Below are 143635 nucleotides of genomic sequence, written 5' to 3'. Positions count from 1 at the left end.
TGACCTGCGAGTTCATTAGAGTCCATTGGTGCCACGAAAAAAAAAAAAACCGTAAAGAGCATTTTACAGAATATGGGATACGTTCTGAACTCGCAGTGTATCAGTGATATCTTACACCATTTTAAAGCATTTTCAGCTTTTAAAATACATTTTTAATAGATAATGAAAATCCTCTGTAAAACCAGGTGGATCCTCACCACTCCACACAACCTCTCTGGTTACTCCTTGATCCTCTTTGCCATTTTCATCCTGTTTGTTTGTTTTATTTGCAGTTTCTTTGAAACCTGTGTTGTTGTTTTTTTGTATTTAACTTGAAGCTGCAGCTGCTCTGACTATAGATCTAGACTCTTCACACTAAGTCAATATTAAAGCTGTCTGTGTTATTTCAAACACCAGTGTCTGAACCTGTATTTCACATTTTTCATCCTCAGCTGAAGTTCTCATACCCACATTTTGGATTTGTGTTATCAAACTGAAATAGCACAGTTTTCTCCAGAGATACAAGATTTTACCTGACAACATTAATATTTTCAGCACATCACGTGTTGAATTTAAACTACGAAGTTGCCGTAAACGCGCGGCCGTCAGATTAACGTAGTGAAAACTGTATCGCTGTTCGACTCTCAGCTCACACTGATCAGCCTGCTGAGGAGCTGTGGTCTCCTTCATGTAACCACAACCAGATGCAGGGAATTAACTCAGCAGCACACACACAGACTAACACACACACACACACACACACTCCTGTGCATACACCCAGTGTGGCACAGGCCGCCCCCAGAGTCCCAGCTCAGCCCTTTGTTTTGGTATTTCACCACAGATTGTCCAAACACTGAATCCTCTTTAAATTACTGAACGCATCGAGTTTCAGCCGATCCTTCAGAGCTAAAAAGTCTGCTGCTTAAAGTCCCTGTGTTTAACCTGTCAATCAAACCCCACTTTACCCCTCATTTTACTGAACACAGTCTGGTACAAAGCTCTGCTGTTTCACACTGTGAATCAGCACTGACTATCAGTGTCACCCAGTTTCATGTTTGAAGAGTAATCCAGGGACATTACATTATGTAACGTGGTAAAACACTGTGAGCTGCGCTGTGACTTTAACTCTAAATAAAACGTTTGGACAAGAACATGTGTGTTACACATGGTAGAACATGACACACGCTGCCATGAGCTTATATTTAACAACAGAGGGCCTGAGAACATAGACACACACTCACTCAAACACCCATAATATGATCCTCACACCTGAACAAAGGGACAGGTATGTGTGTGTGTGTGTGTGTGTGTATGTATGAGTCACAATGACAGTCAAGAAGAAGAGAAGCAGTCACAGGTCAGAAAAATCAAAAAGAAAGAGGAATGTGTTGACCTGATGGCTTCATCAAAGCTTCCACACACACACACACACACACACACACACACACACACACACACACACACACACACACACACACACACACACACACAGTTTGTTGTCATAGTACTGTGGTGTGAGTTACAGTGATAATAGCACCTGGAGGGTAGAAGGTGAGTCAAGCTTCACTCACACAGCACAACATACTCCCACTCACACTTTTGTTTCTCTCTCCTGTCATAAAGCAAAGCTCGCTCGATCATCATCGGGCGGTAAACCCCTCTGCTCACCCCGAGGCTCAGACCACCACAATACCAGGAAGAAACTGTGTAACACACACACACACACTGGCCTACATACCACTGTGGAATTCCCAGCTAAACAATGAGCCTTGGTAGCGAAAATATCCTGGTTAAACCTTGGGAAAGATGAAAGCCGTGGTTTCAGAACACAGCTGACAACTAAGACGTGACACTGGGTGTCATGGACCCATCCAGTGTCCTACGCTGTCCCTCACAGCCACACAAAGTTTAACATACCAACGACAAAATGCACACAACATGCTAAAGACATGGAAGTAATGCCACTAAAGAAACTACAAAAGTAATATTACTAAAATAATATCAGACTTGTAAATAACCTACTGCTAAAAACCCTAACACGCTTAAAACCATAACACATTAATAAGACAAACATGCTAATAATCCTAACATGCTAATAAACATTACACGTTGTAGAAAAACCCCAGACGAGTGGACCATTTGGGTGGATGTGGACGTATAACCTGCCACTGTGTTATTTCCTGGTTTCGTCCTGTTTTCTACCTTTGTCTGTGTGTGTCCATTGTAAGTGACCGGTCTGTTTATTCTGCAGGGGTCAAAGGTTAACTGCTTTTGTCCCGAGGGCTTCACCAGGGGGTCGCCGCTAAACTCAGTCACACCAGTTTATTTGTCTCTTGTTTGTTTTTGTCTTTAAAATGGAAACGAGACAAATACAAGAGTCTCGTGACACATAACATCAAACACAAAAACTGGAGCTTTGATTCCCCTCTGTTTCTGAAAGTAAATACCACTGTGCAATCAGTCATATTGTGTGTACGGTGTGTGTGTGTGTGTGTGTGTGTGTGTGTGTACCAGGGTTGTTGAGAAGGTTGCTGAGCCCCTCCTCCAGCTGTGGGTCTATGGGTGAGTCTCTTCCTGGTTCCCAGTCCACATCTCCAGCCTCACTTTCACCGTGTCCACTGTCTTTCGTGCTCTGCCAGTCAGAACAGTCCTGGCCTCCATATCTGAGCAAAGTGTACACACACAACTGTCAGACTGACACACAAAAAAATAAATAAAAATAAAAACAGCAGAGAGGATTTATACATGAATCCTCAGTCAGAACAACCAGACAGTTTGTTTTACATCAGTTTATCCAAAAACTCTACGTCTCTGCTGCTGCTGCTTTTAACTGAGTTGCAATTTACGAAAGTAGAAATGAACAGTTCAATGAATAAATAAAACAAAAACTTAAATGTCGACCGTTTCATGCTTGCCACAGATTTCTGCTGTTTTGCACAGAGAAACATAAATCCTGATAAAAACCAGACAGAACTCCAGAGTGAATCTAAAGATACGGAGCCTGAGGTTATGGACTCAGATAAAATGGTGATAAAATTCCTGAGGTTTCAGGTGACAAATCCACTGATATCCACACACTCCTCTGAACCTGGAGAGCTACAGTATCAGAGCGTGTAGCTGCAGGCAGGCTCAGACAGGAAGTGCCAGTCCGATAAGGGTGAACTCACAGACGAGTTAGTCACTCCGGAGCAAACACACAACCTCATTTTATTCCAGCACCGAAGATTAAAATCTAATCTGACTCTGAGGTGAGATGATGCCACTTGTTCTCAGCTCAGGTTACTTCATGGTTTTTCATGGTTTGCCTTCCAAAATCCTCACCAACCTCGAAATGATTCATACAGCTGTTTGCTGATCTGCCATCACCGTGTATATGAGCAAAGGTCCTCAAAAGTGTGTGCGTGTGTGTACAATTGTTGAAAAGGTGCCAGTGTGAAACAGTGTGTATATCAAGGTGATGTCAGGTCTGATTTCATCGCCGTGGTGATGCTGAGGTAGCTGCTTCCTGTGAATCAGTCAGACAGAGCTGCCATAACCTGCCTTCACACACACACACAAACACAGCTACACACCCACACACACTTGTTGTGGGGGGTTGTGAGACACTCTTCCTGTGACATTGGGTGTTTGACTTTGTGTCCTGTTTGTCTGTTGCTGTTATTTCAGTCACAGCAGGTCAGTCGGTCAGAAGCACGGAGGAAGACATTTATCAGCTAAAGCTTCTGCCTTTCACCACATCAACTAAAACCGCAACTTCTCTTTGTGGGGCTAATACAAGCGTAGCTTTGACTTCATCTAAGATGAGCTATGACGCTGTTTCAGGTACAGGTGTGGACTGCTCCTCAGTTACTGTCAGTCTTTACAGCTTCAACACTTAGTTTATCCAGAAAAGAAAAGCTGTTGGTAGATTTTAGCAAATCAAAGCTGATTTTAAATGTGTGTCTTTGTGTTAGTCTGACAATAAAGTTGTTAATAAAACTGCAGGTGTTGCTTGAGTTTTGACTTCTTCAGACTTGGAAGTACCTTTGGAAGTAGGTGAAATCCCTGCTCTTTTTTAAATGTGTGTCTACATGTGAACCTTGCGTGGCATTTCTCATAGAGTTCAGATGAGTGCTGCATCCTCTCAAGGCAATACAAGAGTCTGCTGTGTCTTCAGACAGGATTAAACTGAGAATAAGAGGCGGAAAATGGACGTCTGGATCTCATTTCATCTATTTTGGATTTGGGTCTGTGACAGTTTTTCTTCTTATGGTTTTGTTCATATGCTGATGAATGTTTTTGGTCTTTTCAGTATCAAATCAGAGACAAGTGGCTTTTTTGCAACTGTGCCTCTGTCTGTTTCTTGGTGTGGCCTGGTCACAGTGACGTTGTGCCCATCTACCTCGAAAGTAACTGGAGAAGAGGAGCTGTTTTGTTTAAATGTAGTTTATAACTTTTTTTTAGTGAAACTGCCCGAATTATCACACAAAGCCCCAAAACAGTTTTACCACCCCAGCAACACTGATTGGAGAGTTTGCTCAGCAGTATTCATAAAGCTAAATGAACAGATGAAAACCTGAAACATACTTTTCCCAGAAATTTATCAAAAAGGGAAGACAAAAAGGAATTTCTGAGCAGAGTCAGTGTCCCGTTTGTTTTCCACAGAGCAGATTTATCAGCTCGCCAACATCACGTGTTCCCCGGTCAGCTCCGCGGTCTCTAGCTTCAGACAGGAGCTTCACATTCACATCAGATCAACGGAAATGTTCAGGTTCAAGAGAAACATCTGGGACTTCTTAGAATGGGTGGCATTCCCCTTTAACGTCTGCCTGTCCTGCTATCAGAGGCAGCCTGGTTTGATCAGAGAGCACAGCAGTGATCACAGTCTGAAACCTGCAGCCAGCTGGCTCCGAAACAAACCTCTGAAGATGAAGAGAGTGATGGAGGACAGAGGGAAAAGGCCAGGATTTTTTTTTCTTAAGGACTTCAGTCTGTTTTCAGGTCACAACTCACTCGCTCACCTCTAATGTCAGCCTCCTGCAAGACTCCGTAGTGTAGAAGCTACAGACCAGGTTGAACAGAGGCAGGTGATTCAGCATGTCAGTGTTTTTAAACTCTTCAGTGTCTTATACTCATGAAGAGACGGTGGCTGTTTAGTGACCTGTGTTTGGATATTTTGGTTTTAATGTTCAAATAAACAAGATTTGAGTGTCACCTATGAGAAAACTGAGTATTGGACATGTGTCTCACTGTGGAGTCACATCTGGTCAATAGCACCATTAAATGTGTTGGTGGTAAAAACAGAAAAACCACAAACTAAAGCCAGATTCTCTGATTTTCATCGTTTTCATTTTGGAAAGCTCAGACTGAAAACCACGACTCAGGTGGTGTGGTCTCTCTCACCACATTATTTAAAGTTAGCTGTTCATATCAGATGAAAACCACAAAAACCATTTAAATCAAAACAGAAAAAAAACAGTTATTAATAATTTCTATCTGTCCAATAACAACGAAATTTCACAGCACCTGTACGCTGTTTTGTTTTCCATCGTTTCTTTGAGATCAAACTGACTTTTGCCAACGTTGATGTTTACATGCAGTAAACATAATTGCTATAATGTCAGTTATAGGGTAAAATAATGAAAAACTTTCATCATGTTAGAGATGAAAGCTGGTTAGAAGAGACAATAACATAAAACCAGAATGTAAATTTGAAAGCTGAAGGAGCTCATTGGTTTGGCTTTGTTGTGGCTTTGCTGAGTCTGCATCAGAGGAGGACAAGAGGGAGGAGGAGGAGAGGAGGAGGAGGACAGAGGAGGAAGATGATAATGAGGAGGAAGAGTCAAACTGACCTGCGATGAGAATATTTGTTCCCCCGGAAGTTTGGCCTTGGCTGCAGCTGACCCTGCCGGAGGAGGGAGAGGAGCTGGGAGATCTGCTGCAGGGAGGAGGAGGAGGAGGAGGAGGAGGAGGAGGGATGAAGGTGAAAGAGAGATGAGGAAAATTGTTAGAATAATGATTTTACACTTTAGACTGAAGACTTATTATCTAATACTTATTCTAAACCTTCTTCACAATCAGCACTTTTGCCTATGACAACTGTCAGAAGTAGGAGGTTTTACAGTTTACAGTTTTGCAGTTTACAGTTTACAGTTTGTTGACTCTGCCCAAAGGCAGCAACCTGGCAGCGTGTTACTCCAGGACAATCCAACATGTCAGCAGGAGGAGAGGACGACACGCTCCACCTGCTAAACTCTCCAACGTCATCAGTGAGAAATTATTTCAGGTGAAGCTAATTAACAATGTCACTTCACAAGAAGCAAATGTAAACCTCTCTGACAAACAGCCTGTGAAAAATAAAGCGTGAATCAACATTTCATATCTCCTGCTGCTCATCTCCACTTCAGGCTGTTTGGTTTTCAGATTACAAACAGTGTCTCTGCCCTCTCAGCCAACAAAAGGTGATTACACAGCTCAGATTAATCTTTGGTGTTATGGATATTTCTAACTTTGGGTTGTTTCCGTGTTGAAGCTGAGCCTCCGGGACACACTGAGGGATTTGAAAAGATTCTGAGGCAATTTGCAAACATGATCCCGGAGTCGGATTTGATACAGTGCCATTGAACCTTGATCTCAGGAGCAGTGAGAGTGTTTCTCTGTTGGTTTGGCTGGTGGAAAAATGAGTGCCTCTGATTTCAGCAGGTAAAAAAACGTGAATCAACATTTTCTTTTTTCTGTTTTAGTTTAACAGTGTGAGAACCGAGTGGCTGCATCTGTCTCACTGCTCAGAGCTTTCTGCTGACAGCTTTGTTATACAGCAGATAAACACTACACACCAGGGAGGAAACACACACATTGTGAGTGTGTGTGTGTGTGTGTGTGTGTGTGTTCGCATGGTAATATATGACTTTGTTTTAGTCATGACATTTGTGTGTTTTGTGTGTTTTTGCACGTGAATGCTGCTGCAGCGACAGGAAATGGCTTCTGCGTAAAAGCCTATTCTTCTCTGGCCAGTTTCCTTCCAGGATGGACTCTGAAATTTGGACAAATGGAGGGTGTGTGTGTGTGTGTGTGTGTGTGTGTGTTGAGGTGGAGGTGAACAGTAAATCCCCCTCCTCCCAGGCGTCCAGTAGGCCTCTTCCTCTGCAATCTCGAGGGAGGAGAGAAACCTCTGAAGCTAGAGAAGTGCCAACTGGGCCAGCTGGGTACGGTGAGGAGAGGGGGCTGCTGGGTAAAAAGAAAAAGGCCTCTTCCTTTCTTTAATGGGTTTCACGTGAGGATGCCGGACCTGGCCGAGCTCTTTGTTCCCAGTCTGCTGGGCGTTGCCAGCGACTCGATGGTTTGTGTTTCAACCAGCACAGCATTTCATCAGCTCAGCAGCGTTAAACCTGTTGTTTCTGATGCCACTGTGATGTTCTGGTCCACGTCCATGAGATGTCCTGATCGGCTGAGCTCTTGAAAAAAAACATCCCTTGCACATGAATGTGTTTTAGATTAATGTAAAAACATTCATGCTTTTCATTCTCCTCTCTATGACTGGTCGTGATTTACTGTAATTTTAATTCTTCACGTGACCAAAGTGTATCAGTGATTCTGTCCACAGTCCCTCAAACACTCAGATGAATGAGTCACATTTAACTTAACTAATTTGATTTAATAAAACACTGCATCCGTTTGTCTCTCAATACTTTCTAACTTTGTAAGTCCATTGGTTCCTTTTACATCTTGAAAAGTGTCTCACAAATATAAAGTTTCATATTTTTATAAAAAGACTCAGTTATTTCCTTAAACTGCTGGACACTGCAGTTTTCATGGCACTGTGTTTTAAGACGCTGCAGCACCAGCCTGATGGTTGGATCTGTGTACATACAGAAGCTGTAGCTGATGGATTGTAACCTGGTTCAGTATCAGGCTCTGTGCTCTGAGTTTCTGTTTCCAGTCTGAGCCGAGTTTTTCTTCCCTGCTGCTCAGTAAAAGTGATGTTTGGGTCATTTGTAAGTGACAGAGCAGCATGTTAGAGTGGTGTTAGCTTACACTACAAACACATTACCGCTTATTTTGGCTGGCCTCACCCCCCCCCCCCCCCCCCCCCCCCCCCACCTCCCGGATTTCAATATGAATCTGATATGTGATATGTGATTTAGAGGAAAAAAAGAACTGTCAGAGTTTCTTGGAGGGGGGGGGGGGGGGTTACTGTCTGCGACACATGAGCACCTGAGTAAACTTGCTGCTTTTTGGCTTCACAGTCATCCTTCAGCAAGTTAACCCCACCCCCCAACACACACACCTCCACCCGACTCCAGCCTTCAGGCTGTCTGAGTAAGTCATCACACAGGAGGCTGCTGGGAAAATGTAAGGGAAGCTGGTCTGTGCGTGTGTTGTTGGGGGGGGCTCTTACTCTCTATACTCACTAATGGACTTCACTAAAGATGAATCTCAAAGCCTGCAGGGGGGGAAGCCTTAATTATTCCAGCACTAAACTGTAAGCACATGTTGAAATAAATGTGATCGCACGTTTTAGTTGGAAGTAAATTACATTTAAATGAGAGCCAGCAGCAGTGCATTAGCCTTAATGTTCAAGCTATAGTGGAAAATGTAAGAAAGAAGACATTAAAAAATCATCATGCAGATTTACTGAAATCATTAATGCAATGTAAATGGATACATTTGTCAGTTCAACTTGCAGTAAAGTTTTCATTTGCTGCTTTGAACACAACTTCAATCATGAGTTTAAGTCCTGCGGCATAATTTAATTAGCTTTAATGAATGCTGAGCTGAGAGGACTCCATTTTAAGTTTGTTATATGTCAGCTTGTTAGCATGCTTCCTGGCGTGTATTTGGGTTCTCTAAATGCACCCTCCAGAAGCTCCTTGTTCTTGTCTTGTGAATACACTTTCATAATGTTATTTTGCCATTTTTTATTAATGTTTTTAGATGAGAAGTTTTTCTTTATTACAAATGGAGCATCAAACATGAAAGGACTTAACAACACACTCCTGCTATAAGTGTAACTAGGAAGCAAATGTGAACTCAAAATTTGAAGGCACCAGATGAAATAATGAGAATTACTGCACATGTTGAAAGCGAGACACCACAACTCACCTGCACCTCTGGAGAAGCTGAGGAAAGCTCGATGGAGTCTCCAAACGCAGCCATGGACAGTCGAACCAGGTTTCGAAGCATCTGCCGGTGTTCTGCGTCATGCCCCCCTCGTCCCTCTGAGGTCTTCGGCCTCCTGAGAGTCGCCTGGGACTCTGAACAGGCCGACTCTGTCTCCGCTCCTTCAGGGTGAGCTTGGCGCTTTAAGGTGCTTGAATGTGAGACTGAGGAGGATGAGGAAGGGTTCCTGGCCTTCCGAAGAGTCCGGTAAGATGTGGCGGGCGTCAGAGGCAAAGTGCCATCAAGTTCAATGTTTCCAGGTTTCCGAAGGGTTCTGCAGTGATGGTTGACAGAGTGAGTGGCATCCACTTCTGAGTAGCCTTGGGAGTGGAAACCTGTGTTCATGACTGATGGGGTCAATGTGTACTGTCGCTCAGTTTGTTGATCGTCTGACATTGCTGGAGGCGGAGCTAGTGGCTGGGCTTCACTGTCATCCTCAGGAGGCTCCTCCTTTCGCCCCCGGATAACGGGAATTAGCTGAATGTCGGACTTTCTGATGTTCTTCTGTGGACGCCGGGGATGGCGGGTGTAGGTTGATTCGGCCTGTCTGCAGTTGTAAGCCCGGTTGTCTCGTTTCTCAGGGCGGCAGAACGTTGTCACCAAAGCAATGGCCAACAGTAGTAGCAAACATGTAGCACCCAGGCAGATCGCCATCATCATGGTGAAGCTTAGCTGTCCACGGTTACCAGGTGACGAGTTCTTCAGATGGTCCTTGAGGTTGATGAAAGTCACCTCCAGAGTCACCTTGGTGGACAGGCTGGGAGTGCCCATGTCTGATACAGTTACGTCCACCTTAAAGGTTTTCCCGATGAGCTCAGTGGCATTTGTGGTGTTAACAAACAACTGGCCTGTCACATGATCCAACCAAAAGAGTCCGTAGGGGTTTCCATCAGTAATGAGGTACTGAAGTTCTCCATTGAGCCCTGAGTCTGGATCTTCTGCCTTTATGGTGGATGCAAGGAATCCAACAATCCCCTCTCTGACTGGCTGACTAATTGGAAAAGCAGTCGATACCTCCTCCATGTCATTCCCCAGCTCTGTCACTATCTCCCCTTTGTCTGCATTGACAGGTACACTTAAAGAGGCCACACCCTTTCTGGGTTTTGGCTCCATGATGACTGGGTAGTTGTCATTCTCATCCTCAATGTCAACTTGCACAGTGGTGGTGCTGGTGAGAGGCGGATAACCATGGTCGATGGCCTCAACCGTGAAGGAGTAGGTATGGGATTCCTCATAGTCCAGTGGGCGCTGGATGCTTATGACACCACTGGTTGGATGGATGGAAAAAGTATGTGTTTTACTTTCCATCTCATTGGAGTTGTGTATGTAGTAGGACACTCTTCCACTGAGGTCCAGGTCAATATCTTGGGCTTCAACTTTGAGAGCATGATAGCCAGCAACATTGTTCTCCTTGAAGGAAGCCTTATAGAGGGAGGAGGAGAACACTGGGGCATTGTCGTTCTCATCCAGAACATGGACAGGCAGATGTTTAATACAAGACAGTGGAGGATCTCCATAATCCTGGGCAACGAGCGTGATGTTATACTGCATAACCTTTTCTCGATCCAGGCTGCCATTGGTTACAATCATGTAATTGTTACCGGGGATCCGTTTAAGGCGGAAAGGGCCAGATCCTTGCTGAATATGTGCTCTCACTCTTCCATTTTCTCCTGAATCTGCATCAGAGACCATGACCAGAGCAAGAAAAGTGTCGTCCAGTGCTCCTTCTAGCACAGTTGCCACGGGTGAGTTGGGTGGAGTCCAGGTCATGTGTATCCTTGGTGCGTTATCATTAACATCTCTAAGCTTGACATGTAGTTTGCAGTGTGAGGGGATAGCATTGGGCCCACGATCACGGGCCTGAACAATCACTTCATAAGAGGTGTGGGCTTCATAGTCCAAGGGTGCTCTGAGACTCACTGCTCCACTTTGTGGATCCACATAGAAGAGTCTCTGAACCTCTGCACGTGTGTGTTTACTGAGTGAGTACACCACCTCCCCATTGGCACCCTGGTCTGGGTCAGTGGCCTTGAGGTTTATGATGGTTGTCCCACGGGCTGTATCCTCAGGTAGCTCCACAGTGGGACTGCTGTCCTCAAATGTCGGGCTGTTATCATTTGAGTCCTGAATATTAACACGGACTAATGTGCTCCCAGATCTGGGGGGGTTCCCTTTATCCCAAGCCACAAGAGTGAGGTTGAAGGAGGCCTGAACCTCCCGATCCAGTTCTTTAATAACCACCAGCTCTGCTTGTTTAGTCCCATCTGGACCAACAGTCACATCCAGAGCGAAATGTTGGTTAACGGACAGAGAATAGGTCTGGAGACTGTTGGGCCCTGCATCAGGATCCACAGCCCGGTCCAGAGGGATTCGCATTCTGAGGCTGGCCGTCTCTGAGATCTCCACTTCCTGCAGTGGACTGGGGAAACTGGGACTGTGGTCGTTCAGGTCCATCACCTCCACACGAACCCTCAGGCAGTTCACAGCACCGCTTTTCCTGTAGAGGACGCTGAAGGCCACCTCACACAGGTCCGACCCCCGGCACAGCTCCTCCCTGTCCAGTCGGCCTTGGGTGGAGATGACCCCGTCTCGAGCGCTGACAGAGAAAGGAAGGGCTTTTCCATGTTCCACTACCTGGAAATCCTCCAGGGGACCACCTTCGTCCCTCTGCCGGAGGTCGTCCACCAGCCGGCCGACCTGGGTTCCCACCGGCTGCTCCTCCCAAACCCGGTACTGGACAGTTATTGATGACGGCTCAGAGGAGCAGGCCACAGAGCAAAGACTCAGAACCAGAAGCAGAGCCAGCAACATAATGATGTGCAGTTAAAATGGTCTCCTGTCTGCTGCCTAAGCGGACATTTCTAAAAATCACTGCTTTGTACTATACAGAAAAAGACAATTTTTGTTTACTTTAAAATTTTAAATAACTTTAAAACTGTATTCGTTTGAAATAGAAATGAAAAATAAAAGATGTTTTTGTTGGAAGAATCAGGTAAAAGGATGACCAAATCCAGTTTTTCTTCCAAATAATCTACAATTTCTTCTTACAAAACAAACAACCACAACCAAACTTGTGAGGAAAGCTGTTTGTAAAGCAAATACCTAGAAAAAAAACCCTCCAATTTGGTCTGGAGACAGTTATAGAAACCTATAATTAAGATATCATCCTGTCTCTCTTCATACACTACCAGCCTCTCTCTGCCTGTCGCTGTTACTCACTCATACAGCTGCTGGCGTCCAGCCTCTAAGTTCATCCTCCTCTACTCAGGACAGTTTTGCTCCAACTGAGAAAGTTGGATGTGGGTTTCCACATGCTAGCGGAGCCCCGGCCAATCCAAAGGGAGGAGGAGGGCTGTATGCAAATAAATCCAGACTCAACACAAAGAAAATCCCTTCTGCCCTGAGGACATTCAGCACAACTCTGGAGCACTTTTAAAGAAATATGACACTGCCTCTCTGTTACTTATAGACCCCCACCACCACCCCCACCTCTTTAGACTGCATAAACTCATCACAACCTGCAGTCTGGGCCCTTAAATCATTTGGAAAATTTGTGTTAAGTTAAATCCCAGTGGGAGTAAAGGCCACAGAAAGACATATAAGTGAACTCCATTGCAATGACGTATGGTCTAGGGTTCTGACAGCCAAAACACAAACAGAGATATGAAGATAGGTCATCATCATAAATATGGCGACAGCTTCAGAGCTGTCAGTCGTCAGTAACACTCTGCTCTGCATTAAAATCTCTGTGTAAGCAGAAGCGGGCGTTTTGTTCAAAGTACTAAGAGTAAATGATTACTGTGTATTCTTTAGACCCAAAGCTGATTTGTCATTTAACACAATGACAGATTTCTGTTCTGTGAACAGCTGCTTTGTTGTATGTCCTTGGAAATGAATAACTGTGTTTTTTAGGAAGGAAAAGCAATCCTTGAAGGTTCAACCAGCTATGACATGAATGCTTAAAATTCAGAAGCCTGTCCTTAATGTGACAAAGCCCACATTCCAGCTTTTTCCCAAATATAATTATGAGTCAGAGTGTTTGTCTTCAACCACAGGCCACAGAGGTCAAAACATTCCAGCAAACTGGACCAGGAGCTCGGTTCAGTCATTTCTTTGCAGTTGAAGGTTTGTTCATCAGTCCAAAAATCTGTGAGCCTCAAATCAACTATAGATTCTGTCTCAAGAGGATTTAGAATTTGTTTGCGTGTCGGGTTGAGTGTACTGAGCTGTAACACACAGTTCGGCTGTGATTCACTCAGGAAACATCAAAGAGGTGGTTTGCAAACTTCTGTCTGACAAAGACAATGTGAAACTCATACTACTGAACTGTATTTCATGTGCACATACTGTAAACTGGGTATAGTATTTCAGTCTCTCTTTAGAAAGCTGCAGACAACAAGTTAAAACCATTAAAACCAGTAGAGGCTACAGCTGCAGATCCACTGACGAAAGCTAAATGTTTTCCCAGCATGCACAGAGGTTTTCCTTTGGCCCCCAGAATATGCCACAGGCTGAGAGAGAATCAGACTGACGAAGGTTCAAGCGTATCACTTTCCTCTCAGCTCAGAGGGACAGGGGCTGTTTAAAGCATAAAGGCATCAGCGCACTGTCACCTGCCAGTGACTTCAACTGGACAGAGAGATGGACGACCGAAGAGATAACAGAGACGGGCAAAGCACTACGGACAGGGCTCTGGGTTCAATTCATAGATGTATAGGAGCAGAAATACTCAGTGTCACTTATGAGATCCAGTTACAGTTTGCGTGACAGTAAAATTAGGTAACAAAAACACTCTGGTTAAAGTTCAGGAAAGACTGTGATTTGAATTTGATGTGAATAAACAGGTTGTCATTGGTTTCATTGTTCCATCAGAGCTGAAACCTGCAAATCACCTTCAGCAACAGATTCTGAGAAAAACTGCTCAAGAGCTACAACAAAACCCAACAATCATACCTGAATATCAAAACAAATATTCAGAAATATTTAAAATGACCTTAAACCTTCTGCGCTGTCTGCAGTCGTCTGCTCAGGAGACCCACACCAGGCAGAGCAGAGGTCAGCCAATCAGATTAGATTATCACCAAAACAAACACCATTAACCTCCTGTCTGCAGCCAGTCAACAGTGTGTGTGTGTGTGTGTGTGTGTGTGAGTGTGTGTGTGAGAGAGAGAGAGAGAGAGAGAGAGAGAGAGAGAGAGAGAGAGAGAGAGAGAGAGAGAGAGCACATTCCCAGTTGAATGAGTTTCAGGAGGAAAATGCTTTTGCAGACACACACAGTCACACGTCTGTTTCCAATTAATTTACCACCTGTATGAAAGTGTGTGCGGTCAGGAAGTTGAATACCATCAGCCTTCCTGTGTGTAGTGACGACTTTCTTCACTCGAAGATTCAGATAGTATTTAAACATTAACTCTTTCTGTGCTCTGTGATTTGTTTTCATTTCAGTTTCAATTTGAGACATTGGATTTTTTTTTATTGTTTTCTCTACAGTTGGTGGTAATGTGTGGATGAAACGTCCCAGGTGTCTCCGATCGGACAGTTTCAGACAGGAAGGAAAACCAGGAATAAAAATAAATTAAAAAAAACCAAACCACTGAATGAAGAACATCTGCAACAGCTGTACTGATTTAGGCAAATAGTTTTCACAGTGTAACCTGTGGGTGTACTTCATCCCTCGCTCCTCAAGCATGGCTGATAAACAGCAGTGCAGATGACAGATCACAGCATGGTGGCATATCACACACACACACACACACACACACACACACACACACACACACAGACACACACACACTCGTCTGAGCCTCTGGTAACATTTCTGTGTGTGTGTCTGTGTGTGTGTGTGTGGGGAACAAAGCACACGGATACAGTACATACAGTGAATAAATACACAACCACAGTGTTCATCACATACACAGTCATTTCCTGATCCTCCACTGAGCAGCTTCAAAATTCATCAGAAAACTCTGTGGACACGTTTGACAGCACTGCTCTGGTGTTGTTCTGTCTCTGAGACTAAGGAGAGTTTTCACTCACCGGTTCAGTTTAAAACATTTGCTTTGATATTGGATGTTTTTTTTTGTTGTTTTCTTTTTTTACACCCAACACAAACATCTTCGCTGAGAAACTGGGCTGAATCACACCTCCAACTTTCACCATCACCTCCTGTGTCATGGAAAACTACTCGTGCTGTCTTAGCTCTGTGGGAATAATAACTACTGTCTGTGAAGAGTGGCATATTTTATATTTATATTTAGAGCCTCACCTGATTGTGTGTTTGTGTGTGTATGTGTGCTTGAGTGATTATGTGACCCCATTAGCAGCCATTAGTCGTGCAGTTGACAGAAAAGCACCTTTTGTTTGGCCTGAGGCCTGAAGCCTTGCTGAAAGCAGATGAAAAAGCCTCCACCAACACAGCGTGTGTGTGTGTGTGTAGAGTGTGTATGTGTGTGTGCGTGTGTGTGTGTGTGTGTGTGTGTGTGTGTGTGTGTGTGTGAGTGAGTGTGTGTGAGTGAGTGCGATGTTAAAAGCAGGATGTGGCTGATCTGCTGACCCACATGTTGCCAGATAAGGATCAGAGTGGAAGAAGACAAATACCACACACTCCACTGAGAGGATGCACTGTGTGTGTGTGTGTGTGTGTCATTCCATTCATTTTCTATATTAGCTTTGTGCTTTGTGACCTGATGAATCTAATTTAGAGAATTCGCAGCTGATTGTGTTACTGTCAGCAGAAGCTGCAGAGCAAAATGTTTCCGTCGTTCTCCTCAGACTTTTGGAATTAAAGGATAAATATGGAGATTTCCAGTATTTTCTTCATACACTAAGTATTATGTGTGTATCCAAAGTCTGCTGTATGTTAATCCTCAGTTACTCCCATGCACGTCATCCTGCCACATATTCTCATTAGACCACCATGTGGATTAATACGCTGCTGAAAATAGTCCCCAACATAACCACCGCCGAGTCCACGGTGCTGAGTCCGGGGTGTTGCCATTATTTTACACACTCAATTCGAAATTACAAAATAAAATCTATAAAACTAAAAAAACAACGATGGACCACAGTGAGTTAGTACGAAGCCTTCAGTCTGTCAGAGCCATCGTCTCATTGGTCGATCCCACATGACAACAGGTGATGACATGGGTCTGTTGACATCCAATCAGTGACCAACCTGAACTCGTTCACCTCAACTTCTATTGTCCGACTGAACTGCTCATTTGTTTGTTTATGTGGCGACCTCCGACCTCGCTGCTCTTTCCTTCCCTCCTCCTCCACCTCCACTTCACCCCTCCACCCTTCTTTCTTTTCCTTAAACTTTTCTGCAGACTTTCCTCCTCTCGTCTCCTCCTCACCTCCTCCTCTCCATCCTGACTCCTCCTCCCTCGCCTCCTCTCCTGCATCTGGGAACAAGTTTCCTGTTGCAGGAAACAGTCTGATGGAGGAGGTCAGAAACAGGATGTCCTGCAAACGAGAGGAGAGAGGAGAGGAAATGAGGAGAGGAGAGGCGGTAAGATCCAGAATGACAGGATAACTTTTAGACAACACTGTCTCCTGGAAATAAACAAAAACTAAAGTACAACAGAAAACACATTTTGCATGAAAAGTAATTTCTGGCTGGATGAATGAATGAGGAGCTGTCACCTTTTACATTTCCTGTTTGTTTGGAACCAACACAGCAACTGGTTCTGAACAGTGAAGAGGATGAATCTGACTTTTCCTGATTTCACATCAAGTCTCCATTAAAAGGACTGTACACAGTACTGTGACGACTAACACTGTGTGTGTATGTGTTCTTTAATTATTATATTATTGGGCTGATAAAATAAAGGCGACACACTGAAGTGCAAACAGAGGAAACACCAGCATCATAACATTTGAATGTGTGTGTTTTAGTTTTTAGTGCATGTAAATCTGGAGTTGATTGTTTCTTCCTGTAATTGTGGATCATCTTCCACCTCACCATGACCTACTGACCTGCTCTGCACGCACACAGACACACACACACACTCTGTGCAGAGTTTGCATGTTCTCCCTGTGCCTGCGTGGTTCTCGCTGGGTACTCCGACTTCCTCCCACAATCCCAAAAAATCCCCAAATTCCCAAAGACATGCACATCAGTTTTTTGGCCACTCTACATTGCCCCTAGGTGTGCAAGTGTGCGTGTGTGGTTGTCTGTGTTTGTGTGTCAGCCCTGCGATTGACTGGCGACCAGCCCGTAGTCAGCTGGGATTGGCTCCAGCCCCCCTGCGACCCTGACGGATAGCGGTATAAAAAATGAATGGATGGAGTCGTGATGACACGTCTGAGAAAAGAAAGTCAGGATGCTTCCATGCAGACAGTGTGATATTTTCATTACATGACATTTAAAAAGAAAATTAAATTTACTACATTTAAAGTTTTTGTCTCATGATCATGATTATTGTGTCATTATTAGATTTACAGAAGAATCTCTAAGATCGCTGTTTCCAAAGCGTCATAGAGCTAATGTTTGGTTGCACTGGTGAAATTCTGAGTAAATACTCCAGAACAGTTTCTTTTTACAGAAAGATTATAAACCTTTCTGAATATCTGACGTGTATAAAGGCAGCACCACGACAAAGGAGGGTGGGCACTTTTTGTTAGAATTTTTTTAAAAAGTGTTACTGATGTGTGATACACAACAATGTCTAATTTACATGTTTGTCCTGGGTGTTAAACAGGTAGAGAAATTTCCTTCCTCTGTTTTTTGTCCGTTGTGTCTCTGTCCTTGCAGTTTTTTCTTTGTGCGTCGGCCTGACCGGGACGTGTATAAAAGGCAGCACCACGACAGGGTGCCTATGGGGGGAGGTGTGATGATCCCACCTACTATGTAATGTTTGCATTTGGTGTTTTTTCCCTTCTTTTTCCCCTTTCCCTCAGGTGTTAGACAGAGTAGCAGGGGTGTGTCCTCTTGATTGAGCCACACCTGAGCTGACTTTCATTCAGCCATAAAAGTGGGCTGGAGAGGCTGGCGCTCTCTCACTCTCACTCCAGATTGGTTATTTTGTTTTCTGTTTGGGGTACTTTTGCATCCAACATTTTCACACATGCCTACACTCACTACATCACTGACAGTACAGATTCCTATATTAACTTTTGAAATGAAGTTTTTTTTATACTTTAAATAAATTTATTTGATTATCCAACCACCTGTTTGTGTCATCTCCCTTCTTTTGCTGTGAACTCTGAGCCAGTTCATGACAAAATGACTGGGCCTGCATGGGACGTGTATAAAAGGCAGCACCACGACAGAGGAGGGTGGGCGGCCCTATGGGGCCTTATTCAAAATGCTTGACTACTAATAATCTAATCATTGTCGGCCCTGAAAAAAACCATATCAGTCTATCTCTAATAAAAACAGCTGTTCAAGAGAAAGCAGCAGTTTATGGAGCTCAAGTGGGAGAGTGGTGCATCGTCTGTTAATCACAGGCTGCTTTGATTCCTGCCAGTGTGTCCTTCAGCAGTGCACTGAAACCCAAACTGTTTCTGATAAGCTCAGTTTGTGTGTGTGTGTGTGTGTAGATGTGGGTTCATCTAGGGACAGGCACTGTAAACTGTCTCATTTTAAACTCTGTGGTACTGGTTCACACTGCGTATCTGTCCCGGTACAAATAAACATTAAATCAATAATCCTCCGCTGTTTTCAGATGTATGTACAGAGCTTTGTTGTTTCCTCATTATAGTTTGTTTCTCTTTTTGTTTATTGTTTTTTAACTGACAAAGAGAAGGTGTGTGTTACTGTGATTTCATATGTTCACACTGTTTTTGAATGACGTGTGGAGTGTGTGTGTGTGTGTGTGTGTGTGTGAGAGAGAACTGTGTGTTCTCATTTCAGGTGATCAGGGGGAGGAGCTGAGAGCTCGTCACTGATGCAGAACACCTGAGTTGACAGGCCTCTGGCAGGATATAAGATGCCCTGTGTGAGCTTTTTAAAGTTTCCTCTGCTCTGTGCTGATGTGCTGTCCTCACATGGCTCATTATAGACGCCACTGACCTGCTGAAATCACACTTTTTTTTTTTTTGTTTTTTTTTTTTTTGTTTCCCTGCTTCACAAGACTTTTGAGCCTGGTGCTGATTCAGGCCTCAGTAACACTTGTCCCTCTGTTACCCCAGATACTTCACACATGAACCGAAACAAGTTTTAAGTGAGTGCTGGTTGGATGAAGATGATGGTCAGTAAATCTGGTTCATCTCTCAGGTCGGTTTCACCTTAATTCAGCTCTGCAGGTCCACAGTTAAAATGAGGCAGCACAATGAAAACATGTACTTTTATCTAATTTTGAGCTAAAGTCACATTAACATGTCTGAGAAAACACAGAGAGGATATTTCCAGTTCCACAGAAAAACTTTGTGTGTGTGTGAAAAAACATTTGAGAAGTTAAATGGGAGTTTCTTTGATTTCTTTCTGTCCCCTAGTGGCAAAATCACACAATGCAAGTGTATAAAATATATTATTATTGTTAATGTAGCGTGCGTGTGTGTGTGTCTGCTGGGCACATGCTGTGGCTGCTCTTTAAGTGAAACCACATCACCTCTCTCTTTGGTTTAATTGCTGCTCCTAACAAAGCACTTCCTGTCTGAAGGAACAAGTGGCCTGCATCTGTCTCACGCTGCACACACACGCTGTCAGTAATTAGGAGGAAATTCTCTTTGGTTTTGTATCATATGTATGATACAGTTGTGTGTGTGTGTGTGTGTGGATGTGTGTTACTGATCTCTGATACACAACATGTCTAATGTATGTGTTTGTCCTGGGTGTTGAACAGGTAGAGAAATTTCCTTCCTCTGTTTTCTGTCCGTTGTGTCTCTGTCCTTGCAGTTTTTTCTTTGTGCATCATGGTGCTGAAGTTCAGCCTTGACCCTCGTCTATGGTACCAGAACCTTATGTTAACGTAATATAAGCTCTAACCATAATAACTAGGGGTGTGCCCGATTCATCGATTCATAGAATAATCGTGACGAGACACTTGACGATTCAGAATCGATTCATAAATGTTCAAAAATCGATTCTTTTAATAACGGAAGGAAAGTGCAGCGGTCGGAACGAAAAAAAAAGTTGCGCGTGCCCCCCCGGACATATTATAGGGCCCTATGATTTCCGCGATCACTGAATCGCGGAATTGGCCGACTAAAACGGAATCTGTTTGTCAACATGGAATATCGCGGAATTTGACATAATTTGAGTGCAATGCTGTTTTCGTGTGGAAGAGGAACGTGTGTCTGGGGAAAACTGCACGGAGGGAAGCAAATCTGGGTGGCACAACAAGCCCCTTCCACAGACTAAGCCCCTCCCCCTTCAAAACAATGTAAGCATGGCGAAGCGGCTGCGTACGGCTCTGTGTTCGTCGGCGAAAAAACTGCGGAGCTCGACGCGAACTGCTCGGCTCTGTACTGAGGGGTTAGCGCTGAGTGTTGCACATTCTGTCAACACTCCGTTGACTGGAAGCGGAAGAATACGCGCAGTGACCACATAGTGTCCAAAATCCATATAAGAAACAATCTGACTGACATGCACATACAGTAAGATTTAAAAGGATTATTTTCTGGACATGTAAATCAAGATATCAGATTGCAGCAGACGTGGAAATATTGTTTTTGGGTAGGTTCCCAAAAACTATAATGGAAAAAACATAATTCCCAAAAATTAAAATGGAAAAAACAGAATTTGGGAAAAAATAGAATTCATAGGGCCCTAATTTTAGGAGATGGACCTCAGTCCAAGAGATGGTGGCGTGTAATGTGTCACAGCGTGCAGTTCACACGTTGGGTTTAAAAGCGACAGTGTGGAGACATTTTGTTTAAAAGAAGTTTTATATTTTCTAAATGCTGGGAAATTGCTTAAGTTAATAATAAAGAAAAGATAGAGATAAATGTGTTTTACTTCAATGAATGGATATTTAAAAATACACATTATTCTACAAGTAACTACAGAGTGAGAAAAGAAACGTGGGGAAAAAAAGATCAATCGAGATGCATCGATAATCGGCGAATCGTCGAATTGTAGCACTGTGAATCGTAATCGAATCGTGAGGTGACTTAGATGGCACACCCCTAATAATAACCTATAACCGCGGAGAGCAGCAGACTGACTTTGAGAGCAGACTGGTGATCACAGGCGGAGGCCTGGCATGTTGTATTTTTGCAGACATGAATACCAGGACTACTCGCTGTGTCTCTCTGCCTCCTGGTGATCAACAGTATGTCCAAGTCTCTGACTGAAAACATAATTTGGCTTTGTTGAGATGGATTCAAAGAAAAGAAAAGGAAAAAATAACTGATAAAAGATGCTGCAGTCAAATCAAACACAGGCTAATATCTTCCTCTTCTATGCTTCTTATGAACTTCTGTGTATTTTCAGACAGAAATGGAAAACACAGCATGTACAGTAGTGATACCAGGACACGTCATGTGCAGCTGCTGCTTCTCAGTTCTGGCTCCTTTCCCTTCGTTAAGGTTCGAGCTCTGATGTCGATGTTATAGGAAAAAGGCCATGGTCATTAGTTTTTAAGATCAGAAGTGATGAGAGGTTCAGTTACTCTGTTGATCTGAACTCTACGGGTCTTTCATCTGTGATGAAACCACAATAGAAACAGTTAATGAACGTTTCCAGACTCTGGGGGCTGATTTTCATCAGCGGCCCATCGGCTTCAGAGTCAGGGGTTCACATGCAGCTGGAAACACAGGCCAACCGCCTTAAGTTGCGATATTGAAGGTCTGACTGAAATGTGCTGATTTCCTCCTCCATTTAAAATGATATCCATAAAAATGGTTCAAAATTCAAGTGTTCAAATATGTATTGTTCATGTAACTGTTTTTATCTACTTTAATGTTCATAAAATGAAAGCTGGGGGGGCGTGGCCCTGAGTCGAACCCCCGAGTGAAGTGTGTTCACTGTGAATGGGAGAGACCCGATGTTGACAGCTGATAAAAAAAAAAAAAAAAAAAAAAAAAAAAAAGGCGCAACATGATTCTTTCAACCACAACACTTAAATTATCATAAAAAACACAGAGTTCCTCAGCAATCAGCTCTGCTCGGTCTCACTGTTCACTCCACTTTCTGTTGGATTGGTTTGCTCCTTCATGTGTAATTCCTCGCTTTCCTCCTTTTGTTTTCTGCTGCTTCCTGTTAACATTCACTGCTGCAACCACCCATTGTAATATTAGGCTCAGGCCTGTTGCAGAAGTAAATCTGATGAATCACAGAGTAGAACTGTTGTAGCTCAGGGCTTTTGTACTTTGGTCTGATGCTGTTTTTATGGTTTGCAGTGCAGTAGCGACAGTGCTGGTGCTGGTGCAGTAACAGCAGCAATAGACGGATCAGAACTGTTCAGCGTCTCACAGCAGAGGCCTCAGTGTGAACTGCAGGAACCTGAATTTCAGAGGAAACGCTGCCACCCTGTGGTGAAACGTGGAACTGCCCCTTCACTGTGATTGAGGCTGTTTTCCTTTTGCACACGTCACGTACACAGGATAAAAGTCCTGAGTCTTTTATGATCAATGTGATTATAAGAGCTCCACTGATCACACATTGATCATAGAACAGATCAGATCCTCATGTTAAATAAGTGACAACACGTTTGATCTGATTTCTCAAAATGTTTTCATATAGAAATATTACCATGATTATCGTTCATTAATGTTTACAGCCTTTATGTTTTGTTTTGCTTTACTTCCTGCTTGTTTTAGAGCATTTGTGTATCCAGTGTCCTGCTGTGACACACAAACTGCTGCACTGAGTTCTGGAGACTGATTTTTCACTGTTCAGCCATGAAAACATTTGGTTTCCGTCTGTGAGGATCATTGTCATCTGTGTCGTCTGCGTCGGCCAAAAAAACCTTATTAATCAGTCAGTGTTTATTCACTTCAAACACACAGTCACTTAATCTCAGACAGATTATAGTTATTGACACCGTGTGGAAAATGATGCAGTCAGTTTCATTTGTTTGTTTACTAACTTTAACGCATGAAATAGAATCAGTCACTGAATAAACACGTTTCTTGAAGTCAAACTGTGTGTGTGTCTGTGTGTGTGTGTTTCCACAGGGCAAAGAATCAGCATAAAAAAATAAAAACACACAACTTACATTACAAAGTTTATTAGAAACTCTGAGTGAAATAAATCACAGCATGATGTTATTATCATTTGTCATCAGCGCACCTGAAAAATCAAACCTCCCAAATCACAGCTAACTAACATCAAACTGAACTCCGTCAGTTCTCTCTCCATCGGTGTTTAATGATTTTATTTTCATCTCATCATTCATTTTCATTTCATTGCAGCTTGTAAGTACTGTGTAGTAATTTCTCCTAAAGATTTAATCAGGCACTCAGTAAAAAAATAAACAGATGAAGGAAATAAAAAAAAAAAAAGATAAAGTATCATAATTCCCGGCAGAGCTTCCACTCAACAGACAAAAACAGCTTCCCAATTCTAAACAACAAAAAATAAACAAAGGTAATAGAAGCAAAGAATTCAAAGCACTGTTAAAACAACTGGCAGCTTCATATACAGAAGAAAAAGCACAGAATGTATGAAAAGCGTTAGAAGGTGCTACATTTGGTTTTTCATTAGATTAAAGGGACAAAAGTTTAACTAAAAAAAACATAAAATCCAAAGTGTTTGACACATCTGATCTCTGATCTGACGTTTGTTAGATGTGAAGTGATTCATAAGGTTTATTGGCAAAATCTCCCCAATAATCTAAAATACTGAGACACATAATGCTGATGCACTTTTTTTTTTTTTCTGTGGCTGATTGGAAATGAGAAGATGCCTTGACGATGTTTCCAGACCAGGAATACAGCAGCAAGGCATGCTGGGAAGACACATTGAGCTCTGCCTCTCCTGGTCTCACTGTAATATCTCATGTTGTTATGTTACATACACAAATGTTCCCTTTGACTCTTTGTGCACGTTTTATTTAGAAATCTGTATGAGTTCGGTTCTTGTCTTGGTTCTTGTCTTAACTCAAGTTTGAAAAGAATAATCAAATGTAACTAAAATTTAGGTCCAGCAGGCTCCCGTACCGAACAACAGAAACATGCTCATGTTGGGAAAGTTGTGGGTTATAATCGGTTTGTTTTTTGCTCTCACTAACAGGCGACTGTGAAACAGAATAAGTTTTCTGTCAGTTTTTGCTGGACGAATAAAGGTTTAAAATTTTTGAAATTGAGAGCAGATCTCAGGTGTTTGAAATCTGTCGACACGAGATAAAAGTTTCCCTGTGCAAAAGACACTTTAAAAAATGGCAGACACACACATACAGCACTCACTGTTTATATACACAGTGACAAACTGTGTCCTCTGTAATGAAGGAGCAACATGCTGCTGGTGAAAGGATCAGATTGTGATTTCAAACTGTTTAACTGGCAGGAAAAGAGACTGAGGACCAGGCAGAAAATTTTTTTTGAGATTACAGTCAAATCTCTGAGGAAGAAAAATTTATTGTCGTCTTCTTTATCTCAGAAATATGACAAGAAAAAACTGATTTAACATATTTTCAGGCATCTCTAATCATCTCGTGTTCTCTGTCCATCATGAATTACTGTGTTTTCTCAGAAACGTGTCTAATTATTTCATGTTCTCTGACTAAATGGCACCGTGACTGGCTGAAGCAGTAAAGTGAAGAAGTTACAGTACATTAAAAAATGCTTGGTGGCTCAGATGGATCTTAACAAACAGGGAAAAGATTCACTTTAATGCAAAGTTTAACAGACGTTAATCTGCTGGGCACCAAATTAATATCAGCTTATTAAACCACGTTTGCTTTGGTTGCTGAAGGACTCTGTTTAAATGAAATGTGCTGTTTGGTTTTATAACATGTCATCCTGTTTTTCTCATTGTCATCTGACATTAAAACCTTTTATAGACCCCGTGAGGTTTATCAGACCCAGGACTTTGTGCAACTTCTGCTTTTGTTTCCCAATTTTCAACCATTTTTACGTGCAAATAAACAAAAAATCTCAAACTTCCCGACCGCGTCCGATGTTGTTTAGTCGGAGTGAATGGAGAGAGCAACTTTCAGACAGCCCAGCTCTTTGCCCTGACTGCCCAGGACTCCCTGGACCCGATAGTTCCCGTTAGTCAGCCAGTAGGGCAGATCCATGTAGGGCAGGTAGAAGTCTGACTGAGGGAGAGAGTACGAGCCCTGAGGAGACACAGAGGACGGTTCAGGTTCAACTGATTAGCAATAAACACAAAGTGCAGCTGAGATTGATGGGAATATAAAAGACATTAGCTTTACAGATGAACAGGGCACAGAGCCAGAGGTCAGAGCTGTCAACATCGAAACGCTGATTTACCAGAAGTTTGTCATTTCTACCGTCAGAGGAAAACCACGGCGAGAAACTGTCGCTGGTAGATATTAGCAGAGCAGACTCACGTCTTTGAAGGGACAGCGGCAGGGCAGTCCGTAGGTGTGCAGCGGTTCAGGACAATCCTGACCAGGTGGGATCAGCTGGTTCAGAAGATCACAGACGTCCTGATAATGACAACTGCCCAACTCCTCCACACAGGGAATCTTCACCCAGAAACCCGCCACCTCCTTCTCCAGGGTCACATTCAGCTGAGGAGGAGAAAACACAGAGACTCTCTGAGGTTCTGGAGGATGGACAAGATCGTCCAAAATCCTGAAACTTCCAGTCAGATTAATGGAAGCAGACAGACAGGAGAACGGATGTTTCACAAACCTATGTCTCCGTCTGTCTCAAATGTTACAGAATACAGTGGGATGAAAGAATGAAATACAGATAATACATAGAAAACAACACACAGATGATCAGTGCAGCTTCCCTTAATTATCAGGTTAAACATTAAAATAAATATAAAAGTGAGTTTAAGTTCAAAGTTACAGCAAAAGAAGGTGAGTATCTCTAATACTGAATGAAAAACAAGGTGCACTAAACATAAAAGTGAAATAAAAGAAGTGGAAAAACAAGTCTGTAAAGAAACTGAACACGTGAGCGATTAAACAGTAAAGTGTGAGCTTCGAGGAAGTCACATGAGAAAAGGACGTCACTGTTCACTGACAGCGATTCGAGTTCTCTGATAAGTTTTTAAACACCAGGCTCTGATGATGAGTAAACTACAGTGAAACAGCGTTTCCATCCAAACGCACTGATCTGATCAATCAGGACAGAGACTGATTCTTCTGAGAAGAAGACTCTTCTTTGTTCATTTAATGACCATCGAGAGCACGAAGGACGCTCGTCGCTCTTCTCACACTAATCCACGGATCATCACATCAGTTTCACCCTTTACAAAGTGTAAACTACTTCCTGTTTTTATCTGTTCACACGAACAGTGTTTCACACAATATTTATTTATTCAACAGCCGCTATGATTGGAAACTAAAATTACAGGAAGTGAGTCAAACCACGTCTAGCTCCTCCTCAGCTTGTGTGTCTCTTTTGTATATCCTGTCCTCACTGTCCAAACTGTCCATCCTGAGTCTGATGTTGTGACAGAGGCGAAGGACTCTAAATCAAACAAAAGACACTGATACAGCAACGAACTGCTCAGATCTTAGGTCACGGATGATTAAACTGGCAGCTCACAGGTCTGATGTACTTAATATTGATCTGATTCCATCAGTGCGACGAACACAAGGAAGAAAACATCCCAAAATAACTGCTGCTGTAAACAAACAAACACCACAAACACATGAATCCTTAGATGTGTTGGAGGGTTGTGACTTTACAGGGTCAATGTGTGCGTTTATGTAACCGAGGAATTAAATCAAGAAGATAATTTTTATGACAGAGCAGAGGCCTCGGTGCTCAGAGTCATTTCCAATGAGGGTTTTATAGTTCAGTTTTTTTGTTGTTGTTCATATGATCAAAGATAAATAAGAGCAGGAAAGCTGCTGAGTCCAGGAGTTTCTTATCCCTGCACATGACTTTAGATTCACTGTCAGAACTGGCTCGTAAACCTATTTCTGCTGAGTGAAAAACAAACACGACCTGGTGCAGAATTTTTCAGGCTTGTTGCTTCGTGTTCATTGTGGAGTGTAAAATAAAACAGATTAAATGAGTCCATCTGAAGCTAAAAACAGTTTGACTTTTCAGACGACAGTTTCGGTTTAATGTAATTTGTCACCAAAACAAACTGTGCCAGCAAAAAACCCCATAAGGCTTATGAGCCTTCGAAAATTGAATCTAAGGCACAAAGCACTCTATTGACTCCCTCACTCACAACAGAAATGTGGACACTTCAGGTCTTGAGGACTTGTTGAGACATTTTATTGTTTCCTAATTTATGCTTTTTCAGAACAGTTTTTCAGCCTCTGAGCTCCTCACTTTCCTTTGATGGTTAATCCAATGAAAAAAACTCAAAAGCTGCATTATTCTTTCTTTCTTTCTTTTCTTTCTTTTCTTTGTCTTTCGCTCAGACTGTTTCTGATTCGTGTGAACAGCCTGTGCTGCTCACATGAAGCTCACAGGATCAGCAGCAGGTCCAGACATGCTGGGTTTCAGCAGAGGTCTGAAAACACCCTGCTCTCTGCACACAGACGCAGCATTACACAGGCCGATCTACAGAAACACTGTGTTTATGATTTTTGTTTGACAGAGATAAGAACAGTGTGGAGGTTTTCACACTCTGACGCTCTCACACGTGTCCTGACATAAAAACAACAACAACAAATGAAGATGCTTCTTCTCTGGTGTTTACACGGGACGGCATGTGTGTACTCACAGCCAGGGGAGCAGCGAGTTCAACAGATGTGGATCCAGAGGCGGAGGCCTTCAGGTCTCCAGGGATGGTGATGGGGTCTGGAGACACGCTCAGAGTCTTCAGTACAGCCGGAGCGTCGGGCTGCCCGCAGTTCTTCCAGTCGAATCCCAAAATCTGTGCAGAACACACACACACACACACACACACACACACACACACACACAGAGAGATCAGTCAACACAAACCAGCACTTCCACTGGACATTTAATACAAACTGTGGATTTCTCACATCACTGTGAAGACGTCTGTCCTCGTCTAACCACAGTGTTTCTGTCCAACCAACAGAACAAAGCTCAGAGATTCAATTTACATTGAAACAAAACCAGAACAGGACAGAGGTGATTAATAAATGATTGATTATCTTCACAAACTGCTGATCCGATGCAAACTTCATCAGGCCGTGGAGGATCAGTGAGATGTGGCGGGAAGGAGTTGGTTTTTGTTTTGTTGTCAAACTTTTCACAACTCAACCAAAATATTTTTTACTCTACAATAAAAAAAATTTACCGCTCATTTACAGAAAAACTAAAAATGATGTTTTCATTTCAACCTCGGGTTAAAGTCGCTGCTTTAATTTTTTTTTTTTTAAGCATTTTATCTGCAGTTATCACGGAAACTGTGTCGCAGGTGCGTTGACGGCGTGGCTCACCTGTGCGTTAGTGACTCTCCTGCAGCTCACCTGAGACACGGCAACAGCTACAACCAGGCTCAGTGTCACCGCCAACGTTACCGACGCGTCCATCCTGTTTCCTCTCGGCGCAGAACCGGACTCAGACCGGAGCAGCAGGAGCCGTTCAAATGACCGTTAACGAGACCCAACGAGGACAGAGTGTCTCTGGCTGAGGCACTTCCGTGTTTACTAACGCCGCAGCCCAGCGTGTCACGTGACCGCCGAGTCACATGTCTGGCTGGGACGCTGCCTTCATGATTTCACAGCCACAGAAACCTGAAGTTCAGCCTTTATTTTTTTATGGTGAGTAGTGTTTGTGAAATGTCATTATACATATGATCAGACAGAAAATCAAACTTTAGTCTGTTTAGTTGTGTGAAGACCTGAACTATCATTTCCTCTGTTCCCTTATACTGTTTTATACAGGTCTGTGTAGAATATTTGTTTATATTGGTAAATTCTTCTTCCTATTATTATTATTATTATTATTATTATTATTGTTGTTATTATTATTATTATTATTATTATTATTATTATTAAGGTGAAGTAAAACAGCCCAGCAGGGAGAAATTATTATTATTGTGATTTCGACATCATGCACATTGTGGTTGAGAATCTCGTGTAGTTACACGTTATGCCCTCTAGATGTCGTTGTGGAGCAGATAAATCCCCATGTCTCTCTCTCTCTCTCACACACACACACACGTACATGTCCCCAGAGCTCAGTGTCAAACCCCGACCTTTGCAGCTGATGTGAGTTCTGTGCAGTGACCAAACATTTCCATCGTTTTACGGTGAAACTCACCTGTGATTTACGGTGACCTTCTGTTGTATAAATCAGTCTGTAGCCTTCACCTGTACAGCAGGTAACCTAAACTATTATTTAAATGATGGTGATGATGATGATGTAGGCCTATCAGCTGGACTCTACCACTAAGCCTACTCCTAGGCTGCAGACGAGGCCGATATTTAGATGCAAGGGAAAAAATATATAAAAGCAAATGAAAGAAAAAAGAACATCTGGTCAAAAAGACAATAGGTCTATGTTAAATATAAATTCATCCAGGCAGTTTGTTCCTTTAATTTCAGTTGCTACAAAACTGAACTTAATTTCAACGCCAGACTCTCCCATCAGCACTTGAACGCACCCTGACTCCACTAATGGAGGCCTTCAAGAGTCAAAACCTGGCTCCGGTGTAATTATTATATTCATATTGGCGCTCAGTTGGACACCTGCGGACACAATTAAAATTCAAAACTAATTAAAATTAGCACAACATTGTTCTAGCATCACTTCTTCCCACATGAAAGGACAAATGGTTTAGTCCGATTCTGCCTGCAGCAGTGAGAGGGGAGGAGGAGGAGGAAAGAGGAAGAGGAGGAGGAGGAGGAGGAGGGGTTCAGGGGAGCCAGATGATGCTGACAGTGAAAGGAGGAGGAGGATCCTGTCCGCCGGCTGCAGCAGCGCACCGAGCTGCTCTCCATCCCAGGAGTTGTGAAGAAAAAAAAATGGGCCCGGATCCAAACATGTGCTGCTAGAACCGTAGCTTTGTGTAGCTTTCTTTTCTTTGAAATATCACGATTTAGTCTTAAAAAGATCTGAAAATGCTTCCCTGCTCATCGTCCGCGCAGATGGAGGGTTGCGAGGAGGAGAGGGACGCACACATGCAAACAGAGGTAAAGCGATAATTAAAAAAAAACAGAAAACAGCTCAAACGTTTGGCTCTAACCGCGTTTATTCTGCATGTAAACCACTTTAAATGTGCGCCGAGGATCCGTTCTTGCGTTTTCTCGGTGCCATCCGGGGCATTTTTGCAGGCTAATTTCAGCCGGTGTAATTCGCCGGCCGGCTTCTCCTGGAGGTTATTGTAGACATGAAAGAGCCGGACCCCTCCCTAAATCTGTCGCTCTTCTCGCCATTTAAACTGAGCGGAGAAATTTCGCTCTGAGTTTATGCTTCAGCTGCGTTTTCTGTCGGTTTCATGGGCAAGTTGCATGATTTCTAATTTGGCTTTTTAAATCTTTTTCTTTTTTTTTGAGAGAGAAATGTGCGGAGCGTGAAGAGGCTGACAGTTTTATTCTGGGCTGTGATGTCTGACTCGATGCCTCTGATACACAGAAAAAGCCTCGGCTAAGGTTTGAACTGATCATCGATTTGGCCAATTCTGAAAACCAAACCTGAATCCCTCCTTCAGCTGCCTCAGAGCTGTAATTTCCCGGAGGATTTTACCCTAAACACCCCAGTGCAGAGACAGGACACGGTGGGAAGTGAACCCCAGACCCCTCCAGTAGCTGTGCCTTGCTTTAGTGAGTCAGGCTTTTCACAGGGATTTGAACGTACCATCCAGTTAGTGTTTAGTGGCTCCACCCTTTGACCTCTAAGGACAAAATCAAACCCCTACACCTGCAGTCTGAAGTGCCTTGCTCCCCTCATTGACCTACAAAGAGGGAATAGAACTGGCATCCCTGCCTTTCTTTATCCACTGAGAAATCTAATCCATGTTGGTGTAAGTGCCCTCATCTAGAGACACTTAGTGGGAATTGAACCCTCAACCTTGGAAGTGAGTCAGTGCTTTGCTCCACCCACTGACCTACATTTGTGGAAACTGACTTCATTGCTCTAAGTAATGCATGTCATTGGGAATTTTACTCCCAACCTCTTAATGCCTTGCTGAAGAACTGAACCCTCTACATTCACACGGTTTGTTAGTGCCTTGCTCCCCTCATTGACCTGCAAAGAGGGAATAGAACCACCAGCTGTGCCTTTCTCTACCTGCTGCGTCACAACGATTTTATTATTATTAGGAACTGAACCCTCAACCCTGTAAGCGTGTTAGTGCCTTGCTCTGCCCGGTGACCTACATTTACAGAAATGGACACTCCTGCTCTACCCATCAGCTTACAGCGGGAATTTAACTCCTAACCTCTTAATGCTCTCAACAACATTTCATGGTCTTCATTCAGTAAATTAACCTTTTCTCAGGTGATACCTGACCACCACAGTCATGTTATCACATGATCGAAGGTCCACACTTACGTCATGTGATAAGACACATGACATGTGACACACTGCTCCATTAACAACATGAAGACCATGAAATGCAGTTGAAAGCTTGTAAGTGGATTTTTCAGCTGAGATTATTTTTGTTTTAAACATTTTGAAGATCTGACTTTAAACTTTATGAAACTATGACTAAGCTTTTTAGAAAGACAAGTAACCTGAATGAAAAATTTTGCTGTTCAGTTAACAGCTAATGGGTCTTAAAAAGGAGACAGGAGTTCAGCTCTCTCTGTCCTGCCATGACGGAGAGCAGGTCGACTCCCCGGAGGCTAAATAATTCACAAAATGTCCCTGCTCCGACGTGTTTGGAAACCAAGCTAATAAAAAAATCACAGGACAGCAGAAAAAGCTTTCTGATCTAATGACCGAGCACAGCTAACCTAGCTTAAGCAAACCACATGTCAAAGTGTTGTTAGAAATATTTTTTGGAATTAAAGTCTCTTTTGTTGTTGCATCGCTACACAGCAACAAAGAAAAGGAAAAAGCTACTTGCCAAGTGTGTTACCATTAAAATGCTGCTGACTATGCTTCAGCAGCTAATGTCGGCCTGCACAGGACAGATCTGACATGGAAGTCGGGTATTTTGTTTGTATTTAAGAGAAATGCATGATCGAGCCTCCTCGTGCTCACGGAGCAGCACAGGGAATTGAACCGCTCACCCTGGTGGCTTCACTGCTTTGCTGTCTGCCGGTGAACCCGCTGCCCTCGCTGCGTTCCTCAGGGAAATCTGAGCTGACAGTGTGTGAGACTGCAGGTAGAGCCGGGAGAAAGTGGGCCAAGGGCTTCCTGCTGCTGGCGGAGAGACGGAGCTGGATGCTGAACATCCTTTTTTCTCTTTTATCTGTTCATGTGGGCTTGGCTATATGTTTTGTTGAGGGACCATTAATCTTTAAACCTTCCTTCGAATACATACCTGTGCTCACTCTCAGATGGGGAAAATAACTTGGATCAGTTCATTATATGTGTAATGAGTGATCCTACATACAGTCAGTGATGCCTTCCAGAGGTTGTTTGAATCCAAAGAGACAGTTTTCTTTGTCTGTTTACTCTTATTTTTGCTCCACAGGAAAGTTCCAATTACCATTTTAAATGAAGTGTACGCAGAGCACCGTAGCATCGCAGAGACTCCATTAATGACCGGGGTCACTCAGAAGGACACTGTACGAGTCCCACAGAGACAAGAGGCAGTAACTTCAGCTCTGGTTAGAAATGAGATGATGTCACTCTCTTGTTAACTTGAGATTTGACAGGAGAGGAAACGAGGACGACGGGGTTACGAAGGATTTGCCAGAGAGAGTTATTTGGTTCTTATTTTCCCCCATAGCAACTGTCAGTCACTGGACATTATGTATGAGAAGACGAACAGGGCTTCCAGGTCCAGATCCACGGACACCCAAATTGAATTTCACGTTTTTCAGGTGACCTCTGATTTAGCACCTCTGATTTAGGTGCGAGTTACTGTTCGTCCTTGAGTGTTGATGGCGGCTTTGCACTTGTTAACCTCGGTGACGCCTGCAGCTGTCAGCCAAGTTTCATTCCTGCAACATCCAGACCAGGCTTCTCCACAGCTGCTCAGCCTAAATATAGCACAGCAGCAGAGGCACTGACATCAGATCCTGTGGATGTGAAAATAAGGAGTTACGGCCTTTTTGCCTTTTTTCTTTGTGGGGCAGCCGTCAAGTCAGCAGAAGCAGAGAGAGTCAGTGTGTTATGAGAAGTGAAGGGCTGTCGGTGTTATTAGGAAGGCCAGGCAACATTTCGAGTCAGTGGAGAAGGCCAGTGCCGTCTTCAGCGGGGTGGGGGAGGACATGAGGCAAGGTGCATGTTCATATGGAGAAGATGGTGAGTGGGAAATCTGTGTGTGCTGCACTTTGACCAGCCTCCTGAGACACATGAGGAATATTTGCAGATTTCAGAGGAGATAGACAGAGGCTCTAATGATGCATTCACAGCCTGCATGTTAATGTCAACACTTTAGTTCAGAATTGCTCAACCTTGCTTAACTTGGGACCCTGGATAAGGTAAAACTTTTGACAGGTCATTCCTTAGCATTATTAATTCATACCGTCAAGTTAAATATTCACCATGTTGTCCAACATCCACAAAGTGCAGAGGTTTGCTGTGTCGCCAGTTGAGGCAGGTGATGAAGTGTTGGCAGACTGGGACCTGGTGGAGAAGAAATGGAACCAAACTGGTGATCAGATTTTTTTTGTGCCGTGTCTGACCCTGAGTGCTGTTCTGTAACTGGAGTTATGTGCTAGTTTTTTACTGTACGGTGTCTCAGAAGTGTCCCCTGGTCCCAGAAGACTTGAGGTCAGCGATCTGTAATTAACTTTATGGTTGTATCATCAGATCTGCAGATGTAACTCTGATCACCACCTACTGCAGCCTCACTGTATCAGGCGGTGGAGGTGCAGGGACAGTGAGGTGGGAAAATAGGACTGAAGCCTTTGTCCACAAGATCTCCAGTGATTGGTTTTAGGTGACAAATAAAATAATTCAAAAGAATGAATTTTTAATTTGAGGCGATGAAGCAATAATTCATGGAGCCACGTTATTAAGTGGATGTTTTTAAATCACACATTTGTCAGAATAAACTATCTTTTATTTTTCTCTCATACTTACCAGACTCTGTGGTCTAATATAGTCACCTGTGGGTTTTATATTTGGACTAATACATTCAGGTGCCAGGTGTGTAAAGAGTGGTGTGAACACACAGCCTGTGCTTGTGTCTGACCTCCTCACAGTGTGTTTGTGTAACTGTACTCTGCTGGTGTCAGTGACCTAACGTGATCTAACGGGTTGACTCTGCTCCTGCAGTGCAACAGGCTGACTGAGGAGAGGGACGAGGCCGAGAGACAACTCAAACACATCAAGAGAGGTGAGTCCCGCTTCCTCCCACCTCCTCACACTCCTCCATCATCAGCGACACCAAGCAGCATTCACACTCACGCAACTTTTACTTTTTTAAAATGCAAACGTGGGCATACGTTTGATTTTACCCCCCGCGGCAAACTAAAAATCATTTATGAATGATTGAAGGGTTTGTATGTCAACATTTTCATTTTCAATTTCATTTTGAAGTTGTAAGAAAACAGAATTATTAATTATTAATTTATTGAAATGAACCCATCAATATATCCAGGGTTCATTCTTCACAAAGCCGACTGACACATCATCCCGCCCTCAACCAGACAGCCGACACCTCCACTTCCTCCCTCTCCCCTCACCCTTCACACCTGTCCTCCTCACCTGTGACATCGCCGACCCCTCGTCCTCTGAATGGTTGTGTTTAACAGGGGAGGGCAGGGTTTCCCCGTTTCCATGACAACTGCCAGGTAGAGTGTTTGTGTTTTGGGGAGTTTGACCTCTGATTGTCTCAGTTAACTGTTAGAAACGAGGCTGTTAGCGCTGCAGCTCTGGCTTCTGTCATGACCATTCACAGAGGTAAGAGAAGGCTTGAATGCCAGCTTCAGCTTTTTTAATCGAATCAATGCAAACTTTGTTCAAATCTTTTTTAGACAAACAACAAATCCATTCTGGTTCTGGGAGGTCTGAGTGTAGTTTTCCCTCGGTACACACAGGTGCAGAGCTCTAAATGTGTTGAGTATTTTGAGTTTTCCGGTACTGGGTGTTCACACCTCTCAGGCACAGGGTAGAAAATAACAGTTCGTTTCTGGTCAGCACTAACTCAACCCCGTCTCGATGGTCAAAGTGTTTCCTCATTCATTTTTGGGAGGTTTCAGTTCTCGGTGTATGAACTGTCTCTCACTTTCTCATTTTATTTACACAACCTCCATTTTTAAATGTGGGCAAATAGCTGCATTTTGTTGTAACAAAAGTTGAGCCAGGTTCGACTTATTTTGCACGAACGGACAAGAAGTACATATCCATCTGCCTGCTGTGTGACAGTCGACTGTAGAGAAAACACAAAGAGGAAACATGAGCAGGGGAAACAGAAGCCAACTGATATGAGCAGCTGATGTGTTGTTACAGTCTTCATTAAGCATCAGATGTCACATTATGTTTGTATTACTGCAGCCGATTACAGTATGTACCCTGCCGTTCTCTTCTAATGGAGGGAACTGTTGCCTTTCATCCACTGCAGTGAAAAGTGAGGAGCAAATCATCAAAATGTAGACGATTGTTCAGATATGTCATATGTTCATGCAGCTCTTTGGTCATTTTGTGCTTCTGTGACAGTTGAAAGACGAATAGAAGAAGAAAAAACAGATGACAAGTACTTTAGTTGGACCCCAGGCCCAAATTCAGTGTCAGAAGAATGTCAGGAACTTGTCTGCAACAGCAAAACTGGACCTAAAATCTTCAGAGTCAGCAGAAACTCGGATCCTCCTTTTAGTTTCAGGCCCCGTCACTGAAGTCTTTCATTCATTCACTCACTCACTTATTCATTCACTGCTTCTCCCCAGAGGAGACGGCAGTCGCTCTTGTCATGTCATTCCCATGAATTATTAAAACCTCCTGCTATGAATTATTCAGCAGCAGAAAATGGGGGAAGATGAGTGTGTGTGTGTGTGTGTGTGTGTGTGTGTGTGTGTGTGTGTGTGTGTGTGTGTGTGTGTGTGTGTGTGTGTGTCTGTGTGTGTCTGTGTGTGAGTGTGTGTGTGTGTGTGAGGGGTTACCTCTCCCGTCTGACTCTGTATCCATTGTGATCCTTCAAAAGGCCTTTCTACCTGCTACTCCATATTTGATGGCAGCGTTTTCATAGATTTAATGAGGCAGACTTTTCTCGCTGGCAGGTACTTGATCTCAGCCTCGTTTGAATCTCAAAGGCCAGGCTGAGTGAGTTCAGCACAGATCAGCTGACGATAAAACAGTGAAAACATGACCTGACCCGAGAGTCGCTGTGAGATAATACACTCACCTCGATGATGGGCGACCACACTCGTGATCACTCTGAGGCTGAACGTGGGCCTTTTTTATGAACAGTGGTTGGTCCAGTGTGAAATAACTAGACAGTTGATTTTTTTTTTTTTAAATGAAATTTGCTGCAGATGCTCATGGTCCCCAGAAGATGAATAATAACTTTGCTGATTCTCTGACTTTTCATTCAGTCGATGCCTCGATAAAAGACTTTCTGATCTGCCACCTTAATGGTTTAGGATTCGTTAAGTTTAGGTAACAAAAAAAGCTTTGTTGAGGCTGGTGAAAGTTTGTTAGCGTGGTTAAAAGAAACCAATGCCGACTGATGGTCTGCGTTGTTGATTTGAAGAGCTTTTCATTGCTAAATCAGAGACTTTTTATGGCTGTAAAACAACACCACACTGTTTTGGAGTTTGCCACTGAGAGAGGACGTCATTGCCTAAACAGCCACAGGAGGTCGCTTGGCAAGAAAATGAAAGTTCACGTGTAAATGTCTCGGCTCAACGCTGAGCTTAATGCTGGCATATCTTGTTCATGCTAACATGCATGATAGAATTCCTGAGTTTGAGAACGTACACGCAGTGAGGTGTGGACCAGTGTGAGCTTCAGTGAGACCACATCACACACCAGCCTGGTGAAGACCAGATATGCTGAAGCGTTGGTGAATAAAGCTGTGGATAGTTGGTTGAAGTGTTTGTTTCTGTTGAACAAACATTAAACAAACATTTCTGAGACCGAAGGTGAGAACCGTAATTTACTGATCATATATGAATAAGAATTTCATGATCTCAGCAGCAAAGCATGAGGAAATAACCATGTGCCACTTCCTGCCTCTACCTCGTTTCCTAGTCTCCATGCCACCAAAAAAAAACTCCCTTCCAAAAAACGTATATGAACCTGGAGCAAAGAGAGAGACGAGCACTGATGTGCATCTTTTCAGAGGAGGTCATTCAGAGAGTGTAAGACGCCATGAAGAAGTCAGAAGGTCTCTTTGCCTTTAGCAGAGAAACCAAGAGAAACTTAAAGTGCGTGGCTGCACATTTCTGATCTTTTCAGCTGGTAGGAAGCAGGCGGGGCCGGTGTCTCACAGCCTGTAATTTATGCTTTTGTATTAAGCCAGAGCAGCAGAACAAGCCATTCACACAGGAGCTGAGTGTCAAACATGGCCCTCGGGGTGGGATTTTAACAGAAGCCAAAATCTCTGAGTTTCAAATCAGATGCGGGGAGAGAAATATGTTAGGGTGAGTTATTTTCATACATCCATGATAAGAAACTGGAAAAGAGGTTCCAACTATTTTATACATATGCACAAAGTGCAGGCAATGAAAAAGAACTCTCGAAGGAAACTGACAAAAATATCTTTTCCTCAAAAACCAAAGAAAGGAAAAAAATCACAATGGACAACAGAGTCCAACAAATAAATGAACACACCTGAGGGAGGGAGAAAAAACATCTATGGAAAAAGCCAAAAATCGAGTTTTAATCATTACCCAGTGAACCAACCACATGGAACATCAGTGTTGTATGTCATCTAATGCTGCTGTAAATGAACACGTAGCTGGGAGCTAACTGTGATACCACTCAGCTTTACTAAATTGGCCGCCTGCAGCACTGTTAGCTTATGCAGCCTAGTTATTCAGTCCACTGTGCTTAGATAAAAGCCTGTGGCTGCACTTTCCTTGCATTCAAGTGCTGCTGGAAATACTGTAATTACATGCTGAGAGCACATGAAGGACCAACACGCCGGTGACATGTGGCCGGGAAAGTGTAATTTTCTCTGACAGAAAGGCAGAGACGATGTGGCTTTTGGGCTCAGGGGGAAATGAAATCGGTCAGTGACGGTTTCTAATGAATTTATTTCTGTGTTATTGTTTGGGATCACACAGTAACTGTGTGTGTTGCTGTATGTTTTTATTTTTTTTATTTTATGGTGTCATACAGTTTTGTCTTGATGAGCAAAGACAGGATTAATAACTGAATGAATGTTGTCAGTTCTGCCACTGTAACACAAAGCAGATCAGTCACTGAGTCATTGGGACTCACTTTAAATCAATCAATCACTCACAGACCCCACACAACATCCTGAGTCTGGGTTAATACAGAACCTGGTCTGTGGTCTGACAGTGATGCATTTTTTATTCCGTCTTATTTGTTTATAAACTTCTAGGAGACAGCGTTGATCTCTGAGAACCTCGAACCTTTGTAAGGTTGAGGAAACTCACGTCTGTCAGAACAGAGCTGAGTATCCTGTTACTTTAGGTTTTCAGGTGCTGGGAGGTGGAATAAGCCGACGTTTTACATAAAAAGCAGACTCTTTTTTTCTAGATCGGAACGGGGAAGTTTGTTTCTGTCAGTTTCCGTGTTTAAAAATGATTGCAACAGTATGAATACCAATCCAGTCAGACTCTCTGAAGATAAACACCAGTAGTATCACATTTAAACAGTTATTATAGCTTTTCGGTTACAGTTATTCTTGACATTTTGTAGTTGTGTGTGATTTAATGTGTTCCTAAAGAAGCAATAATGTTGACAGTGGAACTGCAGATACTGTAGATTAATTTACTTATTTATAGCATCCCTGAATAAATCTGGGCCCAGTTTATCAGTTTTACACAGCACATCATATTTACAGCTCCCAGTCTCTGGTGTAGAAGCTTAAGAGAAGCACTTGAAGGCAGCGTTAGCCTCCTATTGTTCACAGCTTACTTTGGGGTTAGTGTTACAGCTTATACACCACTGGTATAAAGACTCTGGGTTCTTTCAGATGTAAACCCGTCGCAGGCCGAGCAGCACGGTGACTTTTTTAGTCACTGACATGTTCTGAAGTTCACCAGAAGTTGTCATTTTACAGATTAACTGAACATCAGCACATATGGAGGTTTTAAACACAGACAAACCAACAAAGAGCAGATGCTCGTTGGTGTGTGTTAATTCCCTGTCCAGCTCTGAAACCCTGTTTTAACACCGTGCGCTGGGATTTCACCACCACTCACAGATGAATGTGCTTACCGTTGGCTAATCCTCCAAATCATCTGTTAATAACATGCCTCGTCACTAAAGAGGCTTTCGCCAGCTCCGGCTCAGCGCCGAAAAACAAAAGCAGCACATTGTTTTTCATCTGTCAGATCATTACAGGTTTTAAGGGCACGTCAGTCGTCTCATGAATCCCAGAACTCGGAGGAGTTACTGACCCGGAACAGTTTCTGACGGGAGACAGAGCTGTAGGACAAACTGTCTCATTCACTGCGTTTACATGCACAAAACAGACAATATTATGAGACAATATTCCTTCTAAGCTGTTCACCTTGTGGATTAAAATCACTGTTCTGCTAATATTCCCGCTTTATGTACAATCCACAGATGAAACATCTGAAGATTTTACCTTCAGCTGTGGGAAATTATAACAGGCATTTTTTTTCTGTTGTGAAATTTTGTTGTGACATTTTATGCACAAACTGATCAATAAATCAGAAACATATTTGGCAGATTAATTGATAATGAAAATATGACCTATCACAATAACTTCAGCGCGGTATATACATTGATAGAAAGTTTCTTTCTTGTAAACACTGAAAGTGAAATGAAGAAAAAAGTCTTGACGTTCACACTGAACATCATTAGCTAACAGACAGTTCTGCAGCGTTTCCCTGGTGATGGCACCAGCTGTTGGTTTCTCGAGTAAAACAGAGTAGAATAAAACAGAGCTATAAATAGCAGAGTATGACCCGCGCTCCACCGTCTCTGCCTCCCGTGTTGCGTCTGACCCACAGAGCTGCAGCTGAGCCGCGGTGCAGCCGAGCAGAGGACGATCCGCCGTGGCATGTGGGTTGAAACGGTGGTTAAAGCGACTGAATGGAGCCCTGAGAGAGCACTGAGGGTTTAAAGGAGTCTCAGGCTGGGAGGGAATCACACCACCAAAGCCCATCCAGAAGCATTTAACCTGAAATGAGGGATTAAAAATAGAACCAGAAGCCTTCCCTGTCCTCCTCCTCTCTCATATCATCCTCACTAATGTTTCTGAACCCAAACCCAGAGCCTGTGTGGCACCGGGCTCACAGATAAACATCGTCAAGTTCCCTCAGAGGTCACTTATTTAAATGTCTGATGCAGTTAATGAATATCAGGCTAATATTATCTTTTGGTTTAAAGAGGATCTTGACTCATTACGTCTGAAGAATTCTGCTCTTTCATTTAGTTTTTTTCTATTTGATCTTATTAAATATGCTTCACATTCACAGCTGAATCAATATTTACGTGGGTCTTGATGTGGTCTTTGGTTCTGCAGGGAAAGAAACACAAAACGCATTCTCAGTCAAAGGTCTGGTTTATCTACTGATCTGCTTGTTTGAATGAAGGAATGGATTTGGATCTTTGTCCTTTGAAATCAGCTCCCAGCGACGGAGAAATGAGATCAGTGTATGAGCAGACTGTTTCACTGTCATGTCCTGGTGAGAGTCTGTGCTCTAAAAGCATCTACACACTACGCACACTTCACTACACACGAAGCCTCGTTAAAACCAGCCAGCCTTGCTAGTGTGTGTCTTTGTGTGTCTGTGTGTGTGTGTGTGTATGACTGTGTATTGTGTTGCATTCAGGCTACATCGTCAGACAGAGGAGCATTAGTCATGTAGCCTGTGAGAAGAAAAGCCTTCACCTGAGATGCATGTACGGTGGAATGAGGGTGAAGTGTAATGGGCTCAGCAGGCCTGAAGGCCTCACTGACACAGATACAGGTTTAGGTTGTGGTCATCGTTGTCGTAGTGACATTCCTGTTGTGTCTTTCCCTCCGTGTGATAATATAACAGAAGGTCTGAGCAATATATTAATATATCTGAGCAATATATTGATATCTGTGCTGGAAGAGTGATACCATATGTTATTATATTGGGTCACTTACATGTGATGGTGTACATACAGTACATGTGACTTTACCATATGTTATCACGTCTTTTAATGTTCAGATGCTTAAAATAGAGACAGGAAACAGACGAACATGTGAAAGTGAAGTGTGTTGAAGTGAGTCATGCTGGGAAATGGTTTGATCACCTTTGAAGCGTGTCTGTGTTTTGTAATGTGTGTGTGAAAACAGCGATGTGGTTTAGTCTGTAAAAAGAACTGTGCGATCACGGGGCTGATTGATATTGGTCATGGATCGATTATTGGAAAACTGGAACAACATTTTGAAAAGTTCCTCTCAGATTCATGTCTGCTTCAGACCTGTACATTTCAACACACCTACCCCTAAAGCCTGATGTCCTTTGTCTCTGATGCGTCTCTGTCACGCGTCCACTGTGGCAGGATATAATAACAGGATCTGTGTGGACTGGCTGGTGATGGTTCATCAGGCTGTGTGCTGAGCAGGCAGCACGGGTTCAGTTACAGCAGCCTAACAATCGGTCTGCATGACAGGCGGCCCGTCATTAACCGCTGAATTGATGTTTGCGATGCGTAGTAAACACTGACCGTGTACACACAGAACGTTGAGAACCGATGATTGTGTTGGAATGCTCCCAAGTATTTTATGAAATGAAGTTAAATGAAATTACGCAGCGCAGCAAAAAGTTCCTGATGTCCAGACCTGATGTTTGTGTTTGTTGTGTTCGTGGATATTTGTGTCTCTACTCATTTACCTGTTCATTAAATGATAATCCCAACAAGTCTTTCCTTTTAACATCACTAACCAGCATATAAACATCTATTATTATATTATATATAAAAAGCCAGATGACATTTATCCAAGCTGAGCTGCATAAATGTCTGTGGTTAAGGGCACGAACAACACGAACACTGTTCCCTCTGCCCTCATCTGCGTGAGGGAGAAGCGTAATCAGATTTGAGGCTTGGACATCGACCAGGAAGGACTCTGTTAATGGACCAGGGATGTTCACAGGTGCTTCCTGCTGCCTGTAATAAAAATCCAGCCACAGCGGCCTGAAGGAGTCCAGGACTGACTGTGTCACCACAGTGAAACTGAAACGATCAATGGAGACAGGGAGGCAGAGGCAGAGTGAACATGATGTTCCTTTATGCTCAGCAAACGATGAACGCACAGAAAAGATTGTTGTGTTTATCTGTTTCAGACTGCTGTGAATAACTCTAAAGATTTCAGAAACTGGAACTATCTTCCAGGAATCTGACTAATTTCGCGCAGAATGCAGCAGAAGAAGAAAGAGGGAGATGATTGAGGGAAAGGAGAGAGAGATGAGTGGATCTTTATTATGACAAACTGCTTCATCACGTCCAGTTCCTCCTCCTCTCAGTCTAGATTTTCCCAGAGTCTCCATATCTGGGTCATTCTAAAATAACCGAGGACTAGCTGAGCTCTGGTGACACGTTCGACAGCTGCGAGCGTCAAACGTCCTCAGGCTTTTTTAGCTGTTAGTGTTTGTGGAGGTTTTACAGTGACACACAGTGATCATGGTCTTGACAACAGGCAACATTTTCCTTCAGATTTTTGCTGCTTTTTAAATTGAATTGAATTTTAATTTTCCTTTCAACATGAGTAGTAGATCCAAGGTTCTTGCCACTTTGCAAATGACACCATGAACAGAAAACCTCCCCGGTACAAAGGTGCTGAATGTGATTTTGTGTTTTTTTTGTGTTTTAACCTCAGGGACAGTAAACCTGTAACAGTGTTAGCAAATCATTTCCAGTCTTCATTTTATTTTAGTGCTGCTGAACTGCTTCATGAAAAATGCTGTAGTGATTGTTTGTTTATATGATCTAATTTTATGGATTTCAGTTCCTATTTTGTCATTTTTCCCCAAGGAAAACTGGACAGTCATGATACTGTGATAACCCTGTGTGTGTGTGTGTGTGTGTGTGTGTGTGTGTGTGTGTGTGTGTGTGTGTGTGTGTGTGTGTGTGTGTGTGTGTGTGTGACTCTCTCAGTGTCTCAGATGGTGATTGAGGAGGTGAGTGTTCTGCAGACTCAGCTGGAGATCGAGAAGTCGTGCCGGGAAAATGCAGAGGCCCTGGCCACAAAGGTTAGACACACACACGCACACACACACTCAATAATCAATGCTATAAGATTAGCATTATCAGGGTCCAGCTGGCATCAGCAGGTGAGTGGAGTGGAAAGGTGAGTCAGGATGACTCTGCACAGAAACTGTTTGACCACATCATCTGTCTGTTTCTGTCTCCACAGAAAAAAACTGTGTCCTTATATTAAACTTTAATAATATTTAATAATAGTTAGTTAGAAACGTAATGTATTATTTATTAGTTATTATTATTTATTTTTGCTGATATTTAACATATGTTGAAGGGTTAAACTGGGACTTGTGTCCATTGTATTATATAAATATCTCAGGTTGAATCTAATTATCCAGCAACAGCTCAAGAGAAGAGAGAACATTTTTATTTTTATTTCATTCATTTATTCATTTTTCTATTCATTTATGTTTTGATAGTTTGGATGAGGTGAATAAGTTCATCTCTGTGAATCACTGTCCCAAAGTCCAAGAAGACAATAATACAACGGCCCAGTAAACTGCCCTTATTTTTTGATTATGTGTACTTTTAATGAAGTTGTCATTGCCTTTGACCCCTGTAACCTTTGACCTCCAGCTCAACTGTGAGAACAGGAAGTTGAAGTACCTGAGCCTGTCGTCTCGTCCGTGTTTGGACGAGCTGCTTCCCAGCATCTCAGACTGCATCGCGCTGGAGACGGACGTGGATGCGGACGCTGCAGACGGCAGCTCCGACACCTTCTCACAGTATCAACAGCAGGTTAAAGGTACAACACGTACAATTAGAATTTGAAAATGGTGCATTGTGGACTGGTACTGACAGGGCAGCATTTTAGCTGTTAGCGGTCAAGAAGTAGGAATACTTAACTGTTTTGCACATGAAGGTAAAAATAAAAGATGTGGTGCAGTGGACATAGATCAGAAAACTGATTGCTGAACATTGCGGTCCACTTAAAATTTAGAAATCTAAATTTTGTTTCCTGCCCAAGAAGCTGCTGTCTCACACCACACTCAGAAAACAAATTGTTTTAGTCTGCAGGTCGGCTGTTTGTAAGAGTCTCTCATTCTGTTATGTTTTTTCTGTTTTCCATCAGAGCTGAGGGAGACGGTGAACAGCTTGTTGGAGGAGAAAAAGAATTTTGTTTGTCAGATTCATGACCAGCAGAGACGGATAGAGGAGCTGACTGTACAGGTGAGGAGGCAGAAGTGTGGACATCCACCTGCAGGACGTTTTAAAATGCCCCGGTGACTGAATGAATGAATTTTACTTCACTGTCTGCAGTCAGAGAAAGATCAGGCAGAGATGAAGGAGCTTCGTGAAACTGTTGAGCAGCAAAGAAAAACCATCAAGAGATTTAACAGAGGTGAGTCACGACACGGAAACACAGTGAGGTTTTCAAATAAAGGTTCACGCCAACGTTACAACAGGCTGAGGTACTGACTCGCTCATGAACTCTGAATCATACATATACATATATATATATATGTTAGAAGTAAAGGTAAAAAACTTTTTATCAAATTACAGTAGAGATGTCTCGACATACATAAGTTACGCATGTTAACATTAACTGTACATGTGTTAAGATACTAACTTTACCATCAGACTCTGTGATCTGTCTGAATAAAATACAGGGTGAATAAAAAAATTACTTGTGTAAATTCAGAAGAGTCCACGTCCATTGTTTTCCCCCTGTCTCTGTGTCCCTGCAGTCTCCATGATGGCAGCTCAGGAGTACGAGGGGATGAAGGACCAGCTGGACTTGGAGCAGACCCTGAGAGTCAAAGCTGAGACTTACGCTCATGAGGTAAAGATACGGTCACAGAGATTACGCACTCTACTGTAACACATGGTACAAAAGAAAGAGAGAACGCGGAGGTGTGTAAGCACACGGCTAATGTTGCGTTAGCGTGAAGCTGCGTGATAGAGAAACATTTAAACCTTAAAGTTGTGCTGATCAGTATCAAACATTTAGAAAGCTGTTAGCTAACACGTTAGCAAAGGGTTTCCTGTTCACACATCCAGCAGACACACAGCAGCATTAACGTCCCGTCCACGTCCTGCTCGTCCAGTTTGTCTTTGCAGCTGTGGTGGGGAGCACAAATTTGGGAGATTTTTGAATATTGAATCCACGTTGAGTTTTACATCCACGCGGCACATATTTAACTTTTCATGTGGTGAAAAAATGTGAAAATCACATTAGAGGAACTTAATCCTCACATTATTCATAAGCTGCATTTCTGAGTCACTGCTCCTTTCTGAAAATATTTTGCATTACGCAGCTTCAGCTCTCTGAAATCTTCCAATCTGATGATATAACAGTGTTTTCCATGAACTGAAAGCGTGCTGCTGCTGTTAGCTTCAGTGGTAAACAGTGACATGCATTGCTGTGTTGGTAATTGATGTGTGTGTTAATAACCTAGTGCCTGATTAATGAAATGTCCTGAATCTGCTGTGTAGTGACCTGAAAAGTGAAGAGCCTGCAGGATTAAAACAGCCTGTGTGTGATGGACAAACTGGAATGATATGCTGGAGGTTAAAATGTAGAAGATGAGAGGTGTTCATCTTTCTCCTCCCTTCTTCTTACACCGTTCTGTCCTTCTCCCCTGGCCTTCCACCACTCCTTTTTTCTATTCTCCTCCTCCTCCACCTCATCCTCCGTCTCCTGCAGATGCTGGTGAAGCAGAAGGAGGCCAACAGGCAGAGTATGCTGCTGCTGCAGAGTGCTGAGCCCAGCGTTCAGCTGCTCAAAGCTCTGGAGGACGTCGCTGCTATCACCAAAACCCTGGAGGAGGAGCGTGTGCAGCATCAGCAGAAGGTAAACTGTGAAAACTTGTGCTTCTTCAAGTTATTGTCAGGAAGGTGCTGATGTCGCCACCCAGATCACACAATCTTGACCAAAGGCAAAATATGTTCACATATGACACATTAAGGTCATACTGTAGTCGTCATGTGTCCTTCAAGACTAAAAGAGCAAATCCAGGTGGCCATCGAGAGAAGGCAGAGACGCTTATCATGGAAATTAAATTCATATTTTCCTTCCAAATTAACAATTAAGAGCAGAAATGAAAGTAAAACTGAGAACAACCATCAGTCTGACAGTAGACTGCCTTTCATTGTGTAGCCATGTTGTTTATGTGTGTGTGTAGGTGCAGAGTCTGGAGGCCCAGCTGGAGCAGAGCTGTGTGAAGAAGCAGCTGGAGGCTCTGCAGAGGCAGCTGGAGCTGCTGGAGGTAGAGAAGAAGGAGGTGGAGGGACGACTGGAGCAGGCAGAGAAGAAGAACGAGGAGCTGGAGAACAGAGGTGGGCGGAGGGGGAGACGCACACTCGCACACGTGCACACATACAAAATGGAAACAGTGGGTGGAGTTAAAGGGGTCCTCAAGTGGGTGGAGGACCGGAGAACAGAGGGACCGACAAAAGCATGTGAAAAGATGTCCAGCTGCTGCGTTCTTAAGGTTTTCAAAGATGCCAAGTATGGTAAACTCAGTTTTGAAATGATTCAGAAGACATCGAGAATATTTCCATTTTTTCCAGTGCTGTCTTGAATTTTTTCACAATCTAAAATAAAAACCTTCATATAGTTTTGTTTAACAGCTACTTGTGGGAAACTTTTAGGGGAAAGTCAGGTTTGTAGTTGAGGCACTGAAAATCCTGCTTTATTAATAGTGAAAAGTTCTAATTCTGCTGTGGTTGAACCATAACATCAGCATGAAAGTCAGATTTTCAATTCAACATTTTTCTCATTAAGAATCCTGCGGTTTTCTTTCACTAATAAAATCAAAATATTTTTTCTCTCTAACGCCTCAGTGATGAACAGAAAGTGTGATGTGTGTTGAACAGGGTCGCTGGTGTCTTCTGCCCCCTCCCTGTCCCCCTCCCTGTCCCCCTCGCTGTCCTGATCAGCTGTTGTGTGTTTATTGCTCCGTGGACATGAGCACAAACCACTGACCCATCTGCTGCAGGAAATCTGGCAAACATGCAGAATTTCTCCCTTCGTGCAACACGGCATCTGTCTGCCACTTTTAAATGGGTCACATGGAGTCAGGGCCAAAACCACCAACTGAACCTGACTGAACCAGAAACCGTTAAAAAGGACAAACAAATAAATAAATAAACAAACAGACGCCTCTTTCATGGCTACTCTGTGCTGCACGGTGGCAGAGATGGTGTGTTGTGGTAAGAGTCTTCACTCTGCTGTGAAACGTGGGGGCCTGAAGGATTTCTCTCACCAGAGCTCCTACAGCAGAAAAGTACAGCAGCTGTGGTCGTATTATCTGTTTCCATTGTTTTCCTTTCTCTCCACAGTCCACGAGCTCCAGGAGACCCAGAAAAAGATCGCCATGACGACCAGCACAGCGCCCCCTCCCCCCGAACCTGGGTTGGCACCGCCTCCCGCACCTCCCCCACAGCCACCTCCGCCGCCTCCTCCTCCCCCTCCGCCACCTCCTCCACCTCCCCCATCGAGATGCAACCCCCTCAGGTGAGGACGGGAGCGACAGACCAAGCACACGTTCCATATCACACCGTCACAGACATTTCTGAGGTTACTGTACTGTACTGTACGACCACTGTTCTGTATGCCCACTGTACTGTAAGTCCACTGGACTGTACGTCCACTGTACTGGACGTCCTCTGTACGCTGGAGCAGAAGCCTTGGTAACAACATGTGACAGTAGGAGCTGAAACTGAAACTGAAACAGCTGATCAGGGCCTGATTGATCAGAGCATTCCTATAAAATCACCATAAATCTCAGTTTGTTTGTCCCTGTCCGTCTTTCAGCTCTCTGATAGCCATCATGAGGAAGTCTTCAAAAGGCTCGAAAGCCTCTGTGAAGGCAGAGCAGCCTCCAGGTGGGTTCCCTTACACTTTCTTATATTTACAGTCTGTGTTGTAGCACAGTATGTCATTACACAGGGTTAGGTTGTGTCGATAAAATCTTCCATGTTATTTTATATCATGGTAGTGATAAACACAGTCTTGATAGTTTAAGTTTCTCACGCTGTCCAGTTGCTGAGGGTGTGGACGATGTGAAGGTGAAGGCGGTGAATGAGATGATGGAGAGGATCAAACATGGCGTCGTCCTGCGGCCCGTCAAGAGTCAGGACAGCAAGGTGAGGACGAGACAGTCAGACGGAGACAAACTTAGGTTGTTTATTTACTGCAGCGATATTTTATATTTTGCTATTTTCTGATCATGACTTGTTTTGTGAAAGGTCACACTCCCCCAGAATGAACCTGCTGTGGCCTTTAGGACGGAGCAGTTCATGATATTAATGGGTCAAAGGTCACAAAAGATATTCCTGCGTCCTGAAAATGATTTTTTAAAATTGATCTTTCCTTCAAAACAGAATCAAAACACATCAAAGCAACAGAAACAATATTCCTGCCTCATCAACAGGCTCTACAGTAATTCCTCCTCTTCCCGTAAAGATCAGGACGTCTGTAAACACTCAGGTCGTTCAGCTCCATATTTCATGCAGGCTAAATGCACTCTGGCTGATTGCTCTCTTCTCTCTCCTCTCCATGTTCCTCCTTTGTGCTGCCACAGAGAATAGCAGTAAAAGTGAGTATATTGGCATTTGCATCAATCTTGTGACGTGATGCCTTGGTCACTCCCCCAGGGAAAAATACGTTTCCCTCCCTCTGACCCCAACAAACCCAAGACACACACACACAGACACACACACACACAATCAGTTAAACACACGTCACTTAAACATCCATCTCAGATAACCTCATGGGCTGGACACTGCAGCTGCTGGGTTATTGTTCCTCCCCTAAGGGAAGCTCACTGACCGGGGAGTCCTGCAGTATCAGTGTAACGAGCTTTCAATCAGCAGGAGAAGTGAGTTTTCTGCAGACGTCCCTGGCACTGTGATGCTGCATTCAAAAAAAATGGAAATCAGAAAATCTTAGTTTGTAGCTGTAGTTTCAAAATCTGCAGTTTCCAGCTTTTCACTGATTGTGGGACACGGCGGCTGTGCTAAGCTCTAACTGTTGGGTTAAAAGGAAAACATGAAGGAACATTATTTGTGTTTGTTTTTTTTTTCCCAGCAGCCTCCAACATGTGAGGAGAAACAACAGGAGAGCGCCATGGACGAACTGAAAGGCATCCTGGTAAAATATATACAACTTAATGCTGCTTATTTTGTAACAAGAGCAAATACAAAACAGTAAATGAAGAGAGAAAAACATTTCTCTGTTAATCTGGTTCAGTGTCACCGAGTCTGACTTTTCAGAGGAGACCAGGATCATGGCTGGTATCAGGAGAAGAAACCATTTTATTTTGGATGTACAGTCTTTGGGTTGTGCCCCAAAAGGGGTTTGGAATGGATTCTGTTTTGAAAAGGACATTAATTTGATTTCATTGGTTTCAAATGTCAGTGTGTCGTACGAAGTCAAATTTTAAATTAGTCACACATTTTGCAAAATAATAAACTTCCTGCAGTAACAGGTGTGTTTTCCTCCAGGACACGGTGAAGAGGAGCCCCAGCAGAGGCTCCCAGGAGTCAGGGCCGTCCCCGCCGGGGAAGAAGGACAGTGAGCTGGAGGTCATCTTGAGACGCAGGCGCAACAAGGCGGGAGAGGCTGGCTCCGGAGGTAAACACACGGCAATTATTTCTAATTACCGTAGAAAATATCAAACCTTTCCTCCCTGCAAGTCTCAAATTGTTTTCACTGGCTCATTTTGCAGTTTGAGAACATAAACTTCACCTGTTAGCTTTTATATCATGTTAGTTTGGTAGAACAGTTTTCATGTGACAGAATCTTAAATACACTTTAAAATCTCTAATGTGTTAAGAAAATGTGTCCGTGATTCATAATGAGCTGAAAGTGAAGTGTCAAATTCAACACTGATAAAAAAGCGTGAGTGTGTGAAAGCTGCCGGTGTGAAGCAGTAAATTCAGAGACAGTTCAGTGAGCTCTGCTCTGTATCTCAGGGTTCATGTGAGGTTGTGCTGTTAATTAACATGTTGCTGTGCCAGTCAATTTTCAGAACATGTGATGTTAACGCTGCAGAGGTCAGAGGTCTGACTCCCACTGTGACTGCACTCAGAACAAATTTCATGCTGTGAGGGGGATTACAAAAAACCTGTGTGTGCGTGCGTGCGTGCGTGTGTGTGTGTGTGTGTGTGTGTGTGTCCAGAAGAGGGCGCACTGCACCACAGAATGAACACACTGTATAACGAGGTCAGATTCCTGCTGATATGGATTTATCTGCTTTTCCATCATAGATTGACCTCGACCAGCAGAATGAACAGAAGCTGCTTGACTTAAAGTTTGCAAAATATTTAAACTCCACACACGACTGAGTCAAACTGTATAAAACCGAAATGTAAAACTTTCAGGTTAGGATATGTTTTCCCACACACAGATCATGTTCACATCCTTTAGTCTGTGTGGGAGTCCAGGTTAGACGTGTGTGAGGTTACTGAAAGAAAGTGACCAGACTTTTCACACTACAAATCACTTTTTAGCAGTTTAACTGAAGACTAAACTGAACATCTTACAGATAAAAATTAAGACCAGTTTCCCCAGAGAGTTTCAGGTTATTCACCGTAAAATGATTGAATTTGTGGACGGAACAATCCATGTTCTGTTGACTCATGGACTCATTGTGGCTGTTTTTTTCTTTTTCCTCTTCAGATGAGCGCGAAGGCCAGATGAGCCACGTCTCCTCCTCCGACAGCCTGAACGGGAGGCGCACCAGCAGTGACTCAGGCAAAGATCCAGAGGTGCCGGGGGGACTGAGTGTCCCCTCTGACCCGCCTGGATCCAGGGTCAGCACGGAGAGAAGGGGGTCGGGGCCGGGACCCATAGTGGCCAGGAGGAAGAGTTCTGACACCGGCAGAGAGGCCAGAGAGGGCTCCTGGCTGGAGAGGAGGTCCTGCAGCTCTCTGTCTGAGAAGGAGACGGCAGAGTCTCCAGTCAGCAACGGCTGCATCAACAGGTGGAGCATCACTGCATCTGAAACATTACCTAACCGGGGGGGTGGGGGGGACTTGGAAGAACCAGTTCACACAGACTAATTTATGGCAGTTTCAGTTTCAGAATTTGTGTTTGATTATTTTAGATACAAGGAAGAATAACTACAAACTCAGGGAAGTGTCCACATAACCAAGAGGTCAAGTTTTGCCAGGTTACCGAAGTTCATGTAAACACACCTCGTTTTCGGAGTGAAGCTGTTCTAGTTTGATTATGAGATCCGATGTTTACATGTAAACAATATTTGGTCTGATTGCTCAGTTTTTGACTCTACTCCAAACAGTGTCGTGGAGGATGATCGAAATGTGACGGAGGAGTGTGTCCAGTCAAACGGAGTCGACCACGGCGAACCCGGCGAGGATGCACACGCCGACGTCTGCGTCGGCCCGGTCAACGGCAGCGCTGATGCTGAGTGCTAGGATGAGGATGTGCTCTGAGGATCCAGGGTTTTGTTTGTGTAATCTGATCCAGGCATTTACTGACCGATGTGAGATGTGTCACTGGTGTTTACTCTCAGATCAGATGACTTAGGGTGCGATCACACCTTGGAAAAGTTGACTCTGTCGTACTTTTGTATTTACATTTTTCTGATTCACAATAACCATTTAAAAACTAACTACAGTGGGGCCTGTAAAGAAAAGTTACATGACTAACATGCAGCTAATTTATTGATTTATTTATTTATTCTTTTGGTCCAAGCAATTCCCTGAAGCTTTTTCACAGCTCTAACACATGGAGAAAAAGCGGATATGAGTTTAACTCTCATCGTTCTCATGGGAACGAATGAGTTTCGATCAACTGTTCAGGATGTGCTTGGTGTGAACGCACCCTACCGGGTCCAGCCACTGTAGAAATGTTCTCAAACGCAGACTGTAACTGTTCATCGATAATTAAGACATATGCAAACTGTTGTTCTTCTCAGTCTGAACCGGCTCGAGTGTAAAATTCATGTGGTAGTTCATGACTCTGCTGGTTTTTAAAATAAAGGGATAAAACTGATTATGTTTAGGATTGATAACAGCTCCCCTGCTCAGGATTTTCAATATTCCTATGACTTGTTCAGGATTCATGTGAATGAAACTGTTGGGCCTCACATCTCACAGTAAATGAACACTTTGGCCAGTAAATTAGTCAGTGGCCAGTAAATGTCAGTGCAGGTCAGCTGCTTATTTTTAATAGTGTGTGAGAAAAGCACATCCATGAGAGCACAAACCACAGCGACGGTGCCGTGAGTGTGGAGCTTTCTCCAGTGGCTGGTACTTCAGTAACCAATAACCAGAGCATTTATCAATCTGTGCATCCGTTCTTTCCTTTGAAGGTGTCTTAATACAAACCTGTGGATCCCTGAGGACAGACTGACTGAACTTTGTGAGGGAAGCTTCACTTTTTTGCACAGAGCCTCAGTTTTCTTCAAACACTCTGACTTGTACAATGACTGCAAAGCTTTGGGTTGATGTTTTTTTCTATTGGATGCACAAAGGATCTGTTCGGTATCACTTTGTGTCATCAGAAGGAATGCACTGTACTGTCCTGTTAGCCCTCCAGCTTCTTCTGCTTCTCCTCCACCTCTTCTTTACTCCCAGTTTCCGTGAGGGCTGCACAATTGATTTATGTACAATCACATGATACTAATCATAATTAGCTTCATCAGTGATAAAACTGAAACGCAGTTTGCTTTGTTAAATGTTGCAGTAAAAAAAAAAGTGTTGAAACACACTTTTTGGTTTATCCAAACAAACTGTATCCACTAATGAAGACTGTGAGATGTGGCTGAGAGCTCCAGAAAAACAAGCTCTCACTGACTGATGTTTTCGGTGATGTCGTCATTGTGCAGCCCTGACTGTAGAATACAGGTATTTAGATTATCTCATTCTGTTTAATCCAACCTCTTCCTGAGTCTCAATGGAGGGAGGCTGAGCGAAAACATCCAGGAACAATTTTTAAAACCAGGGTTAAAGAAACTGACACATGTGGAAAGGCACGTTTCCTTTCTTCCACTTTTGCTGCTGAGGCTGAAGTCCAGGTTTCAGCGAGTCGACTATCAGTGTGTCATAAGGCTGTGATATGGAAAATGTGGAATAGAGATGTGACTGATATTTTCAGTTTTACAGGAATAAAACAACACAGACAGGAGGTGGGTTTCCATCTGGTTTACATGCATGTTCTTCAGTAATTGTTTGTCATCTGTGCAGCGCCATCAGCTGTTTATCTCAATTAACCAACTTATAATATGCAGAGAATGGAAATGCGCATTAAGTCATATTTGGTTAAAATTTACATTTGGATGGAAACCCACCTTACAGCACAGTTCCAACTAAATCACAGCAAACAGAAATGTTCTCAGGGTCCATGGGACAAAGTTTCACCAAACCCACTTCGGGGGCCTTGATAAGGAAACGTGTGGGAGAAACTAACAGAGCCATTTCTTTTTAAAGTAGCAGTGACATAAACATATGGTTGGAACAGCTTTGGAGGAATGAGGTGCTTGTGTACTTTGTCTACCTCTCCACAGACACCTGCCTCTAAACCTATTATGTCCTGAATAACAGTTTGTGGTGTTAAAACTCATGAGATGCTGTCATAGTTCCTGCACCAGAGACAAGAGGTCTTCCACATGCCTTCCTACACCGAATCAGCACTGAGTCCACAGTCCTGTGATCTGAGACACCCTCGTTGTTTCTGTACTCGCTCACCATCTCACTTCAGCGTGCATTCCTTGGCTTTTATTTTGTAGGGCCTGCTGTCTCTATATAGCTTTCCTGACACATGATGCAACATTAAGAAAATTTTTGAAGAGTATGCAATTACATACAGCACATTTGTATGGTGCTTTCACACCTTGTCATTCTTTCTTAAAACACAGAACACATTTAAAATCACATTTATAAGTACATTCTGTTCCGTCCTTTAGGTGTATTTTATTCTAATGCAAAGGACCAGATGTTAAGGAGCTCATGAACCTTTAGGCTGCACATAAAACAACTCATTAGGACTATGAAGCTGCCACAGGCCTGAATATTATGCATATCGAGGCCTTGTACAGGCCCTCAGACGGCTGTGGAGTTGGCCTGCAGCTGCATTATGTTTTGGGTCCTTGTACTGATTGCATAGTTGTTGACCAAGTGGCTACTTAACAAAAGGGTTTACTGTATCTGACAGAGTTTGCGTGACTATAGATATTGTGTGTGTTTGGGATATAAATGAAGTGTTCAAAGTTTTTTAAAACACGGATTTTCATTTTAGCATCACTTGAAATAAATTGCAATTCAAAATAAAACAAGCATTGTTTGTCTTAATTTGAAAAAAGATAGTAGCGAAAGCCACAGATGAACAGAAACCAACCTTTTAAAATCTGCATTAAATTATTTTGGCCACTTGGGGGCAGCACAACAAGCTGTAAGCATTAAATTACATTATCACATAACTGGATTGAAAAGCCGAGTTTCGGTTCACACTCCCAAACACTAGGCGGCGCTATGCTGATTTCACCGCCGTTTGAAAACCGCCGCGGAATTATTACGTAGGTTTTCAAGATGTCGTCGCAGTACTATCAAGAGATGCAGGAGAGCTTCAAAAACAACAGCAAAAGTCGAGAATTCCCGGCTCATACCGCCAAAGTCCACTCCGTGGCGTGGAGCTGCGACGGCAGGAGACTCGCCTCTGGGTCCTTTGATAAAACAGCCAGCGTTTTTATCCTGGAAAAGGACCGCTTGGTGAGTCGCCGTGCAGCTTTCGGCTAGCATGCTAGCGTTAGCCTCGTTTCACTGAATGAATGAATGTAGCGTCTAACGTCGGTTAATAAACTCTGGCAAACAAAACTATTTTTAAACCGCCTAAAGTAAGTCGCAGTCTTGTGGATAACCCTCCGTATGAAGCTTTAAACGTCTCGGTTAATAAACTAACGCTAACGGAATTTGCCCTGACCTGGTTCATGTAAAAACATTACGCCAGAGTCCATCGAGAAAAGCCCAGATTTTTTTTAAACGTTAACCGTCAGTCGAAGCTCGCAATCTCACTTTACTCACTACAGTACTCAACGAAGAAACATATTACCATTTAAAATATCTGCTTATATCTTTAACACGAAGTATACATGAAAACATACATTTCTCTTAGTCCTAAATTAGCTTGTTAAATCACTGTTTTACATACGTACATTTACATATAATTTCTTACCGGTCGAAGCTTAGTAGCTCAGCTTTAAATCACTAAATGGACTATATTTGTGTTAAAATAGGATTTTATTTAAATTATTTAGGTTTTATTTTGCTGCCAGTTTGTGGGCATGTTTGTAGTTCTCGTTTTTTTGTGGGCTGTGTTGGATGATGTGAACATGGTGGTATTACAGAGGTCTGGGTCTGGTTCAGTTCAACACCTGTTAAATCTGACACTGTCCCCAGGTAAAAGAGAACAACTACAGAGGTCATGGTGACAGCGTAGATCAGCTCTGCTGGCATCCAACCAACCCAGATCTGTTTGTCACAGCATCTGGAGACAAGACCATTCGCATATGGGATGTCCGTACCACCAAATGCATTGCCACTGTCAATACAAAAGGTGAGACTTGGTTCTTGTGGTGGCATTTACAGATAGCGCTTACAAATATAAGACTCCCCTGAATCCTTGATAAACCTTTGTCCATGAGAGATTTTGTTTTTAAATTTCATGTTTTTTTTAGGAGAAAACATCAACATCTGCTGGAGCCCTGATGGTCAGACTATCGCTGTCGGGAACAAAGATGACGTGGTGACCTTCATCGACGCCAAGACTCATCGCTCCAAGGCAGAGGAACAGTTCAAGTTCGAGGTGAACGAGATCTCCTGGAACAACGACAACGACATGTTCTTCCTCACAAACGGCAACGGCTGCATCAATATTCTGAGGTAGGAGCCAAACAGAACCTGACAGGAAGAATCCTGCAGAGTTTCACACGCTGAGACACCTGCCAGCTGCTGCTGTCTGCTCAAGGTGTGTTGTTAGGTACTGGAACTTGCTGGTGTTTGATTTTCCCACAGGGAACTTTTTCTGTAGTTTTTCAAATTCATACCTCAGACAGATACCGAGGCTGAAAATGGAAGTCAGTAAAAGAAACTGACCAGAATGTCATGCAACTCTTTTCTTCTCTGCTGTTTTTCACATTGTTGGTTTCTTTCGATGTTGCACTATGTCATACAAAGAAACTTCATACAGTGAGGCCTCAACTAGCCAGACTGTGGTAAAGAGGAGTCACGTGACTCTGGGACTGCTCATTTAATGGAGACGTTTGTCACTGTGCTGGTTTGAGAGACCACACTTGTTTAGCACGCTCTAAATAACAAAGGCAGAGCTGAGTCTCCACAGACAGGGGAGCAGCTGTGCACCTCTGTAGGAAAATTACCATCGTTCAGCTGCAGTGTGCTTTAGTGTTGTTTGGCAGGTGAACTGACAAATGCTTCCTCCTCTTGTGTGAATGTCGGCATCATGTTCTCGCTGCTAGTGTGATATTATCTCCATAAAAAAGCAACACAAAATAATCCACGCTTCGGTCACATGAGCCCGACAAACAAGGAAATGATCCTTACATTTCTAAAACTAGCATCGTGGGGCGGTTCTTCAGAGTTTGCTGATTTTCATTTTATCTGGTGCCACAAACAAACAAACAGGATCTAAAATCAAACCGAATCGAGCGTGAAACGTAACGTGTTGTCTTCACGCGACGTTTTTCCATTTCTGAGCCGTCTCAACACAACGTTGTGGTTACCAAAGGAAAAACCAACCAGGTAAACAGAGCTTTTCTCTTTTGTTATCTCCACTTTATCTCGGTCACTCGTTACTCTTTTTTCATTCACACTTATTAAAGCACTTTTATGAACACCTGTAAATGGCACTTTTTTTCCTGGGATTTAAAATAAACTGTTCTAAATTCACCTGGTGTGAAGTTCCTCATGGCTGCTGGTGTCAAATCTTATGTAAGTCTCCCGCTGTGCGTTTCTGGGCTGAAATAACTTTGTTTGTTTGTTTGCAGTTATCCAGAGCTGAAGCCCATTCAGTCCATCAACGCTCACCCATCCAACTGCATCTGTATCAAGTTCGACCCCACAGGAAAATATTTTGCCACAGGAAGTGCAGACGCCCTGGTCAGCCTGTGGGATGTGGAGGAGCTGGTGTGTGTCCGCTGTTTCTCCAGGTCAGTCTGTGTGTGTGTGTGTGTCTGTTGTATGTGCTTCAGGTATAATAGGTCATCACGTTCAATCTGCTTATTGAATGGTGGATTTCTTGTTATTGCAGGTTAGACTGGCCCGTTAGGACTCTGAGTTTCAGCAATGATGGCAAGATGTTGGCGTCGGCCTCCGAGGATCACTTCATAGACATCGCTGAGGTGGAAACAGGTCAGTTCAGCGGTTTTCCGTCAGTGATAGCTGTGATTTTTTTTAATTTAATGATTTCAGATTTAGTTTTAGGTTTGTTTGTTTTTGTTTGTTTTTTTAATTTTAAGTTATTTGACACGTTTTTCACGTCCTCAACTGTCGTATGTTTGTAGGAGAGAAACTGTGGGAGGTTCAGTGTGATTCTCCAACCTTTACTGTGGCCTGGCACCCAAAGAGGCCGCTGCTGGCCTACGCCTGTGACGACAAGGAGGGAAAGTACGACAACAACCGAGAGGCGGGCACCGTCAAACTGTTCGGCCTCCCCAACGACTCCTGAGACAGATAAGCTGAGTCTGATAAAACTAGTTTGTCTCTCTTATGTCTTAGTGATCATAAGAATATGAGCAGAGTAAAGGAAGCATCATCAGGAAACTAAAAATCCGTACAGCCCAGAGGACGTTTCAGCTCCTCCAGCAACAGTAACCTTTGGCCACCAGCAGGTGGGGCCGTTCTCCTAACCTTAGCATCAGTCCCTGTTTTTCTACACAGACAAAAACATAATTCCCTGTGCTGTAATATAGTGTTGTTATGTAAAATATGCATTGTTTTTGATATTAAAATTGGTCTCTTTATAATTGTGGTGTGTCGTGAGCCATGATTGCAAAATTACTACGTGATGTTTGTTAAAATGTCATGAAATCAGTGAAAAGGTTTGAGTCTTAAATATGTCCCAGTGATACACAGCAGCAAGGTTTATGTATGTTTGTTTCTGTTGCCTTTAAGCAGAGCTGTTCTCATGTCAAAGGACACGGCAGAGAGTCTGAGCAGGAAACACTCATTTAATTCATCTGGACCTTCAACCGTCCACGTGTGCCTGCAAATGGGGTGTGTGCATTAGGTAATAAAAGTGAACTGTATGTTTATTAAATATTAAACACCATTCCGTTCATATGGAAGCAGGAGAGAAATAATTGTAAAATGCCTAAAACTACTTGTGTTTATGAGTTTAAGTTTCCCAGATTATGACTTGTGTTTACCTGGAGCTAAACCACAGCAGCATGACGGTGTTACAGCTCCAGAAAACCCTACCCTTCCTCCTACAACAGACCATGACCCTGATCTCTCCTGAACCTCAAACAAGGAGTTATTTCAACCTGAGCCACAATCTGTCTCTGACCTTAGCCAATCAGTTTTTGTGCCTATAAACATCCAGTAATAATAGTTCTTCTACTACTTCTAAGAATAATAGTAATGATGATGATGTGTGTTTGCGTGGGGATTATTCCAAAGCAGAGATGCAAATCAGTTGAGTCAAGCACCTGGTCTTGAATCTAGCGTCCTGGCCTGGTGCAGCTGGATGGCCCTTGAGTGTGTCCTCCCATCAGTCTCCCTGCTGATCCCAGCTGTTATTTATTGTAGCCGGGACATTGTGAAGGGGTCGGTCAATATCCACGGATGTGATTGCCAGCGAGCATCATGGGATAATAAATCAAATATAGATGCCTGCGGGGTGTCCTTCATCTGCCTGTCTCATTGTGTAAGCAGGAAGGTCTATCTGATTTGACTTAATGGTCTCATCTACATGGAGCAGCCTCACCGTTCCATTTACAGTCAGCTTATAAATCACCGGTGTTTTGGCATTTTGATGTGGCTTTAAAGTTCAGTGGGCAGGGAACAGCGCTGAATGCTGCTGGTGGTTTATGCAAAGTCTTTGGATAAATATCAAGTAGGCAGGCTACATGGCAGAGAGCTAACAGGACAAACCTGTAATAACTTTACATTTCACTGCTGATAAATGTTCTCTCACCGTACTAACATACCACAGTGATTCAGCTTGGAATATGTGGCCTCCAACAAGATGTAGTCAAGTTTAATGTCACGTGAAGTCACAGTTCAAACATCCTATTTGTCTTACTGTTGCTGATCAGTATAAAAATCTGACCTGGGTCAGGCGATGTTTTTAAAAAGTTCTCCTCTAACGTTGGAGCTTTGTCATTTAGCTCACTGTTTATGTTTCATGATGTGTTTACAGTCATGCTGGAGTTTCAATAACTCATCAGTGATCTGGGAGGAAATTTTAAGATTCCTAGTCCCATGATGCCTTGCATATTTTTATTTTTATTCTGATTTGTTGCTGCAGCTGGAAAAAAAGTTAACACTGGATTTCAGGAAGAAAGTGATGTAAGTTGTTGTTGTGATGTTAAGATTTTAAAAGCAAGAATGTTTACTTGTGTAATTCTGTAACAACCATCACTAGGACGCCTACGTTTTAACAGCGTTTCAGATTCATCTCGCCCTAACGTGCTGTCCTCTTAACATGTTGAACATACAGAAGGTGAAACAGTGTCAGATACGAGCTTGCAGCTGAAATCAGGTCTCACATTGATCAAGAGTCTCATTCACTGAACAGCAGTTTTTCCCAAGGTGATCGTCCTGTGTTTGACCAGAGACAGCACTCAGATGTGCTCAGGCATGCTGATCAATCTATTTGGATACTAATGCTTTCAGACAAGTGTGTGTGTGTGTGTGTGTGTGTGTGTGTGTGTGTGTGTGTGTCAGTGTGTATCAGTGATGTGGGATTTGTGTATTTATTCATCTGTGTGTGTGTTTGTGTGTGTGTGTTAAAGAAGAGCAGCTGCGTTCAGAGAGATAATCAGACCCACCCGTCAATTTGCTTCAGTCAGAACGAATGAGTCTCTGGGTCTGTTAAAGGGCACTTCCGCCGTTCTGGTTAATTGCCGAGCTGCATTGACCGGAGGCTTCCTGATTGATTTTTGGAGTTTTGGTGAGATGAGAATCTTTGATGTCCAGTCACACCCTGTGGTTTCCTGATAGATGACCAAACATGCTTCCTTTCAGCTTGAGGGGAGAAAAACATCACAACCAAAATGGCTGAAAATACGCAGATATCCGTCTGGTGTTCCTTAGTTTGAACTGGGTGAAAATGTTCCTTAAAGAGCTTAATATTTTCGTCAGTCAGGACTGTTGGTTAACACAGCAATTAGAAGTCCAAGAATCCAAGTCTCCTACAGACTCTTGAAAAAGTAAAATTCAAAAGAAATCGAAACAAATACTGCATGTAAGACTAAACTTATTCCCACCTCATAATGTCATTTAAAATGCAGTGCAGTAAGTAAAATGTTACCAGGTTATAATTGGCAAGAAAATCAAAATAAAATCAGTGTTGACAAATATTTGAATTTCTCCACAAGTTACAAACTGTTCTGACAGAACTCAGATCATCGCGTGTATTAATCACTAAAAACCTCAAACATTTACCTGCTGTCAGAAAGAGATTTAAAATGTTTGAAGCTTGTCTTTCAGCGTCACAGCGAGTAAATTCAAGTCTCATTATTCTTGTGTGAATGCATGTGTTCAGCATCACACCGTTAAAATTAATGAAAGAATATTGGTTGGTAAATTTCATTGTCTACTTCATCTAATTTAATAGCTACTTAGGTAATTGATTACCTCACTCATGACTGAAGATGCGGAGAACGCGAAGCTGAAACCAGATCTGAACGGCCTCGGCTGAGTTTCACACAGGCCTTCGACGAGACAATTACTCGTCGAAGATTTAATTGTTGTCTCCAGATTAAAATGATTGATTTGGTTGATATGGGATCCAAGGTGAATCACCATGTGCAAAGATGAGAGAAGAGACGGTTTGATTTTCAGGAGGTTTTTCAGTTGGTACTAACCTTTTCTGTTCCCGCTCTCTCAGGAAAACGATAAACATAACCCGCTAAATAAATCTGGTTTCTCCGATGATAAAACTTTTAGTTCTGTTGATGTGAGAGAGGACTTGTCAGAGCTCTAAAGCAAGACCTGATGCTGCGTTTTATGTTTGTATTTTTTTAATGATATCTTGCATGTCAGGGGTAAACGTAATTAGTATCAGAACTGTGATGCCACTGTAAAGGCTCTGTGGCTCCTGTGGAGGTGGATGGATGGAGACCTGTGGTCGTACTGGTTTTTCCAGATGTAAATGTCCTTAACAGCGTGAGTGTGATGGAACAAGAGCTGAGAAAGAGCTCGGAGCTCAGTCGTCTCCCTGGAAAAATCCAGGTAAAGAGGAGACGTAACAAACGTGGATAAACTGTATAGAAAACAGCATGTGTGTGCTCAGCAAACCTTCCCTGGATAAATAAAGCCTACAGCTGCAGGTTCACCCAACTCTGAGAGTTTATCACAGACAACAATACGGGATGTTCAGGTTTCTAATTTGTGGTTTTGACCCCGGGGAATAAGCTGCGTGGACGCAGATTACTGCTTTAACAAGAAGTGCAGGAGTCAGGACTTTTCTTTCTGGGGAGGCAGCGAACTGCTGACAGTGGCAACGCTGGGGCGGCTGGACCACATACTCTGGATAAAGACAAGGAGCACGAGGACACACGCACACACACACACACACGGAGGAAAGAGCTGTAGAAAGTGAAGAGGGAGAAAAGTGTGGAGAGCAGCATCCATCTTATAGACAGAGGACATGTTTATTTCTTCCTCCTGATTAAAAACAGATAACTTTGCAGGTCATTTATTGACAGAGAACGTTTGGTACTTTCAGTCACAGACCTCTTGACTTGGGTTACGTTGTTGGTTCTGATTGTGAGAGTTGTTGAATCAGACTCTTCCTCTTCCTGTTTTCATCTGGTGACTCTTCATCATGTTTTCTTTAATACTCAACACATTATCCAAGTTGCTCACTGTGACCACTGCCTGTCCTCTTTCTCCTCTTTCACCACTGTAATGAGCGAAGGGATGCTGCAGCAATTAGTCTTACGTTTTTCAAATGAAGCGACTAACAACAGTGATGGATCGTTTGGCGAAGCGGGAGCGATGGCTTGTTCTCCGATGATAAACTGGACTCCTCTCTGTGACTAATGGACTAATCAGAGCTGTAACGCAGCACAGCGGAGGAGGAGGTGGAGGAAACAGACCCAAAATAGTGAAAACAAATATAGAAGCTGCTTTGGTGAACCTGTCCAGGAGCAGATCCTCAGAGGAAAGTTTAGCTGATTTGGGGTTTTAATTCAGACTGTGATGATTTCTGGGTCTGTGAAACCCTCTTCCTGTGTCATCATTTTATGATGAAGAGTTGGAAATACTTTGTCGTGAGCTCATTTTCCCTCTGTACTACAGATTCCCTGTTACCTATAGTGCCAGTTACTGTCTTCCTGTAAACAGTACAAAGAACTAAAAAAAACTCTTTATGTTTAGTTGAGTGCACTTTGTGAAATTTGAATAACTGGATCTACTGTAAAGCTCTTAGGCTGAGATTTAATCCGTCAGGTATCTTCGCTGTTGTAGCTTAATTTTTACTGCTTTACGACTGCGATTTCTGCAGCAGGGAGGAGAAGAAAGGAAGGAATTATAAAGAAGGTGAAAAGACACGCAAGAGGGAGAAAGGCTGGGTAAAAGAGGCAAAGAAAAGGAGGGCAAAAAAGATGAATGGTGAAGGTGACGGAAGAAAAGGCGCAATTATAAAGGTAGATAAGAGACAAATTAGAGAAAGAATAAAAAGGAGAGGGGACTGAGGGAGCGTAGAAGGAAGTGAAGAGGAAAGTAAGTATGTAAAGAAAGCAGAGAAGGAAGGAGAGACAAGTCTTTGCCCAGTTGGTGATCCAGGTTTGACTTTAAGCCAAAATGGACTATAAGTACAAGGTTTTTCTTGTCAAGCTAATGTAATGTACTTTAAAGGACCAGTGTGTAGGATTTAGAGGCATCTAGTGGTGAGGTTGCAGATTGCAACCACCTGAATACCCTTCCCCTCACCCCTCCCTCTCCAAGTGTTTATGAGAACCTGCGGTGGCCTCCAGGTAACGTGAAACGTCAGAGTCCGTCTTTAGAGCCAGTGTTTGGTTTGTCTGTTCTGATCGACTGTAGAAACATGGCGGTGCAACATGACTTAAACATGACAATAACACACGCTGCCCATCATCGCACCTCAGCTATCAGAGTGAAATCTCAAAGTGTTAACTCTGCGACGGGTGTGTTGGTTCAAACACTGTGCAAACATGATAAAGTGTCAGACTGTGTGTGAGCAGATGGAGTACGAGCACATCAGAAAACACATACAGGACAATTTCTGTATGAATAATTCACTATGATCCAAGTCAGTGTGTTTCCAGGCAACATCTGGTCAGTGCTGCTGCTGCTGCTGCTGCTGCTGCTGATGGTGGTGGTGGTGGATAAGATGATGACCAGGGCTGGGGAAGAAAAACATTTCTCACCGTCAGAGACAGGATTAAGTTTTCTTAAAGGGTAATTTTATTTATAGAAAACAAAGACAGATGTTACATGAGCCGGTGTTTTCTTTCAAATGTTATGAGTTTGATTCATGAGCACAAAGTAAAATGATTGTATAAAGTGCCCCGTTGACATACAGTGTGTAATATGTGCACTGCACCATGAGCAAACCTTAGAGAAAGACAGATCCTGCTTAGGAAAGATGCACGACTCTGAAACGAGTCTGATACAACAGTCCTGTGGTAAATCCTGAAGGTTCAGGTTAACCTCCACGGTAATGTTCAGTTTGTGCTGATTTTAAAACTGTCTGTGAGTCGGGACTGCAGATGAGCTCAGATCAGATTGCAGCAACAAACAACAACATATAAACATACACGTTATAGAGTATTCAGAACATCTTCCCGTGATCTTCGTGAGGCTGAGGCTCAGCCTGTGGACGGTTCAGACCTGAGGATCAAATGCATTCTGGACACTAACAGACCCAAATCACATTAATTAGCATCTTGTCTGGCAGGACATTTCTATTTAAAGGCATCATGGCTTAATGCAATTACACCCTCATGCCTGTTTTTGTCATGAAACATCCTTCAGCTGCCTCGTGCGTGTTAGATTTAAAACATACAGTATAAGGTTCACTTCACTGCTCTGAGTTGTGTGTGTGTCTGTGTGTGTGTGGAATGTGTTTGGATGGGCAGTGATTTGTGAGTGGAGATGAAATGAAGCAGCTTCCTCCGATGCAGGAATAAATTACTACAGAATGTTTGTTTCAGAAGAGATTTTGTTTTGGACCAGACAGCTCTGTCCAAGTAACATCCAGCCTGTAATAATGCACCGATTTTATTTAATCTGCAGTGTGTAAGGAAGACAACAAAATATTTTCACATGTGGAAGTTTGATTTTTGGGCCCGAAATTTAGATTTAACAAGGACAAATTTTGAGTCTGTGGAGTCGGAGTTGTGAGGCTGAACCTCTGTTCGGGAGCAGGTGTGGTGTGATCGCCTTTCTGCACTCGACAACATCACACGTGCAGGCGGACTCAATGAATAATATGGATCTAATCTTGCGCTGCATTCTATAACTGATTAAATTTTCTTTCTCAGCAGCTTGGCAGCTCGTTTCTCCACCACACTCTATTACACTCAGGTTGGTTTTAAAGCCTAAACATCATTAAAGAAAAGGAGAAGCAGGGAAGAGTCAGTGTGTGCGAGTTAATTTCAGTTCTCAGGAAGATCCAGCGTGTCCAGCTCTGCTGAGAGGTGTGGCAGCAGCGAGTGATACAGCTACAGTAAGCCCTGAGGGAAAATCTGGGATCAGTTAGTCACCTGCTTAAGCCAGGAAAACTTTGTTACTCAGTACTCAAGTGAGTTTTTAATTCTGTTTAAGATTGTAGTTCTTTCATTTATATGTCTGGCAGGAAGACAGACTGAGACTGAAGTCCACAGAGACGCACTGCTAGCATGGCTGAAAATGAGAGGCAGCTTCTTTAGGAATTAAACTGCAGGCATGACAAGTGAGGGGATCACAAAAATGTGGCCTTTAAGTACCATGGCAATAATGGGAGTGTAATAAAATATTAACTTTTCAATATGCAGACGATGTGAAACAGTGAGAAATGCCTTAAGATAAATCCGGAAGGAAATAACTGTGAGTGAGTGGAGAAGCAGACCGCGGCGGCCTCGGCCGTTCTGGAGGCCATTAGCGGCTTCATCATCACATTTACGCTGATCTCACACAACGGCAACATTAAGCCTTTTAATCCCGCCAATAATCAGACCTGCCTACATATTTCATTAGCTGAGAGGTTTCTCCACAGTGGAAGTAGGTGTGTAATTCTATGTAAGTAACCTCTCCCCGACCCCACAGGATGGATTTTGAGGGGAAGCGAGAGCGGTGACGTGAGCGCCATCACAAAGATTTGTGTTGGTTAAACGGGCTACATCATTCTGCTCCACGGGGGGAGGTTTTCTTTCTTTGTGGTCTGATTATGGCTCAGATAACGAATGCACACATACAGAATGACTTTTATGCTGTTATTCCTGCAGATCATTGAAGGAAAAGCCCAACACTTGCAGTTCAGGGTCCATTTTGAGTTTTGTTTGAACTGGTTTGATTCATGTATCAGACAATAGCAGTTCTCCAACAACGCTACCAAACTTTAGAAAATTACCAAAATGTTACGTATGTAGTATTAGTTACCAGGAATAGTTAAGATAACTAACATACCTGGAACAGCAACACTGAACTTTACCTGGATAATTGGTACAAAATTGGAAAACTGTTTTGTACCTTTTTGCTTTACAAATCAAATGAAGGGTCACATGTGCCCATAAAGCTTCCACACACTGTTCACACTCTGTACTAGTATTCATACTGCCTCTGTTGTTAGATCTCTCATGATAAACTTCATCCTCTCATCATGTCGTCTCTTTGTTTTTCACTCGGGGCTCAGAACGTGAGATTGTTGTGGCTGTGTTTGCTTTTGTACAGCTGATTCGGCCATGTTGTTAGCGTGACATGGCCGTGAGCAGCAGGCAGCACCTGTCCTGTCTGTTTGGTCAGCGTCTGTGTATATATGTGTGTGTGCTCAGTGATAAATGAGGCTGCTAATGACACTTTAACAATGAGTGCATTAGTGTTACATCAGGCTTCGCACCAGCAGCCTCCAGCCACGACTGTCAGACACCAGGCAGCAGCTCCGGCTGCTCTGAGACCTGATGACACCTGAATGCAGCAGCAGCCTCAGTTTTATTTCTAAACAGCTGAAGCTTCTTTTTCTCTACTTTCTCATAAAGAGTTTCAGTCTCTCTGAAATTCTGAATCAGGTCTTTTTTGTCCATATTTTAAGCCAAATTAATACCTACTGTGACACCAAAAAATATGAACACCTTATTTTAACAAACATTTTTTAAAATATCATCTAAAGTTGTACTACGTGTCAGAATTTAAGGAAACGCAGTTACATGTCTTTAAAAGCGACACGTTTTGTGAGATGATCCATTTTCCCTGTTTACTTCTGATAGGAGAAGGCACTGACTGTTTTATTGTGAAAGAGTTGTCAAAGTTATCAGTGCCTTTAAGCCTGATGCTTGTTGGGGATTTTTTATTTACTTTTTCCAACATCACCCGATTCAGTTTGTGCAGTTTGTGAAGAAAGAGCTGCGGTTTATCTGGTTTTATTCTGGACCCTGTTCTCTGTCGCCATATGCTTTCTTTCTCTTTCTCCTGTCTTGGAGGAACAGAGAGGCAGTGAACAGTGCGCAGGAGAGGGTGGAGGTGGAGAGACAAAGAGGGAGAGAGAGAGAGAGAGAGAGAGAGAGAGAGAGACAGAGACGGGATATAGGACAGGCATCAAACGCAGGTTTGGCTGCAGACTGGTCGGGATTCCTTTCGCCGCCTCGGTCGCTTCAGACGCATCAGGTTAGTAAAAACAAACGCACCGTGCGCGAGAATATCACAGAGACCGTGTCGGGGAAGTGGCGCCGAGGATGCTGGGTTATTATTTAGTGTTGCTTGTTTGTTTCTTTGAGGAGGTGATTTGCATTGGTGGTGCAGCTCGGATGATTTTCAGCGGTTGTGAGGGCGCGCACAGGTTTTTGTGCTGGTGTGTGTGTGTGTGTGTGTGTGTGTTTTTGTGTGTGTCTGTGCAGATAATGACATATTCACCCAGGCGACAGGTCGTCTGCAGGCAGCAGGTATCAAGTCAGTGTCACCTGGCAGGATGCTTTGACACAACAGGCGGAAGCAGCCCGGCAGGGAGGACACGCGTTTTGTGCAAAAATCCCGGTTTTTAGATTTCAGGTTTGGCACACGGCCGCTGCACATCAAGGCGTGCTGCGGATCATGCCTCCCCCTCCTCCCTCTCCTCCCCTCCCGCTCGGTGGTATCTCTCTTTTCAACCAGGTGAAGGCGGATCTTGCATCTTTCACCGCCATATCTCGCCTGTAGGTGCGAATGATGAGACGGGGAGGAGGAAGAGGAGGGGGGAGGCTGCAGCCGAGTGGTTTTCAGGCAGAATCAGAGATGAGGATGAGGCAGACCCCGCGCTGCTGCTGATTGAGGAGGGCCTGGCCGGCTCCGGTCCTCCGCAGTGCCGTCACCAGCACCGAGTAGCAGCCGCAGCAGCGTCTCGGCCGGTGATGAATGTTGGAGAGCCTGAATTATTTATAGCTGCCAGTGCATTGATTAGCTTTATGTAATGCTGCCTGCGCGTATGTATGAGAGAAGGAGCTGTCACAGTGGAAGGGCTGTTTGGGTCTGTGTGCAAATACAGGTTGAAATCAAACGTGTGAGTCTCTGTGCGCGCACGTACACGTGCACACGCTTGTCAGATAGTGTTTGAGAGGTAGTGTGTGTGTGTGTGTGTGTGTGTGTGTGTGTGTGTGTGTGAGAATGGGTGTGAGATGCATGTATCTTCTTGTAGCCAATCACATGCAGAGAGAGAGAGAAGCTATAGATCAGCTTGGACAGGTTCATTTAAAGGAAAAGTCCCGCTAAAATAACATGAGTGAAATACTTTGTGTTTTGGAGTTTGGTGTAAATTTGGTTGGACGTTCATGACGTAGCTTCATGTCCACAAATTTCCAGCAGCTTCGGTGAAGTTTGATATTTCAGCAGTTGAAAACCTTAATGATAAATGTCATGTTTTTGTGATGGAGGGAGAAATCACACACACAGAGAGCAGAGAAAAAGGCCTCTTCACCCAAACATCCCACAGTGACCTACAGGCTCCAGTGTTGTCCATACGAGGTGTGATGGTTCCTCAGAGGTTTTCAGAGTCTGTAACGGTCCTGTCAGTCCAGTGTCCACTTGACCAAGTGCAGAGACGTGAAAGGAGGAAAGGTTTGATCTGAAGCTCTTGTCATTTGTTCGGCTGAGCGCTGCACCATGAACATTACAACACCATTACATTTGTTATCTACATGATGAGGAAATGCTGTTCATTAACATGTCAGGCAAATCTCAAACCGTATCAGTAAAACATTCACAACACAACACGTTTGATTTGTTTTCTTCCTAAATATTCTGCACAGTCACCAGAGAAACATAATCGAAAAAACAAACGACGTGAAGGAAATGATGAGTAAAGGCGTCTTTATTGTTCCTGCAGGCTGTAAGAGAAGAAAATCAGTGATCTGAAAATGTGCATCAAACACTGAAGTACACGTAAGAGCTTCCTGTGCTCAGAGTTTATAACGTGAAGCACCAGGGGGTAAAAACCAGAGTGTTTTTATCCCAGTAGTTTGTTTCTTTGTTTGTTTCTGTGCTACTATGATGCATATCCAGATGCATTTTTTTCCCGTTAACATTCAGAGGATCGTTCAGCCTCGACAGAGACCTGCACTTTCTCATTGTTTTCTAGTTTCAGTCATTCGGTCATTTTGAAGTTTGAGCTCTGACAGCTTGTTTTTGGACATTTGTCAGTTTGACGGACCTTGGCTCAGTGCAGAGGTGTGAACTCTCCTTAATGTCAAACTTCCAGGCCTGCGGACAGGATTTCTGTGATCTGTGGCAGATCTGGACAGTGAGTCCTCATGCAGGTTCAGATGCAGTGGGTGGGCCCTGAGAGCCAGAGCAGGAGCTACGTTAGCTGTGAAACTGAGAAAATAACTGACTTTAAAGCTCACGTTCCGCTCTGCTGCGAGCGCTGATGGTAGCATCTCTGTTGACCTTTAATCTGAATGCTTTTGTATTACTGCTGTGTGGCTCCTGTTTCTCATGACAACACTGGGGGAAAAAAAGCACAGGTGCCTCTCTAACTAATCACATGACACTGAACCAGCAACCAAAGCGAATGACAGGTTTTATTTGCCACTGCCTGTGCACTGACTTCAGGGAGAGACTGAGCTTCCATTATCAGAGCTGCATCGCCTCTCGGCTCTCGCAGCAGAAAATCTCAGGCTTTGTTGCTCCTGAGCAGAGAGAGCTTTGACTGACAGAAGCACAGAAGGATTCACCCGGTGTGTTGGCGTTCTCACTCTGCCTGTCACCCTGCTGCTGCCATAAACAGACCTCTATGCATGTGAGCTATCACTGCACTGATACACCATTAGCTCTCGTTAGTCATCCGGGCGGCACGTTAGCATGATATGAGCTGTTTGCTGAGAGGAACCTCCCTGATCCGTCTCTTTGTTCCAGGCTGAATGTAGACTGTACTCAGTGAAAGCTGTCTCTGTCAGGTTTCTGGTGGCTAATGTTGAATCTTCTTCTTGTTAGCGTCCTTGTCAGTTACTGGAGCCAGACATTCCTCATTAGCTGAAAAGGAGCAGAGGTGAGGTGGGATGAGCAAGTAGCAACAACGGTGGCTGACTGTAATAGGCAGGGACATCTGTCAGTCCAGCAAAATCAAAACAGCGACGCATGTGTAATGTACTTCGTGGTGTTTATGAGGCAGCAGAGAAGTAGCATAACTTGTGTAGACTTTTCTCCAGCAGTGTCTCCTCCTCTGACGCATAGTAAAACATACAGAATAAACATTGTGTAGGAACAAGTATGTGTTTTCACGTTGAACTCATCCCCGACGCCCTGAAGCTGAATATTTGCATGCTGATAATATCAAACCGTGTGTACGTATGTGTGTGTGCGTGTGTGTGTGTGTGAAGTATTTCGTCATGTGTTCATTCTGCAGTAGACTCACCACAGGAGCGACTTTACGTCAGAGGGAATTCATAAAAGATGCATTATTTATAACCGACTGTGCACTGAAATACCTGGAGCTGTTTACTGAGGGTGAATCTCACCGTTTTCATGCTGTGAGACCTCTCACTACACTCTCAGTCTCCACATTTAGGTGACTTACTCTGAAGGTTTAGTCTGAAGAAGGAGAACAGTGTCTGCCTGCGTGTGGACGGACGTGCTGTTTAATTTATTCATCGGATTTTAGTCCTACAGTCTGCACATGGCGGTATGAAAAATTAAAAATCTCATCTATTATCTAGAAATTATGACGTGTGGGGCGTCGCTCAGGAAATGCTAAGCCTCATGGGAAAATGAGTCTCAGAATTGTAGACGGCGGACTAACCAGCGGCTGTTTTGGCTTGATTCCTCCTTCAGTGACTTCACCACCTCATGAACCAAACGTCTCCTCACGTTGTTACCCAGTTTGGCCCAGACTCTCAGAAACACCCTGACAGATCAGAGACGTCGAACCGGTCCTGGAGTTTTCGACCTCATGTAGCAGTGGTTTGATGCATATTCCTGCCAATGGTGTCACACAGACCCACTGATGTGCAGGTGGAGGTGAAGATACGCAGTGAAACACACACAGTTAAAGATTAAACCAGGCTGATTGTTTGGTCCATAACGTGTTCATCACAGTTTCCCAGTCAAAGGTCTTTGGCGACTGTATGTGACACAATGTGAGAGAGCTGTAGTCAAACCCACCTGTCTCAGTGTACCTGCCTGTCCTCTGCTGTCCTACACATTGACCTGTCTGAGTCTGTCTGCCCTCCCTCCTGTTTATCTACCTGCTCTGGTTCTCAGCTGATGGTAGTATTTCACTGATCAGCTGTGAATTCATGACTCATCCTAAAATCCATGAGTCACTGGTGTCTCTCTGGCTCACACCTGTGATAAATCTCACGTTTGTTTCCCATTAGATGAGTCATGCTAAAATATTTTGACATTTATGGCTTTTTAATGACCACTCAGACATTTAATGGACTCTTGAGGGCGAAAGGTCAGCGTAACAGGACATCCACTTTACCTCCTCACTTCCTGCTAAAGCAGCGGCTCCTCTCGTTTTTGCTCTTTTAACAAAAGTTTTAATACAAAAATCTCTCACTTGTGTTTAGTGCTTCTGTTTTAAAGGAGCTGTCAATCAAACTGAGACAGAAAAGTTTTTAATCCTGCGTTTTTTTTTTTTTGTTTGTTTTTGACCCTCTTTCCTTATCAACAAAAAGTAAAATGGCTTTTAAAGCTTCTTCTGTATATTCCTTTGGTTAATTGCTTTTCAGAGTGAATGCATGTGTTGTTTTTTTTTCCTATAATCATAGGATTCAAATTCAGTGTTGTTTACAGTAACTTGTTTCAGCAGATAAAATGTTTAAGTGAAATCATTTTGGTTGGACAGTGGCTAAGCCAAACCTGATGATGCAGATTTGGAAAAAGTTTAATGCTCTTACAGAATAAATGCTGCGCGCTAAAGCTTTTAATTATTTATTTATCTGTGATTTATCAATAATTACATCAATATAATGGGATGCAACGTACGTTACATTACAATACATCTTTACCATAGATGAACGGGCAGTTGTGTTATGAATCTTAGCAGCACATAAACTCAGAATAACAGCAGCATCAGCAGAAACACTTTTATTAGTGGCGTCAGTTGTAATATCAGCTGTAGAATCTCTCATTGTTTATTCAGTGTTTCTGCTTCCTAAACTCAGCTGGACTCATCAGCCTGTGTGTTGTCGGCCTGTTCGTCTCTTTAATGTTGTCCTATAGCTGATGCAAAGTGCCGCTGTTGCCCCAGCAACGACCCTTTGGCACCTGTTGCCGTGGATCACCGTGTTAGCGTTTGCCAGTCTTTGACGTTCCGGCTGACTTGGGAGAGGAAGCAGCTTGTGCAGCAGCAGGGAGTGAGAGACAGCGAGCGGGAGAGGAGGCTGAGTGGTTTACTGCTCCGTGTGAAGTGTTGTGTAGTTTACCTCACTGTCAAACACGGGAAAATAATCTTTAAAAAAGCAAAAACTCAGTTTGAACAAACTGTCTCAGGCTCATTCAGTTCCAGATGAAACAGAGTTTATCGCTGTGAGAGAGAAGCAATAATTAGCTTTATGCAGTAAACTGGAATAAAGACATTTTCATATGAAAATAATTGTTTTGTTTTTTTAAAAATCAGAATTAGCCTTTCAGTGTTATTTTTAGTATAATTAAACATTAAAACCGGTTTAACAGCGAATAGTGCAATTAAATGATGTATGTAGTGGACCGGAGACAGCTGAGGGTCCTGGCCCTGGCGTCCGTCCTCAGGGTGTGAAAATATGATCCTTTTAAGCAATAATTTCACATTTTCTCTCCGTTTAATTCAGAACCACATCAGGGTTCAGTGTTTCCAGGTCTCTTTGGACAAAGCCCTGTCTCTGAGCTTTGACCTCGGCTTCACTCAGCTTGTGTCACCCCTCAGAAAACACACGGATTTACTGTTCAATCAGCCATGTAATGAATCCCACCATCCACAATCCCCAGCTAATTAACTGCACAGCAGTTTCCCCCGCAAACTTAAATAACTCGTGGCCGGCCCACACGGCAGCCGCCTCGGAGCAGAGCCAGTTCGCTTAATTCCAAAAAAAAAAAAAAAAAACCTTCAGATATATTCAGAGGAAACCAAAGAGACAGTTCCTGCTGAAACGGTAAGCTGACTTTTTCATTCAGTGTTAACTGTCTTCACTTTGGCGCGGTGACTCTCTGTGCTGTGTTGCACAGGAACATGGGTCGTCGTCGTATCGAGGCGTTACGCTGGTTTGGCGAGCTGCCACCACACCGAGGCCTCTGAAGTCCTGTTTAACACCCGGCTGTCACCGCGTTTATCATGGAGCTCCTCACTCTGTCAGTCAGTGACAGGAAATGGGGCAAATCTTTGGCCCTGCTACGCTGTTGAGCACAATGTTGGCAGCGGCGTCTTATTTCACTGTACAAGGCCTGAAACAGAAACAGGTCATGAATTAGAACTGGCTTTATACGGCAGCTATAGATGGACAAGACAATGGAACAGTTACAGCTGGAGAACACTGGAGACGTTCCCATTTTAACTGAACGCTGTGCTCCGCTGCCGCCGTGTATTAGAGGATCTTTAAAGGACAGTCTCACGTTTTTTCTGTCTTACTCGCATACGAATATGTTCACTGAAAGTGTTACAGGTCGCTGGAACGTCCCTGACCCCATAATGTTTAAGATGCAGGACAAAATCAGACAGCTTTTTAACACGCTCTGGACGACATCCGGTAATCAGGTCCAGACAGTTGCCCTTTCACACGTGCAGCACACAACCGGAGATTGTTGGTGTCAGACTCGTTCTCACCACCCGGAAATGGTCCGTTTGGTGTAGGCGAGGGGCGGAGCCCGGGTTTAACGTGCAGGAGGCACGACAGAAACGTGATCCACACACACCCAGTCGCTCGCTGTGAGTTCTCAGGACAGTGACCTGCTCTGTTCACACATCAGTCATCCATCGGACATTATACTGACTTTGCACTCCGGAGCTCACAGGGTAAAGTCCATTTAATGTCCGGTTCAACTGACTCGGACATTTACAGTCATACATACAGCGCCTCGGGGTCACGCCTGGATAAGTTCGGGTTTGCAGTGCATGTTTGAAAGCAGCTTTTCAAAGAGAACTACATCCTATTTATTGAATGCCATCGACTGTAGTCTCGATACAAACACAAAAAAACGTGTAACTACACATTAAAAATAATTCAGATTCAGATCCACCACATTCTCCTAAGACCTCCTGCAGTGTGAAACAACAAGCTCCACAATGGTCTCATTTGCTCTTTGAATAACGGTGTCGTATGTTGGGCTGTTCTCAGACAGCAGCCTCTGGTCTCTGCAGATCTTCCTGTCGGTGTGGGGCAGCGAGCGACCCACAGCGAGCTCCAGAGCTCTGTGTTTAATGTTAATCGTCCATTGTTCCTGCTGTCACATCCACTTTGTCGAGGAGGAAGCGCTATATTGAGCGTAACTTGATTATATACCCCCCCCCCCCCCACAGCAACCCCCTGCCCCTCCACCCGGATGTTCAAAGACCAAAACACACACTTCTGATCATTTCAAATATTTAACCATCAGATCAAACTATTATCTGTAGAGTTGGATGATGTTCGGCTGATCATGAAATGTTGCCAGCAGCTGTTAACAATGAAAGGTCAAAGGTTGAGGTCTTTGCCTTATCACCAAACAACACACACACACTTCACGACAAAGTCAGATTCCCTCCTCAAAGCCAAAAATTAACAGTGCAGAAAATAATAATCTTAATAATCACTTAAATACATCATATATCAAGGCTAAAAGCCAAATATCAAATATTCAAGCTTTACAATCACTGTAAATCCATCATGAGAATAATAACTAAACAGAGAATTAAAAACATGCATGTTTTTTTTTCCTTTGTTGTTTTCCTGTTTTGAGCTCTGTGTAGTTCTTCTTTTTTTTTTCCCAGTGCAGCTCTCCATCTCCCAGCAACATTCATCACTGTACTCGAGCAGTTGGCAGGCGTAGCAAACCTCCCACCCACACAGCACCGCCACCCACCCTCCCAGCATGCTGTCAGCCACTTACCACAGCCCTCTTAACCCTGATGGAGTAAAGGGGGGTGGGGGTGTGGGGGGCTGAGTGAGCACTTATTGACAGGAAAAAAAAAATAGCTAAAGAAAGAAACAAACAGAATTTATATTCAGTAGTAATCACTCACATTTACATACCAGTGAATCTGACCCCTCCGTGTTTCTGATGTTGTGTTACTGTGTTTAAGGAATAAAATTTACTGATGGCTGAAGGTGTAAACTCGTCTCATACCTGATGGGGTTATTCCTAAATGCTAAACACGTCCTCCAATCTAAACTAACATCAGGGTGGTCTCACCCGACCCTGGGATACGACCTGTAGCAGCGTATCAGACCTTACACCACAGCGTCCTCCTAATGAGGATTTTGTCGCTTTACGTGCCTCTTCACCTGACTTCCTCCTTTGCCCCCATCATAACTACGTCATCTACAGGTCGCCTAACAAAGCATAACTGCGATGCCGTTTTTTTACAGGACGACGCAGACCAGTGTCTTTGGACACAGCTACGATTCATGTGGACATATAATCAGAAAGAGGGAATGTCGAATGTGAAAGGAAGGAAAAGAACGCAACCTCAGTGAAGCATTCAGTGTTTCCTGAAAGGTCAGAGGTCAGCGATGTGTACTATCAGTTTTTGATGCATGAAGAAATTCAGTCTGACTTTGTTTAGAGGGAAAGTGTCGCAAACCTCGTCGGTGTTTCAGAACCTCGATGTTTCTGCACCAGCTCTGTGAAGAGCCTTTAACCCAGATCTGTCCACACGGCAGAGCAGACGGTCCGACTGAAGACAAACCACGCAGCTCTCACTGCATTATGTAGTGTTCGTCTCTCTGAGGACTTCTGCCCTGGACAAACAGAGAAGCACAAACACTGAGCTGCACAGCTTTCACTAATTCAGTGTGTCGTCTTGCTTCTCTTCCAGTTGGTGGACACATTTATTCAAAGAGGTACGCAACATGATTCAGTGTGTGAGAGCTTAGGACTGACCGGTTTTCACTGATTTAGACTTTCAGTTCTGTTATCACTACTTTTTCCTCTGAATTACCAACTATGGCACATCTCTCGCCTTCATATTCCTTGAACATGGCTGCCTGAGCTCCACCATCCTCCAGCAGAGATGTGTGCAGTTCAGACTGCCCAGAAGTCTTCAGCCCTGAGAACAGCTGCTTGCCTCGGGGGTTTTCACACGCAGACCAGGAAAGCAAAGGCGCTTTTTACAGCTGTTAGCAGGTGAAATCTTGTGAAATCAATGTGAAATCTTTGGTTCATATTTGACTCAGATTTCATTTCTATCTTTTCAGCCTAAATCAGATTTTTTTTTTTATGATAGTGTCGACAGAAGCAGCACAGCACTTTGAGAGTTTTAAAAAGTTTTTTTTCTTCCAGTTTTTGTCTCATCTCCACCTTTATTATCTCCGTTGTTTCCTCCGACTATGACTGACTCACTCCTTCTCCACCTTTCTCCCCCTCTCTCACGCTCCATCAATTTTTCCAGCTATCATTTTCTGTCTCTCACTATCTGTCGACGTCTCCTTCCATTTCCTTTACTTCCCTGTCTTTTTCTTTTTCCAGACTTTTTTTTCTCATTCATCGCTAAGTTTTCTCCTCTCTTCCTCTCCCCCGTCTTTTTTATGTCCTCCCTCCCTTCCTCCACCTTACTTTCATCTTGTCCTTCTTTCTCTCCCTCCACACTTTCTGTAGCCTTTCATATTCCTGTCCTTCATTTTTTTTTACCCAATCATCATCCTCCTCTCTCTATCCTTTCTTCCTGCCTCCCCCCTTCCTCTGTCCTCATTTCTCTTCGTTATCCTCCCACTCTCTTTATGTCTACCACTGACCACCCCTCCAACCTTTCCTTCTTCTCTTCCTTCAGCTACCCAACCGCAAGATAAATGGACGAATGCCTCATTGGTGATACATAGCTTGCTTCCTCCCCCTTCATCATGCATCGCCTGAGGGGAGGAAGGGGGACGGGGGGGGGTCTGCAGCTACATATAGAGAATAAGGCTGGAAAAGTAGCCAGAGTCAGTGGAGTGTGTATGTGTGACGACGCTGCCTCCTTTTCTCTGCATCAGTGTTGAGATTTTTGGGGACGACAGATTCTGTTGTGAGATGATTTTGTCTCATCTCTTGAAATCCTTCATTAATTTGGTTAAACTGCATAAAATGATCTCTCAACTTTTCCATTCTCACCTGACACACGCGTTGTTTAATGCTAAAATCATGGGTTTTCACTCAAAAATTCTTATTTGGATTTAAATTGATTATTTAGTTATTCTTAGTCGTCACAGTTATTGCTCTTCAGTCATGCAAATTTCTTACATCAACACTTTACTACTTTACTCTGCCTAAAAATGATCATCCAGAGGCACCAATCAGTAAAACTGGAAACCGATGGTTAAATTACTTAATATTTATTCATTAATAAGCCATCGATTATAAAATAAAGGCTGATGGACAGATGGACGGGTAGGTAGAAGTGGATTGTTGGATGACTATTGTTGATTGGTGTTTGGAGAAATGTGCAGAAAAATGTTGGAACTAGGTGGATAAGCTGGTTTTATGGATGGATGGATGGATAGATGAGCAGAGAAATGGATGGAGAACACATAAATGAAGTGATGGGTGGATGAAGGAACAGGCTGGCAGACTGACAAACTGGCAGAGGAGCGATAGATGGGATGGTTGATTGATGGATTGAATGATGCCACATGCAGAACGCAAAAATGTGGTAGACTGCAGATGAAGGCTGAAAGACGGAGGGATAAATGAACAGAGTGACGGATGGATGAGCAGATGGATGATGACATTCTGGATCAATGCAAATAGTAAAATATCAGCAGATAATTAAATGTCAGCAAATGAACGGTCTCTCTCTGCGTCTGTCAGAGGTGAACGTGTCGGAGCGTCGGAGGAGCTTTTGTCTTTTTGAGTCTTTTGTCTTCAGGCTGAATGAGTTCACTCTGAAAATGTCACCGGCTGTTTGATTCCACTTCATCACCAGCTGCCTTTTCACTGCTTGTTTTTGTTCTCCCAGCGCCTGTTTGTTTGTTTATGTGTTTGACTTTTTAGCTTCAGCATGTTTCATGCAAATCACACTTCTTTGCACCGCTGTATGGATGCTCATCCGTCTGCTCGAAAACACTGCGGCAGTTATTCTGTGTTGAAGTTTCACTTTTTCTGAAGCTGCTTCATCCACTTCGTGTTTTTGTTTCTCTCAGCAGTGTTTCAGCAAAATGGCAGCTCACGTTCTGGTTCTGAACGACTGACGAACATCTCGTGTTCAGGTTGACGTTTTAGTGTGATGGAATATTTTCTGTTCATCTGTGTTTGCTGGAAATATCTTTAAACATTATGTTTGCATCAATGAAAGAGACATTAGTTTAAATCAGCCTTTGAAATAAGCTGATTACATTGTTTTATAAAACTGTTCCAGTTATGTTAGAGACATTATCGCCTGATTGATGAAGCCTCCCCTGTGTTAAACTGTAAAAATGTCAAACCCATACATCATCTTTCACTTTGTCTCGGTGGCTCTTGCCATCTGCTAACTTGGCTAAAGCAGCTTAAACAACAAAATACTTTGTTATTTGTCCCATTTAATATAAAACTTATAAAACAAATCACTTAGTTGAGGAAAGATCTGCAAAAAAAGTCACACTCTTTCTCTGTCCTTTGCTCCTGAGAGAGGACAGTCACTATTCACATGGCCACAACAAGTCAAAGATACGTCTCTTTAAGTCTGGAGACGTATGGGGGCGGGGCCCTTCCCCTATCTGAGCTTCGGGGCCTGTTGTTGTCTCATAAACTGTAAACGATTTAATGAAAACGAGTTTACTTTTTAAATCAGTGCTTTACAGTCGCTTGAGTCTGTGAGCTTTTTAGTTCAGAGTCAGGGCAGAGGCAGGGTGAGACGGTCCTCAGTCATTTCAGAGACAAATAACCAGCTCTGTAACTCAGGTTATGTTTACTCCAGCCTGAGCCTCAGTTTGACTAAGATAACCTAGTTAAGCTGTTAAATGACACCTTCCTGTTACCTTAATATGGCTCTAATCCAATGATTAGCTCAAAGGTAAACAGTGAATCTGAAGCAGGATCAGGTGAAATAGATCGAATGGTGAGTAAACACCTGGCAGATGTAAGTAAAGGGGTTGAAATAAAAGCTTATCTTGTGTAAATGAATCCCTCACATGTTTTTCAGTCTCTTTCTCTTCAGACTGACTGTGAATGGTTTGTTTAATGTGCAACAGTCTGAACAGCGACTGAGCTTTGGGACTCGGCAGTGTATCGATTTCGTTGTTTGTCATCTGAGCAGATGGTTGAGTGAACGCTCCGTACTGTAGCAGCTAATTGCACCATTAATTAGATAATATTCAGCACGCTTTTTCCAGAAGGTTTCAGCTGCAAACGGCAAACCTGCCTCTGAGTCTCTGAATCTCTGAGTCTCTGCCTCTGAGTCTCTGCTTCTTAGTATCTGAGTCTCTGCCTCTGAGTCTCTGCCTCTGAATCTCTGGCTCTCTGCCTCTGAGTCTCTGCTTCTTAGTCTCTGAGTCTCTGCCTATGAGTCTCTGCCTCTGAATCTCAGAGTCTCTGCCTTTTCCTCTTTATCTTATCGTTTCTTCTCACCATTAGATACAAACCACGAATCTTCCATCGTAGCAGCTTTATTTTTGTGTCTGAGTCTAACTTTCTAAAACCTGTGAAAACCTCTTCCTGTGTGATCAGATAATTTAAACCTTTTCAACATTAATTAACCAGAATCAAGTTTCACTTTCTTGATTCCAGCAGCTCAGGGCAATAATTTTTCTACAGGAAGTAAACATGAAGAAAAGAGACAAGATTTAGACTAAAATGTTTTAGAGTTACGAGGTGAGAGACTCGAACAGGACGAAGCAGATGACGAGAAGACTACAGCAGAGAGTGTGAACAAACACGAGCACAGTTTTCGCTCAGTCCTTCTCACTCACTGTTTTCACACAGGCAGCGAGTATGTGAGTATAAACCTGCAGCCTTCACACTCTGGAGCCTCCACAGGCCTTTTACTCCACCAGGTGCACATGGTACGAATCAATATTCAAACCTGACGCTGAAGGGTTTGATGAGATTAAAGTCTTGTTCACATTGGACGGCTTCATCACCATTCACCGAGGACACAAACAAAAAACTGAGGGGATATTGATCTGTTTCCTTCTCACAACCACAGGACTGAGATGTGGGTCGTGATTCTGTGGCCTTCAGAGCTGCTGCTTCGCAGCCTCAGTACGTCCCAACATCTGAGCCGTTTCCAGCCTTCGAACACTTTCACACTCACTGGTGATGTTCGGAACTTTCATTCCAGACTGGTTTATTCTCAGCTGAAAGTAAGGTAAACATGTGGATGCTTTGAAAGAGTAATGATATAACATGGACGCCCCTCAGCACGGCCCCGAGAGTCCTCCCACCACCACAGAGAAAAACAGACACATTACCGAATCAACAAAACGCCAAAAGGCAAAACAAAAAGTCAGAGACGAACGACCCAACAAATAAACAGGTGAAAAAAAAGGCAGAAAGAACAAAAAAAAAAAAGAATTCCAGTGTAATTTACTTTAGTTACAAACAGCTGTTCTGACCAGAACTGAATTTAAAGCAATTACTCAAAATCAAAAGAGCTGTCAGGACCAAATACTGAATCATATACAGCAAAATGACAAGAGAATGGTATGTGAAGAAGTGGTGTCATATTTAATCTGTCCTGTATTCTAACCTGCAGGAAGTTGGTGCTATAATAAACCATCTTAAGTATTATTAAAATATAAAATATGCAAGTTAAAATTAGCTTCCTTAATGTAACATAATTCCACAGAAGCTCCTATCACACCCGAGGCCGTTCGGCCGCTTTTAAAGAAGAAGAATGAAATGCAGTCATGTATCCCTCCTCTGCCTTCCAGTCTGTGCTGAGGGAATGATTTATCACCGCTAAGTCACATGAATAAATAATGCCGTCAGTGCCTGGCAGATCTGAGAGCGAGGTCCAGCCTTTGCAGCTCATCATTAATTCATTCACCAACGTCTCCTAAATTTATTTTCTGTCTGTGGCGACTTTTACATCATGAATGTGACATTTCGTACAGTGAACCGCAGAATTTTAGTCTGGGTAAACAAAATGAAAAACATCGGTCCACCTTGTTTACTGTGTTTATTCACTGATGGGTGAACTGTGACTGTGAAGAAAGAAAACAGCAGTGATGTTAGGGAGGCACCAGACTTCATTTTTCTTTGGTCTTTTCGATGGAGCTGTTGCTTGTTTGGTGTTGGATTCTGGGATCCAGCTGGTTCTTTTGGACTCACAGACTGAGGAGAAGAACCTGACTTACTGTCACTAATGTTTGTTTTGGAATTTGTACTTTAGGAACGGCAGATGGAGACAGTTTGTTTAGGGCTGAATTCACCAACAGCATCTTAGTTTTAGCTGTTACAGTTCCTTTGTGAATAGACTGGAGTTCTGCATTGACATAAATCCGAGACCCAAATCTGGCCCTGCACCAGCACCAGCACCTTTCAGACCAGACCAGACCCAACTGAGCAGAGACCAACCAGCACAAAACATGCACTCATACATTTATGAGTTCAGCTTTTCTTTACATTAGTTATACTCACGGGTGTTTCTGTTATTTTGTCAGTTTATACAGTTCAACAGCACCAAGTACTACATCTGTCTATGATCTGTCCCCCTTTTCCTGCACGTAGCAGCTGTAAACTCCAGTCTGTCTGTTTATAATGCTAACCTGGTGAGTAAACTGCTCCTGTCAGGGATCCATCTTGGTTCATTCGTCCAGCTAACAGTATTGATTTTCCCATTCAGGTCCAGCTGAGTGTCCCCAGGGTCAGCTCATCAAGCACGGGGTGAAAGGCTCGCTGGGGGCAGAGTGTGTTTGTGTATGTATGTGTGTATGTGTGTGTGTGTGTGCGACACCTGGTTTTTAACATCTGTCCATGAAAACCGGCTAAAGGGGACAGGAGCATTTTACCTGTGATTTATCTGCGGTAACTGATTCTCTGTTGGAGGCGTTTCTCTCCACATTAGAGGAAGATGTTTGATTTCCAGTGTCTGTTCCCTGAGGCTTCATTTTGGTCTTTGTGTGGGGAAAGAACCAAAATCTGGACGAAGGTCTGGCGGTTGAAATGGAGGCTACGTTTCCTGGAGTCCCGTTACGGAGGATGAATGTTCACTCTGCAGGGTGAAGTCCATCTCTCCACAGTATTTTCAGGAGTGATAAACAGCAGCTGTAGGCCTGATGACCAATGAGTTCATGAAAGAATGTAATGAATTTTCTTAGAGGGCCATACTGGTGTTTTTGACTGAAAATATTCCCTAATGAGTGAAGTGTTTCCTCCCGGTTGTTTGTGAGCAGCAGTTTTAGGAAAATGACTGAGCCTGTTTTAGAAATGACTCCATGCACAGTATCTGTGAGGGGTTTTATGTCTTTGAATCCAGTTCCAGTGGGGTCGGAGCTGAGAACCATGTTGTTTGTTGACAATAAGAAACATACAGCTTTATCCTTTAGAGCTAAAAAAAAAAGAAAATCAGCAGAATTTTAATGATGAGTTTTTTTTATCATAACAGCAAAACATAAAAAAAAAAAAAAAGTTAATATCAACACTGCATATTAGATCCAGTACATGTCGCTCTGCCCTGGCTCTCAGTCCTGTAATGGACCTGTCATCTTTGAACTGAAATCTCTCCTTTTTTCTTGTCTTCCCTTCCCTCTAACACGTTTCCTTTCGCCCGTCATAAACACGTTACACTGGCAGACTCATGTTCGCCTTCCCGAGCTCCCATCCTCGTCTCCGGCCGTGAAACTCGGAAACAACTTCCAATTAACTGGATAGGATCAGCGCGCCGTCCTGCCCGGCCCAGATAACATTATCCCACATCACGCACCGCTGCCAGCGCCTGGATTATGAAATTAAAAAAGGGAGGAGAAGAAGAAGAAGAAAGGGTGGTGGAGGATGGAAGGGAAATGGTTGGGTGCTTGTGGATGGGAGTGGGGCGGGGGGCGATTGCCCTTGGGTGCTGTTGTCAGTGATTGTATGGTGTATTTGGCCCTGTGTGAAAGGGAGGGTTATGTAAGGTTTGAAAGCCCCTCCACTGTCACCAGAATGGAGAAGTTCAGTCTGCTTGAGAGCTGCTTCAGCTTCCAGTCCAATGCTAACCGCCCACTGATAAGCTCTTACATAACGAGCCGCCGTTCTGGCCTCTGGTTTCAGATGTGTGTGTAAATGGAGGCAGGTAGTGACGACCCCCCCCCCCCCCCTCCCGTTCACATGATAACACTGTGATGAATTATTCCCGTCTTTCTCAGACAAAAGAAAAAAAAGATCTAAAAACACTGCCACATAAATAATCAGATAATAATAATAATAATAATAAAATAAATAAACAGTCACGTTTATTGTGCTGAAGATGCTCCGTTTTGTAATTAAATAAATATATCCTTAAAACATATCCACAGTCTACAGTAAAATTCAATACACATATATGGTAAAATAAAGATAGAAACAATATATAAAATCACTTGCCGACCATTTTGACGACACTGTCCAGCTTCCACATGAAAGAATCTTCCTCAGTTTATAGCAAACATTAACCAGACTCACTGGTTAAGTCATAAAAACGTAGATGTACATGGGGATATGGTGTGTGTGTGTGCGTGTGTGTGTGTGTGTGCGTGTGTGTGTGCTTAGTGAGCGTGTTGTGGGGGTTGAATGTGTGTAGCTGCATTGGAAATGGGGGGAGGAGGAGAAGAACGAGATAAAGCAGCAATAAAAAGAGGGAGGAAGAGGACAAACAAACGAAAGAGAGATAATTAGTAACAGAGAAAGGATTTTAGTGGAGCAGACGAGTGCAGTTGGAGAGTGAAGTTCTTCCTGTTCTGTTCATTCGAACCAAACCGGAACCATGAACGTCATCAGAACATGTTCTGTATGTGCAGAGGAACAAACTGGACAGTGAAGGTTTCACACAGGCTGCGTCTCTGCTCAGATGCACTGATCGCAGATAATCGAACATCTATTGTCACAGATTGCGACTTTAATGTCAAGGTTAGGAACTGAATGCCCTCAATACACAAGTGACTGTGTGTGTGTGTAGGTGTGTGTATGTGTGTGTCCTTTTCCTCCACATCTCCTGCTCTGACAGCAGCATCTTTCCTTTATTCCATTAACGTGTCCTTGAGTCTGTTTCTGTAATGATAAGAGAAATGTTCTGCTGCCAGACCACAAACACCAGAGGCTGCACACACACGCACACACACACACACACACACACCCCCTTGAAGCCACAGCGGCAAAATGTAGTGAAACAACAAATATAGAAACATAAAATAATGTAAAACACAATCATGCCTGAAAATGAAATTGTAAGAAAAAGCCCATTTTCACATTTCTCTCTCTCTCTCTCTCTCTCTCTCTCTCTCTCTCTCTCTCTCTCTCTCTCTCTCTCTCTCTCTCTCTCTCTCTCGTTGTTCTTTTGAAATGCAGAAAGCAAAAAGACAGAACGGTGTTTGTGTTTTTCTTCAGCTGCATGAGGAACGAGTATAACGGCTGAACGATGAGCGGCCTTGACCTCTGTCTTCCCGAGGGAAGGCTGGGATGTTGACAAAGAGAAATTCTTTCATATTAGAAAAGTGAGACAGAGAAAGGTGCTGCCTCTTCTCTCATGTGACCATCGACAGTAAAAGGACTTTATTGGTTTTATCCTGCGTTTGAACTGAAGCAGTTTGTTTATCAGGAGGAGTCAGATTAGGAACAGTACGTCATGTGTGTCTCTGAAGTCTCAAATGGTCAAATCAGGCATATTTAACTGTTTGGTCTTTGATTTTCATAAAGTTAACATAACTTCGACGAGCTCACTGATATCGGAGCTTTATTCTCTCTACTGTTCCAGGTCTGTTTTGTGGTTTGAAATGATTTAACATTGTTTTACTCCACGACTGGACTGAAACGTAAACTGACCATATGTTTTCACATTGTTTTCTGTCTGTGAGCTGAAAAACTGAAGCTACGATCGATCATTGCTTATCTTGGATTTTAATTCAGTATATCACATTCATCTTGCAGTATTTTACAAGTCAACTCATTTCTTTGTTTGTTGAACATGCAGCCATCACAGATAACGTCAGTAACAGATTCATGTTTCAGGATTTGCTGATGTAAAGAACTTTGTGGGAAATGGTTTCCTCAGTTTTTATAGCTTTGCTTTCATGAGACAGAGACGAGATCTGACTGGAATTCAGGAGAAAGAGCCATTAATTCACCTTGAACTGGAGACATTACGATTACACGGCCCCACCAGGACCCAAATGAAAAAGATAAATACATCTGAGTCCTGTTTCGGGAGTCTTTTGAGGTTTTTTTTATCAAATAAAATCTCATGAGCCTGAAATAAAGGAAGCCCAGTAATTAGTTTGGCCGGCAACGGAAAAATATCAACCAAAAAAGAAGCTGAGCAGGCTGAAAAAGCCTGGTGAGTGTCCACAGAGCATCCGTCCAACTCTGCAGGACATCAGAGATCCAAACATTTATTTTATTATTTTCATTTGTGTTTGTTCAAGGTTTCTGTTGTTTTGCCAACAACAAAATTACGTGGAGCAAACACTGTTCCTCTGCACCAGCGCACATTTCTGGTCCCATTACTGAAACCTTGTGTGTGATGGTGTGTGTTCATTTCGCATGCCTGTGCATGTGTGTGTGTCCATGGAAATGAGGTGCTTCACCCCCTGAAGCGCTCGGTCACAGTTACAAATGGATTGTCGTCCTGCTCTGCCTCGTCTCCCCTGTTGCCTCCCAGAATAAGCTGCGCAGCTCAATCTGCCGCCCCATCCCATCTCATCCCGGCTCTATTCAGCACCGGCAAATATTGGCGTAGCAAAATGACACCGGGCGCTCGGCGAGGAGAGCAGGAGGGATCCGCTTCAGAATGGAAATGCTGTTCTGGTTCGTCAGGTGCAATAAATGTGGAAGATTTCATCTTGGTTGACACTGGTGCAGCAGAAGAGTTTATCAGATAGATACAGAGACACATCACAAGGCATCGTATTTAAACATAAACCAATGAGCTGCTGGAGTAATGATACAGCTGCAGCTCCTGTGAAAAAAAAAAACAACAACAACTAAAAATCAGTTTCATCCTTTAATGTCTCAGTAGCTAATTTCACTTCCTCTCATATGCTCAGTGGAATAATCCATTAATAATAATGTATGAGTACAGTACATGTTCAAAGAGTTTACAGACATAAAAACAGGAAATATACTGTGTAATTAGGATAAATGTGGTGCAGTTGAACTCATGGTTAAGGAGGTGGAAGGGGTTTGAAGCTGACTGACCAAAGCTTTTCAGATCAATCAAATCAATGGCACACAAAGCGATTGTATTACAGTCGCCTCAGAAACTGAGAACAGTGTGATTCTCGTACTTTATGAAATATTTATGAGCAAATATGGACGTGACGTGTCTTTTGCTGCAGAGGGGATTGGTAGAGTGTGTATTCTTATGTCCATCAGTGAGCTGATTTTCTCAGTCTGCATACATGTTGGATGTGTGTCATATGTTTCAGATGGATCTTTACAGAACATCACCGATAATCGTTTCACTTGCCATAAAATATTTATGGGCAGAAACAGAAGCTGACTGATCGGCTGGTATTAAGTTACAGACAGATAAGTGATCAGCCTCAGTATTGATCTCTGTGCTTCGCAGAGCAGGTTTCCTGTCACGGGGGAAAACCGTGTTAAGAAGATCTCATTATCTGTTGTTTTAACGTGAACGTGATCCGCGGCCTCACCGTGTCCAGTGCTGCACATGCTGAGGATCCGTCATCAGATTTAATGTATTCAGAAAGGTTTCGGTTGTTCAGGTGTGTGTTAAATTATATCGGATTTCTTCTTTCCCAGGTCCAACAGAGAGTCACCGAAGACGCTCAGCATCTGGACAGAGGAAGGGGACAGAGGAAGGACCACGACGCCCAGAGATCCCAGGCTTGGTGGCTACATGCACAGCTCTCTTTGGCTTTGAGAAGAACAAGCGTACGAATCAGCAGGAACCATGGATTTTGTAATGAAACAAGCTTTAGGTGGTGAGTACTCAAACTTCATTTTCTGTATAAGAAACTCTGGAAATTGTGGGGAATTTTTTTTCTGTTTGTCACAGGACAGAATGATGATCAGTATAATGTGATGACATTTGTCAGGAAAATTCTGTTTCCTTCACAGAGCCTTATTTCTGCCCCTGGTTTTCATTAGCACCTCAGGTGACTTATGCATTGGCTGAGGTTGGAGTCATTCAGTAAGAGAAACATAAAAAAAAAAAAAAATCTGTGTGAATGTTCTTGTAAGTGAGGGGCCCCCAGGGGCCAGAGGTCAATGCCTTCTTAAATCAACCCTCTCATCTAGTTTCTTCAGCTCAGGGACCACCAGCCAGAATGAAATGAGATTTACTCCTTCTGAGCTCACCCTGCCCTCCCTCACTCTCTCCCTCACTCTCATCCCCATCACTCTTTTATTTCTGCTTTTCCCCTTTTTCATTCGTCTCTCATCCCCCCTTTTTCATTTTCCTTTGCTCTCCTTGCACACTTATATCTTTCCTTCTCTTAAATCTTATTCTCCTTTACTTCATTTCTCTCCTGTGTTTTCTTCTCCCTCTCTGCCCACCGAGTGTGCAGAGGTTGGTACCACTGCAGGTGAAGAGGGCGCAACAAGACGACATTATTAAAAGAACTCAGGTCAAAAAAACATAGAAAACATGATGCAAGTGTGACATTTCTATTTTTTCATTTGAGGAATATGTGACACAAATCGCTCGACACAGATGTGACGTTTTCGTCTGCCACTATTTTCCATTATTTCAGTTCAGAGGTTGATTTCAGTTTCAGTTGCACTTTGTCTCATTTTGCTTTTATTAAACTGCAACCAGAGGAAAAAACTGGAGTAAAACTGGAATAAAATAACATAAAGAAGTGGAGTAAGTCTGAAATCAGTCGGACTTGTTACCAGCAGCTGATGTCTGTGCTGCCTCTGTCAGCTCTGAGTTTATAAACCTGCAAACACATGAGGCAGCACTGACTGGGCTCCCTCCATCACTTCATCCATCTCTGTCTTCATTCATTAATCTGTCCCTCTTTCTCTCCCTCTGAGCCCGGTGGAGTTGGGGATGGGGAAACCTCCATGCTGTCCATCCCTCTCCCTTTTCTAATTCACTCATCCATGTCTCTCTCTCTCAGGCTCCTCCATCTTTGTCTATTCAGGTCATGCTCCTTCCTCCATTTTCCATCCATCCATCCTTTCTCCCCCTCGCTTTGTGTAGAGTTGCAGACTTAAAATCTTAGCACTTATTTCCTCTTCACTTTACCTCTGTCCCTCTGTCCTTTCATCTCTTCATCCCACAGCTTCCATTTATTTTCAGCAGAGCGTGCTACCTCCACTTTTTCTCCCCCTGCATCCCTCCATCTGTGTTTGTTATAGGCTACAGTAAAGCCGTTTACCCCTCTGTTCCTCTTTCCGAACCACCCCCCGTCCATCCATCCCAGGCTGAAGTGTTGTAATTTACCTCCTGTAGAGGTGCGGTCTAGTGCTGTGACCTTTTCTCCTGGAACAGACTGGCATTTATTTCATTGGGACACAGCTGGCAATCCATGAATATATACAAGCAGCTACACACACAAACAAACACACAAAGCCAAAAGCACATGCACTCAGGATAAAAAAAAAAGCACACAAAATACACACACACACACACACACACACACACACACAAAGAGATGAGGTTTCATTTGTGGCTTTAGTCCCGGGGGAGAATGAGACCATTTTGAGATGAAGTGTCGAGCAGCCAGTGGGAGTGTTGTGTTAAGGTGGGTGTGTCAGGACATCAATCTAACAACAGCCCTGTGTGTGTCTCATGCATAGAAATGGAGGCGAACTGATTTTCCACCAAACGGAAAGATTTTCACATTTATGTTTTCTGTAGCTCTTTATTTTAATCAGCTAAATGTTGCGTTTCACGGTTCTTCTTGATGCCATGAGTCATGTCTGCAGAGCTTTCTGTCAGGCTGCCTGTGGCCCCATCATACTCCACCAGTATGAGTTGCATTGCGTTACCTTAATTGCCATTACAAAAAAAAGTCAGATTGCCAGGTTCTGAATGGCCAGACTACCAAACCAAACTGTGGCAGAGAAAGCTTTCTCTTCGTAAAATTAAATAAGTTGATGATCAGTAACCTGCAGGTAAAACTGAGGGTGAAAAATGACCCACTAAGAGCTTGCAGATTCTTGTGGGGTTTTTTTTTTTCATCTAAAATCATAATTATATCAATATATTTCATTTTATCCATAATGAAGTGAACCATTTGTAAATGTAAATGAGTTCATGTTTTGGATTCATCCTAAAACAATAAATAGAATAAGCTGCTCTTCTGCAGCTCCAGATACATTTTAAACCAGAGGATCCAAACATCCAGCCCAGTCATCAACAGTCTGATCTGGATAACTCAGTAATCCTCACACAAAGACCTGGACCCAGGCACACACAGGAGAGCCTATTGGTCCGGTCTACCAGGATAAATGTACACACAGACACACAAACACAAAACTGGCCTTTCTCCAGTTTAGCTGCACTTAAACTTTTATCTAATTTAGCCTGACACACACACACACACACACACACACAAGCCAGGCCTCACTAATGTCATTAGATGTCAGACGCAGCTCCTTAACATTTCATTGCTACAGACTGAGGTATAGATTCCAGCCGCCGGCCACAGATTGCATTTACTGGTTGTTTAATTAGAAATCGGATTCATCAGAGTTTCCACGTTGTGTCGGATGAATCAGTCCAGGACAACGTGGTGGATCCATGGACCTGGGTGTGAACCTCTCTGTGGAGAAACACACTGCAACAAGTCATTTTACAGACACCCCAGCTGAACCGTATTTATTTATTTATTGCCAAGTTGCTGTCTTTAGGAATCGCAATCTTTCACGGTCCTCAGATAACGAGTCCTAATGACTCAGTGACTCTTTTACAAGTTAAATACTCCTGAGTTTTTTGTCACCTGTGTGTACGTTAGCTACGTTTTAACCTCGGAGACTCTCTGCATCTCATCCTTGTCTGAAGAAAGATGCCATCAAAACATTTATTTTGTTCCCAATATGTACTTCCTTCCTTTTCTGACTTCACCAGGATATCAAACATGTGAACCTCTCCTTTTCTAATAAAGAAGCTCCAATAAAAAATAATACATAGGTAATCTCTGTAAGATCAGCATGGACTGGTCCTGACCAGGCGGGCGGAGCTCGCCGTTTCATTTCCTGTGCAGGCGGGATGAAGACAAGCAGGCAAGGGAGGCGTAATAACAGGAAGTCAAAGGCAGGTTGATTAGTTGACCAGAGACTTTACACAGAACCACACGCTCAAGAGCTCTTCACCTGAACATGTGAGTTTGAGAGTGGGGATCAAACCTGTGACCATCCAGTGATGTAACCACGAGGGCCGTCCAGCCACCCAAACATCTGATCGATGTGGCAGATTATTCAGCCGGTCCGGGCGCTCATGTGACTTATGAGGGCGTAATTTTGCAGTGGAGGTCATCCATTATTTAAATGAGCTCCATTTTTCAAACCCCTCCACCCCTAGCAAATTATCCAGCAGCGCTGCCATCCATCTGACCGGCTGAAGGGGGAGTAAATGGTCCGTGGCTTGTCTCTCTGACTTCCTCTGTCTTCTGTTCTCCTCCTAGCCATCCTCACTTTCTCTGTCATTCTTCAGCGCCGGCCTCCTCCTCTGCTTCTCCCATTTTGTTTTTCTTTTACATTTTCTCTTCCCAGGTACTTTCCATCACAGTTCTCAAGCAAAATGTAAGAAAAGCTACAGAAAGGAAAATGTGAATCAGGCGTGTTTCATCCACACAGAGTGTGAAAGTGCATTTTTCTCTCTCCATCTCCTCCTCCCTGCTCACCAGACAGTAGTAATCAGCCCCCCAGCAGTGAGGACTGGGTTCAGGGTCATAGCCGTTCAGATATGTTAAAGCTCAGTTTGCACCTTCAGATAAATATTATATGACGTCTCCTAGTTCAAGCGATGTCGTCTCTGTGTCCTCGACTCAGGATGATGATTTATTTAACTTCTTACCCGGGGAGTGCTCCAACAACAACCAGAACATTCACAAGCAAATATTCAACCTCATCTCCTTCTGTCTGTTACTGCTTTGTCAAAAACTAAAGACTTTTCAAAACACTGAATTTCTCTTATTATCATTATAAATAGTTTTAGTGGAGACATGATTTTATGAGTTGTCTTCACATCCCTTTTTTGTTGGTAAGCAATGCAGCCATTAAAGGGTCAGTTCACCCAAATAACAGAAAAGACTTCAACTTGATTTGGAACAGTTTAAACAGCCAGTAACAGTTTTTACAGGAGCCAATATCTCATGTTGGAAATTAACTAACTACATTAGTTCAAGTGCTTGTACTTTACCTGAGTATTTCCATTTCATTGTACTTTATACTTCTACTCTGCTACAGTTCAGATGGAAATATTCATATACTTCATGACTGAATCGGCTTCAACCAAATCTACTTGATCAATCAAATCTCATCCTCTGCTCGTCCTCTGCTGCCCGGTGTTTGTCTGTTTGGGCGTCTGTTAAAGCGTTCGAGCAGCCATGCTGTAACCATAACGCCACCACATCTGTGCCGCTTCAAATTGGGAGCTTTTGTGCATTAAAACCCCTTTGGCACAAAGACGTGGCCATGGAAAGACTGAAAGAAGTAATGAGCAACTGAATGCACAACACGAGGACCGGGGCCGATGGAGCACTTAGCCTCGAACTGCCCACCTTTGTCTGCAGAGCAGGTCTGTCCGCTGGCCTCTAATGGACTGATGGAGGAGGTGGAGGAAAGAGATGGACAAGAACAAAGGAAAGAGGAGGAATAGATGGGTCCTAACTTAAGTGAGGTTAGTGCAATAAACTGACAATTCTGAAGAAAAAAGGAGAAGAGATGATCAGAAAAGAAGAGATAAATGAGTGGAGGGGGGAAGAAAAGAGAAGAGGACGATCACTGAATCAAATTAGTCCCGAAATATCACTTTAATAGGAAAAGGGGAACAAAAAACCAGAGGGGGAGGGACGAGGAACAGTAGAGGACAAGGAGAAGGACAGGAGGGAGAAGGATGGATGGAGGGAGGGAAGTCACGGATAGGTAAAAAAAAGAAGCCCAACCTCTCTGGAGAGTAGAGTAATGACTCTCCCATTTCATTTACCATCTGCAGCCTGTCATTGTTCTCCGGTTTAGCATGATCACATCACATGGTCCGGGTGGTTTGTTTGTACTGACGTACAAAAACATACATTATTGATGGGACAGCCACTTCAGCCCAGAATTAAATGAAACTATCAAAAGGACCATCATGAAATCTTCTACAAATTAGCATTAGCATTTCTCTTAAAGAACCATTGTAGCTTTAAACTCTTAGTTTAAAGTATAAAACAACTGTGCATTAAAACCACACAAGGAACTGTGTGGGTGGGGGCATGTTGTCTCAGGTGTAAGTGGTACTAATTATATATATATATATATATATATATATATATATATATATATATATATATATATATATATATATATATATATATATAAAAGCACTGACTGTAGTTATGTATGGACAAGCTGTGGACCACCATCTGTGTACGCTTGCCCTTTAGGAGACAGTGCAGACACATCTACATAGTTCCAGTGCATATAGCGTGTGTTTGACTTTTTTACCCACGGACAGTCTGACCTTAACCTGGCCCCCCAGTGAGTCCTGGGGAACGTTTCGCTACCCCCCCATCCCCACCATCTGTGTGTTAATTTGTCACCCTCAGGTTTGCTGTCACCACACGGAGCTGCAGGGCAATTAGTACCGCTGTATGTGTCCGCTGCAGAGCCACAGGACTGGCCACCCCTGGGTTCACAGACCCAAGAGGGAGCCACGCAGTCCTCGAGCCACATTTCTTCAGAGCAGTTCGCTCAGAAATGTTCTCTTTTGGCGCCTGTGTGCTTACAGAGGCAGTAATTCAGATTTTTACTGCCACATAACACTGAATGACCACAATATATCTGTGAGAGCTGATAGGGTTGGTAGTCAGTGGCGATGACTGAACCGTTAATGTTTAATGACCTTTCTGGCTCCAAAATTGAACAGCTTCAGAACAAAGCAGCCACATCAGGCTGCTTGAATTCATATCACATCTCATCAGCCTTAATGATCAACCTTAAATTAATCCTGAGACTGTACAGATCAACCCACTACATTCCCATCACAGTCACAATCTGACCATCAAGCCCACAGCGAGGTCAGCAAACCCAGTGGAGACCTCAGCACCATAAGGAATGTGTCCTACTGAGAAGTAAGTTATAGAATCAGCCACAGAACTTATAGCATGACTTAATGTTCCAAGGCATATAATCTTTTTGTTGTTTATACCCTTTCCTTTCCTCAAATACTCTCCTCAGTGGTGAAACATGTTTAGCCCTTATTCTGGATCTGGCTAAAGAAAAGCACTAGATGGAAAACTAGGCCGCCAGCCAGGCTCTCCTCTCGCCAGTGCCTGAGAGGCAGATCAATACCCAGATGAAGTTTTCTCTCTGCTGGAAGATCCATAATTCATACACTCTCAGGTGGTCCTGTATTTACTATCGATCAGAGGGAGGTAACAACAGCAGTATCGATAGGCCGGAGGGAGTCGCTTTCACATCTAGAAAGCAGCTTCTGTCACAGATAGAGAGGTGAGCCTGGTTTAAGAGCAAAGGCACAAGCAGCAAAGAAGGAGCTGCTGCGGAGGTGCCTCTGTGCAAGGCATTTAACCCCAGAGATCCCAGGGTCTGAGGTGATGTCTTCAATTTTCTATCAATCATCTAATCAATTAACTGACTAATTATTTCACCCCAAACGTCATCTCCTTTGTGCTGAAAATAACTTGTTCAGTGGTGACACTCTGAAAGCTCTCCTGCTCTCCTGTGGAAGTACAGCGCCCTCTTCATGTCAGGTGCCATAAAGCGATTCAGTTATGGGAACACATGACATAACGTATATCATGTGCTCTAATCTGTGTTTAATAATTCAGGTATAAATCAAAGTGAGTGCATTGCCTGAATGCTGGTAGAGGTACAGGTAGGGCTGACAGATGGTTGACACCGGATGGCAGGATGTGTCTTCCTCTGTCTCACTGGTTCTTTGAAGCTTTTCCAGCTGGCTCCTTTTCTTCCTTCTAGTTTTCCAAGACGCTCAAGGACCTTCAGGAAACCCTGTCGTCATATAATCCTCAGAACTGCTGACGCACAGTGTTTTCATAGTTGAAAATGACAGACGTGGGTGTCAGTGTATATGTGGTCTATTGTCTGTTTCCTGTGTCCAGGGGCCACCAAAGACATGGGTAAGATGCTGGGTGGGGAGGAGGAGAAGGACCCGGATGCAGCCAAGAAGGAGGAGGAGCGGCAGGAGGCGCTGAGGCAGCAGGAGGAGGAGAGGAAGGCCAAACACGCCCGCATGGAGGCAGAGAGGGAAAAAGTACGGCAAACCATCAGGGACAAGGTAAGAAAACACTCATCTGGTTTAAAGTAAATGCTTTATCTCACCCTTCACCTTTACGTGAACATGAGACGTAAAGTTTTATGCTGAAGAAGAATCCAGTTACTGACCATGTTCCTGCAGTGGGACAAACACGAGTTGCGTATCACCTCTTGTCCTCTCTCCATTCAGTATGGGCTGAAGAAGAAGGAGGAGAAGGAGGCGGAGGAGAAAGCAGCCATGGAGCAGGCCTGTGAGGGGTCACTGACACGTCCGAAGAAGGCGATCCCGAGGGGCTGCGGCGATGACGAGGAGGAGGACGAGGAGAGCATCCTCGACACTGTCCTCAAGTTTCTGCCCGGACCTCTACAGGACATGTTCAAGAAGTAAAAGAAAAAACAAACAAATCAAACGAACCCTAAATTCAGGGTCCAGTCTGGCCTGGGCTAGACTGTGGGGCAAAGGGAGGAGGGGAGAAGAGAGACCGGGGGGACTTGAATTGGTTAGGGTATTTGTTAGCAGGAACAGAGTAGATTTGGGGCATGTAGAAGTCGGTGGGAGCAGAAACGATTCGGGAGGGGGGGTTCTTGCCAAACTGTTAGAGGCTACACACTGCCTTTCTAGAAATCTTATACTTTCTTATTTTCTACTCCTCGACGACTGCGTCATTCTTCCCCCCTTTTTTTTTGCCACAATTGCTGTTAAACCTTTCAACTGCCACTTAGCACATTTCTTACAATTAGTATGTTTTTTTTTCTCATTGTTATTTTTTACACCCATTAAGATGAGACATTTTGATTGGTTGGCCAACATCTGTTGCCAAGCAATGGTGACCAATGGTGCAACAGTATTCCCTTAAAGACGAGCAGTGGACACTGTCCTCTGGCTACTGTGGTTTTTCACATGGCACTGCCACCATGTTTTCCAGTAGAGGGAGCATGTTTTGTTTATTTCAGTGGGTGTTTTCTACTTTTCTGAACCTGGTGTAGGTCTTTATATTAAAAAAAAATAAAAAATCAGCATTTGAGTTTTTAGGACATGTGCCTTCATATCATCTCCTCCAGCAGAGGAATTGTAAATGAGGGTTTCATTTTGAGTCAAACAGGTGTACAGTTGTTGGTAGCACGTAGGCACGCGTTCAAAGACACAAGATCACGAGGACACTTTTGGAATAATGTATTTGATATTAGTTTGGCCAGCTGGCATATTTTGGGGTTTCCAAAAGTTCAAACCAGGGACTTCTGGAAATTCCAGATAAAGTTTGAAAGCTTAACAGACCACTACTCACTATTTAAAAACATAATTCACTGGCCACCAGCTTCCAAAGATCTGTTTGCTGAGGAAAAAAGTTTTATTTACCTCCGACTTCCACCTCTAGTTTTACAAAAGCTAGACTTTCTAAGCCTGCGAGCTGGTTAGACTGCCATCGTGTTAGAAAAAGGAAACTCAATATCATGAACATGTCAAGAACTCATGTCAATATATGAATTTTAAATCAAAAAAAAGTTTTGGAATAGACTTTACTTAGCTCAAAGAATCATTCATACAAACAAACAAGACTCTTTTTTACCTTCTTTGAATCTCACTTTCGAAAATAAATCACTGCTCTTTTGTCCTAAATTATAGATTTAAACAACGCTCAAAGTAAAAGTCAAACCAAGTCATCATGATTTAAGGTAGTGTGGTCCCCATAGACAATCAAAGCATTAGCCAATGGGAAACAGTGGGGGTATCCATTTCCTGTCACACCATCCATGACTTGTTAAAAGTGGGTTCTACATTAAGCACTTGATTAACTATTACTATTAAGTGGCTCTTAATTTGAACTATTTATTCATACTTTATTTTCTTTTTTCTTCTTAACTCATGAATGCAAGTGCCAGACAATGTCTGCGTTTTTTTTTTTTAACTTAACTTTTACTTTTGTGAATGTGCTGCAGATTTATTTTAATGCAACTGAAAATGTGATTTAAGTCACATTCCAGCTGAGCTAACCTTTCTTCTCATCTTTTAATGCAAAAAGTTTACCTTAACTGAAGTTCGCCAACACTGAGACCAAAGAAATACTGGTGAGACCTTACTATTTCTTTCGTCACCGCCGAAACAAAGACACGCATGCCGAACTTGGTTTTAACTGTATGTGTGAGGCCTGTGGGAGAAACACAGCAGCCCATTCAATGTGTGCATGCTTCCCAGAGACCACCACTAAAATAAAATGATCCTGTCCTATTTCTGCAAAAGTATTTCCTGGCTAAATAAGACTGGCTAATTTAACTGTAGACTGAGCCTGAGCAAACTGGTCCGTGAGTTGTCACGTCTCACAGCCTGAAGAGCTCATTTAGAGTTGAGTATATTCTGCATCCTGCATCTCTTAATCCAGCAAAAATATCATAGTGATTTGTCATATAGCATTTAAGTAGATGTGCTGTAAGTGGAAACGATCTCTATTTAGTGAAACTACCTTAATATATGGACATTTATCGATAAAACAAAGCATGTTGGTTATTCCTAAATGATCCGGTGGCTTTTCAGTGGTTAGTTATGCGACGGTGTATGATTAATACATTGTTCCATGAGTTTGTAACTTAGAATAACTTTATAATAAGGATTAATAAGACTAATGATGAAGTTGTCATAATCAAACATTTTCCTTCTTTTCATTTTCTAGCTCAGATAGGACTTTTCACTAGACAAAGCCATATTGTTTAGATTGCAATAATTACTTAAAATGATAAAAAGAGAATATTTCAGCATTGAACGTTAATGTCTCGTTTGTTTTCTGTAAAAAAAAAAAAAAGAAGAAGAAAGATATTTGCATATCTGTTTGTAAATCCTCACCATTCTTGTATCTTTAAACATGTATACTAATGTATACACAAAGAAAATGTACGTAGAAAAAAGAAGCCATTGTTCTAATTGTCTCAGTGTACTACATGTACTGTACGTGTGCGTGTTTATGTGTGTGTGTCTTTCTACGTGTCTGTGATGTGAGACCATGTCGTTGATTCATATAGTCCTGGTTTATACTACGTAAATGTGTCTTGAAACTATTTTGTGCACAGGCAGAAACCAGGGCGGCTCCCTGGTTGTGCCATGTCTAAAAAAAAAAAAAACTTAACACATTCCTTTCAAATGTTGAGCATGCAAATGTTTGGTAGAGAAGAGAATACACCAAATGTCAAAAGACAAAAAAATAGACAATTTCCTGTTTCTGTAGGAGTCTCCAGGCAACAGAATCTGTGCATTGGATCCAGAAAGATTGGCTGTGCGATGGGCTTGTTGAGTGTTGGATGTTCTTTGTTGTCTGAGCGAGCAGACTGAGTGGAGGTTTGAAGAGTTTTAAGGCCGTGATCACTCAGGAGCCGGGTTATTCAGCGGAAACACAAAGCTTATCTGTGGGCGTCATCATCCTCTGTGATCACGGCCTGAAGACATCAACTCTTAGATCAATTGAAGGCTTTTAAAAATAAAATGGGGGACGTGCAATTTAAAGAAAAATAAAATAAAAAATACTCTAACTAAAATTTTTTTTTTTTTTTGATAACCTTGGTGTAGTACTAAACAATTTTCTCCATTTTTATTTCAATGTAAATTCACGTCTCTGTATAAGAGACCAACCTGCAGAGAGATTTATTTTAATGCAGTCGTACTGCTCATCATCGTGTTGGGAACAATGCATGAGCGTCAGCCACGCGGGATGAAATGGTTGCAGTGCAGAAGCAGAGACGGTTGTGAGTGCAGTGCTTTGTTTGAGTTGACTGAGGAATCACTTTGATTTATTTCACTTGTTTCATCAGCACAGGGATTTCCACTATCCCTTCACCCGAGATCAGGCCAGTTTCACCTACAGCGCATCAAATAAGCTTTTTCAAGCCTTGTATGCCCCCAGAAGGATAGGAAGAGGGGGACATAAATCCTGGACTAGGCTTAATTCATGGGCCCTTCATGGAAACTACAGCCATACATCCTCTGTATGTAAAATAGTCTCTCTCAGCGGGACTCGTCTCGAGGCGTCACAGCATGTGAACTGCCTTTGAAAAGGGCTATTACCATGTCATCTGAATGTGAGCTTAGTGGTAACTCATCTGTCGCATCTGTGCGTGTCCTGACGTGACGTGTTGTTGTGTTTATTCACTCTGGTTGCATGAGATACTTCCGTGTGGAAACCTGTGTTTGTAGAGCGACGTGTTGTTTTAAGAGCCGTTGTGGCTTTTCAGTTTAGATACAATCCTTGGTTTGATGAACAACAGTGTAAAAGCAAGGAGCTGTTTCTTTAAGTCGGAGGTTATAAACAATAAGGATTATTTTACATGGAATATATAAACTGTATATCTTCCTAACACGGAGGTAGAAATGGGTGAATGAGAGAGATGAAAACCGTGAGTGTAACTTTTGAAATGAAAGGCCTCAAAGACATAAAACAGCTACATCACATTTTAACTCAAAGGCTGCCACGGATGGGTTGATTTTTTTAGGAGACGCGAGCTAAAGAGGCTGCAACTGAAAAACTGGATTATCAAAGCATCTTCTGTTGTCAGGAGCCCAGAAACATTCAGAGATCCGAGAAACAGGCTTGACTCAGAACTGCCCTTCAAAACCACAAATCATCTTCCCTCAAAAAAGCAAAGATTCTCCATTAGCTTTGGTGATTTTCTCATGAATATTACAGTATATCAACACAAAAGAATTTATACTGGCAGCGTGCAAAAGACCTGCCATAGATGTTTACTTAGTAAATATAACTATGAAATGCAATGAGTGATTGAGATGGAGAGAATATTTTAGAATAAAAACTTTCCTTTTAAACTTGATCGTCCATCCAGCTCCAAACGAACCTGGACTTTTCCTGATCGCAGTGACGATGCCATAACATTTGCCTTTCATGTAACATTTTTGCGTAAACATATGAATATTATTGTAACTGCCCTGCTGAGTCCTGCCAGTAGAATCTACAAATGAAAGTCAACATGTCCTGCTTAGTGAATGTTTTACACCACTTTTACATTCCCTCCAGTGGAAGCCGAGATTTTGGCGACCTCTTGTTTACTGTGAGCACAACTTTTACAGTGTAGAGAAACTCTTTGAATACATTCCAGGCTTTTTGCCATTTGCACTAGATTACATTGAAATGTTACACTGACAAAGTTATGGCATCTAAAAATTCCCCACTAAACGGCAAAGCTGAAAGATATGAGAGGTTAAAAAAACAAAAAACAAAAACAAAAAAAAAAAACATAGCCACCATCACAGTGACTGGGTTTAATACCTGGCAGGGATCCCTTTAGTTTGGCCACATGTGCCAGCCAATGGTGGTGAAGTTCACGGGTTTATTGATGATGTGCCCTTGTCCAGTTCGCTGCACTGGTTCCTGTCACTGGCTGGTGAAGCAGCTGGGCCAGTGGACTATGGGAAACAGTGTAGATTGATGACAACGAAATTATGAAGGAAATGGGTGAAAAAAAAAAAGAAAGTATCAAAAAGGGACAAACAACTGAAAAAGGGAATGGATTTTTATTCAGCTTCCTTTAACTGAATCAAGAGGGTCTTTCTTTTTAATTCAGGGTGAAAATTATTTCAGGGTGCAGAGGTTAAGAATGTAAAATATGAGTTCTTTTGCTATGTTTTTCCTTAATTGCATGTCATATACTCTATGTGGAGCCCAATCACTGTAAAACTGTCTCATCAATGGAACTGAATCATTCTTTTTGGAAATTAAATGCATAACACTAATAAAAAGGTTTATAAAAAGCTTACCTGTGTTTTTATGCTGTTTAGTTTCTTTAATTCATCAGTATTTTTTTAAATATATAAACCACAATGGTTTCATGAATTAGCTGAGCGTTCATTGTTTCGTATTACATGATGTTTTAACTCAGATCACAGACATGACAAACATATTTTTTCATTTCATGAGAAGAGGTCAAATATATTTTATTCCTACTTTATGGGAAACAGTGTATATTGACTATACTTATAATTATCCATGATGTCCGTTGCAAATAGACATCCAGAAATACACTTAGAAATTATATAAAAATAGAACTTCTAGAACTTGAAAATAAACTTTTAACGTTTAATGTAAGATTATCCAAAGACTTTGTAGAAAAATAATAATTAGATTATTTAAGCTCATATATGAAAATTAAAAACTCACTTACAGTTCCGCGGGTAAATCTGCCTCTTTATCAGATCAAACCTGTGTAAACTCCTCCGACGCATGCGCGGCTAAGCCAATGTCGTAACTAAGGGGCGGGGCTTCACTCAACCAATCACATCGTTCCAGTGGAGATTCAAAGTTCAAAATGGCGCCCAGAGGTGGAGGAGTTTGTTTACATCTGATTACAGAAGTTCGTTTGTCGGATATTTTCCCTCCTGCCGTCACATAATCACAGAAACACGCCATTAAACAGCCAACATTCACCTCCTGGAGTCGAGTGAACTTCAGTTTATACTGACGACAGGTAAAAAGCAACAGAGCTGAATAAATGCTAACGCTGGATCGTGTGCATTGGATTTACCTGATGTGTACAGGTTGTTAAAAGTGCGAGCAGCAGGGGTCCAACTAAAGATTAAGTATTGATTAATCTGCGGATTACTTTCTGGATTCATTGTTTAATGGTTTTATAAAATAGTTTTAAAAAATCGATTGGCTAATCGATCGGCTAATCGATTGGCTAATCGTTGCAGCGCTAGTGAACACGCATGACATGAATAGTTTCTCTTCCTGAATATGAATATGTGAGGGGGTCAAAGTATTCCACAGTACTCAGTAGTATAAACCTAGTGTCCACATCATCTGTTTTGTTGGTTTTTTTGTAGAAATGTGTAAGTTGTGGTAGCTTGGGATGTAATGAAGCTGTAAGTCTCCGCTGGCTATCAGAAGATCTTTCATTCATTCATTTGTTGTTGTTTTTTCAGCTGAGTTTGTGCATCAGTGTGTTAAAATCTGTATTTTGTGTATATCTCTCTCTCTCTCTCTCTCTCTCTCTCTATATATATATATATATATATATATATATATATATATATATATATATATATATATGTGTGTGTGTGTGTGTGTCCTTGAAGGACATGTCTGAGGAAACTGTTGATGCCTCCCTGTGTTTAGTATTCCTCAGTATTCCCTCAGTGACTGAGCTGCTTAATTAAAGAAATCTCTTGTTTTAATTAAATAGTTTGCTCCATGTTCCAGGGTATTAATAAAACTCCAGCTGAATATATTAATCACCAAAGGCACAGCCAACAAATGTTTACAAATCCCACAAAAAGCCTCAGAGAGGTGTGTGTGTGTTGTTACTTTTAGTAACAATACTTTTAAAGCTGCCACCCGGTTAGCTCAGTTGGTAGAGCACGAGACTCCGTCTCTCTGGGTCGTGGGTTTGAGCCCCACCCCGGGCGGCATCACCTCCCATGGGACTTTGGTGCATTGTGGACTGGGTGGCAGTTACCCCCGCGACCTGGGCCTGGACCCAGATAAGCGGCAGGTGATGATGACTTTTAAAGCTGTGTGTATTTCTTGTTATGGCCTCCACTCCCTGCTCTGCATCAGCGTGTTCAGAGGACACATCAGGTTGTGTGACCTCAGCACAGTAATGTCTGGAAGGTGAAATATGAACAGTGAGTGTTTAAAAGCCTGATTATTCGTACGAGCCTGGTCAGTGAACAGTCGCCTGCTCTCGTTCAGACATTCAAACCTGTTTCTCTGCTGCCGCTGCCTCCGTCAGTGTTTTGTAACCGATGAATTACCAGCAGTGATTTGCTCTTTTACAGTCTTGCTAATCCTGAATGAAAGACTCGCTGACAGATTAGTGTGTGTGGGCTGTTTGTAATTTCCAGAGACCAATAGACTTTTCTTGTCGAGGGGCTTTGACAGACAGCAGAGAAGTGGTTTAGTGTATTTCCGTCTCCTGAGGAAAACTCAACACAAGGCATTTACATGTGGAGGCAGAGAGATTAGCCGTTTATTTCAGCTAACGCTCACATTTAACAGGGACACTGTAAATGCCAAGAGCAGAGGTTGTATAATAATGTGTGTTTGTGTGCATGTGTGTTTGTGTTTGTTCTTTCAGCCTGTTTTCCTAAAGGCAGGCGCATACGTGGTGTATGTTGGAATAGGTATAATTATATTTTCACGGTGTTTATGCTCAAAGTAACATAAACAGTCCTGAGGGAAAATTAGTTTTCTTATCTGTACGTGTTGTGTATGTTTGTATTTGGGTTTATTATGTTACCCCAGAAAAGTAAAACTTTTTCATGGAGAAATCTGAGATTAATTACTGTTAATATAGTGGTTTGAAAGCGGATGCAGACTCCTTTTATTTGACCACATCAATTTGTTGTTGTAGTGTCCTGGAGGTCCTGAGTTTGACTGGACTTAGACCTGATGTTGTCGTCCCTCTGTCCCTCAGCCAGAGTCTTTAAAAATCCAAAGGTTTGATCCTCTGGGTTGTGCTCAGCAGATTTCCTCTGTAGGTTTTAACAAAGTTTATGCTCTGTTCTAGGCTGACTGAGGGTGGTGCTGACGGGAAGCTGAAAATGGACTGAGCAAAATGGAAAAGGTTCATCTTCAGAGGAGCACAATTATCTGCAGGTAATTTAACGGTTATGTGCATTAGATTTTGACCTTTTCAAGTGGATGTTTGGACTGGATTGGATTCGTTGGATGAACGAATCACAAATTAACACAAATTAATTTAGCTGTTCATATACACATCTCTGAACTGAAGCCATCAGTCAGCATGCAGACGTGGGAACCATGAGGTACAGCCAGATGGCTGGTTTGGTTGGACTATGTGTGTGTTTCTGTGTCGGCCCCTGTATTTTGCGTGGAGGGGTGGGACCCTCAGCTGCACTGGGACAAAGCCAGGAGGGAAAATCACAGACATTTGAACTGAAAATGAAGGCGGGAAGGAGATAAGGGAGGAAAGAGACAGAAGTGGACGGAGGGGGTCCAGAAGAGGGTGACAGAGGGAGGACGGGGGGTGGGGGGGGGGGGGACTGATCGATGACGGAGAACGGAAGGCAAGGCGATGGCTTGGACACAGAGAAATTACAGCTGAGAACTGCAGGGAGGAGAAAGTGGATGAATGTCATTTTCTCAGCTGGTTGACAGATAAGCTGTGGGAGGGACAGCAGAACATACTGACTCTTCACTTCAGATATATCTAAAGACACATCCTCTGCCCTCTGTGTCTGGGTCTAGAATCAGGGAGAATGAGTCTTTGATGTCTTTAAACAAGTTGTTTTATTCTGATAATAAGCTGAAATAATGTTACATTAGACGTTAAGGACTTCTTTGGACCAGGCCCGGGTAGTGTGTACAGTGTACAGGTTTGCTTTCTATGTATTATACAGTGTGTAGACTGCAACTCCAAATTATTTTAGACTACGTTGGCCGACACTGAGTTAAGTGTTTTGTCTGGAAATGGATGATTGGTCCATCCTGAAGGACAGATATACGCTAAGGTTAAGGCACAGTATGTGGCACAGATGTGGGTCAAACTAATTTTGAATTCTCGTTTCCCCGGTGTTGTTGTTAATGAACCACCATTAAACAGCAATATAAACCTGTGCAGCAGCATTAGTGTGGCTAACAAACATCTCAGAAGCATTTCCAGCATTCTCGAACGTCTCTGTAAAAGTGACAAAGACATTGTGTGGCTTTGTTGGTTCCAGCTTCTGTGTAGCTCGTTGGAAAATTAAAAGCGAGGATATTAACATATCAAAGGTCAGACTCGGGGGCAGCCAGCCTCCCAGGCGCTGTGAGAATTTACAGCAGGTCAGTGCTTTGGTTGATCTAAGGCCTCACCCAAGCTCAGACCAAATCCCAGCTGCTGATGTGTTGGCTTCCGCATCAGGAAACCTGTCAACACCAGACTCTCATTTACATTTAAAGTGCTCTTTCTTCTGTTGTTTTGCCCACGCTCATCAAGAGGGACTTGTAATGGCTGCAGTGATTGACTTTTTCCGTGTTATATAAAAGAATTACTTTGCAGAAAGCACAATAACCTCAAGTGAAAGTATATTTGGTAGAGTCCATGGAATTAGAGAATGTTAGGAACAATTAGGACAATATGTTTAAAATGCTTTATCGTGATATGCGTAATATTATATAACAATATCAAAATACAGATGTGTATGAAGATACAGTAAAATTTCTGAGGATCATTTAGATGAAAAAATGAATGACATGAATATCTGTTTTTGGCTGAAAGAGCAAATGAACTACCTTAACTGTCGTAACTCATTGTTTGAGTAGAGTTTTATCAGAGGTGACCAGCTGTTCTCCGTCATCTGACCCTGCTGTTCGTCTCTGTTCCCTAATTTGGTCTTGAAAACTCTACAACTGTCAGTGGCCTGTTTGAAGTTTGGAGATTTTCCATCACTTACATAAACTGAACAACACTGTCTCCAAAAATCAGAGACAAAAGGTCACAGTTGGACCTTCTCAAACACTGAGTCATAGAAACTTAATGGGAGCTTTGTGTCAAAAAAAATAAATAAAACAGAACTGAGCTTTAGCTGCGTGGAATTTCCCACAGGCCGGTGTTGTATTGCAGGATATTTGATCATTCGTCTACATCCTGCTCATCTTTAAAATATATATATATAAACACCTTCATATGTGAGTTTAGTGGTTATCTCAGATATGGATGGTCCAATTTCCTGATTCGATTCGATTACCAATCGATTATTGAGTTTCCATTTGACAACAGTAACCCAAAATACACCATAAACGTGTTGCACCATTAAAAAAACAGCCAGCTGCTGAATTACTCAACTTCTCTTTTATTGAGAAACATCTCAAAGCACCTTCAGTATTGTGTAGTACAGCTGTAACTTCCTTTTTTTTTTTTTCTCGTTGTAGATGTAGTCTTTCACCGGGGCTAACGTCGTCACCTCGTGGAGAGCACGCTGACTCGGTGGAGTGAGGCTTCAGACGGTTGTCTTTAGCCCACGCAGCCTCCTCTGGATGGAAGCGCGACATGTGAGCCCTCATCCATCCATCCATCCGTTTTCTACACCGCTTGATCCGTCAGGGTCGCGGCAGAGCTGGAGCCTATCCTCGCTGACTACGGGTCAGATAACCACACACTCACCTAGGGACGGTGTAAAGTAGCCAGTTAACTTAATATACATGTTTTTTCGGATTGTTTGTCGGTTAATGGTTTTTTTTCGTCCATGTCACGCGCCTCTGGCCTCGCTAGCATAGTTAGCTCGCTCGCTGGTTCTGTTACACGGTGTTTTGTTATGACTGTTACTCAACAGCTCCGCCTTGCGGTTAAATCCTGTATGGCAGCCAGTAACTGGAGAGTCACTGCAGTGCATAACAAAAAGAAAACAAAACATCGATCTTTGGAAATTTAATAATCGTCTATAGTATAATAGCAATTACTCAACAATGTGGTGGTCATCGATTTGTTTTCACCACCCATGGTCTTTACTGTTAAACTTCACCTGTTGTAACAGAACACAGCTTAGTCCCTGAGTGGTTCTTGTGTGTGGTGGGGTCTCGGTGGAGCGGCAGCGTCTGCTCACTGACACGTCTGTGATCATTTATCAGCGTTGTTTGCTTTTCTTTGCAGATTAAAACGATGTATTAGAATCAACAGGAAGTTGAAGAACCATGAAGTTACTGTGAAATAAATGGACTTGTTAATGACATCATATTTGTTGTGATGTGTATTTTGCAGTCTTCCTTGGACATCGAACTCCAGTGGACAATCAGCCTGAATGAGTATCAGAACTTCAAGCAGGTAAGGGACGTCTTCTCCATGATTTTATTGTCAAACACTGCCACCTAGTGGACATTGTGTAACATCACAGGCATGCTCAGGTGAAAGTACACAACAGACACAGAGCATACAGCTTACTGTGGTTATGACAGAGACCTCAGGGCTTCAGACTCTTATCAGTGGCCTGCAGGCAGGGAGCCAGCGTCAGAATCTTCTTCTTCTCATCAGGCTCAGTTACTGCCAGAAAGTCAACTCCCTCCTGTAACACGTGTGGACATCATGAGGTGTTTATCTGGCAACAACTCACATGACGAGTGGTCACATGAGTCACAGATTATTCTGAGAGGAGCGGATTCAGAGAAGGAACCGGATCAAGGGGGTGTTTAAAATCTTTATTTATGTACAGTAAGATTCTTCTGGCTCTCCACCATCTGGAATGGCAGTTAACATATTTACAAGTATTTACATGACAAGAAAACTATTTAAAATATCACTATAAGACAGGTGAAGAAGAGATAGAGAGGCCTAGTATCTTAAAAAGTCGTATGAATACACATTGAAAATCATAACTGGTGCAGGGAAGTCTTAACATAACTGCTAGTTTAAATGTTACAGCAAAATGAGTGTTTTTAATCCATTAAAGTAGTAATTCTTTTAGGAACAGCTGTCTCATTTTACAGTGAAACGTCTTTTGTGAGTCATTAACTGTAAATGTTTTGTACCTGCTCTAAAGTGGCTCATATATATCTGAATTCATGCCTTTTAATAGGGTTATGTGAAAAAGCTCATGTTAACATGAAGTTAAAATTAACTTGTAAAACTCGCTTTTCTTAATATAAGAAACACACAAATATAATATGTACAAGTGGACGGTAACACGGGATGCACATACAGTCCATGTGCAGAGGAAGGCAACATTTCATGTACTGAACTAAAGGATGTGTCATTTTCAACACCTCACAACACTTTTCATGTTCAATCTGATTCTAGGTTTAAAAAATATTCTAAAATTAAAAAGAAATCTATTGGTTACGTAAAAACATTTAAGCTTTATATTTTTTATCTCATGCAAGGTACAAAAAAAAACTGTCAACTAGAAAGTAAATCGACACTGAAAGCTAAAAGAATCTGATCTGTAAAGAAACAACAGGAATATTAGACTTAGACTCGCAGCTGTGCTGAAAATGTCACATCCTTTGTACAAACATTCAACTCCGTTCTCAGCATGAAGTCACACATGCTTCATCTTGCTGAGATGAAAGTGCACAGCTCCCTTCTTCACTGAGACATGACTCTACAAAGAGGTCAAAGATGTTCAGATTTCTCTGTTCTTGCCTTTTTCTCAGGTTGAAACAGAGGAATAACGCTCTCTTCCGGGGAAAAGCTGCAGGTGTGCCAGCAGAGTGTCCAGGTAAGTTCAAGACAGGCTGATCTCCAGCTGACAACACAACCTCATTTCCCCAAAACCACCATAAAAAGGAACACACAGAGTTCTTTGGTAAATCTGCATCAAAAAAATGCTCAACTCAACGTTAAATAATGAGAACGCTGACCCCCAAATCATCCATATGTCCCCTGTTAGCTTCATTATGCGAATACTTTAGCAGCAACAACTGGTTGGCAGCTCTCAGGCTCAGAGCCAGAGCAGATTTTAATAATCACACCCCCCAGAGATACTGAAGGAACTGATTTCTATCCAGGACTATCCAGCCACGTCACATTTGACATGTAGCCTTATCTTACCCACATTTTCAGGCATAGAAATATTATGTGAACGTCTACGACAACACAAAATAAGAGATAGAGGAATTAAATATTCTGCTTTCTCTCGTCAGAGTTTAAGTCTGGCTTAAGTCTAGCCCAGGACTCCATCCCTGTCTTTATTTACCCAAGTCTTCAACTGTCCCAGTTTTTAAACAGAAAAACTTTATGTAATGTAAAACACTGGACATGTGACCATCAGTGCAGCCAAAGCTCTGCTCAGGAAAGAATGGATGATTTTGATATCAGAATTCTTATTATTTAACATTAAATTTCCCAAAATTTAAAATACTCGTTAAAAACATCACTGATGAATCAGTCATCATGTGAGAAGACGGTCAGCAGTGACTGTTTCTCAGAGCTGAAATGCCTCATCAGCTCGCAGTGACGTAAGGTAACATCAGGTGACAGGCAGGTGACTCTACGGGGGTCTAGTTGCTGCGTGCTCATTTACCAAGAACTGGATGTGATTCCTTTACCACAGAAATGCTTCCTTGGTCCTAGAGACTCCTGAAGAACTGCAGGGAGAGTTCGTAGGTCAGGAACATGGTGGCGCTCATCGGGAAGCCTCGAATGGCGTTTACTGACGCTCCACGGACGAAGACCTGCGCACAGAAAAAGAGTTTTAATTAATGAAGGTGGAAAACAACTGTGGTGAGTGACAGCTTAATGCTGACAACCTGCTGAACTGTTCAGAACTAATAAGCTGATCATCGAAAAGAAATACGCTCATTTACTTCCTGTTCTTCAGGTGTGAAGCTGCAGGCAGGAGGTGATTAGCACAGCTAACTAGCACAGTGATTAGCGTATACATCTGTCCAACTCTCACAGGTTACAACATTATATTGTGTTTATTTGAGGGACACAGTCCTCTGTAACCTGACTCTGTGATCTGTGACCATCGGGTCCAAAGTGCAGTCCAGTCCACTTTCTCAGAACACCAATGACGTTCTGTTATTGATCACACGCCTGCTGTGTTTGCTAAAACACTTATTCCATGTTGTAAGTCGGACAGTTTGTCTATATTTTATGACCTTTGACATTATGAACCCAAACGCCTGGAGCAGGTCTGTTGTTGATTTTAGTCGAGGAAGGCAGCCATGGTGCAACTGTGCACCTGACGTGACCCCGTGCGCCCCCCACCCCACCCCCCCCAGGCTGCAGGTCTGCGGTTTGTAGTTTTACATCACACTGAACAATTACATCACTTACTGTAGTTTTCTTTTGTTTTTTTATTTGAAAGTAAATGAACCTGATTATCGGTTGCTCTCTGATCACAGTCAGAAGGTTTTCTTTTTCCTGCCGTACATCAGGATGTGATGCGTGTCCATGTTGTAATGTGACTCTTACTGAAAGAGGCTCGTCTGGATGCCGAGCTCTCACTCGCTGACAGAACCACGTGGTTTAACAGGCTTCAGGGGGGTTTGAGTTCTGAGAACAGGACCTGGCGTTTACGCTGTTTTTCTAAGCTTTCACTTCCAAAGGACTCAGCCATCTGTTACAGTAGGTGGTAGAGTAAACCTGGCTCAGTAGTGGTGTTTAATGTGTATTTAAATTTACTTGAACTTCATGCAAATTTTAAAGGCATTCTGGGAGAATTTAAAGCCAAATTCAAACATCTGTTTCCAGGGTTTCGCTCAGCAGATAATTCACATACGTCCCATCTCATGGTCAGTTTGTCGATGTCGGCCTTAAGAGTCGTAATATTGATTAAATTTAACAGTTTCTGTGTGAAACAAAGCCTCTGCTGATTAATGGACATAAAGTTAATCAGTAAACAAAACAAATGTACCTGAAAAGAGTTGAATTTTTGTTTTTGTCAATCAGATATTTAAAGTTTTATCTTTATAAAATGAATTTCCTTATTATTAGTATAACACTCTAGCAGCAGCAGCTTGGACTGAGCCTCAGCTGTTAATAATGGGAAGAAATCCTTTTGTATATAATACAGCTTTGAAACTACACATCTCTCTTGACAGAATCACTGCAATAAGCATTTTCCTAATTGTGTTGCGTTTGTGTTGGTTGTGTGTCTCCAGGTTACAGTCATATTGCTCACCTGTATTCCCTCCGTCTTGTAGCTGTGGATGATGCAGTGTAAGATTCCCTTGTACTTCCTCTGCAGCTGAGCGTCGGCCTGCAATCGACTCTTCACCACATCAGCCGGCGTGGCTGTGACCCAGGAAATGGAGCCTGAGGAAGAGGAGAGCGAGCTTTAGTTCCTGTTTTAATTTCAAGTACAAACATCGGTCAGTGTCAGAGTCCCAGCTAACAAACCCGGGCAGAATTCAAAAATCCAACAAAGAAAATTAGACTAATTAGGCTAACAGATTAGGCTAGTCCCAAGTTAAACTTGGAACTCTTTGTTTATATCTTGTACTGCAGTGTATTTTCTATTCTACTGTTTAATTTGTCTTATATGTAATATAAATAAACTTTCCCTCCTTCTAATGAAATTAGTTTGTTCTTCTGGTTTTTTTTTAAAGCAGGATTAGTGGGACACAGAAAGGTCAGAGGTTAGAAATTTTAACTAAAAGCTTCATTAAAAAAAGCAGCATAATTTACAAACTTCCTGCCAAATGAGTCTCTCTGCCCCCAATTCGTGCAGTGGATCACTGAAAGGACGCCGCCCACAAAGCTGGATCTGGACCTGGAGACTCAGCTGGACCGGCTCCAACTCACAAAAGCCAAAACTAACAGACTATAACTAATGATGCATTCAGGTGCTCCTTGTAAAACCCGCCAAGTTAGGCATTCACTAAGACAGCTGACCGAGTGGAAAAGTACCAGCAGTATCACTTTATATGAGACCACAGACAGGCTGATTAGTATTCAAGAGTCTCAGAATTCAACTGAGAATAAAAAAAATCTCTGTTATTTGGAGACATAGGGAAACACACCCATGTCAATAGGAAATGTGAAATAAGCAATACATTTAAAAAAAGATTTTGCGATGAGTATTAGCAGATTCCACATGGAGGCAACAATCCTGTGGGCATCAGGTCTGAAATCCAGTGACAGTGAAATAATTCAGGCCTGACACCACACACAGCCAGACCCATTGATTTATGGCACACAGCTGATTTTATCCTCTGTCACGTGTTCATTGGTTGCTGGCCTGCATCTGGAAGCGAGTCCACGTGAACCTCTGAGGCCAAACCATTCCCAAATCGGAGTCTACAGGCCCTGCACTGTTTGTCCACGCTGTACACACGGCTCACATTCACACGGGCTGAGCTATAAGTTTACACACCCCCTCCTGCTCTACACATCAGTGCAGCTGATTTAGATTTACTTCTAAAAAACCTTCAGAGAAACATCTCCAGGATCCTGGTTTTTGGAGCTGGAGTCATAATGTTACCACATATTAGCAAATGATGTCTCAGCCCTGAAATCAGGTCATTACACCAGCAAAGCTACAAAACTATTAAAGTTTAGTTCAGGTCACATGAATTTAAATGAAGCAAGTGGAGCAAAGTTTTTCACAGGTCAATAAAAACAGCGGATAAAGCAGCACACAGACGTCAATAAAAGCGTGTCTGCACAAACACAGGGCGTCCATACTGCTGACTGACCAGATCAAGGCCAATGTGGGTTGTAACTAAACAGTAAAGAGGTTTGTGGCTGCACAGAATGTGATAGAGCAAAAATGTACAAAGTATAAAAGAAATACCTGATAAAGTACAGAGCTAAATGCTGTATCAGCACATGTACACGAAGCAAATGTACTGTTTCCTTCAACACATTTTGCTACAAATTAAATCATAATATATGAATAAAATAAATGAAAATCTGCCACTTGTCTGATAGTAAACTGAATTTAATGATAACCGATAAAAACCAGTGACCGCTAAACTTCCACAGATGTTACTGCTCCTGAATGTTTAGCTACCTCAGTCTGTGGCTTCTGCCCTAAATAAAACTTAAATCCAGCATTGCTGATTGGACAGCTTCAGGCAAACCAAACCATACTAACGACACAGAAAGCATCTTATTATTCGTTGCTATGGCAGCGTTAAAAAGCCGGATATCGTCTGTGACATTTACCTGCCAGTCCTCCGGCGAGCCAGATAGAACACGGATGAGGGCTTGACGTGGCGTCTGGCTTCAGCAGGTTGCAGAAGATGGTGTACGGGATGAAGTAGAGCGTGTATCCAGGTACGTCCCTCAGGATCATGGCCCCGGCCCCCCTGTAGAGGCCCTGAAGGCCCTCGGTCTGCAGGATGCTGCTGATACAGTGGATGGGTCCTCGATAGAATCTCTGGCTAGGCATGTTGACGGAGTGCAGAGGGATGTTGGTGCCATTTGATACGTTCCCAGCAAGGTGCAAGTTCTCTGTAGAAAAGGAATGAAACACAGGCGGGAGGGGTTAAACCTAATCTTGCCCAGACTGTGCTTCTGTAGTCACTGAAAAGCTTCCTCAAAAACTTTCTGGCACTTCACACCATCATAAAAAAGAAATCCGGATCAAAAAAACGCCTTACTATACTATGACGTTTTTTATGACATTTTGAGGTCAAAAAAATTTCTGACTTTTTTTGGCCGAAAAAAACGCCTTACTATACTATGACGTTTTTTATGACATTTTGAGGTCAAAAAAATTTTTGACTTTTTTTGGCCAAAAAAAACGCCTTACTATACTATGACGTTTTTTATGACATTTTGAGATCAAAAAAAATTTTGACTTTTTTTGGCCGAAAAAAACGCCTTACTATACTATGACGTTTTTTATGACATTTTGAGGTCAAAAAAAATTTTGACTTTTTTTGGCCGAAAAAAACGCCTTACTATACTATGACGTTTTTTATGACATTTTGAGGTCAAAATTTTTTTTGACTTTTTTTGGCCGAAAAAAACGCCTTACTATACTATGACGTTTTTTTATGACATTTTGAGGTCAAAAAATTTTTTGACTTTTTTTGGCCGATTTTGACGCCTTACTATACTATGACGTTTTTTATGACATTTTGAGGTGAAAAAAAATTTTGACTTTCTTTGGCCGAAAAAAACGCCTTACTTTATACTATGACGTTTTCTGACATTTTGAGGTCAAAAATTTTTTTGACTTTTTTTGGCCAATTTTGACGCCTTACTATACTATGACGTTTTTTATGACATTTTGAGGTGAAAAAAAAATTTGACTTTTTTTGACCGAAAAAAACGCCTTACTATACTATGATGTTTTTTGACATTTTGAGGTCAAAAATTTTTTTGACTTTTTTTGGCCAATTTTGACGCCTTACTATACTATGGAGTTTTTTATGACATTTTGAGGTGAAAAAAATTTTTGACTTTTTTTGGCCGAAAAAAACGCCTTACTGTACTATGACATTTTTTATGACATTTTGAGGTCAAAAATTTTTTTGACTTTTTTTGGCCAATTTTGACGCCTTACTATACTATGACGTTTTTTATGACATTTTGAGGTCAAAAATTTTTTTGACTTTTTTTGGCCAATTTTGACGCCTTACTATACTATGACGTTTTTTATGACATTTTGAGGTCAAAAAAAATTCTAACTTTTTTTGGCCGAAAAAAACGCCTTACTATACTATGACGTTTTTTATGACATTTTGAGGTGAAAAAAAAAATTTGACTTTTTTTGACCGAAAAAAACGCCTTACAATACTATGACGTTTTTTTAATGACATTTTGAGGTGAAAAAAAATTTTGACTTTTTTTGGCCGATTTTGACGCCTTACTATACTATGACGTTTTTTATGACATTTTGAGGTGAAAAAAATTTTGACTTTTTTTGGCCGAAAAAAACGCCTTACTATACTATGACGTTTTTTATGACATTTTGAGGTGAAAAAAAATTTTGACTTTTTTTGACAGAAAAAAATGCCTTACTATACTATGACGTTTTTTATGACATTTTGAGGTGAAAAAAAAATTTGACTTTTTTTGGCCGAAAAAAACGCCTTACTATACTATGACGTTTTTTGACATTTTGAGGTCAAAAATTTTTTTGACTTTTTTTGGCCAATTTTGACGCCTTACTATACTATGACGTTTTTTATGACATTTTGAGGTGAAAAAAATTTTTGACTTTTTTTGGCCGAAAAAAACGCCTTACTATACTATGACGTTTTTTGACATTTTGAGGTCAAAAATTTTTTTGACTTTTTTTGGCCAATTTTGACGCCTTACTATACTATGACGTTTTTTATGACATTTTGAGGTGAAAAAAAATTTTGACTTTTTTTGGCCGAAAAAAACGCCTTACTATACTATGACGTTTTTTGACATTTTGAGGTCAAAATTTTTTTTGACTTTTTTTGGCCAATTTTGACGCCTTACTATACTATGACGTTTTTTATGACATTTTGAGGTGAAAAAAAAATTTGACTTTTTTTGGCCGAAAAAAACGCCTTACTATACTATGACGTTTTTTGACATTTTGAGGTCAAAAATTTTTTTGACTTTTTTTGGCCAATTTTGACGCATTACTATACTATGACGTTTTTTATGACATTTTGAGGTGAAAAAAAAATTTGACTTTTTTTGGCCGATTTTGACGCCTTACTATACTATGACGTTTTTTATGACATTTTGAGGTGAAAAAAATTTTGACTTTTTTTGGCCGAAAAAAACGCCTTACTATACTATGACGTTTTTTGACTTTTTTTGGCCAATTTTGACGCCTTACTATACTATGACGTTTTTTATGACATTTTGAGGTGAAAAAAAAATTTGACTTTTTTTGGCCGAAAAAAACGCCTTACTATACTATGACGTTTTTTGACATTTTGAGGTCAAAAATTTTTTTGACTTTTTTTGGCCAATTTTGACGCCTTACTATACTATGACGTTTTTTATGACATTTTGAGGTGAAAAAAAAATTTGACTTTTTTTGGCCGAAAAAAACGCCTTACTATACTATGACGTTTTTTATGACATTTTGAGGTGAAAAAAATTTTTGACTTTTTTTGACAGAAAAAAATGCTTTACTATACTATGACGTTTTTTATGATATTTTGAGGTGAAAAAATTTTTTGACTTTTTTTGGCCGAAAAAAACGCCTTACTATACTATGACGTTTTTTATGACATTTTGAGGTGAAAAAAAAATTTGACTTTTTTTGGCCGAAAAAAACGCCTTACTATACTATGACGTTTTTTGACATTTTGAGGTCAAAAATTTTTTTGACTTTTTTTGGCCAATTTTGACGCCTTACTATACTATGACGTTTTTTATGACATTTTGAGGTGAAAAAAAATTTTGACTTCTTTTGGCCGAAAAAAACGCCTTACTATACTATGACGTTTTTTATGACATTTTGAGGTGAAAAAAATTTTGACTTTTTTTGGCCGAAAAAAACGCCTTACTATACTATGACGTTTTTTATGACATTTTGAGGTGAAAAAAAAATTTGACTTTTTTTGGCCGAAAAAAACGCCTTACTATACTATGACGTTTTTTGACATTTTGAGGTCAAAAATTTTTTTGACTTTTTTTGGCCGATTTTGACGCCTTACTATACTATGACGTTTTTTATGACATTTTGAGGTCAAAATTTTTTTTGACTATTTTTGGCCAATTTTGACGCCTTACTATACTATGACGTTTTTTATGACATTTTGAGGTGAAAAAAAAATTTGACTTTTTTTGGCCGAAAAAAACGCCTTACTATACTATGACGTTTTTTGACATTTTGAGGTCAAAAATTTTTTTGACTTTTTTTGGCCAATTTTGACGCCTTACTATACTATGACGTTTTTTATGACATTTTGAGGTGAAAAAAAATTTTGACTTTTTTTGGCCGAAAAAAACGCCTTACTATACTATGACGTTTTTTGACATTTTGAGGTCAAAATTTTTTTTGACTTTTTTTGGCCAATTTTGACGCCTTACTATACTATGACGTTTTTTATGACATTTTGAGGTTAAAAAAAATTTTAACTTTTTTTTAGCCGAAAAAAACGCCTTACTATACTATGACGTTTTTTATGACATTTTGAGGTGAAAAAAAAATTTGACTTTTTTTGGCCGAAAAAAATGCCTTACTATACTATGACGTTTTTTATGACATTTTGAGGTGAAAAAAAAATTTGACTTTTTTTGGCCGAAAAAAACGCCTTACTATACTATGACGTTTTTTGACTTTTTTTGGCCAATTTTGACGCCTTACTATACTATGATGTTTTTATGACATTTTGAGGTGAAAAAATTTTTTGACTTTTTTTGGCCGAAAAAAACGCCTTACTATACTATGATGTTTTTTGACATTTTGAGGTCAAAAATTTTTTTGACTTTTTTTGGCCAATTTTGACGCCTTACTATACTATGACGTTTTTTATGACATTTTGAGGTGAAAAAAAAATTTGACTTTTTTTGGCCGAAAAAAACGCCTTACTATACTATGACGTTTTTTATGACATTTTGAGGTGAAAAAAAAATTTGACTTTTTTTGGCCGAAAAAAATGCCTTACTATACTATGACGTTTTTTATGACATTTTGAGGTGAAAAAAAAATTTGACTTTTTTTGGCCGAAAAAAACGCCTTACTATACTATGACGTTTTTTGACTTTTTTTGGCCAATTTTGACGCCTTACTATACTATGATGTTTTTATGACATTTTGAGGTGAAAAAATTTTTTGACTTTTTTTGGCCGAAAAAAACGCCTTACTATACTATGACGTTTTTTGACATTTTGAGGTCAAAAATTTTTTTGACTTTTTTTGGCCAATTTTGACGCCTTACTATACTATGACGTTTTTTATGACATTTTGAGGTGAAAAAATTTTTTGACTTTTTTTGGCCGAAAAAAACGCCTTACTATACTATGACATTTTTTTTTATGACATTTTGAGGTGAAAAAAATTTTTGACTTTTTTTGGCCGATTTTGACGCCTTACTATACTATGACGTTTTTTATGACATTTTGAGGTGAAAAAAATTTTGACTTTTTTTGGCCGAAAAAAACGCCTTACTATACTATGACGTTTTTTATGACATTTTGAGGTGAAAAAAAATTTTGACTTTTTTTGACAGAAAAAAATGCCTTACTATACTATGACGTTTTTTATGACATTTTGAGGTGAAAAAAAAATTTGACTTTTTTTGGCCGAAAAAAATGCCTTACTATACTATGACGTTTTTTGACATTTTGAGGTCAAAAATTTTTTTGACTTTTTTTGGCCAATTTTGACGCCTTACTATACTATGACGTTTTTTATGACATTTTGAGGTGAAAAAAAAATTTGACTTTTTTTGGCCGAAAAAAACGCCTTACTATACTATGACGTTTTTTATGACATTTTGAGGTGAAAAAAAATTTTGACTTTTTTTGACAGAAAAAAATGCCTTACTATACTATGACGTTTTTTATGACATTTTGAGGTGAAAAAAAAATTTGACTTTTTTTGGCCGAAAAAAACGCCTTACTATACTATGACGTTTTTTATGACATTTTGAGGTGAAAAAAAATTTTGACTTTTTTTGACAGAAAAAAATGCCTTACTATACTATGACGTTTTTTATGACATTTTGAGGTGAAAAAATTTTTTGACTTTTTTTGGCCAATTTTGACGCCTTACTATACTATGACGTTTTTTATGACATTTTGAGGTGAAAAAAAAATTTGACTTTTTTTGGCCGAAAAAAACGCCTTACTATACTATGACGTTTTTTGACATTTTGAGGTCAAAAATTTTTTTGACTTTTTTTGGCCAATTTTGACGCCTTACTATACTATGACGTTTTTTATGACATTTTGAGGTGAAAAAAAATTTTGACTTCTTTTGGCCGATTTTGACGCCTTACTATACTATGACGTTTTTTATGACATTTTGAGGTGAAAAAAATTTTGACTTTTTTTGGCCGAAAAAAACGCCTTACTATACTATGACGTTTTTTATGACATTTTGAGGTGAAAAAAAAATTTGACTTTTTTTGGCCGATTTTGACGCCTTACTATACTATGACGTTTTTTATGACAGTTTGAGGTCCAAAAAAATTTTGACATTTTTTGGCCGAAAAAAACGCCTTACTATACTATGACGTTTTTTATGACATTTTGAGGTGAAAAAAAATTTTGACTTTTTTTGGCCGATTTTGACGCCTTACTATACGATGACGTTTTTTATGACAGTTTGAGGTCCAAAAAAATTTTGACATTTTTTGGCCGATTTTGACGCCTTACTATACTATGACGTTTTGTATGACATTTTGAGGTGAAAAAATTTTTTAACTTTTTTTGGCCGAAAAAAACGCCTTACTATACTATGTTTTTTATGACATTTTGAGGTCAAAAAATTTTTTGACTTTTTTTGGCCGATTTTGACGCCTTACTATACTATGACGTTTTTTATGACAGTTTGAGGTCCAAAAAAATTTTGACATTTTTTGGCCGATTTTGACGCCTTACTATACTATGACGTTTTGTATGACATTTTGAGGTGAAAAAAAATTTTAACTTTTCTTGGCCGAAAAAAACGCCTTACTATACTATGACGTTTTTTATGACATTTTGAGGTCAAAAAAATTTTTGACTTTTTTTGGCCGATTTTGACGCCTTACTATACTATGACGTTTTTTATGACAGTTTGAGGTCCAAAAAAATTTTGACATTTTTTGGCCGATTTTGACGCCTTACTATACTATGACGTTTTTTATGACATTTTGAGGTGAAAAAAAATTTTAACTTTTTTTGGCCGAAAAAAACGCCTTACTATACTATGACGTTTTTTATGACATTTTGAGGTCCAAACAAATTTTGACTTTTTTTGGCCGATTTTGACGCCTTACTATACTATGACGTTTTGTATGACATTTTGAGGTGAAAAAAAAATTTGACTTTTTTTGGCCGAAAAAAACGCCTTACTATACTATGACGTTTTTTATGACATTTTGAGGTCAAAAATTTTTTTGACTTTTTTTGGTCAATTTTGACGCCTTACTATACTATGACGTTTTTTATGACATTTTGAGGTGAAAAAAAAATTTGACTTTTTTTGGCCGAAAAAAACGCCTTACTATACTATGACGTTTTTTATGACATTTTGAGGTGAAAAAATTTTTTGACTTTTTTTGGCCGAAAAAAACGCCTTACTATACTATGACGTTTTTTGACATTTTGAGGTCAAAAATTTTTTTGACTTTTTTTGGCCGAAAAAAACGCCTTACTATACTATGACGTTTTTTGACATTTTGAGGTCAAAAATTTTTTTGACTTTTTTTGGCCAATTTTGACGCCTTACTATACTATGACGTTTTTTATGACATTTTGAGGTGAAAAAAAAATTTGACTTTTTTTGGCCGAAAAAAACGCCTTACTATACTATGACGTTTTTTGACATTTTGAGGTCAAAAATTTTTTTGACTTTTTTTGGCCAATTTTGACGCCTTACTATACTATGACGTTTTTTATGACATTTTGAGGTGAAAAAAAATTTTGACTTCTTTTGGCCGATTTTGATGCCTTACTATACTATGACGTTTTTTATGACATTTTGAGGTGAAAAAAATTTTGACTTTTTTTGGCCGAAAAAAACGCCTTACTATACTATGACATTTTTTTTATGACATTTTGAGGTGAAAAAAATTTTTGACTTTTTTTGGCCGATTTTGACGCCTTACTATACTATGACGTTTTTTATGACATTTTGAGGTGAAAAAAATTTTGACTTTTTTTGGCCGAAAAAAACGCCTTACTATACTATGACGTTTTTTATGACATTTTGAGGTGAAAAAAAATTTTGACTTTTTTTGACAGAAAAAAATGCCTTACTATACTATGACGTTTTTTATGACATTTTGAGGTGAAAAAAAAATTTGACTTTTTTTGGCCGAAAAAAAACGCCTTACTATACTATGACGTTTTTTGACTTTTTTTGGCCAATTTTGACGCCTTACTATACTATGATGTTTTTATGACATTTTGAGGTGAAAAAATTTTTTGACTTTTTTTGGCCGAAAAAAACGCCTTACTATACTATGACGTTTTTTGACATTTTGAGGTCAAAAATTTTTTTGACTTTTTTTGGCCAATTTTGACGCCTTACTATACTATGACGTTTTTTATGACATTTTGAGGTGAAAAAAAAATTTGACTTTTTTTGGCCGAAAAAAACGCCTTACTATACTATGACGTTTTTTATGACATTTTGAGGTGAAAAAAAAATTTGACTTTTTTTGGCCGAAAAAAATGCCTTACTATACTATGACGTTTTTTATGACATTTTGAGGTGAAAAAAAAATTTGACTTTTTTTGGCCGAAAAAAACGCCTTACTATACTATGACGTTTTTTGACTTTTTTTGGCCAATTTTGACGCCTTACTATACTATGATGTTTTTATGACATTTTGAGGTGAAAAAATTTTTTGACTTTTTTTGGCCGAAAAAAACGCCTTACTATACTATGACGTTTTTTGACATTTTGAGGTCAAAAATTTTTTTGACTTTTTTTGGCCAATTTTGACGCCTTACTATACTATGACGTTTTTTATGACATTTTGAGGTGAAAAAAAAATTTGACTTTTTTTGGCCGAAAAAAACGCCTTACTATACTATGACGTTTTTTATGACATTTTGAGGTGAAAAAAAATTTTGACTTTTTTTGACAGAAAAAAATGCTTTACTATACTATGACGTTTTTTATGATATTTTGAGGTGAAAAAATTTTTTGACTTTTTTTGGCCGAAAAAAACGCCTTACTATACTATGACGTTTTTTGACATTTTGAGGTCAAAAATTTTTTTGACTTTTTTTGGCCAATTTTGACGCCTTACTATACTATGACGTTTTTTATGACATTTTGAGGTGAAAAAAAAATTTGACTTTTTTTGGCCGAAAAAAACGCCTTACTATACTATGACGTTTTTTGACATTTTGAGGTCAAAAATTTTTTTGACTTTTTTTGGCCAATTTTGACGCCTTACTATACTATGACGTTTTTTATGACATTTTGAGGTGAAAAAAAAATTTGACTTTTTTTGGCCGAAAAAAACGCCTTACTATACTATGATGTTTTTTATGACATTTTGAGGTGAAAAAAAAATTTGACTTTTTTTGGCCGAAAAAAACGCCTTACTATACTATGACGTTTTTTGACTTTTTTTGGCCAATTTTGACGCCTTACTATACTATGACGTTTTTTATGACATTTTGAGGTGAAAAAAATTTTTGACTTTTTTTGGCCGAAAAAAACGCCTTACTATACTATGACGTTTTTTATGACATTTTGAGGTGAAAAAAAAATTTGACTTTTTTTGGCCGAAAAAAACGCCTTACTATACTATGACGTTTTTTGACATTTTGAGGTCAAAAATTTTTTTGACTTTTTTTGGCCAATTTTGACGCCTTACTATACTATGACGTTTTTTATGACATTTTGAGGTGAAAAAAAATTTTGACTTCTTTTGGCCGAAAAAAACGCCTTACTATACTATGACGTTTTTTATGACATTTTGAGGTGAAAAAAATTTTGACTTTTTTTGGCCGAAAAAAACGCCTTACTATACTATGACGTTTTTTATGACATTTTGAGGTGAAAAAAAAATTTGACTTTTTTTGGCCGAAAAAAACGCCTTACTATACTATGACGTTTTTTGACATTTTGAGGTCAAAAATTTTTTTGACTTTTTTTGGCCAATTTTGACGTCTTACTATACTATGACGTTTTTTATGACATTTTGAGGTGAAAAAAAAATTTGACTTTTTTTGGCCGAAAAAAACGCCTTACTATACTATGACGTTTTTTGACATTTTGAGGTCAAAATTTTTTTTGACTTTTTTTGGCCAATTTTGACGCCTTACTATACTATGACGTTTTTTATGACATTTTGAGGTGAAAAAATTTTTTGACTTTTTTTGGCCGAAAAAAACGCCTTACTATACTATGACATTTTTTTTTATGACATTTTGAGGTGAAAAAAATTTTTGACTTTTTTTGGCCGATTTTGACGCCTTACTATACTATGACGTTTTTTATGACATTTTGAGGTGAAAAAAATTTTGACTTTTTTTGGCCGAAAAAAACGCCTTACTATACTATGACGTTTTTTATGACATTTTGAGGTGAAAAAAAATTTTGACTTTTTTTGACAGAAAAAAATGCCTTACTATACTATGACGTTTTTTATGACATTTTGAGGTGAAAAAAAAATTTGACTTTTTTTGGCCGAAAAAAATGCCTTACTATACTATGACGTTTTTTGACATTTTGAGGTCAAAAATTTTTTTGACTTTTTTTGGCCAATTTTGACGCCTTACTATACTATGACGTTTTTTATGACATTTTGAGGTGAAAAAAAAATTTGACTTTTTTTGGCCGAAAAAAACGCCTTACTATACTATGACGTTTTTTATGACATTTTGAGGTGAAAAAAAATTTTGACTTTTTTTGACAGAAAAAAATGCCTTACTATACTATGACGTTTTTTATGACATTTTGAGGTGAAAAAATTTTTTAACTTTTTTTGGCCGAAAAAAACGCCTTACTATACTATGACGTTTTTTGACATTTTGAGGTCAAAAATTTTTTTGACTTTTTTTGGCCAATTTTGACGCCTTACTATACTATGACGTTTTTTATGACATTTTGAGGTGAAAAAAAAATTTGACTTTTTTTGGCCGAAAAAAACGCCTTACTATACTATGACGTTTTTTGACATTTTGAGGTCAAAAATTTTTTTGACTTTTTTTGGCCAATTTTGACGCCTTACTATACTATGACGTTTTTTATGACATTTTGAGGTGAAAAAAAATTTTGACTTCTTTTGGCCGATTTTGACGCCTTACTATACTATGACGTTTTTTATGACATTTTGAGGTGAAAAAAATTTTGACTTTTTTTGGCCGAAAAAAACGCCTTACTATACTATGACGTTTTTTATGACATTTTGAGGTGAAAAAAAAATTTGACTTTTTTTGGCCGATTTTGACGCCTTACTATACTATGACGTTTTTTATGACAGTTTGAGGTCCAAAAAAATTTTGACATTTTTTGGCCGAAAAAAACGCCTTACTATACTATGACGTTTTTTATGACATTTTGAGGTGAAAAAAAATTTTGACTTTTTTTGGCCGATTTTGACGCCTTACTATACTATGACGTTTTTTATGACAGTTTGAGGTCCAAAAAAATTTTGACATTTTTTGGCCGATTTTGACGCCTTACTATACTATGACGTTTTGTATGACATTTTGAGGTGAAAAAATTTTTTAACTTTTTTTGGCCGAAAAAAACGCCTTACTATACTATGTTTTTTATGACATTTTGAGGTCAAAAAATTTTTTGACTTTTTTTGGCCGATTTTGACGCCTTACTATACTATGACGTTTTTTATGACAGTTTGAGGTCCAAAAAAATTTTGACATTTTTTGGCCGATTTTGACGCCTTACTATACTATGACGTTTTGTATGACATTTTGAGGTGAAAAAAAATTTTAACTTTTCTTGGCCGAAAAAAACGCCTTACTATACTATGACGTTTTTTATGACATTTTGAGGTCAAAAAAATTTTTGACTTTTTTTGGCCGATTTTGACGCCTTACTATACTATGACGTTTTTTATGACAGTTTGAGGTCCAAAAAAATTTTGACATTTTTTGGCCGATTTTGACGCCTTACTATACTATGACGTTTTTTATGACATTTTGAGGTGAAAAAAAATTGTAACTTTTTTTGGCCGAAAAAAACACCTTACTATACTATGACGTTTTTTATGACATTTTGAGGTCCAAACAAATTTTGACTTTTTTTGGCCGATTTTGACGCCTTACTATACTATGACGTTTTGTATGACATTTTGAGGTGAAAAAAAAATTTGACTTTTTTTGGCCGAAAAAAACGCCTTACTATACTATGACGTTTTTTATGACATTTTGAGGTCAAAAATTTTTTTGACTTTTTTTGGTCAATTTTGACGCCTTACTATACTATGACGTTTTTTATGACATTTTGAGGTGAAAAAAAAATTTGACTTTTTTTGGCCGAAAAAAACGCCTTACTATACTATGACGTTTTTTATGACATTTTGAGGTGAAAAAATTTTTTGACTTTTTTTGGCCGAAAAAAACGCCTTACTATACTATGACGTTTTTTGACATTTTGAGGTCAAAAATTTTTTTGACTTTTTTTGGCCGAAAAAAACGCCTTACTATACTATGACGTTTTTTGACATTTTGAGGTCAAAAATTTTTTTGACTTTTTTTGGCCAATTTTGACGCCTTACTATACTATGACGTTTTTTATGACATTTTGAGGTGAAAAAAAAATTTGACTTTTTTTGGCCGAAAAAAACGCCTTACTATACTATGACGTTTTTTGACATTTTGAGGTCAAAAATTTTTTTGACTTTTTTTGGCCAATTTTGACGCCTTACTATACTATGACGTTTTTTATGACATTTTGAGGTGAAAAAAAATTTTGACTTCTTTTGGCCGATTTTGACGCCTTACTATACTATGACGTTTTTTATGACATTTTGAGGTGAAAAAAATTTTGACTTTTTTTGGCCGAAAAAAACGCCTTACTATACTATGACATTTTTTTTATGACATTTTGAGGTGAAAAAAATTTTTGACTTTTTTTGGCCGATTTTGACGCCTTACTATACTATGACGTTTTTTATGACATTTTGAGGTGAAAAAAATTTTGACTTTTTTTGGCCGAAAAAAACGCCTTACTATACTATGACGTTTTTTATGACATTTTGAGGTGAAAAAAAATTTTGACTTTTTTTGACAGAAAAAAATGCCTTACTATACTATGACGTTTTTTATGACATTTTGAGGTGAAAAAAAAATTTGACTTTTTTTGGCCGAAAAAAACGCCTTACTATACTATGACGTTTTTTGACATTTTGAGGTCAAAAATTTTTTTGACTTTTTTTGGCCAATTTTGACGCCTTACTATACTATGACGTTTTTTATGACATTTTGAGGTGAAAAAAAATTTTGACTTCTTTTGGCCGATTTTGACGCCTTACTATACTATGACGTTTTTTATGACATTTTGAGGTGAAAAAAATTTTGACTTTTTTTGGCCGAAAAAAACGCCTTACTATACTATGACGTTTTTTATGACATTTTGAGGTGAAAAAAAAATTTGACTTTTTTTGGCCGATTTTGACGCCTTACTATACTATGACGTTTTTTATGACAGTTTGAGGTCCAAAAAAATTTTGACATTTTTTGGCCGAAAAAAACGCCTTACTATACTATGACGTTTTTTATGACATTTTGAGGTGAAAAAAAATTTTGACTTTTTTTGGCCGATTTTGACGCCTTACTATACTATGACGTTTTTTATGACAGTTTGAGGTCCAAAAAAATTTTGACATTTTTTGGCCGATTTTGACGCCTTACTATACTATGACGTTTTGTATGACATTTTGAGGTGAAAAATTTTTTTAACTTTTTTTGGCCGAAAAAAACGCCTTACTATACTATGTTTTTTATGACATTTTGAGGTCAAAAAATTTTTTGACTTTTTTTGGCCGATTTTGACGCCTTACTATACTATGACGTTTTTTATGACAGTTTGAGGTCCAAAAAAATTTTGACATTTTTTGGCCGATTTTGACGCCTTACTATACTATGACGTTTTGTATGACATTTTGAGGTGAAAAAAAATTTTAACTTTTCTTGGCCGAAAAAAACGCCTTACTATACTATGACGTTTTTTATGACATTTTGAGGTCAAAAAAATTTTTGACTTTTTTTGGCCGATTTTGACGCCTTACTATACTATGACGTTTTTTATGACAGTTTGAGGTCCAAAAAAATTTTGACATTTTTTGGCCGATTTTGACGCCTTACTATACTATGACGTTTTTTATGACATTTTGAGGTGAAAAAAAATTGTAACTTTTTTTGGCCGAAAAAAACGCCTTACTATACTATGACGTTTTTTATGACATTTTGAGGTCCAAACAAATTTTGACTTTTTTTGGCCGATTTTGACGCCTTACTATACTATGACGTTTTGTATGACATTTTGAGGTGAAAAAAAAATTTGACTTTTTTTGGCCGAAAAAAACGCCTTACTATACTATGACGTTTTTTATGACATTTTGAGGTCAAAAATTTTTTTGACTTTTTTTGGCCAATTTTGACGCCTTACTATACTATGACGTTTTTTATGACATTTTGAGGTGAAAAAAAATTTTGACTTTTTTTGGCCGAAAAAAACGCCTTACTATACTATGACGTTTTTTATGACATTTTGAGGTGAAAAAAATTTTTGACTTTTTTTGGCCGAAAAAAACGCCTTACTATACTATGACGTTTTTTATGACATTTTGAGGTCAAAAATTTTTTTTGACTTTTTTTGGCCAATTTTGACGCCTTACTATACTATGACGTTTTTTATGACATTTTAAGGTGAAAAAATTTTTTGACTTTTTTTGGCCGAAAAAAAGGCCTTACTATACTATGATGTTTTTTATGACATTTTGAGGTCAAAAATGTTTTTGACTTTTTTTGGCTGATTTTGACGCCTTACTATACTATGACGTTTTTTATGACATTTTGAGGTCAAAAAAATTTTTGACTTTTTTTGGCCGATTTTGACGCCTTACTATACTATGACGTTTTTTATGACATTTTGAGGTCAAAAAAATTTTGACTTTCTTTGGCCGAAAAAAACGCCTTACTATACTATGACGCTTTTTGACATTTTGAGGTCAAAAATTTTTTTGACTTTTTTTGGCCAATTTTGACGCCTTACTATACTATGACGTTTTTTATGACATTTTGAGGTGAAAAAAAATTTTGACTTCTTTTGGCCGAAAAAAAACGCCTTACTATACTATGACGTTTTTTATGACATTTTGAGGTGAAAAAAATTTTGACTTTTTTTGGCCGAAAAAAACGCCTTACTATACTATGACGTTTTTTATGACATTTTGAGGTGAAAAAAAAATTTGACTTTTTTTAGCCGATTTTGACGCCTTACTATACTATGACGTTTTTTATGACAGTTTGAGGTCCAAAAAAATTTTGACATTTTTTGGCCGAAAAAAACGCCTTACTATACTATGACGTTTTGTATGACATTTTGAGGTGAAAAAATTTTTTAACTTTTTTTGGCCGAAAAAAACGCCTTACTATACTATGACGTTTTTTATGACATTTTGAGGTCAAAAAAATTTTTGACTTTTTTTGGCCGATTTTGACGCCTTAGTATACTATGACGTTTTTTATGACAGTTTGAGGTCCAAAAAAATTTTGACATTTTTTGGCCGATTTTGACGCCTTACTATACTATGACGTTTTGTATGACATTTTGAGGTGAAAAAAATTTTTAACTTTTTTTGGCCGAAAAAAACGCCTTACTATACTATGACGTTTTTTATGACATTTTGAGGTCAAAAATTTATTTGACTTTTTTTGGCCAATTTTGACGCCTTACTATACTATGACGTTTTTTATGACATTTTGAGGTGAAAAAAAAATTTGACTTTTTTTGGCCGAAAAAAACGCCTTACTATACTATGACGTTTTTTATGACATTTTGAGGTGAAAAAATTTTTTGACTTTTTTTGGCCGAAAAAAACGCCTTACTATACTATGACGTTTTTTGACATTTTGAGGTCAAAAATTTTTTTGACTTTTTTTGGCCGAAAAAAACGCCTTACTATACTATGACGTTTTTTGACATTTTGAGGTCAAAAATTTTTTTGACTTTTTTTGGCCAATTTTGACGCCTTACTATACTATGACGTTTTTTATGACATTTTGAGGTGAAAAAAAAATTTGACTTTTTTTGGCCGAAAAAAACGCCTTACTATACTATGACGTTTTTTGACATTTTGAGGTCAAAAATTTTTTTGACTTTTTTTGGCCAATTTTGACGCCTTACTATACTATGACGTTTTTTATGACATTTTGAGGTGAAAAAAAATTTTGACTTCTTTTGGCCGATTTTGATGCCTTACTATACTATGACGTTTTTTATGACATTTTGAGGTGAAAAAAATTTTGACTTTTTTTGGCCGAAAAAAACGCCTTACTATACTATGACATTTTTTTTATGACATTTTGAGGTGAAAAAAATTTTTGACTTTTTTTGGCCGATTTTGACGCCTTACTATACTATGACGTTTTTTATGACATTTTGAGGTGAAAAAAATTTTGACTTTTTTTGGCCGAAAAAAACGCCTTACTATACTATGACGTTTTTTATGACATTTTGAGGTGAAAAAAAATTTTGACTTTTTTTGACAGAAAAAAATGCCTTACTATACTATGACGTTTTTTATGACATTTTGAGGTGAAAAAAAAATTTGACTTTTTTTGGCCGAAAAAAACGCCTTACTATACTATGACGTTTTTTGACATTTTGAGGTCAAAAATTTTTTTGACTTTTTTTGGCCAATTTTGACGCCTTACTATACTATGACGTTTTTTATGACATTTTGAGGTGAAAAAAAATTTTGACTTCTTTTGGCCGATTTTGACGCCTTACTATACTATGACGTTTTTTATGACATTTTGAGGTGAAAAAAATTTTGACTTTTTTTGGCCGAAAAAAACGCCTTACTATACTATGACGTTTTTTATGACATTTTGAGGTGAAAAAAAAATTTGACTTTTTTTGGCCGATTTTGACGCCTTACTATACTATGACGTTTTTTATGACAGTTTGAGGTCCAAAAAAATTTTGACATTTTTTGGCCGAAAAAAACGCCTTACTATACTATGACGTTTTTTATGACATTTTGAGGTGAAAAAAAATTTTGACTTTTTTTGGCCGATTTTGACGCCTTACTATACTATGACGTTTTTTATGACAGTTTGAGGTCCAAAAAAATTTTGACATTTTTTGGCCGATTTTGACGCCTTACTATACTATGACGTTTTGTATGACATTTTGAGGTGAAAAAATTTTTTAACTTTTTTTGGCCGAAAAAAACGCCTTACTATACTATGTTTTTTATGACATTTTGAGGTCAAAAAATTTTTTGACTTTTTTTGGCCGATTTTGACGCCTTACTATACTATGACGTTTTTTATGACAGTTTGAGGTCCAAAAAAATTTTGACATTTTTTGGCCGATTTTGACGCCTTACTATACTATGACGTTTTGTATGACATTTTGAGGTGAAAAAAAATTTTAACTTTTCTTGGCCGAAAAAAACGCCTTACTATACTATGACGTTTTTTATGACATTTTGAGGTCAAAAAAATTTTTGACTTTTTTTGGCCGATTTTGACGCCTTACTATACTATGACGTTTTTTATGACAGTTTGAGGTCCAAAAAAATTTTGACATTTTTTGGCCGATTTTGACGCCTTACTATACTATGACGTTTTTTATGACATTTTGAGGTGAAAAAAAATTGTAACTTTTTTTGGCCGAAAAAAACGCCTTACTATACTATGACGTTTTTTATGACATTTTGAGGTCCAAACAAATTTTGACTTTTTTTGGCCGATTTTGACGCCTTACTATACTATGACGTTTTGTATGACATTTTGAGGTGAAAAAAAAATTTGACTTTTTTTGGCCGAAAAAAACGCCTTACTATACTATGACGTTTTTTATGACATTTTGAGGTCAAAAATTTTTTTGACTTTTTTTGGCCAATTTTGACGCCTTACTATACTATGACGTTTTTTATGACATTTTAAGGTGAAAAAATTTTTTGACTTTTTTTGGCCGAAAAAAAGGCCTTACTATACTATGATGTTTTTTATGACATTTTGAGGTCAAAAATGTTTTTGACTTTTTTTGGCTGATTTTGACGCCTTACTATACTATGACGTTTTTTATGACATTTTGAGGTCAAAAAAATTTTTGACTTTTTTTGGCCGATTTTGACGCCTTACTATACTATGACGTTTTTTATGACATTTTGAGGTCAAAAAAAATTTGACTTTCTTTGGCCGAAAAAAACGCCTTACTATACTATGACGCTTTTTGACATTTTGAGGTCAAAAATTTTTTTGACTTTTTTTGGCCAATTTTGACGCCTTACTATACTATGACGTTTTTTATGACATTTTGAGGTGAAAAAAAATTTTGACTTCTTTTGGCCGAAAAAAAACGCCTTACTATACTATGACGTTTTTTATGACATTTTGAGGTGAAAAAAATTTTGACTTTTTTTGGCCGAAAAAAACGCCTTACTATACTATGACGTTTTTTATGACATTTTGAGGTGAAAAAAAAATTTGACTTTTTTTAGCCGATTTTGACGCCTTACTATACTATGACGTTTTTTATGACAGTTTGAGGTCCAAAAAAATTTTGACATTTTTTGGCCGAAAAAAACGCCTTACTATACTATGACGTTTTGTATGACATTTTGAGGTGAAAAAATTTTTTAACTTTTTTTGGCCGAAAAAAACGCCTTACTATACTATGACGTTTTTTATGACATTTTGAGGTCAAAAAAATTTTTGACTTTTTTTGGCCGATTTTGACGCCTTACTATACTATGACGTTTTTTATGACAGTTTGAGGTCCAAAAAAATTTTGACATTTTTTGGCCGATTTTGACGCCTTACTATACTATGACGTTTTGTATGACATTTTGAGGTGAAAAAAATTTTTAACTTTTTTTGGCCGAAAAAAACGCCTTACTATACTATGACGTTTTTTATGACATTTTGAGGTCAAAAATTTATTTGACTTTTTTTGGCCAATTTTGACGCCTTACTATACTATGACGTTTTTTATGACATTTTGAGGTGAAAAAAAAATTTGACTTTTTTTGGCCGAAAAAAACGCCTTACTATACTATGACGTTTTTTGACATTTTGAGGTCAAAAATTTTTTTGACTTTTTTTGGCCGATTTTGACGCCTTACTATACTATGACATTTTTTATGACATTTTGAGGTGAAAAAAAAATTATACTTTTTTTGGCCGAAAAAAACGCCTTACTATACTATGACGTTTTTTATGACATTTTGAGGTGAAAAAAATTTTTGACTTTTTTTGGCCGAAAAAAACGCCTTACTATACTATGACGTTTTTTATGACATTTTGAGGTCAAAAAAATTTTTGACTTTTTTTGGCCGATTTTGACGCCTTACTATACTATGACGTTTTTTATGACAGTTTGAGGTCCAAAAAAATTTTGACATTTTTTGGCCGATTTTGACGCCTTACTATACTATGACGTTTTTTATGACATTTTGAGGTGAAAAAAAATTTTAACTTTTTTTGGCCGAAAAAAACGCCTTACTATACTATGACGTTTTTTATGACATTTTGAGGTGAAAAAAAATTTTGACTTTTTTTGGCCGATTTTGACGCCTTACTATACTATGACGTTTTGTATGACATTTTGAGGTGAAAAAAAAATTTGACTTTTTTTGGCCGAAAAAAACGCCTTACTATACTATGACGTTTTTTATGACATTTTGAGGTCAAAAATTTTTTTGACTTTTTTTGGCCAATTTTGACGCCTTACTATACTATGACGTTTTTTATGACATTTTGAGGTGAAAAAAAAATTATACTTTTTTTGGCCGAAAAAAACGCCTTACTATACTATGACGTTTTTTATGACATTTTGAGGTGAAAAAATTTTTTGACTTTTTTTGGCCGAAAAAAACGCCTTACTATACTAGGACGTTTTTTGACATTTTGAGGTCAAAATTTTTTTTGACTTTTTTTGGCCAATTATGACGCCTTACTATACTATGACGTTTTTTATGACATTTTGAGGTGAAAAAAAATTTTGACTTTTTTTGGCCGAAAAAAACGCCTTACTATACTATGACATTTTTTATGACATTTTGAGGTGAAAAAATTTTTTGACTTTTTTTGGCCGAAAAAAACGCCTTACTATACTATGACGTTTTTTGACATTTTGAGGTCAAAAATTTTTTTGACTTTTTTTGGCCAATTTTGACGCCTTACTATACTATGACGTTTTTTATGACATTTTGAGGTCAAAAATTTTTTTGACTTTTTTTGGCCAATTTTGACGCCTTACTATACTATGACGTTTTTTATGACATTTTGAGGTGAAAAAAAAATTTGACTTTTTTTGGCCAAAAAAAACGCCTTACTATACTATGACGTTTTTTATGACATTTTGAGGTCAAAAAAAATTTTGACTTTTTTTGGCCGATTTTGACGCCTTACTATACTATGACGTTTTTTATGACATTTTGAGGTCAAAAAAATTTTGACTTTCTTTGGCCGAAAAAAACGCCTTACTATACTATGACGCTTTTTGACATTTTGAGGTCAAAAATTTTTTTGACTTTTTTTGGCCAATTTTGACGCCTTACTATACTATGACGTTTTTTATGACATTTTGAGGTGAAAAAAAAATTTGACTTTTTTTGGCCGAAAAAAACGCCTTACTATACTATGACGTTTTTTATGACATTTTGAGGTCAAAAATTTTTTTGACTTTTTTTGGCCAATTTTGACGCCTTACTATACTATGACGTTTTTTATGACATTTTGAGGTCAAAATTTTTTTTGACTTTTTTTGGCCAATTTTGACGCCTTACTATACTATGATGTTTTTTATGACATTTTGAGGTGAAAAAAAAAATTGACTTTTTTTGGCCGAAAAAAACGCCTTACTATACTATGACATTTTTTATGACATTTTGAGGTCCAAACAAATTTTGACTTTTTTTGGCCGATTTTGCAACTTACTATACTATGACGTTTTTTATGACATTTTGAGGTCAAAAAAATTTTTAACTTTTTTTGGCCGAAAAAAACTTCTTACTATACTATGACGTTTTTTGACATTTTGAGGTCAAAAATTTTTTTGACTTTTTTTGGCCGATTTTGACGCCTTACTATACTATGACGTTTTTTATGACATTTTGAGGTGAAAAAAAAATTAGACTTTTTTTGGCCGAAAAAAATGCCTTACTATACTATGACGTTTTTTATGACATTTTGAGGTCAAAAATTTTTTTGACTTTTTTTGGCCAATTTTGACGCCTTACTATACTATGACGTTTTTTATGACATTTTGAGGTCAAAAATTTTTTTGACTTTTTTTGGCCAATTTTGACGCCTTACTATACTATGACGTTTTTTATGACATTTTGAGGTGAAAAAAAAATTTGACTTTTTTTGGCCGAAAAAAACGCCTTACTATACTATGACGTTTTTTGACATTTTGAGGTCAAAAATTTTTTTGACTTTTTTTGGCCGATTTTGACGCCTTACTATACTATGACGTTTTTTATGACATTTTGAGGTCAAAATTTTTTTTGACTTTTTTTGGCCAATTTTGACGCCTTACTATACTATGACGTTTTTTATGACATTTTGAGGTGAAAAAAAAATTTGACTTTTTTTGGCCGAAAAAAACGCCTTACTATACTATGACGTTTTTTGACATTTTGAGGTGAAAAAATTTTTTTGACTTTTTTTGGCCGAAAAAAACGCCTTACTATACTATGACGTTTTTTATGACATTTTGAGGTCAAAAATTTTTTTGACTTTTTTTGGCCGATTTTGACGCCTTACTATACTATGACGTTTTTTATGACATTTTGAGGTGAAAAACAATTTTGACTTTTTTTGGCCGAAAAAAACGCCTTACTATACTATGACGTTTTTTATGACATTTTGAGGTCAAAAAATTTTTTGACTTTTTTTGGCCAATTTTGACGCCTTACTATACTATGACGTTTTTTATGACATTTTGAGGTCCAAAAAAATTTTGACTTTTTTTGGCCGATTTTGATGCCTTACTATACTATGACGTTTTTTATGACATTTTGAGGTCAAAAATTTTTTTGACTTTTTTTGGCCGAAAAAAACGCCTTACTATACTATGACGTTTTTTATGACATTTTGAGGTCAAAAATTTTTTTGACTTTTTTTGGCCGATTTTGACGCCTTACTATACTATGACGTTTTTTATGACATTTTGAGGTGAAAAACAATTTTGACTTTTTTTGGCCGAAAAAAACGCCTTACTATACTATTACGTTTTTTATGACATTTAGAGGTCAAAAAAATTTTTGACTTTTTTTGGCCGATTTTGACGCCTTACTATACTATGACGTTTTTTATGACATTTTGAGGTCAAAAAATTTTTTGACTTTTTTTGGCCAATTTTGACGCCTTACTATACTATGACGTTTTTTATGACATTTTGAGGTCAAAAAAATTTTTGACTTTTTTTGGCCGAAAAAAACGCCTTACTATACTATGACGTTTTTTATGACATTTTGAGGTCAAAAATTTTTTTGACTTTTTTTGGCCGAAAAAAACGCCTTACTATACTATGACGTTTTTTATGAGATTTTGAGTTCAAAAAAATTTTTGACTTTTTTTGTCCGATTTTGATGCCTTACTATACTATAACGTTTTTTGACATTTTGAGGTCAAAAATTTTTTTGACTTTTTTTGGCATATTTTGACGCCTTACTATACTATGACCTTTTTTAAGACATTTTGAGGCAAAAAAAAAATCTGACTTTTTTCACCTTTAGAATAACTGCTCACGTCTCTGCTGCCAAACACGGAAAACACGAACATCCAAAGACACAACAGCTAACCCTGATTTACCTGATAAAACCGTCTGCGTCTGCATTTGCAGTCTGATCTTGACCAGATCCACCGGGGCTCCCAGTCCCACTGACATCAGTCCAGTCAGCATGCTGGCCACGGTCAGGTCCAGCATGCCACAGGGATGCCGCCCATCACCATAGCGATATTTGCTTATAAGTCTCTGGGTGTTACTGAAGAAGCCAAATACCACTGAGTTGTAGACGGTGATGCTGGCCAGCGGGAAAGACATGCCCTTAAAGAACCCCATGACCTGAGAAACACAGGGAGAGAAAAGACAGAGGCCTGTTACTGTCATTACTGATCCAAAATACACAAAGGTATTCCCTCATGGTAAAAGCATTTTACAGAACACATTTTAAAGAGAACATCTGAGGGATATTAGCCTGTGCCAAAATGCACGAAGTGAAAGATGCGGTGAAGCTGCTGCCAAATACTTTGAGTGTTCCCTCCTAAGGGAGGGAACCATGCGAGAAAAGCAGAGTTGTGGTTTTTGACAAGGAATGTAAAGCCGAAACATTTGGCGCATTCAGCTGGATGCAAACACACAGATGTGCAAACTGAATCTGGTCTGTAGCAGAAGTGAATTATTTTCCTTCTGTTCTTTTGCAAAAAAATATAACAAAGCTGATCAGATCCAGTGTTCCCGTGCATCATTTTAAGCTTCTGCAAATAACTTCACAAGGTGCTGAACCCTTTTACATCAGACTCCTGCTTAGAAACTGGGTCACAGATGCAACAAGAGTCAGATCAAGCTCCTACAGGGGTGTGAAACATAGAAGGAGGCTTAGAATCTTCCATGTTAAGGACAAGACAGTAAGTGGAGAAAGATGAAATTAAGTCTACGTGTTTGTCTGAATGTTTACCGTTTCCTTCCTGTAGATGGCGAGGACACAGTGCAGAGTGTTCTTGTAGCCTTTTCCCGCCTGGAGCCGTGTCTGGATGAGATGAGAGAAACCAACCACACTTAAGTCATCAGTCTCTCTCAAAACACTGAAACATGTTCCAGAGATTTTTTCGTCCAAACTTTAGACATATATATCTACTCTTCATTAATTACCTGGGACTGAGTCTTCAGCTCTTTATAGACCAGACTCCCAGACTCAGAGGATGCTTTTAATACAAAAATCAAATGCTGCATCAAACTATCAGATGCAGTTAAAACTCTGTTACCAGCAGGTATTTATGAAATTCTAAATGTGAATTTATCTTCTTTTCTGTTTCATAAAAATGCACAATGTCCAATTTTTGTAGTGATGTGCAATTCCAAAGTTTTAAAATTTCACTACAAAGATGAAAGTTTGTCAGAAAAACAAACAAAGTTCTTCCCATAATGAACAACAAGAAAATATGTGAAACTGCTCTTGAATTACAATAAATCAAACATTTTGCGCCACAAAATACTTAAAAGAATGAGTCCTGGTGAACTGCAGGTTGTTGTTCTGTTGTGTAACAACTACAAGATGTGGAAAAAAATGACACCTAAAAATTACCTTCACTGTGTCCAGTGGATGGCCCACGACCACACTGGAGGCTCCTGCAGCAAAAAGAGAAAGAAAAACAGACGCAGAAGAAAAAAAAACATGAAAAAAAAGGGAAAAAAAGATAATGTTACACTGAGTTAAGTGACTGTTTTTTACTGCAAAGTCAAAGTCACCACATACTTAGAAATAGAAATAACAGTGGATTTTTTGGTTTTATTTCTAAATTTACTTCTGAGGTTTAGTGTTTTTTTCTGTGGACAAAAGCAACATGTTGAAAGTCGAAGACTGAAAATCTGAAAACTGTGGCTCGTCTTCAAGTTTGTTTCACTTCATGTCTTGTGCTGAATAAATGAAGTTTGGTTTTTAATGCACAAACAAAAAATGCATAAACACTGAATGTGTGCTCTTATGTCCCTGCACTGTGGGCTGCTGCCGACTTTACCCACCTGCCCTGCCTGGTTCGTAAGAGACGTTTCATCTTTTCAGCTCAGACAACCTTGTTTTTTCCTTGTGACATGTTAAGAAATGTTCAACTTTTAATTTATTTACATTCAGCAGCTAAACAATAAAACAGGGGAACTGAAGCATCTGAAATGTGGCCCCTCCGACTAAAGCTTGAATGTCTGTGACTTGAAGTTGACCCTCAGTCAAACCAGGGTCCTGGAGCCCAGCAGGGCACTTTGACCTTCGACATTAAGCAGCTTGGTCAGCAGCTGAATGAAAGAAGCTTTAACCCATTCACTGAAAAGTCAGTGGGTGAATTCACATGAATCCACCGTTTGCACAGACGGATTTTAGGCATTTTGATAAAAACAGCACCAGTGTAAGTTAAAGGTTGGTTTCAGGAAACAGAGAAAACAAACACAGGAAGTTACAAGTCCTGAAGGTTTATGTACAGTTTTACTAATCTAATTTTAGTTTGGTGACAACATATTTTTGTTTTAAATTTTAATTCATGACAAACCATCTGCTCATTATGTTTTAATAACTAACGGAGTAAAAGTTTTCTTGGTGATCTTTTAGTTTTGGTTCACATGGATCTTAAATTTGTTCTGAGCTCACTCATCTCTTCCAAATGACTTTTCATTCATCACTTTAGGATTTCATTTTAAAGGGATGCCTATTCTTTTTTATCTGGGTTTTATTCATTTATTATTGTGTGACCACGGTGCTAGAATAAAGAGAAAAACAACAACAACCCTCAGTGTGAGGGTACAGGAGCCCTACTTTTTTGTTTATGCAACTACAAATGATGCAGTATCAGCCCCCCTAGCGGTCAAACCCATCACTGCACGTTTTCTACTTCAAAATAAGTTTTCTCATGGCAATCAAAAGTTCCACATCGTCAATCCTGCAGAAACAGTCTCTGCATGAACGACTGCCAGAGTTAGCGCATCCAGCTGCTGGCTTTAACACTGGAGGACAGTGTTTATTTATCGGAGTGCGGAATGGGAGGGGGGCTCTGCGGACCCTCCACTGTGCAGACACTCCACTGTACACACTGGATGTGGATGCATGTGCAGAAATCTTCCTGCAAACCTGTTTTCTCTGTACGAAAGCCGCAGCTTGTGCCTGAGTCTCCGCGCACCGCCGATTCAATCCAAGCAAACATGCAGTTATAGGAGGCCGTTAGGTGGACGGACCCACCACCGCCGCCGCCACCCCCCCTCAAATCCTCCCCCCAACCCCCCACACTTCTCCACTGAACACTGAGTAAAGGAGGGAGCCTCTCCCGGAATAAAAGCCTGGAAACAACTCGGTGCCACTCACCGCCGATCCATCCTGCGATAAAATCATCCAACTGAAAACTCTTCGATGTCTGCATCTTCAACTCAGAGCTGCTCTGCGTCCAAACTTCAGCCGACTGCCTCTCATCGGGCAGCCAGGGAAAACTCTCAGGGAAAACTCTCAGGGAAAACTCTCGAATATTCTCAGTCAGGATGGCGAGAAAACTGCGCTTCGCCGTTTAATGATAAAGCAGCGGTCTGCGATGTTTGTGGGGGAAACATAAACCGACTTTAAAGAGCGTGTGCTTTGATAAGAAAGCTGCACAGCATGGTGGCAAAAGCAGCCAATCAGAGCAAAGACTGACTCTGCGGGACAGCTCCGCTGGCCAATCAGGGGTCAGCTCTCCAAAACCCTGCAGCCTATAGAGACAGCGCCATGGAAATGAGCCATGAGGAGGAGAGCCGAGCAGAAATACAGAGAGTCTGCTGTAAACTTTAACCCACTGACGAACAGAGGCTGTCTGCTCACCCCAGCGTTATTATATCATATAAAACATTCATGTTCTTATAGGCGGAGGCTCCATTCTGTCTGTGGAAGTCAGTCCAAAGGTTTGTAGAAGCTAAGGTGTCATACTGGCACCAGTCCATCTGCTGATGAAGATTAAAACGAGATCAAAAGTTCAGGAAAGCCACTAAATGGACCTTGAGATGAGACTGTTGTCAAATTGTGGTTAATTTTCCTCCTTCATGTCTCTAAAAACTTTTCAAATGAAATGATGTGAGACAGGAGCATCAGTCTTTGGCTGAACTGCTCACATTACTCAGCCTGAGACAAAGGATCAGGAGGAGACAAACTGTCTTTGCCTCATGAGATAAAAAAGTTTGCGACTCGATGTTCGAGGCCACGTGAACAAAACAAGAGGAATAAAATTTCAATAAAATCTCATTTGAAACATGAGAATAAGGAAAAGGAAACGGTTTTCCAATCAGGCCTCTCTGTGATAACATTTTTTTAAATAATGTGTCTTAAAGTTATTTAAAGCTTTATTATTAATCCCTGTGGGGACAATTGTACCCTGAGGTCAGAGCCTTGGTCAAGGACGGCAGCACAGGGTTCCTGATAGTCCACATAATGCTTAACATTTAATGTCTAAACCAGAAAACCTGGAGGAAAGACACACAAACACGAGGAGAACAAACAAACACAAAACCCTGTGAGCTAAACTGAGGTTCAAACTCGGGACGTGCTCACGGTGATGAGACTGAAGACGCTGGACGGATGAAAGTAGATTCTCTGATATCTGAAGGACACAGCAGTAAGTGAACAAAACATTACAAACTTCATGAACAGAGCTCTTTTCTGAGAGACATGCATCCAAGATGTTCAACATAATAAACACATGGGAAAAATATTTTCCAGTAACTGAATCTGTCACAAAAATGGTAGTGGAGTAAAAAGTATGAGAAGTTATTCACTTGATGTTGACGACTGTGAACCTCAGAAACCCCCGGATGGATGAACCACATCAGGCTCTGTGCAGCCAAACATGTTCAAACCCACAGAACTTTGCTTTGTTTTACTGACGATCCCAAAGTTTCCACAGATCTCAGACATGTCAGGATAAATTCTGGTGGAAATTTGCAGAAAATGATGCACAAGACAAAACTTCACCGTGTGAATGAGCAGCTGCAGTGAAGAGCTGGAAGGAGCAGAGACACAGCAGGTCGCGCTGCACAGCGTGACTTTAACATGACTTTAACAACCATCATACAACACAAGGGCAAATAAACACTTTGTCTCCATACAATCATAGAAGTTAATGTTTCTGAGTTGTTGTGGAGGAAACCCAGCTCCACCCAAAGATAAGACACTGATAACAGAGAAGCAACATTTTCACACTTTGTGGAAAATTACTAGAGAAATGCAAACACAACCTACAACCACCTACAACAAGCCACAAGAAAGAAACTCCCAGCAAACAGCTGCTTCTCCTTTTTTCCCAGCACTTTAAATTTTTTCTTCATAACAAAACAAATAAAAATCCATATTTTTATCATTTGCTATCTGAAGAAATACGCTCCAGACATTTTACTGGAAATTTGTTAACTGAATTCATACTTTCTGTGTTTTCTTTGTCATCCAAGATATATAGTTTGGCCGTTCCCCAGAGCATTCCTCGTCTTCTCCTTTGTGATCTACAAAGCAGTTTTAATTCACCTTCTTGCCAACCGCGCCAGCTCTGTTGTCTGAACGTACTTTTGATACCACACAAAATAATGTCCACATCATGTAAAACCAGATGTTTTTACATGTAAGAATTTTTGCATTCACAGAAGAAAAACGCAAAGCTTCACAACTCTCCGCTGACTCCAGTTTATTACTTTCTGTTTCAGTTTGAGATACAAACAAAGAAGAAACAGATAAAGAAATGACCTTTATCTTTATCTGTAATGGACACAGACTCTGGAAAACAACTGTTCCACGTCCTCCAAACACCTAGTGGGAAACACAGTGATGGTAAGGACGGAGAGGGCATGAACAGGAGGAAAGTCGAGAGATCTTAAAAATAGTTTTATTCCAGTTAATCACTTTAAGTTCATTTTAACGGCTCTTTTACTCAGTGTAGCAGCTGATCTGATGTATTTTCTGTATTATTACACTGTCAGCTGAGGACTTTGATTCATCATACATGCATTTAATGAGTTCTACAAGTCATCTGCCTTTTAAAAAAAAAAAAAAAAAAAAAAAAAAACATTTTCACAAATGGGACACTGGCAAAAACTTTCATCCCCTGCCACAACATTAAAAAGATGAATTAATATACAAGCATATAAAGTATGTATGAATAAGTTAGACTCTGCAGTCACTTGTAAATCAATACTGTAAAAATGATCCAGGTACAGAGTGTGTGACTGAAACTTCAGGGGGTTCGGTGTTACAGGGTTATTTCCAGAGAAGGAGGTTGGTATTTGTAGTTCCTCTGGTGAAGTTCTGTAACACGACTGCAGTAGGAGTAAAAATATACTTGCTGAAATCCTAAACGTCACATCTGATGAGGTTTCCTTATCACAGAGATTCAATTTACACCACAGCTGATTGTTATGCGATACATATCTCAGTCTGGAGTCCATGATGCACCAGACACTATGAAAACTGTGTTTACACAGTCAAACCAATCATGAAAATAATCAAAGACTGACAGAAAAATCTTTTAAAAATCTTTTAAGGAGGCAAAAATGACAAAAATGTTTTTATCACGGTGAATTTAACTCCACATAGCGGTGAGCGCGAAGGATTCATAACCTTCTGTGACTATTGGACGAAATATTTCCTGCACTGTGTGAATCTGTTGTACTGACATCGTTCCTTCAGTAGTTGTAATGAAAATGCATTTGCCACAACAGTTGAATTCAGGTTAAAGGAACAGTCCAACATTTAGGGAGCTCCTCTTGTTTGTGGTCTTTGCCAGTGTCAGATGAGAAGATGGAGGTCAGCTTCAGTACGAGTATACTGCAGGTCCTGGATGTGTTTGGTCCGTCCACAGTGTCTTCTTTTTACATTTATATTTCTGCACGTCAGTTAAACACGATGAAGCATGAAGAACAGAGCTGTTCAGGGTGTTGCTTTTCTTTTGCTTTAGATGGAGCTTGTTAAGCTGTTTCCCTCCTGCCTCTGGTCTTTGTGCTAAGCTCAGCTGAACATGTCCTCCTCCCTCCTCTGTGCTGGAATCACGGATGAAACTGATATTCATCTTCTCATCTGACACGGACTAAGAAGGCAAACGACTGATTCACCCTAAAAACTCTGAGAGTTTCTGTTTCTGAGATAGTTTGCAAAGAGGTAAATTAATTATTTACGAGACAGACAAATTCTAAACATATTGAGTTTTAAAAAAAAGAAAATCATTGCCAGATGACCTCCATATCTATACATAGATGGTATGTCATGTTTGGTGTGTGTGTGTTTGCTGCATCTCATATTTTTCTGTATCACATTTCGGTGACTGAAGCGTAACTCCCAGTGTGTTATTACTGACGCCTATTACTGAGTCAGATTCAATCTGCAATCACCATTTAGGCTTGTGAAACCTTTCAGGGCGTTTCCCTGAGTCCTGCACTTTACACGTTACAGCCTGACATTCTTTGTTTAATCTTTCCCTCCATGTGCATTTTCTCTTTGCAGCTGTCTTTACATTAAATAAGCTACTTTCATCCATTTCACCTACTTTGGTTTCTTTTGGTTTTATTTTAAGGTTAGTATAGGCTAAGTGACACACTATTGGTCAGTGGTTTCAGAACACCCCCATGTTTCCAGGTTTTACTGAAATTTAAGCAGTTTAAGTCCAGTAAATAAGTTTAAATGCTACAAAGGTCTAGCAGGAAACGGCACATGAAAAAAAATCATGTAAATCTGATAGAAAACAGGCCTGAAAAGAACTTGAGAAGGAGTTTTCAACAAGAGCTAGCTACATCAGAATCAGAATCAAAAAACTTTATTGCCAGGTATGTTACACATACAAGGAATTTGCCATGGTGTTGTTGGTGCAAAACAGAAGACTTAGACTGGCAAGTCCCATAACAAAACAGACGTTAAACATACTAAATAAAAAATAAGAAAGAAAGTACTAAGAGAAGGACAATCTGTACAAATAATGTGCAAAGTTCATCAAGTTCATAGTTAATTTCTTGAGTACAATTATTTTGGTTCTATGATTAAACACTTCCACTGTGGCCATCAACAGATACACTGTCATCTATTAGTCTGCCCTCATTTATACCTCTGAAAGTGAAAAAAGACCCGCTTTATAATTAATCACAACAATCCCACTGTCTTCATCTGTCAACACATAAAATCAATGTTGGCATAACCTCTTATTTACTCTATATATACAGTCATCATCACAGTAACCACGGCAACACACTTAAGAGAATGACGCCATATTGAAAATCAAATCATACTAAAATGAAATCTTCACAGAGCATATTCAGTATATACAGTGATATTCAGCTAGCAATGTGCAATCATTACAAATATTTAAGATTCAACATTTAGAGAGAACAATAACAGGCCGTTTGAAAGCGCTCCTCAAACACCTCGTCTAGCGACGCCACTAAATCGACCAGTCCACGAAAAATCCCAGGGTTGCTGGACCCCTCGATTTCATCGTTGCCTCCAAGGCTAACTCAAACACGCCACAGAATCTGACACAGTCAATATGGCGGCCTAGCATCGTTGTCGTTGTGACGACACACAGCTATCACGTAGCTCTCATCCAACCGTGAGGCGATGTTAACTTTTCCAAAAGACGAAAGTTTTCTCACCTTCTCCGAGAGATGGTGACTGTCGGTGACACCCGTGGTTGTCCAGGCGGTGTCTGTGTTTCCATCCGGGTGAATCAGAAGGCAGGGGCAGCAGAACAGCGCGTTAGCTACTTAGCATCCTGCTAGCCACGTTTTCCGCTCATACCAGCTCCGTGAAAATCCGCGGCTGTGGGTTTTCCCCGCCTTTGAAGACACTTGCTTGACATTTAAATCTGATCTGAGTGG

At 40.7% G+C, this 143635-nt stretch overlaps 6 protein-coding genes and 1 long non-coding RNA gene across 13 annotated transcripts in view; 4 read left to right on the top strand and 3 right to left on the bottom strand.

The window, feature by feature from the left end:
* pcdh12 (protocadherin 12) overlaps nt 1–12380 on the bottom strand; it is a 16179-nt gene extending 3799 nt beyond the window's left edge. The window contains exons 1-3 of one of the 2 annotated variants that reach the window (XM_041048438.1): nt 9061–12380; nt 5811–5896; nt 2491–2642 (exon numbers count right to left, since the gene is read on the bottom strand). In XM_041048438.1, the coding sequence (XP_040904372.1) occupies nt 2491–2642; nt 5811–5896; nt 9061–11928 (3106 nt within the window). In that variant the 5' untranslated portion in view covers nt 11929–12380. The remainder of the gene's footprint in view (nt 1–2490; nt 2643–5810; nt 5897–9060) is intronic. The other variant, XM_041048439.1, reaches the window with a different exon arrangement.
* Nucleotides 12381–23834: 11454 nt separating this feature from the next.
* Nucleotides 23835–28736, bottom strand: gm2a (GM2 ganglioside activator). 2 transcript variants are annotated; one of them, XM_041048079.1, is made up of 4 exons: nt 28551–28736; nt 27833–27985; nt 25521–25703; nt 23835–25286 (listed from the first exon to the last, which is right to left on the bottom strand). In XM_041048079.1, the coding sequence occupies exons 1-4, from the start codon at nt 28611–28613 to the stop codon at nt 25131–25133; spliced, it is 555 nt and encodes a 184-aa protein (XP_040904013.1). In that variant the 5' UTR covers nt 28614–28736; the 3' UTR covers nt 23835–25130. The 2 variants fall into 2 exon arrangements, with proteins under 2 accessions (XP_040904013.1, XP_040904011.1); XM_041048077.1 differs by having other exon boundaries at nt 28521–28733.
* shtn3 (shootin 3) lies at nt 28733–54660 on the top strand. 2 transcript variants are annotated; one of them, XM_041048076.1, is made up of 17 exons: nt 28733–28844; nt 34423–34483; nt 43378–43472; nt 44059–44227; nt 44555–44652; nt 44743–44824; nt 45171–45265; nt 46130–46276; nt 46608–46761; nt 47767–47941; nt 48242–48312; nt 48470–48573; nt 49011–49025; nt 49517–49579; nt 49933–50062; nt 51110–51413; nt 51732–54660. In XM_041048076.1, exons 1-17 carry the CDS (start codon nt 28842–28844, stop codon nt 51865–51867), a joined length of 1902 nt encoding a protein of 633 aa, XP_040904010.1. In that variant the 5' UTR covers nt 28733–28841; the 3' UTR covers nt 51868–54660. The 2 variants fall into 2 exon arrangements, with proteins under 2 accessions (XP_040904010.1, XP_040904009.1); XM_041048075.1 differs by lacking the exon at nt 28733–28844 and adding an exon at nt 30089–30218.
* A 320-nt stretch (nt 54661–54980) lies between these two features.
* On the top strand, nt 54981–59403 carry thoc3 (THO complex 3). Its single transcript, XM_041047446.1, has 7 exons — nt 54981–55161; nt 55849–56005; nt 56127–56331; nt 57453–57614; nt 57716–57816; nt 57969–58693; nt 58815–59403. Exons 1-6 carry the CDS (start codon nt 54982–54984, stop codon nt 58130–58132), a joined length of 969 nt encoding a protein of 322 aa, XP_040903380.1. The 5' UTR covers nt 54981; the 3' UTR covers nt 58133–58693; nt 58815–59403.
* Nucleotides 59404–67381: 7978 nt separating this feature from the next.
* LOC121188843 (complexin-2) lies at nt 67382–100665 on the top strand. 2 transcript variants are annotated; one of them, XR_005894752.1, is made up of 5 exons: nt 67382–67458; nt 87265–87446; nt 94761–94936; nt 95105–97215; nt 98805–98815. XR_005894752.1 is itself a non-coding variant. In XM_041048777.1 (4 exons), the coding sequence occupies exons 2-4, from the start codon at nt 87416–87418 to the stop codon at nt 95300–95302; spliced, it is 405 nt and encodes a 134-aa protein (XP_040904711.1). In that variant the 5' UTR covers nt 67382–67458; nt 87265–87415; the 3' UTR covers nt 95303–100665. The 2 variants fall into 2 exon arrangements, 1 of the variants encoding a protein (XP_040904711.1); XM_041048777.1 differs by having other exon boundaries at nt 95105–100665.
* Nucleotides 100666–101233: 568 nt separating this feature from the next.
* On the top strand, nt 101234–110586 carry LOC121188578. Of its 2 annotated transcripts, none has more exons than XR_005894715.1 (7): nt 101234–101373; nt 103417–103505; nt 105783–105902; nt 106609–106671; nt 107997–108061; nt 108896–109065; nt 110451–110586. It is a non-coding gene; the product is annotated as an uncharacterized LOC121188578 (long non-coding RNA). The 2 variants fall into 2 exon arrangements; XR_005894714.1 differs by having other exon boundaries at nt 105783–105993.
* slc25a48 (solute carrier family 25 member 48) lies at nt 108677–138818 on the bottom strand. 2 transcript variants are annotated; one of them, XM_041048391.1, is made up of 7 exons: nt 138132–138818; nt 136371–136414; nt 135744–135815; nt 134878–135130; nt 112459–112746; nt 110471–110604; nt 108677–109016 (listed from the first exon to the last, which is right to left on the bottom strand). In XM_041048391.1, the coding sequence occupies exons 1-7, from the start codon at nt 138184–138186 to the stop codon at nt 108912–108914; spliced, it is 951 nt and encodes a 316-aa protein (XP_040904325.1). In that variant the 5' UTR covers nt 138187–138818; the 3' UTR covers nt 108677–108911. The 2 variants fall into 2 exon arrangements, with proteins under 2 accessions (XP_040904325.1, XP_040904326.1); XM_041048392.1 differs by lacking the exon at nt 138132–138818 and adding an exon at nt 136808–137043.
* Nucleotides 138819–143635: the final 4817 nt, after the last annotated feature.

Source organism: Toxotes jaculatrix, chromosome 10, assembly GCF_017976425.1.
Source record: "Toxotes jaculatrix isolate fToxJac2 chromosome 10, fToxJac2.pri, whole genome shotgun sequence".
NCBI classification, from domain to species: domain Eukaryota; kingdom Metazoa; phylum Chordata; class Actinopteri; family Toxotidae; genus Toxotes; species Toxotes jaculatrix.
Note: the sequence above shows the minus strand (reverse complement) of the source record. Positions and strands in the feature narration are given on the sequence as shown.

Excerpts from the sequence above, each read along its gene's own strand:
- gm2a (XM_041048077.1), bottom strand. The coding sequence starts at position 28,613 with ATGGACGCGTCGGTAACGTTGGCGGTGACACTGAGCCTGGTTGTAGCT. Across the intron at positions 25,704-27,832 it reads AACTCGCTGCTCCCCTGGCT|CTGAATGTGACCCTGGAGAA; the intron begins GTGAGTACACAC and ends TCTCCTCCTCAG. Across the intron at positions 25,287-25,520 it reads GCCGCTGTCCCTTCAAAGAC|GGCTCGTACTCTCTCCCTCA; the intron begins GTGAGTCTGCTC and ends GTGTCTCCTCAG.
- shtn3 (XM_041048075.1), top strand. The coding sequence starts at position 30,147 with ATGCTTCCCTGCTCATCGTCCGCGCAGATGGAGGGTTGCGAGGAGGAG. Across the intron at positions 34,484-43,377 it reads ACTCAAACACATCAAGAGAG|TGTCTCAGATGGTGATTGAG; the intron begins GTGAGTCCCGCT and ends TGACTCTCTCAG. Across the intron at positions 46,762-47,766 it reads CGAGGAGCTGGAGAACAGAG|TCCACGAGCTCCAGGAGACC; the intron begins GTGGGCGGAGGG and ends TTCTCTCCACAG.
- thoc3 (XM_041047446.1), top strand. The coding sequence starts at position 54,982 with ATGTCGTCGCAGTACTATCAAGAGATGCAGGAGAGCTTCAAAAACAAC. Across the intron at positions 55,162-55,848 it reads TCCTGGAAAAGGACCGCTTG|GTAAAAGAGAACAACTACAG; the intron begins GTGAGTCGCCGT and ends CACTGTCCCCAG. Across the intron at positions 57,615-57,715 it reads TGTGTCCGCTGTTTCTCCAG|GTTAGACTGGCCCGTTAGGA; the intron begins GTCAGTCTGTGT and ends TTGTTATTGCAG.
- LOC121188843 (XM_041048777.1), top strand. The coding sequence starts at position 87,416 with ATGGATTTTGTAATGAAACAAGCTTTAGGTG. Across the intron at positions 87,447-94,760 it reads AATGAAACAAGCTTTAGGTG|GGGCCACCAAAGACATGGGT; the intron begins GTGAGTACTCAA and ends TCCTGTGTCCAG. Across the intron at positions 94,937-95,104 it reads GGCAAACCATCAGGGACAAG|TATGGGCTGAAGAAGAAGGA; the intron begins GTAAGAAAACAC and ends CTCTCCATTCAG.
- slc25a48 (XM_041048391.1), bottom strand. The coding sequence starts at position 138,186 with ATGCAGACATCGAAGAGTTTTCAGTTGGATGATTTTATCGCAGGATGG. Across the intron at positions 136,415-138,131 it reads TATCGCAGGATGGATCGGCG|GAGCCTCCAGTGTGGTCGTG; the intron begins GTGAGTGGCACC and ends TTTTTGCTGCAG. Across the intron at positions 109,017-110,470 it reads ACAAGACGGAGGGAATACAG|GTCTTCGTCCGTGGAGCGTC; the intron begins GTGAGCAATATG and ends TTCTGTGCGCAG.